Source organism: Stegodyphus dumicola, chromosome 11 (assembly GCF_044657685.1).
Source record: "Stegodyphus dumicola isolate Sdum_Otavi_A_Nest chromosome 11, ASM4465768v1".
Taxonomy (NCBI): Eukaryota; Metazoa; Arthropoda; class Arachnida; order Araneae; family Eresidae; genus Stegodyphus; species Stegodyphus dumicola.
Window position 1 is genome coordinate 91,623,052 of NC_140778.1, and position 144,179 is coordinate 91,767,230.

Below are 144,179 nucleotides of genomic sequence, written 5' to 3' on the forward strand. Positions count from 1 at the left end.
CTGAACGAGATGAAACCCTCGCCAATTTGGCGAGAACAACAAATGTGTTTTTGCAAACTTTAACGGTTACATTGAAAGGGCGAGATAGAAAGTGCCAGGCCCGTGATATTATCGATTCAGCTTCCCAGAGATCTTATATTTTAAAAAGCACTGCAGATGAAATGAAATTTGAGAGTACATCTAAAGAAAGATTGAGCCATTCATTATTTGGCGGGTCATGTACTGATGTCATAAACCACGATGTTTTTACAGTGTTCTTGTCTAAAAGGAATGGAACTTATCATTGTAACTTCAAAGCTCTTAGCCAAGATATTATTTGTGGAAGTATACCACCAGTTGCTAATGGCGAGTGGATTCAAGAGCTTAAAGAGAACAATATATCCGTATGCGACGATAGTAATGGACCAATAGAAATACTTATTGGCGCTGACATTGCAGGCAAGTTGATGACCGGAGGATTTAAATTGCTTACTTCAGGCCTTGCTGCTATAGAAACAAAACTTGGCTGGACTATTTTCGGGAAAAATGGTATGCGGGAGATCTCGGACAATTCCGCACTGCTCGTCACATCCATGTTGAATAAGGAAATATTGATATCCGATCTATGGTCTCTAGATTCACTTGGAATTCTGGATCCATCAGAGAAGAAAAGTAAACTGGAACTTCAAGAAGAAGCAAGAGATAATTTCTTGTCTACTGTAAAGGTGAATGAAGAGGGGCGTTTTCAAGTCAGCTTGCCATGGTTTGATAACCATCTACCGTTAAAAGATAACTATGACTTAGCTGTAAAGAGATTAACTTCTACAGTAAAACGACTAAAAGCTGAGAAACTTTATGATGCTTATGGAGAAGGTTTTAGTGAATGGGAACAAGAAGGCATCATAGAAGAAGTACCAAAAAGCGAAATTGATGTAACATGCCATTATCTACCACATCGACACGTAATAAAAGAAAACAGAACTACACGAATCAGGCCAGTGTTTGATGTCTCGGCCAAACAAAAAGGATTTCCTAGTCTCAATGATTGTCTAGAAAAAGGTCAGAACCTTATCGAACTGATTCCTTCAATTCTTCATAGATTCCGAATGAACAGAATAGGAGTTTCTGCAGATATACGAAAAGCATTCTTACAAATAAGTCTCAACCCTAAGGATAAAGACTATCTAAGATTCTTATGGTATAGAACTGATGGAAAACTGAAGTATTACAGGCATTGTAGGGTAGTATTTGGTGTTACAAGCAGCCCTTTCTGGCTAGTTTCTGTAATTCACCATCTTCTAGAATCCACTTTGAAACAACTAAATGGAAACCCAAAGTATAAAGTGGATATTATTGAGCAATTGAAGAAGAGCTTTTATGTAGATAATTGTTTAGTGCGTGTGAAAAATGATTTAGAACTGCAACAATTTATACAAGTTGCTTCAGATACTTTAGCTACAAGAACGCTAAAATTACGTGGTTGGGAATATAGTGACCCAACAGATAATTCCTCTAGTACCACAAATGTATTAGGAATGATTTGGGAACGATGTGGCGATTACCTTTGCCTTAATATTACTAACATCCCCTACAGTCTACCAGAAATTTTGTCTAAAAAAGAGATTTTAGCTACTACACACAAAATATTCGACCCTTTACGAATAACTTGCCTCGTAACTCTTGTGCCGAAACTTTTGCTTCAGCACCTATGGGAAGTTAAGTTATCTTGGGACCAAGAAGTTGATTAAAAATCACAATTTTGTAAATGGTTGAATGATTTGCAGTGTCTGGAAAGAATGAGAATACCAAGATGGTTAAACTGTGATCGTGATATTGAAAATATCTCACTTCATTTCTTCAGTGATGCGAGTAAACTTGCATATTCAGCTGTGGCCTTTGTTCGAGTACAAACAAGAGATTCGGTTCAAGTTCATTTGGTGTAAGCTAAAGCGAGAGTTGCACCCAGTGGAAGAAAAAAGACAACAATAGCTCGATTGGAACTTCTTGGAGCTACAATATGTGCACATTTAGCATCCAGCATAATACCTGAATTTCAAGCTCATGATATTTGTTTTTGGACAGATTCGTCTACTGTGCTAGCTTGGATACAGAGAAATGAAGTATGGGACGTATTTGTTCACAACAGAATTAAGGAAATAAAGCAACTGACTTATATTGAATCCTGGAGGCACGTACCAGGATCACTGAATCCTGCTGATTTGCCCAGTAGAGGATGCTCTGCTTTTTATTTAATTAAATCCAGATGGTGGGAAGGACCTAAATGGCTATATTTATCACCTGAAAAATGGCCAAAAGAAGATTTTAGTGCTGATGAAGAAGAAATAGCTCTTAAGAAAAAGAAAAGGATTATTTCGTCCTTAATAAATCTTAATGATAGTGAAATAGTTGCTACTACATTCTCAAGTTATCGTAAGACAATCAGACTGGTAGCGTGGATATGTCGTTTTGTTTACAAATGTAAACATCAAAACAAGAAAAAGGATGAACTTACTGTATCTGAGTTAAATGAAGCAGAGAATATCTTGATTCGTTTAATACAAAATGAGTCCTTTAATGAAATAGAAGATAAACGGATTTTAAGTCTTAATCCATTCATTGATTGTGGGATCATCAGAACTAAAACAGCAATATTTCAAAGAGAAGATACATCTCAGTTCAGAACTCCTGCTATTTTGCCAAGTGATCATCCTCTTATAAAAAGTTTAATAATGAAAGAACATAAGTTGAAAGGACATGTTGGAGTTTCTCACGTCCTAAATTCCTTAAGAGAACGATTTTGGATATTAGCTGGAAGAAGAGTTGTGTCATCCGTTTTGAAAACTTGTATAAGCTGTAAGCGTTATTCAAACAAAAATGTTAACCCACCAGCGCCACCACTTCCTAGAGATCGGGTACAGGATGCCTCAGTATTTCAAATAACTGGCATAGATTATGCTGGACCTATATTTCTAAGAGACCACAAGAAGGCATAGACTTGCCTATTCACTTGCGCAGTGTACCGTTGTGTTCATTTGGAACTGGTTACATCCTTAACGACAGATACATTTCTACAAGCGTTTCATCGTTTTTCTGCTAGACGTGAGAAGCCATCCATAAATTATACTGATAATCGAACAAATTTTGTTGGAGCATGCAATGCACTTGCTTCAATCGATTTCAATGAAATTGCAAAAAAAGGAGCTAATGAACGTATTATTTGGAAGTTCATTCCCCCAGGCGCTCCATGGTGGGGTGGCTGCTGGGAACGCCTCATAGGAATGATGAAAAGAATATTAAGAAAAGTTCTTGGGCGAGCCTGCCTTAGTTATGAGGAAATGTGTACCGTTTTATGTAACTGTGAAGCTATCCTAAATGATAGACCTTTAACAGTAGTATCGGCTGATTCAAGTCTCACTTCCATAACACCTGGAATTTTTTTACGAGAAATACAAAACTATTCAGTGCCAGTTGTGAAAAATGACTTCAATTCTAGCTTTTATAAACGGAGATTGCGTTATATCCAAAATGTTAACCAGGCTTTCAAGAAAAGATTTCGCCACGAATATCTGGGAACTTTGAAAACAACAAGCAAAAAATTCGCTAGAAGTTGTAAATTAAAAGAAGGAAACATTGTCTTAATTGGAAGCGATGACAAAAGGAGATTAAATTGGCCTCTTGGTAAAATCATAGAATTATTTCCAGGTACCGACGGTGAAAGTCGACGAGCCAGAATTAAAGTGCAACATGGAGAAGTCATAAGAGCTGTACAAAATCTTTATCCTTTGGAATTATCGACTGCCAAGGAACTTCCATCGAAATTCAGCGGAAGTGAACGATGCGAAAATATTTCGATAGAGCAAACTCCAATTGATGATGTACCTGTAGAAACAAATAGAATAATCCATACCCATTTAAAATCGCCCACGATAACCAAATCAGGAAGGACAATTAGAGTTCCTCATCGATTGGACTTGTGAGAACAATGTTTAATTTTTTATTATTTTGCAATACTCAATCCCGAATTTCATATTGCAAGGTGGGAGGATGAACAATATTTTGACTCTAATATTTTTGTTTATATTTTTTTGTAACTGCAGCTTCTGAGTAATATTGCACAAGCTTCAAGCAGATGTAATCATTTTCTTTATAGTTTTTTTTATTCATTATCTATTCATATTATTATTATCTATGTTTTGTAAAAGTTTATGTTTCAGAGAATGGCAACATACTATGATGTTGTTCTTTTTTAGAGAGTTAAGTGTAACTTTTGTTTTCCTCATTTGAGAGTATCAGTAAAGGAACTACACTCATGTCCATAAATTAAGGATAATTCGGAGTCACGCGGAAATCGAACTCTAAAATAAATATATCATCTGTAAAATCACTACACACATCTTCAAGAATTATTTGCAAATTTCAGGAAGTAACCAAATGACACCGATGGTACGTCACAATGACGAGAGTGTAAGAGAGTGATATATAAGGAATACAGGCAAAGAAGTAAAATTGTTCGCAGGCGCTTTATAAGCATTTCAGTGCAATAATCGAATAGTTATGACACGACGCATTTGGATGATTTTTTTACGTGGTAGAATTATCGGCCGTCTGGAATGTGGGCGTACCCAACTGGAAATACCAGACGAACTTGGAAATGCCCAGAGTGTCATCCCCAGGCTCTGGCAACGATTCCAAGATGATGGTAATGTGAGTAGACGTTACAGCACAGGTCGCCCCAGAGTTACAACGCCGATGAGGACCGGTATTTGGCAGTTAGTTACTGCCAAAAGAAACCGGCGGAGCACAGCCTCAGACCTGTCTCGTCACCTCTCTTCAGACACTGGTACGACAATTTCAAGGCAGACAGTGTACAGACGCTTAGAGCAGATTGGTCTATATGCTCGTAGACCTGTCAGATGCGTTCCACTTACTGCAACTCACTGTCGCCTGCGGTTAGCCTGGAGTAGAGAGCATGCATTGTGGACACCGCAACAGTGGGCTTGTGTGATGTTTTCCGACGAGTCCAGGTTTAGCTTGCAGTCTGATTCTCGCCGAACTTTCATATGGAGAGCTCCAGGTACCCGTTACCACCAAGAAAACATCATTGAACGACAACGTTATGGTGGTGCAGGAGTGCTCGTTTGGGGTGGAATTATTCTGGGTTCCAGAACTGACCTGCATGTTCAAATTGGAACCATGACAAACCAAATCTATCGGGACGTCATTCTGGAACAACATGTACGTTTGTTTCGGGGCGCCATGGGTGCACAATTTGTGTTTATGGATGGCAACGCCCGTCCTCATCGTGCAAACATCGTAAGCGAATGCCTTCAATCGGAGGATATCACCCGTATGGACTGGCTAGCATTCTCACCGGACTTGAATCCAGTAGAACACGTGTGGGACATGCTTGGCCGACGAGTTGCAGCCCGTCAACCTCCTCCTACATGTCTACGGGAACTTCGGAGAGCATTGCTTTTTGAGTGGTGTAATATCCCCCAAGATCAGATCGATAATTTGATACTCAGCATGCCTAGGCGTTGTATGGACTGTATTGCATCGTCTGGGAGATATACAATGTATTAACAATCATACCAACCATGTAATATTGGTTTTTTGTAAATAGGTTTTTTTTTGTAATTTGCTCCAGGGAGAAAATATCGCTATTTTTTAAATAATATCAAACATATAGCATCTTCTTTGCTCTTTACCTTTTGTTTAATAAATAAGCTTTACAAATAAGTCAAATTTGTTTTTACAAATAAGTTACAAATAAGTCAAACTCTTCCTTTGCCTGATTTTGCATTATCCTTAATTTATGGACATGAGTGTATTTAATTATTGTAGAGTCTTAAATAACTAAAGAGATATAGATAGTTATTTTCGAATAATAAATAGTTCTTGAGGTAACAAATTTGGTGAGAATTTTTGAAAATTAATCAATAATAAAGATAAAAACATTCCTTAATTATTTAAGAAGCACATGCATATATTTGCGGCCTACGAAAACAAATTATTTTAGGGGCTTGAAACCTCATGGTTCTACGTGTTTACAGCTGTTAATAATTAAGAACATAACGTGAACAGCCCTGTTACAAATTAGAATTCACTCCTCCCGCCATATTTTCTTCCTTTGATCCCGAACTGAAGAGCCGAGAACCGGCATCTATCGACGAAAACTTCTTTAATTTTACGAAAATATTTCTATCTATTCGTTGTTAAAAACTACAGAAAAAATAATAATAAATAAGAGAAGAATAATATAAATCTTCAATGCGAACAACGGCAAACTTCGAACAAGCGAATAGGAATGAATTGGCTAGGTTACCAGATTTGAACTATTATCGCCAAAGTTGGCGATGTTTACATTTACCGGGTTCTCTGCAAGGAGGTTAGAATAGAAGGAGGGAGGGTTCGCAGATTCCTCCACTATCGGGGAATGAATCTCTACCGAACAAGCGGCGTCCATGTTTGTAACTTCAAAACATTGCATTACTGCAGTGAAACGTACGTGTTGCGTTTACAAGCTGTTCCGTGCATGTATTTTCCAGTAAAAATATGTTAAATTTATAATAAAATGCTTCGCTATTGTTAGTTTTTTGTTTTTGCTTCGTATTGTTTGTTTTGTAAGTTAGAAAGATGATATCCGTAGTTTACTACGTACTTTTCTGTACGTTCTGCATTAAGAAATAGTTCGAAATCTAAATACATGTGCATAACATTAAAGCCTTTAAAAATGATGTTTCTGCATATTTCTAGAATTTATTTAGGTTTTATTAGCAACCTGTTGGGTTGTACGTTCCAATTTTTCCTTTGAGAAGTGATATTTCTGATTTATTCACAATAGTGTAATTTATTAAAGAATCATTTAAAATAATTTAACTTGAAATTAATAGCAGATAATCATCTAAAAATATAGTCACAGGTTGCATTTTTTTAGATGAAAGTTTTAAATAAATTCTTTTCATAACCAAAAACCTTATAACAACAAGAGAATAAATATTAATAAAATAAAACAGATTTCAGTGATTTCAATTCATGCGCGTTTCGTATTTATGAATCTCAAAGAAATTGCCTTGAATTAAGCTGAATTACAGAAATATACCTATATAAAGTTTTGGATACATATTTCCACATGTTCAGTTGTGTAAATTTTTACTTACTTTTATCGCTATACTGCCCACAAATTTGCAAATTTATGCACAAAAATTTTAACAGCAGAAAGTTAGTTTATCTTGATCAACTGCACAAATTATATACCTAACAGTTCACAAAACTTTAAAATGAATAATAATTAATACATAAAGAAAAACGTTACTTTGTTTAATACCTTTACAATTCATAAAAATACTAACAATTGATTTCTTACTTTTAATGAAAATTATAAAACGAATTACCTAAAACGTTCAAATTATACAGTTTAAATCCTACCATATACCATTGTATGTTCAGGAACGAAGTTACCAGCTATGTATTTAAGATATTTTGATTATTATTGAGTACTGTTTTTCACATCTGGAAAGAAAACAACATGACATTGTGATATTTTTTAACATATTTATCAAATTACATAGAAAAAGAAAATCAATACTTACGAATGAAAAGTAATCTTAGGAATATTTTTCGAAAATATATTTGTGCATCCATATGCAATGGCTGACATGCCATTGCATATGGATGCACAAATATATTTTCGAATGCTGACATGCTTCAAAAAGAAAAGAAAAAAATATTGCAATTACAGATTTCCTTGCGCAAGTCACAGCGATAACAGGAACATGGCCGCCGAGCTTCACCGTTTGAGTTGAACCTTCCCTCCTTCTATTCTAACCTCCTTGGTTCTCTGCGGAAGTGCTTCCGCTAAAACAAAAAGCAATTAATAAAGCACAAATAAATAACTAAAATGCATACTAAGAGCAAGCAACGTAATCGTTTATTACTGCATGCTACAGTCGTGATAGAGTAAAAACATGAGAAATGAGTTGTCGCTTGTCTGATATAAAGTTGAGTTGTTACTACAATACTTCCTTCAAAAGCCACAACTTATTTAAAAATTAACATTATTAAATTAACATTCATTAACAAGACTATTAAATGAAAACAGTCCTAACAAGGTACACAGTTCTTTGAACCTAACACTAGGCAATGGTTTAGTCATGATGTCTGCTAATTGCATTTTACCAGGAACATGCTTGATGAACAGTTCACCATCAATGAATTTTTCTTGCACAAAGCGATAACGGATATCTATGTGCTTGGATCGTTTATGGTATTCAGGATTCTTGGCAAGTTTCACAGCACTAGCATTATCTACTAGAAGATAGGGAATTTCGAGATTTGTTACGTCACTGAGCAGATGTTTCAGCCAAATTAGTTCTTTAGCACTCTCACTCGCAGCAACATATTCAGCCTCTGTAGTAGATAACACCATACTCTTCTGCTTTTAGCTCATCCACGAGAGGGCTCCACATGAAAATTTAGAGACCATTCCAGTTCTTGAGCGTCTTGTTTTTAAATCACCTGCATAATCAGCGTCACTGTACACTTCAAGCTCATTGGGATGACACTTTGTTTGATATAACAAGCCAAAATTTACAGTTCCTCTTAGATATTTAAAGATTCGCTTTACAGCACATCAATCTGAGGTCCTGGGATTTTTCAAGATTTTCAGAAAGAATGCTTTTAGCATAAGCTAAATCAGGCCTTGTAGCAGTTGCAAGGTACATCAGACTGCCAACCGCCTGGCGATAAGGGACTTCATTCCCTATCAGATAGATCTTATAACCATCTTTCTTGTTTACATACCCGACAAAATGACCACGAACACTTTTGTCTTCAAACTTACGTCTGAAGATCTTTGGTATATGTGCATAGCATTCGGTTCCAAATACTTTCAGGTGGTCAAGTTTACTTTTTGGCTCACTAGTCCAAAGCTCATGAGGACTTTTGCTTTCATCTGGGGATAAACCAGTGTGATTTAGCAGATACACTGTAGTGTCACATGCGTTGGCCCAAAGTGACCGAGGCAATGCACTTGTTGCAAGCATAGAACGATCCAGTTCAACAATTGTTCAGTTTTCCCTCTCTGCTGCGCCATTTTGCTCTGGTGAGTATGGTACACTGAGAGTTAGTGCTATACGTTTTTCAGCAAGTATCTTTTGAACTTCACCACAGTCAAATTCTTCTCCTCCATCACAACGGAAACTTTTCACAACATGGCCAAGATTAGTGGCTTTATTGAGAAACGTACGTAAGCAACAACTAACATCACTTTTCTTTTTCAAAAAGAAGATTTTACGATATTTGCTATAGTCATCTTTAAAACTAACATAATATCTTGCACCACTAAAGGAGCCCACAGACATAGGGCCATTAACATCAGTTTTAATAATTTCACCAATTGGCATTGCTCTATAGGGACGTGACTTGAAGGGTTTTTGATGAGCTTTTCCAAGAGCACATCCATCACGAAATTCACTTGTCACTGCATGACTTACAGATATGCCCATATCAGTTAGCAGTTTTCGAACATGCCTCTTATTTTGGTGACCAAGGCGTTAATGCCATAGTTGCAAAGATTCAGTCTCAGTAGCAATACTTATCTTAGCTGGACTTGCTGGGATAACAACCCTCATAGACATAATGTATGTGCCATCTCTCCAGGATCCAACTGCGACAAGTTCTTCATTACGAAAAAATTTAGCATACCTTTCAGTCATTTTTACTTCAACTCCGTGCTTGGTAGCCTGTTGTACAGAGAAAAGATGCCGTTTCACATCAGGAACATACCAGACATTTTCCATGTGAGCATCATACCATTTACTTTGAATACAAACTTCAATGTTTATTCTGCCAGATCCATATGCATAGATCTTGTTATTATCAGCAAGTGATACCTCAATGGACACAGGAAAGTGTTTGTACGAAGTAAAGTACTGTTTGTTAGCAGTCATATGGTGTGAAGCACCAGAATCACAGTGTGTACTGTTTGCACTAGCGGCAAATGCACCTTTATCATGCTTCGAGACATTTGACTTTCTCTTAGGGTAGTCCTTACAAAGATGTGTATTCGAACCACACTTAAAACAGTTCTTTTGTTTGAAATTACTAGATTTATTACTTTCAGGAAGTCTTTTCCCATTTTTCACAGTTTTTTGCTTAAAACCAGGCACACGAGCTGAAAATGCACCATAATCCTCAGCAGCATCAGATTTAACACGTTGTTCAATTGTACACAATTTTTCAACAAGAATCTTGATTATTCGTTTATTGGAGTCTAGAGACTCCCAAACATTGCTGAATTCTTCGAATTCTGGACCCACAGTAAGCAATATTTTACCATGCAGTAATTCTTCTGGAATATTACTTGATCCAATACGATTTAATTCACCGTTAATATCCGTGTAGATTCTTTCAACTTTAGCTGCACGTGTAGCAACATTGTCATTAGGATCTCTACCGACTTGAAAAAATTGTGTCATCAATAAATTAAGTCTCTGCATACTGCTTTGCTCAAAAACATTAATTAATTTGTCCCAAATGTCCTTTGCATTCGAGTACGTCATCATCACTAAATCGGCTACAGAAGCGCTCAACGTACCTGCAACATGGACCTTATAAGTTCCATGTTGGTTAGTCTATTTCTTATAAGAAATAGACTATTTGGGTTAGTCTATTATTTATAAGAAATAGACTAACCCAAATGGGTTTTCTCCCTCGTCTGAGGCGTTCCCGGCTATCACCTTGATCACATCTGAAGGAGCAAGGACGACTTTCACAAATTTAACAGTGGTTGCCTATTGCAACGTGTATAATTGTCAAGAAAAAGCTGGTTATAGCGCTCATTTCACAAATTAGAATTTCTCCATATTTTTATTTTTGAAATTGAGATTGATTTTTAAAAATTTAGCATATTTATCAAGCATAATTAGCGTTCCAAATAATTATAAAACTATTGCATGCTTTCAGGAAAGGATATTTTTTTAGCTTTTCCTATGCTGTAAGGAAATTTGTAACTACTTTTAGAAAATAATATTTTAAATCTGAACTAATAGAAAATTTCAAACAAGTCATTTTCTCTCGCAATTTTTATGCTTTTTATTGGTGTAAATAAATAAAAAATACTAAAATATTTAAAAACGAATTTTTGAAAGTTTTATTAAAATTCTAAATTGTGCCACTTTTTTAAAATTATAGATGAATATTTTAGCACAATTTCTATAAAGGAATTTTGTTTCAATTATATTTCATAATACATCATAGGGATAAACACTTTTGACTCCTTAATAATTTTTATACATTTAATTCTAATATTAAAATTGTATTTAACCGTAATAATCAATTTTGCTTGTATTTTATGGTGATTATTTTTTTAATTTATTTTTAGTTCTGCATAAGATTTTTTTTATTTATTGTTAATTTAATTTATTAGCTCAAAGGGGCGGTAGCCTAGAAAGGCTTTAGTTTCGAAGCAGCATTTTGCGCTGTTTTACTATGAATGTTCGTGTTTCCTTGCAAATTGTTCTTACCAAATATTATCGCCCTGCATTATATTTAAAGAAATTAAATAATGAAGAATCTGCATGAATACATGTATGTTTCTTGCACTGTGACAAAAACGACAAATATCTAGAGTCATCAAATTTTGAATAATGTAATCCTCCACCCGAACATGGATATCTGGACCGCTGAATTTCAAAATTGTTTTAATCTATTTCATGTTTTGTAAAACTTTAACGAATTTTTGATTAACAAACTCAAAGAATTCAGAGAGAGCACTGTACGGAAAATAACAGTTTTATCTCCAGTGCGGAAATTCTACAGATATGCTGTTTCCAAATGTATGTGGTGTACGGGCGAAGAACATGATATTCAATAAATATAGGTAACTCACAAAACGTTAAAAAAGGTTCCTTTTGGGCGTAATATAAAATCTGAGTGCTTCTAGATTTTATTTTACCTTTTCCCCCCTTCATTAAACTCAGAAAATTTTATGCTCCGAATTTTATAAATTGCTAAAATAAATATTCCACTTTAATGTTAATAAGTTAATGATGATGTAATCAAATAAATGATTGTTTTGTAATTTTATTATAGTTTTGAAAGTCACTGCCTGAAAATACTCATTAAATTAAAAAAAAAGTTATCAGATCTTGTTTAATTATTTTACCGTATTTATTTCAAAACATCACGTACTATCAATCTTATTTAATTATTTAATTTTTACAGTGTTTCAAAATTTTAGTAGCCAGTTTATTAATTAAACACACGTAATTTTTACAGAAGTAATTATTGAGATAGTATCTATCCTGGGATATTATAAATCTCAGGATATCATAAATTTTAAGGTATGTATATATCTGAAATTGTTAATAAGAAAGTAGCACATTCACATTATGTAACTAAATTCACTTCATAAACCTGATATATTTTTAATATATTAGATGTATTTTGAACTGTGAGTCATAATTGCTTTAGTTTAGTTAAAAAACCAAAACAAAGTTTATTAAAGACTTCTTAGTCAGAAAACTGAAAACTGACAGGATAAACTGAGATAATAGTGAAAAAACAGGAAAATGTATGCCATCACGTAACGTTGTGTCGATAATTCTAAGTGCATACTGCTATGGTGCTTTAAAAACTTTTGTAATTTTGCTGTTGAATTGCATGCGATGTAAGTGCGAATAAAATGATGCTTAATAATAAAGGTAAAAATACAAGAAAAAAAGACTTAGCATATGTGAGTGTAACAGCAGATTGGTAGACTGCGAGGTCAGCGAGAGCGTAACAAATCTTAACAAATTCTTTTAGGCGACCATTTAAAAAAAAAAAAAAAAAAAAAAAAAAAAAAAAAAAAAAAAAAATTAAACCAGGCGACCATTAAAAAAAAACCTTTGAGATTTTTTTATTGTTTTTTCTGTTCCAGCAGTATATTTAATAAAGTAAAAAAATCGTTTTGCTTGAATATGCAGTTTGAATCCGATAATCTGGCATCGAATAGACCAGGTTACCGAAATTTCGGCTGTACATAAAATTGCTAAACTTGTACATTCTATGGTGTAAAAGTTGCAAAGATGATTTTCGCAAAGAATTTCGTCAGTTTTACTCATGAAGGTTGGATAAGGAAAAGATTTATTTACGGATGGAATGAAATTGCATTTTTAACACTTAACGGGAATTTCGTAATATTCTTTAGTTTCAGTTTTGTTTGTTGGCCAGTGAATTTGTTTGCTAATGCTATATGTCCTGCTTAAAAATACTAATTTTGCCAGAAATTATAGAACTTGTTTCTTTGTTTTTGTCAAATTTTATGAATTGCGATTAAATGTCCATTATACGACTGTTTAATGTATCGTGAATTCAGATATCGCGGGCACGATCATGTTCATTATTTTCAGAACTCTATTTCATCATAAATATTTATTAAAACTACGGATCTAGTTTGAATTTTAACTTCTTTTATTTATGCAGTTTGTTTCTATTTCTTTTATTTTGTAAATTTCGGAAACTGCCGTTCTAAATTATAAGCTTCATTATTTTTTACCTATTTCAACGTCCGAAAGTACGTTGTACTATTACTAAATGTACCACCAGATTTCTGCTCTGAGGAAGCGAAGAAGAGATCGTTGTTTCTGCGACACTTGATAAATATGAATAGCAACTCGGAAATGATATGAGTCGAAGTCTTGTGCTCGCGGAAATGAATAAATTCACTGCAAGCATGAATGAAGTGACACAGATGGAACATCAGATTAACAACGAACACGTTCATATGTTACATATCATTTCGAGTGAGCGTTGACAAAACAATCGCAGCAGTTTCGGATAGAAAAAACGTACGTGATACATAATCGTGCAACTGAATTGTTCCATGCCATAATGAAATTACTGATACTGATTCATAACAGAAAAAACATATATGATACATGAATCATACTACTGAATTATTCAGTGCCATACATACAATTACTGAATTACACAAATCAAGCTTACTGTGTTGAGTGTGTAATCTAATCACTTTGCCTGTAGCTTGGGCATGGCGTGTGTTCACACTGAACAGGTACATGTACTTTCCTTCCTCTCTTCAGATCATGAATTAGGTTTTTTAAATTACTTATCCCATTTCTTTATTGCTCAAATTAATTCCTCACCTCTTTTATAAGCAGCTGGTATATGCTAAAGTGATACCAAAGGCATTAATTTTTTCGTCTTTTTGTCTGCCCCTAATTTTGTCATAATTTTGACCGTATCATCAAGAAACGCTTATGCTGCGTCTCCGAATCCGGCATATTTTTATACAGCTGCTCTGTAAGGGGACGTGTAGTGGTTGGGGCTGCCTATGTCTCCGCCTGCACAGCAACTTTTGCAGGGATACCTCTTTCCCGATAGATGTCGACTGAATCAACCGAACTACGTTACTAGTCTTTGTAAAGTTTTGAGCCAAATAAGCAAGAAATGATTTTTACTTATTTTTATTATGTTTTCAATTACTCTCGAGTAATCTAAAAGTATTTTGTAATAGCAATGTACAAGTATTCGAATAATATAAAAGCTTTGAAACGGCATAGTAAAAGTACTTAAAGAATATTGTAAAAGCAATGCATTGTTACGAAATGTACAGGCGCGGTGTGATAGCTTCCCTGCAAAGCAGTTTTAGGGTTGCCATAAAATGGCAAGGAAGGCAGGATTGCCACAATGGGCGAGAAATCGCCCGTTTGGGGACATTTGGCGACAAAATTGGCGATATACCATGGACGGATGAAGAACCTTTTGGAACGAATTCTTACCGGTTTAGCCCAGAATGTTCTCGAACACAAGCTGAAAGCTATATAAACCTTGTTGGTCCGCAGTCAGTGTGAATACAATACTTTCTATACTTTAGTGTGTGTGCCTCGTCTAGCGAGCTGATAGTCAGTTATTGAGCGGGTGTCTCGAAGTCTAGCGCCGAGTTGGTCGTCGAGTCCATCGAGAGAGTCTTTTAGTGCATCGCGAATTAGTGCATCGTCGAGTTTTGTCTTAAACTGTGCTGAGTCGAGAACTATACTCTTGTGTATCGTCAAGTGCATTGTGGAGAGTCTCGAGAGTACGTGGAGTTCCGAGAACGACCAAGCAGAGTTGGGAGCGCGGTACTCTGGTGCTTTTCAGTGAAGCTATCTTCACCGTTATTGCCTGACAGTGTGAATGCTGTGTCGCTGAACGTGTCAGCTTCTTTATAACAGTTCGACGACTGTAAAAGTAATTTTGGAGCTATCTGATTAATATTGGTAAATAAAGTTTGTTTCGATACTTCATCAAGTGTCGTCGTTATTCACTTCAAATCTACGAACCCTGTACGAACGTAGTGTCAGAAAAGAAAAATGCAACAGTATAAAAGTTTATTGAAATATTCTGTTAAAAAAAGACATTTCAGTCTGAAGGACTTCTATAGAAATGAAATGTAGTATTTAAATATAAAAGAAAAGAGCACTTGCCTTGAAGAGAAAGAAATTAACAAAAACATTTTTGCTACTACTGTATGTTTTGAAAATGTTTAAAATTAATGTATTCTTATGTAAATGTGAACTGCTCTGTTAAGATTTAGGAGCACATTAATACGTCAAAAGTGAAAGTATTGTATAAATGCAAAAGTTTAAACTTTAGGAGTTAAAGTACAATAGTATGACTGCAAATAGCTCTTTGCATTGTAAATGTGTGCTAAGTATTGAATGAATGAATGTAGGTTAGGCTCTCTGACACTATACTTCAGAGTTAGCTCACCTCTTTAAGATCACCTCGGGCATCCAGCTGATTGTAAGGCGTGTTGTGAGGTCTTGATATGTCGAATTTTAACACGTTAGAGGTTTGATGGTAGGGGGTAGTGTTGAACCACCTGTACATATACACGCCTGTGTTTGATATTTCTCTTTTTACGACACATATCAGAGAGCACGGGGAGATAATTAAATAAAAGTATGAATGAAATAAGTAAATTGTGATTAGCGCACTTCTAAAAGAAACGTGTTCATACTATTTACCATCTAAAAGGCTTAACAAATTACAAGTACTAAACTAGTTTTCCTTCCAGAGCTCTGTAAGGAGCCAGAGAAGAGAACAAATTCTGTTTTCAGATTCAAGTACAGCTGAAGAATCTTTGTATCCAGAGCCTCTCTTGATGTAAATAATACATAGATAGCGTTTAGGTTAGAAGTAATAGTTTTTGGTGAGAATGTACGTAAAGGATTGGCCTCGTGTTAGAGTTAGAAATTTAGAATTAAATTTCTCAACAAGGTCGTTTAGACCTGATTTTTCAAACTATTCAATTCTAACAGGAAGTATGTAAGGATTTTAAGTTTTCCTAACATTTATTTTGTTTTAAAACTTTACTGTCCTCTCTTATTTTCCACTTCAGACCAGAATAAACGCGGTTAGTTTTAGTTATGTCAATTCAGCTTGCAAACTGTTAAATACTTAAGTAGTGGCTTTTACCCAAGAAGGAGTTAGAGGGAGGCTTCTCGCTACCTTGCCTCACTCCCTCTTTTCAGTCAGTTGCTGTCCACCTTTAAGGCCAGAATTGAGTTCTCTCGATGCTTAAGGTGTATTGTAGTTTTCCCGCTTTCTGCGTACTACATACGTAAAGATTAAAAGGCCAATCTTCACCTTACGAGTCTTTGTAAAGTATTTAAGTTTAGTTATTATTTAAGTTAATTAGTTTTAGTTCTTATTTTTACGTTTCAGACCATAAGTACTGGTCTTTGTATCCCGAAGCGAGGGAACGTCTGTAAACTGTGAAGAATAAAGGGTAATTAAACCCTTCCCATTTGTGTCGTATCTTCTACGACACATTATACAGATTATAACCTTGTGATATTAAAGGTTAGGCTGTCATTGATCCGTTCCCTAGAATGCATTTAATAAACTTAGGGATAAAAAGTGTATTGGGAGATGTATTTTATGCTTATTTATTTCCTAACATAAAAATAAAGTATAGAACAAGCAAAAAAAGTTTATGAATACAAAATACAAAATAATGTTATTTTTAATTGTTCGCTGGCTTTGCCGCAACATCCTCCCTACCCTGGTCAACCTCCAGGGGGATGACCAGCTGCACAGGTATGTCCAATGATATGTCCATTGGTGCGCAGAACACAAGTACGGACTTTTTTGTCGCGGCCAAGGATTAGCTCCTCAACACGGGCCTTTTTCCAGGTGTGGCGAGGTCTAACATCTTCTTGTATTTTATTTGTTTCAGATGGATTCCGCACTTGATGAAATGTAGGCAAGTCCATCAGATATTCCTTTTGCCATCTTTTCCAAATGTTAACGATTCTTCCACATACGATTAAGTTTGTTTCAGGATTTGTGGGGCTGGAAGGAACAGAAGTTAATTTCTTTCCTATGAGGAAGTGCGAGGGTGTTAAAGCCTCCTCAAAGTCATATTTTATTCCGTATTCATGGACAATCGGTCTACTGTTAAGAGCGGCTTCAATATCACATAATACAGTGATCAAACCAGCGTCATCCATAACAGTCTTACCTAATGTTTTTCGAAGGCATGGCTTAATTGAGCCTATCATTCTTTCCCACCATCTTCCCCTCCAAGCCACTCATGGGCGATGAATTTCCATTTGATGTTGTGGTGGACATAAAACTGTTGTGCCTTGACAGAGGATTTAGTATCCCAGAATAATTTCAGCTCTTTGTCCGCAGCGCAGAAAGTTGTGGCATTATCAGTGTACACTATATGAGGAAGTGAACGTCTAGAGACAAAACGTTGTAATGCAAGTAGGAAGACGTCAGTACGCAGATCGGAAACTAATTCTAAGTGGATAGCTCGAGTTGTATCATATGTAAAGATGACAATGTAAGCTTTTGTAATGGAGTTATTATTTTTACGTAGAGTGGTCCAGCAAAATCAATTCCGATAGTTTCGAAAGGAGATGACTTTTGAATTCGCTCAGCTGGTAATGGAGCTTCTATCTGTTCACTTCTCTTTTGTTTCAGTACTTTACATGGAAGGCAACACTTAATGGCTTGCTTTAATGGCTTGCCTTGCTCTTAATATCCAATATTCTGAACGAAGCTGAGAAAGTACAATCCGAACACCAAGATGATACATTTGTAAATGTGTTTTGCGTATAGGTAGGCTTGTAAAATGATGAGAACCTTCCAATAATATGGGACGTTTTTCAGCATGAGATAAATCACAAAAATTGTAGTCGACCACCAAGAAGTATAAAATTGTTCTTGAAAAAAGGGTAAAAATTTTTTATCCTTGATTTCTTAGGGAGTGATTTTCCTATCAACAGAGATTCATATTCTGAAGGAAAGGATTCTTTCTGAACGGTCTGTATCCAATAAATACGAGCTTTATTTAGTTCTGTGGCATGTAACTCACCCACTAACTTTTCGTGTTTCCTACAGTTGTGAATCAAGCCAAGAATCCAAGATGTTACACGTAACAATTGAAAGTAAGAACTATAGTTTCTAGCCTTATGATTGGTTGAGTAGATACGATGTGAAGGGTCCGAACTTTTTCTTTCTTTGTTTCTCAGTTATCAACTTCATAATCTGTAATCTTTAGAAATAATATCACAATGAGGCCAATATTCTGGAGATTTGACTAATCAGAGGGCTGTTTTCCCAAATGTCCAGGTTTTTTAGTGTTGATGGTGAAACACCTCGAGAAAGTTTGTCAGCTGGATTGTCTTTGCCAGGGCAATGTCTCCATTGTGAAGGATTAGTATAGGAAATAATTTCTGTTACTTTGTTGCTAACAAAAGTTTTCCACTTGTTGGGGGTCACTGCTTATCCACCCTAAGACAACTTGAGAATCATTCCACAATATTGCATTTGACGAACAGATGACAGTTTCAGCACAGAAATATTGCAACAATCATGCTCCCATCAGGGCCGCCAAGAGCTCCAAACGAGGTAAGGTAACGTTCTTTATAGGAGCTAGTTTGTTGCGACTGCACACTAAATTCACATTTGTTTGGTCACCTTTAAAGGTAACAATGTACAGAACTGAACCATAGATACGTTCAGATGCGTCACAAAACACATGAATAGCAAAAGGAACATGTGATGAAATATCTATGCATCGAGGAATTTGAAGGGAGGAAATGTCATCAAGTTCTTTTACAGCTGCATACCATAAAGTTGATAAATTAGCAGGTAGTAAACAACTTGATTCCAAGAATCCATGTATCTTGGAATAAGATTTTCCCAAGGATAGTAAACGGTGAAAAAGTTCTGAGGGATCATAAAAACTAGCAATGCAGCGGAGTAACCATCTCTTTGTAAGTGGTTTGTCTGTAGAAACACAAAGGAGGGAAGTCTTGAATGCATTCTTCAAAGTATCAGAATTTGTATTCCAGCCAATACCTAAGACAGTTGTTTCCGTTTTGTGAGATTCTTTATGTGTTTGTAGTACATCTTTGAGTTTCAAAGAGTTTGTAGCCCATTTTTCCATTTCATTAGAGACATTAAATTCTTGATTTCGTGATATGGCATTATAATGCGTGATTTAGTTTCCATACTAGCAAGAAAGTCATCCATATAGAGATCTTTTATCTATCATTGGTGCAGCAATTAGAAATTCTGCGATATGTTTTGCAGCCAATTCTCGTGTGGCAGCACGAGTAAAAACGGACTGCAAGTAAGGCCAAATGGTAAACGAGTAAATCTGTAAACAGTTATTTCATCTGTAAAAGTAGTAGGTTGAGATGAATCAGATTTTAATTTGTACCACAAAAATTTTGTTACGACCCTATCTTCTTTATGTAGTGATAACCGTAAGAAAGCTTGCTTACATCACATGTAACAGTGAATTCATGCAATCGAAATCTTAGTAGAAAATCAATAGTTTCAGGAAGAAGATTCGGGCCAGCTTCTAAGGTATCGTTCAGTGATGGCATTCCTGGAGCATGCGAGGAAGCGGCAAACACAATTCTCCACTTGGTTTCAGATTGCGTTTTCTTTCTTACAGCATGATGAGGAAAATAATATTTTTGCTTGTTCTATACTTTATTTTTATGTTAGGAAATAAATAAGTATAAAATACTATCTCCTAATATCTGGTGCCGAAAAAACCATTTACGAAACAGGAACTTGAACTTATACTTCCTACTGTTGGATTATTCTTGATGAATTATTTTACTTCCGACATTAAAACTTAGCTTTGTTTTTTTTTTTTTTTTTTGCTCTTTTTTACTACTCGGGCAATGGCGCCGACCGGTGAAGCTGTAGACAAAATGACACAAACGAAAGTGGAAAGCCGTGCGAAGTAATGTTTCTCGCTTTTCTACTGAAATTGATACTTTGCACGATGATTTCTCAATTGAGAATGTTGAATATGTTTGTAATCGTTTAACAACTGCTTTAAATGATATGAAACTCTTAATAATAACCCTAATATTTCGCTGGCTTTGCCGCAACAAAGTGTATTGATTTCTGTGGAACTTTCTGTTGATACTTTGTCTTCTTTAACACCTGTAGACGAACGCTGAGTAAGGAAACGTAACAAAATTTCTCTTTACTGTTTTTAAGACTGGATAAAATGTATAACATTAGAAAATCGTATACAGTAGAACTCCGCTTAATTGAGAAGACCTTCTACGGTTTACCCAAAATCAGTAGTTGTTTATTAAGGCCCAGGAAATATGAATATCTTTATTACAAAGTTGCATTGGTATGGGTTCGTAAGAGACTGAATGCACAGCGAACCGATTATAGCTTCATAAAATTTATTTTGCCAAAAGCTCAGGAGTACTTTACAGCTCTGGAACTTTTCACAAAAGTACAGTGGGTGTTCGGTTAACGAACAGTTCGGACTTCGAACAAATCGGATAACGAACACTTTCACAAAAGATTTTTTTGTGTTCGGACAACAAAAATATATTCGAATAACGAGCTTAAACGAATTTTAATGAACACTTCTCTGCTCTTTCATCTTTCTTGAATTATGTTGCTTGCCCATTAAACTTCAAAGTTCTATACTAGAAAACAATTGCCTTGAAAAGTTAAAATCACATTCTAAAGCTGCAGCCACTAAAGACAGAGATTACAACGAGATTTCCATTAAAGCACTTAAAAATTTAGGCAAGAAAGGAATTGCTTTAATTATAAACATCTTTAACGCCTCAGTGCCTTCCGCAACTGGTCAAACAGCTTGTTTCCCGCAGTCGCAAAACTATTTAAAAAAATTACCATCTGCATAATTCAAAATTTCATTCAAGATAACAATACCCTTAAAGGCCATCAATTTTGTTTTCCTCAAGATTTCCCCCTTGTCATCCAGCAAATAATAAGAATTGTAGACTTCATCGGTAATAGTTTTAATAAGAACGAAACAGTGGCTTGAATTTTCCGGGACGTCGAGAAAGCGTTTGATAAGGTATGACATAACGGCCTCTTCATCAAACTTATCTCCCTAAATTTCCCTCTGGGACTTATTATGTTTATTGTAAACTGTCTTAATGGAAGAATTTTTCAAGTTTCCGATTCGGGTCAAAAATAGCGTTTCTACCACAGGAAGTATCAGGGCTGGTGTGCCCAAGGCTTCATCATTTCGCCCAAACTCTAATCTGTTCATTAATGATATTCCAATTGTTTCTAATGCAATTACTGCGTGATATGCGAGGACACCGCCATCTTCAGCAAATCATTAAATCCTCATCTTGCAATTGGAAAGCAACTGAACTGCAATTGATCAAATCTTCCCCTGGTTAAAAAATTCAAATTAATTCTCATAAGTCGTCGGTGATTATTTTTAATAAATAAATTCTCAGTGAAAACCTCAACGAAATCAGTATGAATGACACAGTTATAAAAAAAGGAACCGTACATTAAATATCTCGGAGTTTGTCTGGATAAAAGGCATAATTTCAAACATCATGTGACTACCATACGTGACAAAGCACGAAAGGCTTTGCTATCAATTTGCTCATTATTGGGAAGAAAATAAAAACTTGGTACTAAAGGAGTTTTATATTTACAAGCCATCCGGATGATTTTACGCAACACCCGCCTCGGCCGTTACAGCAAGAACAAATAGGCTCAAACGTCAACAGTTACAAAATAAGCATCTCCGTATCATAACAGATTCACCGTGGTTTGTGAGGAATACAGCTATTCATCAAGCAATAACTATTAGGCCGATTAACAGTGAACTAACTCCTCAAGCTTTCTGAAAACTGTTACCTAAAATGTGACATGTGCCCAAATGAAACAGTTAGAAACATCGGTGAATCTGGTCAAGCAGGCTATATACTTTGATTTTCGTATTTTGTATAAAAATTAGGACGTCGGTGATTGGTTGTTCAACTACCAATAGGAACGGAAGTTACGGTTCGTACCTAGGCGAACATTAAAATTACTCGGGACCTGTATGTATTTTACTTTCAGCTTTCTTTTTCAGTATTTTTTCTATATTACGAATCCCAACTTCTCAGTGTAAAAATGCGAACATTCATCTGTGTCACGAACATTCATCTGTGTGGTTATGCTATACAATTGCTATACTAAGTTACAAAGGAAATGTTGCTGTTTATTCACCCCGAACAGCTACTCAGCGGGACATGCACAGATTTTCAATCTATTGGGTTTTAGGATATTTAAAATAAGATTGCCTTAGAGACTACGTAAATTTGTGATAGTAAAAGCCGGAAGGTCGACGACTTCCTATTAAGATTAGATCCAAGATCCCAGTTTCAACTTGTATATCGCACGCACATCGTGGACTTTATTAAAAGCAACATTCCATTCGATGGCTGATGCAATTCCAGTTATAAGGTTACTAATTATAAGGTTAAATTCCAGTTATTAATTCTAGTTATAAGGACTTCTGCAAAGAACATTGCTAGCGGCAACGCGCGGATCTGCTTATCGAGAGTTAGAAACCCGAGGACTGCAATTTTGAACTTTCTGACTTGACTTCATCACCAGCTCATGTCCTACATCTGTCCTACATCTATATTTTAAAATATGTGTTTTAAATAAGTAGAATTTTTCTTTATTCTTCTTTCCGTTTCCCTCTTTGAGGAAGCAACTTTTTGAAGCCAATGACCTACTTGGCATTATCTGGCAGAGCCAGACACGTCGCTTAGCGATATTCTCGACCATACGTACAAGACTAGACTAGAGTAGACTCACACAATAGTGCTACACTTTCCATGAGGTTTGATACGTGTGGTAATCCCACCCTCGGATTATTTTGAGGTGCTGGAAAAAGCAAGAAATAATTCTAGCTAATGTCGGCGAAGATGAAAATACCAAAGTATCTCGCATAGTGATCTTCCAATACTATCAACAAACTGAGCTAAACGTTTAACTCAAATTTGAACTAAACTAAACTGATGCTGTCTTCAGTTTTAAGCAGTTTTACATCGGCCGGCGGTAATTTTCAGTGCTTTCATTTCTCGGAATAGCTGGAAGGCATGACACAATTACAGTTACATTGGGATCAGACAAATATTTTTGGAAACATGTGCACGTAAAAGTGCTGGTACAAAATTTTATAATTTATTGTTTGTTGTTATATCACGTAGTAAGAAAGACATCATATAAAATAAACATAAGGTTAAAATTCTAAAAATTATTTAACTTATTATAAAAATCATTAATACTTTTTAAATACATGAATAATTTTATACGTAAACCTAAAATGAATCTAAAACCAAAACAGAAACGAATCGAAGAACGTAATCTTCCTTAGAAGTTATATTGTCATTATAAGCTTGTAGAGACATAAGGTTAATTGGAAAAGCCGGAAAGATGAAAAATTAGTAACCGCCTTCCCCGGGAATCGAACCACGGACCTCTGTAATACCCGCCCAGCGTGCAGAACCACTACACCACGATAGCACGCTAGGAAAGGGGGAGAAACACCTTATATAAACCCCTTTTTAGGGCGACTGGGGTTTTTAGGGGACCCAATCGCCAAATCCTGGGTTTGGGAATCCTCATCCAACACCCTTTTAGTTCGGGCGCCACTGTAGACACATTAGGTTAATTGGAAATGCGGGAGAGATGAAAAATTAGCAATCGCCTTCGCCAGGAATCGAACCACAGACCTCTGGAATACCGGCCCAGCGTGCAGAACCACTACACCACGAAGGCACGCTAGGAAAGCAGGAGAAATACCTTATAAGCTGCTTAAAAATTCAAAAGCATATTTTTACTTTTTGCTTTCAAGACACTGAAAACTTGAGCGTGGAAGCACGGCTCATGCAATCGCTGAATTACGATAGATTTGTCCTTGACATTATACAACAAGGACAGACGATTGTTTTAAAAGAGATTAGTGAAGCACAAGTCATATTTAAAATACATTTGTAACCTAATTTTTAATACATAAAGTAATCCCAGAGAAATATCCTAAAATAAAAGCCGTTACCGAACAACGTTGACTTTTAGTTCTTCTTACCTAGCAGAAGAAATCTTTAATCAAATCAGTATTTTAATATAGTAACCAAGTAACGGGGTGCATATTTCAGATTGAGACGATTTAAAAATTAAATTCAGCAATTTTATACCATATTTTTTTAATTGCATATAAAGCGCATATTTTCCATTCATTAAAATTTTAGTGCAGCTAGGGAGGAGGGATTTTGTCTCTGAAATATTGTTTATATTGTTTATATTTGTAAAATTAAAAAAATAATTACAATACAAAAAAACAGTAAAATATACATATAAATTCAAAACAATTTGTTCACACTTCCAGACTAATTGTTATGTTTAAGTCGTTTATTTGCAATTATATGCATTATTGTTATGTTGTATGCAGCATACACACAGGAAAATGTAACACTATTTTCTATTGAAAAAAAAAAGTTTTTTTAAATGGGGTCGATGGAAGTATGTTTGGGAATCTCTGTTCTACTTAATCTATACTTGACTGTCGTTTTCGCGTCTACTTAAGCTACACTTGACATTTATTTAATGTTACCTTACTTGCTATATTCGAAAAGCATGTTTTGTTACAGAACATTAATTTTTTTGTTTCTTCACGCAAAAGAAAGTTCATACGTGCTGATGAAGACTTACTACCGGTAAAGTGGTGTTAACAATAACCTTGAAGCACCTATTTTAAATTAACAGACTATAATGGAATAGAGTCATAACACCCAAAATTATGATTAGTCTGTGATTTGTAATTAAGAAATTAGAACATCAGTTATAAAACACAGGAAAATAAATCATATGTCACACAAATGCTATTACTAGTTCACCTGTATATAAAAACAGTATAATTTACTAGAAAATGAGTTCATTAAATAATATATGGATAGGCATATAATAAGAAAGTTGCGTTAAAAATATCATTACCCGCATAATAAAAGATAATTAGCTCAAGCAAAATTTTAATCATGACCGAAAAAAGAAAATTTCAGTTACGTCACCAGAGGCGTTTACTCTAACAGAGATGTAACACAACAAATTTCGAATTGGTGTTGTGAAATATAAAGACATTTTTTAGGTGCCGAGCAAAAACATCTGATTCTAAAGAAGCGGATTAAACCCCAGGAAGAGAAAACAGCACAAATTCCGCAATTTTTTTAGATGAAACTTTGCAGCATTGATGATTTTTTATCCCCCCCCCCCCCAGTGGGCATTTCAAGTTATGTTAGAGGAATATGGAGTTAAATTTTGCTTTACACAAAGTGCATCATTATCAGCTTTGCCAGGTAGATTTTTCAAAATATACGCCGCCCAGTTAAAAAAAAAAAAAAAAAAAAAAAAAAAAAGCGGGGACAGTTCTATATCTCCCGTCCTAGTCGGCAGATCGATGAAATGCAGTTCCGTTTTTTATACATCAAAAGCGCCGCTTAGGATATATATTAGATTTATATATAGCGTTGTGGTAAAATATGTATTTTGATACAGGATCGAACTTTTTCTAAAATGAAAATGTATGAATGCCGATTTCTTTCCATATTTTGATTCTACGCCTTAAAGTATGCCGAAATGCGAAATTTTATGAAAAAACACAGCAGTAGTGTTTTTAAAATTAGCATTCAAAATTTCAAGCAGAAAAACACTGCATAAGTTGGGCTTAGCTACTAAAATAGAAGTGCCGGAACCCTATGGAAATCCGTCAGGAAAGAGGCACAAAAATAAATAAAATATCTAATAAAATAATTAAAAATTAACTAATTAATAACCAAAATAATAAAGTAATCCAAATTAATATTCAATAAATGGAAAGATAAAATAAAAATAAAAATTTAATAATTAATAATAAACAGTTAAAAGTACAGGTACAGGTAAAAGTGTTGGGAGCACCAGAACTTCATTAAATATTGCACAGGTATAGCTTCCAATCACTAATCGAATAGAGCAAGGGAGGAAGCGCAGAAGAAGAAGAAAGTTGATGATAGTTCTTTAGAGGGAGATTCAGAAGTTTATTATTAAGAGAGGAGGACAGAAAGGGAGAATGTTTTCTAGAACAAAAAGAAGAAAACTTAACCCATCGGATGAGACCAGATCTCGAAACTTCGTACCATTCGGAAAGGAGGGAAATCTAATAAAACAAGTTTTACATTAAGCTTGTATAGAATATATCATATGACAAATTTAGAATAATTCTTAAAATAAAATAAAAAAAAAATAAATAAAAAAATAAAAAATAAATAAATAAAAAAACAGAAAAAAATATAGAGAGAGAATAATACATCAAGTATATAATAACACATAATGTGTCATTATAACATAATTTTGAATTTTCTAAATTTGGAATAAAAACCTAAAACACAGAATATATCATGACAAATACAGAATAATACTTAAAATTTAAAAAATAAAATATAGCATATTACATATAGAATAGTACATGGTTTATCATATAATAAAATTATAATTTTGAATAAAGTGCTGAAATATAGGATAATACATGATGTATCATATAATAAAATTAATAAAATAGAAGTATAAAGTGTAGAAGAGAATAAAATTGTATTTTAGAGTTCATGTTCACAAATAGTTTTCAGTATTCATTAGGTAGAGTTCATGAGTCATTAAAGTGTTCATAATTATAGAGTTCATAAAAAGTTCATATTTTAATTTCATATATTTTACATGACTCATACAATATTCATAGCTCATTTTTGTCATGACACAGCAAATCAATATCATGACTCACCTTTTCAGTTCTAGTTTAATGTCACGATCAATTTTTAAATTTAATTTTGTTTGTTATGGATTTTATAAGACTTTTGTTGTTACGATCAGTACAAGTAAGTATTTGTAACAAAGATCGATAATTGATCTTTAAAATTCTACAAGGCTGAAAATTAAATATTTTGTTATATTTCGTCTGTTGTAGATGGGGTTACTCTGCATAGATTTAATCAAATTGTGTTAAGTTTTTGGTGAATTTGTTTATATCAGAATGAAGATGTTGAAGTTTGATGATAATTTTTTTGAAGGATATATCACTATTTCTGGGTGTACGAATATGAAACTTTTTCGTGAGAGGATATGAGAAAAGATAGTGATCACTGTCTCCTTTCTAGCCGCATGTTTATTAAGTTCCTTTGATGAAAATAACAGAATATGGCCCATGACCAGTAATATAACATGTTAAAAAGGATTTTGTACTCTTGGTGTCAGTATTGCAGTTGGAGTAGAACTGGTGAGTACATCGTCCTGTACATGCGTTATTCTATTGTTCTTGCCATTTTTCAGTAATTTGTTCTTTTATGGAGAGTCGAAGATAAAATTTGGGAAATTTTATATATATCAGGAGCTTTGTTCTTTTTCAGGAAGAGTATGATTTGTCCTGTTTTTAAGCAGTCTGGAAAAATACCAAGTTGAAGACATCTATTGCAGAAGATTAGAATTAGTTTAGGATTAGTTTTATGTATAACTTTTATAATTTTATTGCAGATTCCATCTGGTCCAGGAGCCTTTTTGTTATAGAGTTTTTTAACAACTCGATTGAGTTCCATAGATGTAAATGGGATATCATTATTTGTATTTGCTAAAAGTAGATTACAACGAATTAATCTTTGTTCAGTTAAATCATCATATCTGTTTTCTTTTGGTAGAATAACATCTAGGATGTTTTCTAAAGTGATCTTCGTAACATTTTCGTCATTATTTCTCTTATTAGTGACTGTAAGTTGCGTTGGGTGGAAGATTTTGTTGGTTGCAATTTTGTACAACGAGCCATATGTATATCCTGGTTGTTTGAACAATAGTTGTGCCATGATTTAAGTTTTGCAGATATTATTTGCTTTTTATATGAGGCTTTTCGTTTTCTGTATTTTTTAAGTAGATTGAGTCGTTCTTCATCAGTTTGCGATGATTTGAGTTTTCTTCGTAATGCTCGTGTTTTGTGTTTTTCTTTGCGAAGTTTTTTCGTCTACCAGTTGATTTTCATAACTGGAATTGATGATCGTTTGAAGAAGGTACGTTCTCAGGTATCTTTAATCCTTCTGAAAAATTCCTTGGTAATATTACTAACTTCTGTTTTGGTTGTACACTGAATAATAGAATTGGTAAAGTCATTTGAAATTGGATTGAACTTTTGTTGAAATTTCTTTCCTTAGCTATTATTGATTTTAAATCTGGTAAGTGCAGTAAAGAACGTATATCCAGTTATATCAAAACAGATATATTTGTGATCAGATTCGGTGTGTTCATCTCGTATTGATCTGTTGTTAATTTTATTATCAAGATGTGTTGTAGAAATAAGAAGATCAGCCCAACCTTTATTGTAGGTATTATCAAAGGTAGGTGGATCAGTAAAATGATTATGTAGAATGAGATTATTTGCATTTAAAAATTCTTCAAGTATTTCTCCTCTGTGATCGGTTTGTAAGTATCCCCATAAAGTAGTATGCGAGTTAAAGTCTCCACTAATAACATGCGGACTATTATACTTTTATAAGATCTCATTTAGTATGGATAAGGTTTGATTTGTATTTTCTGACGGAAATATATGAGATATGTAGATAGTAGTAATAAGAAGTTGAGATGCATTATTATTGATTGAAATTGTGATTAGGTCTCGATTATTAATAATTATTGTAGGATTCCATCTATTGTTTGGAATGAATATTGCTGTATGAGGAGATAAAACAGCATTTGAAGCATGACGTTGAGTAATTGTCCAGTTATTTGGAATTCTTCCTACTTTGCCAGTGATTCAATAAGGTTCTTGTGTTATTATAAAATCTGCTGGATGATCTACTTGATACTGACATAGTTGGTTGGTAGCGGTCTTTGCTCTTTGAAGATTTATTTGGAGAAAGCGGATGCAATTATTATTCTTTTTATTGATGCAAATGGTCGATAGATAGTTTACTGTATCTTGCATTATTGTTGATAATATGTCCTGGATTTTACTCGTCTAACTTCTGTTTGATATGTGGAGCAGGAAATAGCTGAAGCTGGATGTTTACAGTCAAAGTTTGTTGCATACTTTTCATTATTAATCCAGCAGTTTATGCAGTACGGAGTTTGGGAAGAAAAGCAAGAAAGATGACGTTTTCCGCCGCAGAATGAGCCTCTTGGTTTGAAATTACCATCTTTGTCTGGGAGAAATCCAGGCAGATTTGATATCTGCATACACCGATAAACTCGGTTATTTTATTGGTGCGCCAGTTAAAAGTACAGTAAAATAACAGAGCTGATGTTATTTGAAGCTCCGGCTGGATTTACTATTTCACTCAAAAACTAAGAAATAGCTTAGTTGTTTTGGCTCTGGATGAACTTACGTTTCTGAGTGTATAATAAAGCGTACAATTTCAGGAGATGACAGAAATAAAGCTCATTGGTTTCCCAGTACACCATTAAAAAGGACAGAACGGTTAAAGCACTACTAATGAGATTAGAAAAAATACTAAAAACTGTATGAAAGGAAATTTTAAAGGAGATGTGTAAATATGAAAACAAAAAAGAAGAGTCCAAAACTTTCTGACTACGATTCCCTGCCAATACAATTCAAGCTGACAAACAGAATGTTAGAGGGAGAAAAAATTTCTCCGAATCCGGAGGGACAACTGAGAACAAAGTGAATATTTTCAACCCTCCGTATTCGGTTGCGCCGTTCTAAAAGTCTGTAGATGCTCTTTTCTGTGAGAAAACACTGGCATCGGAACGAAAAATTTATCCCCTGTCATAAATTCATTGAGAAATAAGCCATTGACTTTGGGTGGGGACTTATCTTAAAAATCTCAACTTACAAGGGTTTGTTTCCAATGGAAACAAGGCATCCATTCAGAAGTTAAATTCAATTTTTATTTTCATTTTATTTATCAAATAAAATTTCCATGTAAAAGTGTGTTTCAGTTACAGAAAAGAAGGGCCACAGCCCTCTTATTTAAGACTCTGGAGCGCTCCGGCTAGAATTACGATTTATTTCAAAAATCCTGAAGTGCTGGAGCCGGGCTGCGGTGGATTCCAGGGCAATTTAAGCTCTGTGCACAAAACATACTGTGTTTCGTGGACTTTTCATAAGAACACTTTACTTGCCCCTCCGCCAAGTATAAGACTGGAGAGCCTGCAATTCAGGAACTTTAGTAACAAATTCCATCATCGTGGCCTATATGCTAATTGCCCCAGTTGATCGCCGTCGGTAGAAAGAAAGAAAGCTACATCATAGTCTTATTTTCGGAAAACTGTGGATGGAACTCTGTAAATGTGTGAACAGCACATACGATGTACATTAATATACCCAACTGATATTGTTCAGTGTAATGCATCTGAATAACTCTTTATATCCAAGTTACCTCTGACTTCTACAGTAAACATTCTCTGTAAACACAGAATTACAATGCATAAGACATTGCTAAAATCCTAATTCAGCACAGTCAAAGTCTTGACAGTCTCTTTAATAACCACTGGTCACAAATACCCATCTTCCTAAGTAACTTTATAAATTCCGCTACAAATTTCAATACTGCATAGAAATTTTTGGCTGGGTCTAGCGACAATAGAATGTTCCACCAATTGAGTACAAATGCTGATAGCCCTGTAACAGGGGGTACAACAACTCAGCTGGTGGTAATAAAGTGAGTCACATTTTTAAGCTGGTGTAGCCTAACGTGTTTCATTCACATATTTGTCAGTTTAATTCAGATATTTTTCAATTATAAATTATGTATAATTCTCTATATTTAAGAACAAAATTAAATATTTTCATGATCAGCACGCTAAAAAATATCTATTTTAAAAGCAGGGAAGAAAAAAATTAAGATTTTAAGCTTCCATAATGCACCATTTATGTAGTTCTTTGGATATTAAATGCGCGTCATATCGTTCTTTATTTTCAACCAACGGTTTAAACCTTTCAAAATACCTTCTTTAAAGACGTTTCTAATATCTAGTTTACGAGAAATCTTACATCCAGACACTGCTGTTCTACAAAAGTATTTAACACAGCCTTTAAAAAGACATTTACGGTTTTCTAAGCACATATCAATTTCCCATATAATACAATTTTAAATTCTAGGATTTCCTGCTTTCTAAGTCGCAGATGGAGATGTCTAACAAAAACACTTAATTCCTCTTTTCAATAAAAGTTAACATGCATGCCAAACTTGTAACATAAAAACATTTTCGAATACTAAAGAACTTTAAATTCAATGCTGTGTGTTTCTGATGTAGATATTGTAGTGTAATGTAGAGGTATGGAAAGGGAGTTGAAAAACCTCCAGGTCAATCCGCAGGCTGATTTCTACCAAACGTAGAATACAGCTTTTCTTCTTACGATTGTGTAAAATCATTCGTCCTCTGTGGCAACGTTCTGGATGATGAAATGGCTAAAGGGTCAATAGGCTTGGCTTTCTTAACGAACGTTGCACAGGGAAAATATCTGGAACGTGGAAAAAATACAAATTTTTTATTTGATTTGTTTCTATAACGGAATTCTATTCTTTTCTATAACATCTGGCATGAAAAGACGAATGCAGTGAATTATTCATTGTTCAACATTTCCCATATGTATTTCCTGTTACAGATATTTCTGGAAATTGAAGATATGCCAATCAAAGTCTGTTCTCCGATGATTGAACAATACATATATACTACATTAATAATTTTATACTAGGATGTTATAGATTTCACTTTTCAGCACATTGACACATGCCTATTGAATATTAATGTGACACTAATTTTCAGCTGGACATTGTTTAGCTTTCTCCACATGTGTTCCGTCAACCACGCTTCTGGTTAGGAAATAACATCATTGTTTGGTTTGATACAAAGCACTCAGTGATTTGACATATGAGATACGATAAATGACGATGACACGTGTAGTATACGATCTCGAACAGTATAAAATCAGGCCTTTAACTTAGTACCATTTTCGTTCCTGTTTCAATTCTCGTGGATCGCTCCCACGGGAAAAATCAGCTCCATTCCTAAAGTGACAAAGTCTCTCTATATGTTTGAAGCAATACATTATAAATTCAGCAACTTATATTAAGAAAGAGATCTTTATAAGAAAAAGGAATTTCAAGGAATAGGTCCGAAATGTACGGTTTAATAAACGTTGAGCTTCTCATGAAGTTCCTGTGCCTAGCGACCCTCGAAAATAAAAACTCAAGTACGTAGAACTATATATTTGGCACTTGAAACTATTTATTCTAAACCTGAAACTAATTAGTTTATGTGGTAAACTTAAAGACATAAAAATAAGACATAAAAGTAATTACTTGAGATCTAGATATAAAAGTAATTATTCGAGATGCGAATATATTTATCTTATAAATAATAATGACTTATTTGGGAAAAATATACATTCAGTTAATTGCATGTACGTTTTGTCACTAGCAATAATTTCTGAAATAAAATTAACTAATTCCGAAATGTAACTATTGGCAGCATTCAACTATAGTAACATTGCATAGAAACCATGAGGTAATCGACAATTCGTATTTTAGCAAGCGAGTTTCGAATCTAATGTAATCTTTACAAAATAGGACGAACTTGAACATGCAGCTAATTGCAAACATCAGCTGCAGGTTATATTTTGCTTTCCAGCACTTTTTTACAAACTCACAATCTATCTTGTGTTGAAAACAGTAGATAACGTGCCCTGTGCGATTCTCTCATGCATGGCGGTGAAATCAATTCAAATGCATTCTATAGTAATTCTACCGGTAGAAACGGCTTGATCCGATTAAATGCGAAACACCAGTAAAACTCCACAAAGTCAATATTTAGCATGAAGGTTAGAATAGATGGAGTAAACCTTCTTCGTATGCTCCGTGCAAAGAAAATGAAGCTATGCAACGTTACGGTTATAATGACCGCTGCCACAAGCGGACTTTTTTTAAATTCTAATCTGTGTTGTTTGCATGTTAGCTGTTCAATATTGAAAATTTCTAAGTCTACCCTTCTAATTTTAATATAATATAAAAGATTTAGTATTTAGAAACATCACAAGGATTGCAAATAACTTTTTGAAATTTATTAAAAAATTACACACATGAAAACGTGTAAATGGTAACTAACGCAAATGTATACATGGTAAAACCTGGAAGACCACTGGAAGTTTCAACGATATTTTATGCAAATTATGCCTAGAAACACCTTTCTGAGCCCGCGGCATTGATATTTGCTTTCAACTTCAGTGTAACTTTATTTAGCAATATGTTTCGTAGTCTTACGCATGCGCTGTATGGCGCCCATAACATGATAAGACTGACGTCACGTTGCTAACATTTCCTTGGCTTCAGTTTTGTGACTCATACTTCCGCCATCTATTCTAACCTCCATCCTGTTTGGCTATAATGCCACGCTGTGACTAATTCGTGCAATAACAAATAAAAGAAACAAAGAGTCGACCATTTCTAACTATCTATCGCAGAAATTTTCAAGGGGCATCAAATATCCTATATTTAATGAATTTAATAATTTGAAAGCTCTGGGGAGACAGGCCACGAGGTAGGAGTAATAAATAAACTAAGAGAATACTTGTAAGTAAGCAATCAATAAAGTTACCCACCGACCAGAAAGATAATCAACCAGTTATTTTCTAGATCTTTACTGCAACATGTTTTCTGCCAGAATTCAAATTAGTTCGCGTGTATTTAAAACGAGGTTTTTAAATTGTAAGATAGAGTGTATTCTGCTTCTCTATGCTACATAACTAGGCCATTTTAGATAAGAGGTTTTGTCTTCTGCCTTGCATTATAATTTCCGATAGAAAATTTCACGTTGGTTAGATTTTTGAACCAACTTCGCGTTAACTAATTTATGTAACTTTTCGTTACTAGCTCATTTAATTAAAATTTTATTTGGCTGACTGTTACTGTAAGATGCGTCGCCCTAAGTGGTTGGCTGATTTGTAAGCACCAGGTTTGCCTTCTGCTCTTATTTGGTTTTAAATGAAGGGTCTTTCATACCCTTCTCAAGTTTCAGTTGCTATTTTAAATATAGCAATAGTTTGCCTAACATCTACCAATATTTTGTTCACTACTAAATGATTGCAAAACATACCAGTCTTAATAAATTAGGTAAAATCTTTCACTTACACTTTAATTGTGCTGATACTGTATCTTTACTATTATTAAAAATTATCATTGTATCTCATAATAAATTAACAGCTTTTCTGTAAAACTGTTTGAGACTATTCTCGTTAAAATCATGACAAAAATATCTTGCATTCTGGGTAAAGGACAATTAAATAAAAGTGCATGCTCTGTCCAATAATAATGATACAATTTTTGCATGAATTAGAACCTTTTACATAAAAAGCATTCGAATAACCCATGAATCGCCAGTGTAGAAAAGTAGTTATACTTCAGTCTCAATGTATGTAATTTATAAAACGTTAAATTACGCTGACTGCTCAGAATTAATACTTTAAACGAAAAATAAAAATGGTATATCGATTTAAGTTTTCGTGACATTATACGCTTTAAACTAAAGAATTTTAAAAATGTGACATACATGTTGACAACAACAAATAAACACTAAAAAAAAAAAATTTTTTTTTCAAAAGGTTTCAGATTTTAAATTACGTCCAAAGGGACGTTTTTTAACATTTTGGGTGTTACATTTATTTATTAAATATCACGTTCTTCGCACTTAAACCATAAAATTCAGTTCAACAGCAATATTGCAAAATAGTTTTTAATTGAGCATATCTTTAGAATTTCCGATACAGAAAGTTGCGCGCTGGAGATAAAAATGTTTCTCCTGAACAACGTTGCCATTGCTCGCTTTGAAATCCTTGAGTTTGTTAATAAAAAAATTCGTTAAAGTTTTACAAAATATGAAATAGGTAATAAAACAAATTCCAAATTTTAAATTTGGTCTTCCAGATGCCCATATTCGTAGGAGGATTACGTCATTTAAAATTCAATGGCTCGATGTACCGTTGTTTTATCACAATGTCATATACATAAATTTATGCAGAATTTTCATTATTTAATTTCTTCAACTATAATGCAGGACTCTAACATTGGGTGGCAACAGTTTCAAAAGTTAAACGGACATTTATAGTGAGCCAACGCAAAATCGCAAAGCGAAAACAATAGCCCTTCAGAGACAAAGCCGCTTTGGACTATTGATAGCATTTCGAGTTATGTTCTTGCGACATGACCTGCTGTTTACGAAACAAACATTTCAAGAAATTCCCATTCCAATAGAATAGCTCAGCGCCAGGGTACCCTTGGAACTACCTTATCGGAGATTTCTGATTTGTGAAATAAATTCTGGTGGTAACTTGTAAAGGCAAAGGCATACAAATTATCGAAACATCATACATTTCGTAAGCAACTAACAGAAATTTGTGCACTTCAAAGTTGTTCCAGTTGGTACTAAAGTGCCTCTCTGAGCCATTTTATGAATGCAAATGATTCGAAATCAGAAAGAAGAGAATATAGTAGGCTTTCAAGCGATTTGCTAGAAGGAAAAAACTCAGTTGATATGAAGAATCTAAGAGACGATTCTGGATTACGAAGAAGCTTATCTAGTATTATTGGGGCCCCTGGTTGATGAATTCCGATACAGAAACTCGCTGTATCGAAATTCACCACCCAGGGATTGAGTATATCTGATACAGAAACTCGAGCACTGGAGGATAAAAATGTTTTACCTGTACAACGTTGCCAATGCTCGCTTTGAAATATTTGAGTTTATTACTCAAAAATTCGTTAAAGTTTTGCAAAATATGAAATCGATAATAAAACAAATTTATTCAAGATTGTAGGTATAATGTTTTTAAATAATATTTTGTTGGCATGCATTAAATATCTTTTGTTTTATTTTTATATTATTTAATGATCATTCAACATAGTCTTGATTGATATTATTCTGTATTAAAATTATAAGTGAGAAAAACTGGACTGAAAGTAACATAATAACAAGAAAAAAGTTCCCTTATGAGTAATCTTACAGATTATTACAATTATATATAAAGAAGGTTTATAACTGATTCAGTATCTTGCTATTTCTGAAATATTAGTTGAAATAGTCCTGGTTTTGCAACAATGCATGCCTATAACGCAACTGTATCATAAATCGCCTTTTTCTTCTAGAGATTTTGTTATAAGTAGTTATAATATAAAGAAAATTTGTGCAGTTTCATTGAAGGTCTTGTGTGGTCCATATTTCTATTATTTTACATTTGAACGACACAACAGTAGTAATTTAGTTTGAATCTATATCATTATATATTTAAAAAAACATCTGAAAAGTTTCAGGTTTTAACATTCACCGGAAAGGGTGTGTTAAGGTTTGTTACGTCCTCGCTGAGCTCGCAATCTACCAATCTGCTATTACACTCACATATGCTAAGCCTTTTTTTTGTCTTTTTAGCTTTATTATTAAGCCTCAATTTCTTCGTTCTTACGCCACATACAATTCAACAGCAAAATTACAAGAAAATTTAAAAGTAGCATAGCGGCATACGGTTAGAATTCCCAACGCAACGTTTTGGCACACATTTTTCTGTTTTCTTCAGTTTTTTTCTCAGTTCAACATACCAATGTAGAGGTTTCTTACTAAGATGGCTGTACAAAACATTTTTTTTTTTTTTTTGTCTTTTTATTATTAACATTTGGTGTGTGTACTTTATTTATTAAATATCACGTTCTTGCCGCGTACGCCACATAGAATTTGATTAAACAACAAAATAAAAAAATCTTTATAAACAGCAGATCTTTATAATTTCCTATAGACAGTCCCGCGCGCTGAAGATAAAAATGTTTTATTTCGTACAGAGTTGCCACTGTTCGCTTTGAAATCGTTTAATTATAAAAATTTCGTTTTATAAAATATGAAATGGATAATTAAACAAATTCCAATTTCGGGCTTTTAGATGTCCATGTTCGGGTGGAGGACTACGTTATTCAAAATTTGATGGCTCTAGGTACCGTGGTGTTTTCACAATGCGAGAAACATACGTGCGTTCATGCTGATTCTTTGTTATTTAATTTCTTTAAATATAATGCAAGGTGATAATATTTGGTGGCAACAATTTTAAATGTGATATGTGTTTATAGTGATTCAAAGCAAAATGCCTTTTGAGCAAATAATTTTAACAATTAATATGAGTTTTTAATTATCTCTTCTTCTCATGGGTGGCCGTCAACAGTGAATCTATTCTTAAATAACTTCTTTCTGTATTTATAGTAAATATTTTCTTTTTGAACCTGGAAAATATTTAATTAAAATCTATTTCCCAAGTCTATCCATCTTAGCTAATACATCAGCTCTCCTTCTGCCATAACACCAGCATGAGTTTTAATCCAATGCGATTTTAAGTTTTGGCTTCTATTTATTAAATTATTCCTTTATTGGGTTATTAATGTTATTATGTTTATTAGATTTCTATGTTTATTTAGGTGGTGTCCTTCTTATGAAATCAATTATGTTTATTAAATTATTCCTTTATTTTATATTCCTTTATTTATTTAAATATTTCTTCTTATTATTATTATTCCTGTATATTTTGTTGAACTTTTATGAAAGAATTTATTTCGAAGGCTTGGCCTGACAGTGCCACAGTCGCATCTGTACATAAATTTATTTTATGTTTAATACTGAAATCTAATTAAGAGCGGAGTCTGTTGTGGTTTATTGTACAGTTGTTGAGTTTCACATTTAAAAAATGTGTGCTTAGTAGAAGCAGAACAGGAAGCAGTTCTCAGTTGAAATTGAGTTCTTCAATTTCAAGATTATGACGTCATTAACTCAGAGTGTTTTTCTTGCAGCTGCTTAGACTTCTCTAAAATTAATTTTATATATTAACCCAAAGGGTTATCTGCCCAGAAGAGCTATTAATTCCATTCGTCCGCTATAAAACGGTATTTCACTTTTTAAATTGTTGCCGCCAAATATTAGAAGCCAGCATTATATTTAAAGAAGTTAAACAATGAAGAATTTGCATGAATGTATATATGTTTCTCGCATTGTAAAAAAACAATGGTATCTAGAGACAAGAAATTTTGAATAGCGTAGTCCTCCACTCCAATATGGGCATCTAGAAGTCAATTTGAAATTTGGAATTTGTTTTATTATCTATTTTATAAATGTTTAGCGAATTTTAGATTAACAAACTCAACGATTTCAAAGCGAGCAATGGCGACATTGTACGGAAAAAAAGACATTATTGTCGCCAGCGCGCGAGACTGTGTATCAGAAATTCTAACAAATGCTCTTTTTAAATATTCTGTAATATTACAGTTGAAGACTTAGGGGCAGTTCACTTGTAAACAGGCGCCTGGTCAAAAGCGATTGTCGTTGAACTGAATTTTATCGTTTAAGCGCGGAGAACATGATATTTAATAAATAAAGGTAACACACAAAATGTCTAAAAAAAGTCCCTTTGGGCAAAATGTAAAATCTGTAAGCTTTCAGATTTTTTAAACATTTTTATTTATATATAAGCTCAAAGAGTTAATTCTTTAAGACCTAATTAACTATTATTTGCTTTGCACCAAAGAATTTCTAGCAGTGAAATTACGCTTACTATAGAAGTCTTCTGCTACTTTACAAAAGGTACACCTTCCCGCTTACCTAGAGATAAATCTTCGATTTACAGTTGCTTTCATTTTATCAATCTCAAAAACAACAGGATTGATTAACGTTTGAAATTAATTGCAACTAAATCTTATGCGTGCATTAAAATGTTTTCCCCTTTTATAGTTTTATATATATATATTTCCTCAGTATTGCATTTTAAATATTGATTTCCTGAATTTTATTCTGGTACGTAGTATTAAATTTTTTTATGTAATTTTAAAATCCAAAAATGTTTCTATTACACAGATTTAAAACTTTGAATGTTATAAAATGAACTCTTCACACACTATTAAAACAGAAGTAATATAAAAGTATAAATTCTTCGGTTTTCTAGAATGTTTTAGTACTAGGAACGTTTTTGTAAGCTTTTATTTAACTCAGGATGTTTGTCTCTGTGGTCAAGACTTTTCATTAATTTTTAAACTATTCTTTGATAAATTTTCAAGCTCAAATTTTGGCCCATATAGTCGCGTTAATAAGTCGGTGAACCAATACGAAATAGCGACTTTTTTCGAAATTTGATTCAGATTTTGTTTTAAAATTAAACGTTGAAAAGATTTTTCGCACATATTTTCGCTTAATGATCAAATTAAACTTATCAGAACTTTAATGTTTGCCCCAGTGGATAGAGCAGAAAAAAAAAGCTTTTAAATAAAGTTTCGATGTAATTTTAACATAACTTCTGATCTTTTGGCAATCTTTTGACCATTCGAAGTAATAAAATTGTTGGAATCACAAGTGATAACTAATTGGTGAAAAAGAATTTTTTTAATTAAATAATTTGAGTGAATACGTGTTATTGAGACTAAAACGATGAGTAAAAAAGAAAATTTTTCATAAGTTTTTATTAATAACTCATAAAACTCTATAAAAAGGAGAAAAACAATTTGCCTTTTTTTCCCCGTCATATGAAATTGTAGATGGATTTTATAAAGAGAGTTATTTAATCTCTCGTTCCCATTAAATTATATGATAAAATATTATCCGAAAGGGGCGTTAACACAGAAAATCCGTTAGTCTCGAAACGGCATTTAGCGTCGAATCACTATAAACGGCTCTATTACGTTTCAAGTTAATGTCACCGAATATTACGGTCCTGTATTGTATTTAAAGAAATTAAATAATGAAGAGTCTGCATGAATGTATGTATATTTCTCTCAGTGGGAAAAAACAACGATACGTTAAGCCAGCAAATTTTGAATAACGTAGTCCTCCACCCGAATATGGGCATCTGGAAGCCCAAATCTTGAATTTTGAATTTGTTTTACTATGTATTTCATATTTTTTAAACTTTAACGAGTTTTTGTTTAAGAAACTCAACGATTTCCAAGCGAGCAGTGGCAACACATAGTACAAAAAAAAAAAAAAAAAAAAAAAAAAAATCTAGCGCGCCAGACTGTCTATTGAAAATTCTATAGCTATGCTACCTTTAAATATATTTAGCCCAAAAGGGTATTAGCTCAAATGCTCTCGTAACGTGTATGTATGTGTTAATGAAAAATAGTCCCATTTGGGCGTAATATAAAATCAAATTTTTTAAAACTTTTTTTTTTACTTCTTTCAGTTCATTAATGACTTTATGAGCTTTAAATGAAAGCTTATTTAAAAAATTCTATTTTTTTATTCCACAATTAAATTATTTCTGTAACCACAGTACCCGCTCTATGCATGAGTAAATACATTTTACTCATTGAACAGCATGGAAGTTAAGACTAGAAAAATTCCATGTTGTCAGTAGCTAGAGTATATGTACTGATTCTGCAAAGGTTAGCAGAAAATGCAATATTTTTGCAATAAAATATGCTACAGAAAGGAAAAATTAGCTGCTTTGCCTTTATCAAATTGGCTAATCATTCGATTTATTTTCTCTCACTTATAACAGAACATTATATAAACCACTGCAATAATTTCTTCATGAAAATTAAATACCTTTAAATGTGCCATCTACTTTTAAATTGGTATATGCATTACTAAGATGCTATGACTAAGATTTTCATGTATATCATTTTAGTATTAATTTTTAAAATACTATACACCTCTTCTTCTAGCGTTTGCCCCAGATATATGCCCCGAAAGAAATCCTCAAATGTCATATCCCAGAGAAGCTTATACTCCTGAAGAATGTCTGGCACCCGGATCGTACAAAAATGGTATTTCTGATTTTCATATCAATTATTTTCTGAAAAGACATAATGAGAGTTCTTGCTTTCTTCAAATCAGAATCACTTTCTCTTTAAACCGTTAATATATTTGGGCGCTAATAATATTTATCGTAAGCTTTATTTATGCTGAACGGTCAATAATGTTAGAAACGATGCCATAACTGTCAGATTATACGAGCGGATTCAATGCGTGGTAGTATGTAAGTGATTCATTTACATTTGGCACTATCGTGCATGGTTATACATCCTGTAATGGCGTTGCAATCGTGAATCGACAGATTTAAGCAAGAGCACTTCGTCTATCCGCAAAAGCACTGGGGGATGCACACATGTATGCGAAAGATGGTTGCTGATCGTTCCTCATAGAGGGTAATTTGCGCCCTTAATAGATCTTAAACTTAATAGATCTTAATAGATCTTAAACGAGGTTTTATCTTTGTTATCATCTTTATCTTTGTTTTTGTTATGCAAGTGGCGTATATGATGAAATTTCGGCTTAATTTTCGGTTGACGAACTTTACTTTTCAGATTTAACAGGTTTCATTATTTGATTATCTTCAAAAACTTTTATAAGCTTGAGGTAGATCAAAATCTTCTGTTAGTTTTAAGAGATGCAATAGCTCTTGCATAATTTGCAACAGCTCTTCATATTCATATTGTTTAGAGGATAATGAGATACATGCTTATTTTTTGAAAATCATGAAATGCATTTGCTGTCTAGTAAAATTATACTTTCTGATGCAGATTTGTCTTGAATAACTTGTTCCCTATCAGAATCGGAGGATTTGATTCTACACTCAAAGAAATATGTACAGAAAGGTCTTTTATCGTGTTTAAATACTTAATGATTCTTTTTGCGGCATTCCAGTCTTTTTAATGTAAATGGTCCCTCTCAAATTTTTGAGATACACATCGGTTTTCAAAGGTACACTTACGAAATTTTAGGAGTTTTCAAAGTAGTCTCTTCCAGCGTCAGTGCACTTTCGTAGGCAAATTTTCCAAGCATTAAATGCCTGAAGCATTCACTCCTTGGAATCGATGGGGAAATGCATTTATAGCTTCATTAATCTCATCTAAAGGACGTCCACGTAAGTGCATTTTTAGATTTAAAAAATAGCCAAAAGTTACTCATAGCTAGATCAGGTGAATAAGAGAGATGTCCTGTCACTTTGATGTGGTTTTGTTCAAGAAAATCTGCTGTCAATCTTGCTGAATGAGAAGATGCATCGTCATGAGTTCTCTAGCATTCACATCTTGAAGAATTTATGTAGCACACTTAGTGGTGTACGAGTTAGCTGTGACTATCTTCTGTTCTTCCAGCTTAATGGCTTTAAACAGTCCTGTACTTCTGAAGAAAACGGCATACGTTGCATCTTTCATGGCACGTTATCTTTTCACCATCGTGGGCATGAGATTACTTCAAAAAACCATACTTCACTTCCTTGACCTGTTGAAACGTTAAAAATTTTACGTACGTTTCATCACCAGTTATGATTTTAAAAATAATGCTGTGGTTACCGTTTTTAAGCAATTTAAGGATATCTTAACTGATTCTGACATGCTCCTTTTTTGGTGCTTGGTTAAATAATAAGGAACCGAACGGTAAACTACTTTTTTCACATGCAATTCTTCATAAATAATTTTATGTACGGCGGCGAATCCATTGTAAAATTCCTCTATATCATTTCGTGACTGCAGCGGTTGTTATGGTTTAACATTTTCCGTATGGCTGGGAGTAATCAGGGAGTACAGTCTATCTGTGTGTTCTTCTTCCTGAACAGAGTTACGACTTTTGCGAAATTCTGTAAACCATCTGCATACAGTAGCACAAGACGGAACTTCATTTCCATATGCCAACTGTAGATGTTGAACGCATTCTTCTTGATTTAGTACCACTTTAAAATTATAGCGGTAATATTCTAGCATCAACTGCACGTTTTTTCAGCCTAAACTTTATTCTACGCTGAATTACTTGCAATTGGCTTTTCAAAAAATCGTCCGCTAGGCTAGTTCACGTTTTCAAATCTAACCGTTAATTTTTCTGTCACTTACCGTCTGCGCGTATCTTCAAAATTTCAGAGGACCGTGATTTGAAGCTGTAATATCTGTTCATATCATATGATGCACAATATTTATTATTGGAAGACAGAAAATGTTCTTCCTTTCATAGACTAATTGCTATTCATGGGTGTATCAGTAGGTTTCGCTTTCTCAAGTAGAAACTGCTAGACTAGTTATCGTATTTCTTTTCATGAGATGATACATAACTTGCATCTTTTTATTTTCGACTTATTTCTACGCCTAAAAACATTTAGCTTTATCCAAATGTGTTATTTGATAGTATTCTTTTAAATCATTGATTGTTTGAAGAATTGATGCTTCTTTTTTATCCCTTCTCAGAATATTATCGACTTCCACAATTACATTAATTCTTCTTTCAAGGTCCTCTTTTGTAAAAATACATGAATTGGCTAAATCCAATGTTCTTAGGCTCATTTAAATTTCTGCATTCCAGCAACCCCTATTTGCTTGAAACAATACACTGACTTCTTTAATTTACAACTTTATTTATTTTTTCTTCCTGACCTGCGAATCCTTTTGGTTGTTCTATATGTATGTCATCATTCAATTTTCCATGCAAAAACGCTGTTTTAACATCTAGTTGATGCGAGATTTTATTGTTATACGCAGCCCACGCTGAGGAAATTCTAATTGAGAAGTTTTTTTCTACTGGAGGAAAAGTTTATAATCATTTTCATATTTTTGAGCAAATCCTTTGGCTTTGCATTTTATATTCTTATCAGTTGCATTGCATTTGGTTTTAACCGCCCATTGCTTCATATTGCAAACTTTTTTGGTGGTAAAGCTGTAAAAGCAAACCTTTGGGCAACTAATTTCTCTTTGCATTTAATATTTTTACCAGTTGCATAGTATTTGGTTTTAATTGGCCATTTGCTTCATACTGCATGCTTTTTTGGTGGTAAATCTGTAAGCTGGTTAAGCATCGCTCTCTTTCGGAGAGTTTATTGTATTTCTTCTTCCATTGCCTTCATCCAAGCTTCTTGTTATAATTTTGGCAAGTTTGAAATGTCTTCAAATCTTTATGAGTCTCTCTTTAATAATATGATAAGATGATACTGATGCTCAGTATTCTGATTTGTCAGAAAGTCTATATGGTGGAACACCTTTAGTCGTTCTACTAGAAAAGCTTCTTTCTACATCTTCCTGAGTGGCGTTAGAATGTGCTATTACATCATCGCCAAGAGATGATGTTTCTTCATCATTTTCTTCACAATTCTGTCAGCTGTTGAAACGAATTAATGCTCAATAATTAATATCTGCCTTTGAGATGTCAACTGCCAACAGAATGTAAGAGAATTCATTGAAGTTCCTTGAAGAATGCTATCGAATCTGAATCATTGATTTCTCAACTCTCTTTGAAACACTGATATAAAATATCAATGCCGAAACCCACAGGAAATATTTCCCAGAAAGGTACTTTTAAAAGACCAAATAAGAAATCAGGAAATTAAACTTTGAAAACAACATCATATTTACAATAAGAACCCGATTTTAATACTTTCCATTTGTTAGCTTTAAGGCCAAATTTTGGAAATTTCCCTTCAAAAGGCGTTTGTTTTTGTTTTTAGAATGAATAATTTGCAGAGTACATGCTGGTAATCCCAGCAAATTTTTTTTTCAGTTTTTAAATTTTATCAGATTTAGGTTTTTAAAGAAATTTTTTTTCCAAAATTAAACATATTTTAAACAATTTCCTTACGATGGTAATGTTTTTTCAGTATAAGATAAACGATAAATATTAAAACGGGCATAAATTAAATTAATTTTTAACTCGGCTGAAAGGATGGGAAAAAGCACCGTTGCATGTAAATGAAAGCAAAGTTGTTTACGAACGATTTGTTGGCATTCTAGTATGGAAGCCTGCTGGCATAGCCTTGGCCCCAGAATCGAATCCAGAAGGAGGAATGAATGTGTGCTTGCAGAATGGGGGAAGTTAAATAATGTCGAACGAAATGTCTTCTGGACCAGTTGTGGTAGAGAGGTGGGAGACGCTTGGATCCATCCCTCTGGGAGTTCTTCATCTAGAGTGGGACGGAGCTGGACAAACTCATATGTCCTCTGCAATGGGTCCAAGGTCAATGACGTTTTGGCCTTTTGACCACAATAAAATTTTTGGCCTGATTTGGTTGTAGGCCAGATCAGAATGAGCAGCAGCAATAACAGAGTTGTCTGATCCTTTTAAGTTAAGAAACTTTTTTGAGAAGTTATAGAGCAGCTATTAAGGTTTTGACTGTTTGATCAAGGTTAAAGATTAGAAATATACTCATGATGAGGGTTATAATCAAAGATTAATTCTAATTAAATAATTAGTTAATTCTAATTCTAATTAATTCTAATTAATAATTCTGTGTTCTAATTAAAGATTAGAACACTGTTATTTCTTGTTCAGGGAATGAGTTTCCTGAAATATACATTTATTAATTTACATGAAAAAATTTGTAATTACGTAATGCATAACTCTAGAAAAAAAGCGAGAAGCGGAAAATGTGTCAGCTAAAAGAGTTGTACGGACGACCTTTATAATTCAGTTTAAGTAGCAAGTTTGATAAACTCACAGATCGTACATGAAATGCAAAAATATGAATGCAAGTTTTCATTGTATATCTGTCATTATTAATTCTTATAAATCTTTTGTGATATAGTTTAAAAATATATGAAATGTTCTCTTTCAGATTTAAAAAAATTTACTAACATGGTAGTAGATATTGATTTTCTTTTGAATATCATCCACAATCAATCAAATTGCGAAATTTGCTCGACAGTGGAATGCAACAGAGAGGGTAATATTAAAATTTTCTTATATCTCTTACATTTTACTACTACAAAGTACTCGTTGATTTTATTTAACCTTTTCCGAAAACTGTGTTGTTTTGCTTCACATAATCATAACACTAGAGAATAATTTGAAACGCAATTTCTGTTCAGTTCCATTTTTGAGTTGTTTTAGAGTTAAACACATGTGTTGATTTTAAAACTGCAGATGGTTTTTTCCACGACGTCAAGTTTTTTCCTCTACATCTTATATGAGTGTGAGCAATCTGCAGTTCATCGTGCTTTGATCATAGGAAACACTACTGTTCTCCTGTTGATTGACATAAACCATCCAAATGGCGCCGGGTGAATGATGCCGTAGGAGACCAGCGATAGGTACATACTCAATCTAGACTAGTTCTTCATCTACGCCTGAGATACTATAGTGAGACACCACGTGTTGTTTAGATATAGTGAAGCGCATTCCGAATTGGAGTCCGAGTTCTTGTTTGTATACATGGCTAGCAGCGTTTAGTTTTTATTTATAAAATATGAGCTAAAAGCTTGTTTATATCTGCCTCTGCTAGTTCGCGTCGTAAGTGCTTAAACAGCTCCGATTCGTTTTGTTATATTTGTGGCAGTTTTACCATTCTCAGTCAAAGGACGAACATCAGTGCGATTGTCAGGCAAGCCTGTTTTGCATATTTTAAAGTGAAAATTGGTGACAAGGATAAAGCATGGGCCCTTCACAAAATGTGCAAGCAGTGTGCTGAGAGGTTACGGATGTAGATGAAAGGAGCACATTCTAAATTTATAGTTGGTATACCTGTGATTTGGCGAGAGCCCAAAGATCACTCAAATGATTGTTACTTTTGTATAGTAAAATCATCAGGATATAACATGAAAACACATGTAAAATAGATTATCCCAGCTTACCATCAGCTCTACTCCCAGTGCCTCCCTCAAATGAACTCCCATTTCCCGTTTACAAAGAATTACCCACTTTGGAAATACGGAAATTCGATTCTGGTGAATATCGAATCGACACCAACGATGAATATTTTGAAATTGAAGATGATTCCGTTCCTAAGGGATTTGACCAGAATGAGTTGAATGATTTGGCGCAAGATTTGAATTTATTCAAAAAAGGTTCAGAGCTGTTAGCATCAAGACTGCACAAGAAAAACTTGCTTGAAAAAGGAGCTAAGGTATCCTACTTTCGATCAAGACAAAGTGTGTTTCTGCAATACTTTCGAAGTAGTGGATTTGTATATTGCCATACCGTACATGGTTTAATTGAAGACTTGAGAATTTCAGCCTATAACGCAACTCAATGGCAGTTATTCATCGATAGCTCAAAGTAGAGCTCGAACGTGAGGAGCTCTTAATTAAATTTAATCGAACATAGTATTATGTCATTGTATGTTACTGTATTGCATCTGTATCTTTATAACACTGAAGGCAGCTGAATGAATAGCAGGAGTAAGAACATTTCTCATTAGATGTTGGTATTATGTACACCTTGCACACACGAAAAAAATGGGTCAGTTCTATGTCTCCCGTTCTACTGGACCGATTGTCGACATTTGACTTGCATTTTCCATATGTCGAAACCGCGACTTAAAATACAGGATGTTTATAAAGTCCCGGACCCATTTTGATGTTTAATAACTCATAATGAAGATATAAACAAACTTATGGCATTTATTGATGGAATAACTTATATAGTTTCCTTTTCAAGTTTGAATATCTTTACTTTGTAAATGTCGTCTGCGCGTGTGGTTTATTTCAGATAATTTCATTTTCCAGTCTCAATATCTGAATATCGTCTGCTTATTAAGTGCATTTTTCTCTCTTTTGTTTTTGGCAACTATTGCAATGTTATGGACCTTTTCCTTTGGGTATTTTTAAAGGACAACGTTTACAGGAGGAGAGTGTCGAACATTGATGACCTAAAAGCCAGAATTACAGCCGCAATAGCCTCTGTGGATGCCGACATACTTGCCGGTACCTGGCGTGAAATTGAATATCGACTTGATATTCTCCGTGCGACGAAGGGGGCACACGTGACAGTTCATTGACAAGGGTTATGAAACTTTTTGAGACTATCTAACCATTTATGTTATTCATTTTAATCTATCTTTATTATTTTATGAGTTATCAAACATCAAAATGGGTGCGGGACTTTATAAACACCCTGTATATATTAGAATTATATAAGCATTGTTCTAACATACCTATTTTGACACAAAACTAGACATTTTCCGAAGTAACATACCAATATTTTTTCATATTTCTATTTTACTATTGAAATTATGCCAACGTGCCAAGTTTTGTAAAAATCGCACCAGTAGTTTTTAAAAAATTAGCTTTCTGAATTTGAGATCCTCCATGTTAATTGATTTGGTATATGTTTATGAATATCTCCTTTTTTACTAAACTTATTTGATTCTTTGTTTCACATTTCGAAATTTTGGTTCATTCCAGATAAATTCGCCCATTTTTTATGATTTATTTTTAAAATTTGTATTTTAAAATAATTTTCACAAATTTTTCGAAAAGCATTTTGATTAATAAACTACAAAATTTTTAACATTATCTTAACGTAGATGTATTTCCAAGCATACCTGCAAAAAATTAGAGTTTTTTATTCAAAATTTCCTAAGTTATACATGAATTTACGTATCGCCGCGTTTTAAAATTTGGCATATTTGTTAAAAGCGATAATAACGCCAAATGTGGTTTATGCACTTTGCTAAAATTATTTGAAAGTATGGACGATGATCTTTTTTCCGCTCGTGTACAGTTAAAAAATATTCGAAAGCTTTCAGATTTTACATTGCGCCCAAAGGGACTTTTTTTAACGTTTTGTGTTTTATTTTTATTTATTAAATATTACGTTCTTCGCACTTACACCATAAACACTTAGTACTTAAACCATAACCAATTCAACAGCAATATTGCAAAACAATTTTAAAATGAGCATATCTTTAGAATTTCTGATACACAGTCTTGCGCGCTAGAGATAATTTTTTTTCCTGTACAGTATTCCCATTGCTCGCTTCGAAGTCGTTGAATTTGTACATAAAAAATTCGTTAATGTGTTAGAAAATATGAAATCCATAATAAAAAATTCCAAATTATGGTTGCAGATACTCATATTCGGTGGAGGATTACGTTATTCAAAATTTGACGGCTATAGCTACCGTTGTTTTATGACAATGCGAAAAACATACGTACATTTATGCATATTGTTCGTTATTTAATTTCTTAAACTTAAACACAGGGCAATAGTATTTGGTGGAAATAATTTGAAAAGTGTAACGAATATCTAAAGTTTTCAACGCAAAATGCCAAAACGAAATAAATAGCCCTTCTGGGCTAACGCGCTTTGGGCTATATGAAAGGAAAATGAGTTGCTGTAAATTAAGAAGTTCGCCAAGTGATTTATAATTGGCTCAAACTGAAAAAAATATGCCAAGGTAAATTTTTAAATTCCTCCATAAATATCACGCCAAAAATTACGATATTTAATGATTAGGTATAATTTGAATAGTAGAATCGAAATATAAAAATAAATTGGTACGTTATTTAAAAAAAAGTCCCATTTTCTGTCAAAATACGTATGTTTGTTAGAAGAATGTGCTATATATAAATCTAAAATGCATCCTAAGTTGCGCTTTGGAGACATGGAAAACGCAAGTTAAATTCCGACAATCAGTCCAGTCGAAAGGGAGATACAGAACTGTCCCTTTTTTTGCAAGGTGTGTAGAGTCATTAGGTTAATTGGAAGCAAAAAAGATGAAAAATATGCAACCGCCTTCGCGGGAAATCGAACCACGGACCTCTGGAATACCGGCCCAGCGTGCTACCGTTACACCACGAAGGCACGCTAGGGAAGTGGGAGGAATACCTTATATACTCCCCTTTTTAAAGGGCGACTAGGATTTTAGGGGACCTAGTCGCTAAATCATGGGTGCGGAGAATCATCATCCACAACCCTTTTAGTTCGGGCGTCCCTTGTAGAGTCATTAGGTTAATTGGAAGCAGAAAAGATTAAAAAATATGCAACCGCCTTCGCCGGGAATCGAACCACGGACCTCTGGAATACCGGCCCAGCGTGCTACCTTTACACCATGAAGGCACGCTAGGGAAGTGGGAGAAATACCTTATAGGTGTATATATATGAATTATTTGTAGCACTATGTGCAAAGTTGTCAATGTAACAAACCTTGCCACTGTAACTATTTCTTCCTGCTTGCCCGCTAAATAGATTTTCCTTCCGCTGATTTGGTCAGTACTTTAGGTTGGATGCCCGCTCAGCGATTAAAATAAAATAATATCCCAGGCTTAATATCTAGATTATTTCTTATCTACGAAAGGTAAAGACTGAGTATTCCTCATAACAGTATTTATCTGTTTAGTAAATTTGAAATACACTGCAAGAATGTATCTCTGTTTTCTACTAATTCCTAAATCAATAATTTGCTATTTTCAAGTATTTTAGAATACTGAATATAAACTGAAATTGTTGAGAAAATTAAACTTATCTAATTGATGTTTCTTTGGTTACTTTCAGCTGAAGAAATTTTGTCTTATTTGAATGAAAACGTGAGCCCATGCGATGACTTCTATGAATTTGCTTGTGGCGGCTGGCTAAAAAAACACAAGGAGGAACCCGTTTCCGTTTATTCTGAACTTGAAAATCATATCCAAGTTAGTCTCAAGAGTAAGGAAAACGATTTTTCTTTCTTAAATTTTGACAAGCGATTTGACTGCAATCACAATCAGTAGTTTTGAACACTGAGTTAACAAGATTGTTAAAGGTGTGAAATTTTTAAATTGTCTCCAAAATTTAATAACAGTCTCATTTATTTTCCTTAATACTAGCTTGCGCAAGGAAGTCCTTTTGACTGCTTTTTAATTTCAATTAAAAAAACAATTATATATATAATGACGCAGAATTTTGTGACTTTTTATACAACATATAAATGTGTTTATTAATAATTGTAGTTCCCCCTCTTTAATTTCCGGTATATGTATATGTGTTATACCTATATTGCCCAAAAGCAGTCATTTTGACTGCTTGGGAAATTTTAAATAATCAAATTACTCTTATTATTGAACTGAGTAAATTTCTGATATAACCAGTTCGGCTCTGTATTTAAATAACAGTCTTCATTTTATTTTCGCTTCCCTTCACAGGATAACATACAAGTACATGATAAATTGTCGATTTGGGAGTATACTTGATAAGCTGCAGTTTCCCAATAAGCTAAAGTAGTACTTGTTATTCGAATCTTTATGCAGTGATATTTGTTCTAACAAGTTGTTTATTTTATTTCTTTTGCGCCCTAAATTCATGAAAGAAATGTCGAATAGAAGTGAGTTTTTTGGAAAAGCTAACGGACATAAGTGAAGAGTGATCCGATATAGAATCAGATGCAACAAATTCTGAACTATCATCTAAAAATGAAGCGGATTATATTCAAACTGAAACATCTGACACTGAAGATAGCGATGAAGAGTTAATCACCAATGATGAAAATGAAAGTGTCTTCAATATACTCAGGAAAAGGTGTAGGGCTCTAAGTAGTTCAGACTCTGATGAGGAAACTGAAAACACCTTTCAGGAGACAGAAACAGCTGCCAATGGTACTGTGTGGTCAAAATTGGACGAAGGTGGTATTCCTGGAAGATTATCATCCACTTGTAATTTCAAGGGTGTGAAAGGGTCAACAGGCTACGCAAATTTGTCAAGTACGACCTTGCCACAACAACAAAACAAATAATATATGTGAAAAATGTCAAATTATGTTTGCGAAAGATGTACACATAAAAAGATTTACACTTTCATTTGCAAAAAATTCACAAATAATAATGCATAAATTATTCTTTTTCCAAGTGAAGTAATTTTTTTTATTGTTAATATTTACTAATAACTTGTTATATAACTGTAAATACTATACAAATATTTAAAATTAATTTTAAACAAATTTCTTTACACATTAGTTATTCTTTCAGAATGCAGTCATTTTGATTGCTTTTGGGCAATATGGGTATATAATAAGTTTCAGTCTTTCTAGTGTTAAAATACTAAGCTTTGCTTGGCCGAATCTGCTGAGACAAACAAAAGAGAAAAATACTAGTCTTGCCATATATGCACTTATATTTTAAAGATACTATTCCTTTGCAAGTAAAATAATTTTCAAGAAATCGTTGATGGCTTTATGGTTGTTAAAGGGACTCCGTACGATTTGAATGATTTTTTTAATTTAAGAACTTGTAGAGTTCCTCACTTTGGAATTTTAAGTTAATGTTGGAAGTGAAGAATCTAAGAACTGATAAGAGAATAATCGCTTGAGTTCGGTGGCAAGAAACAACAAGATAGAAGGGTAACTAACCCTTTATTATTATAATAAGATTTAACAAAACTCCGCCTGGGAGTTTACAAGCAAAGCCCGCACTTGGACTTGAACTTAAAAGACTAAGAGTTAAACTAAAACTAAGATTAACTAAAGAAGTATAGCTGAAGCTATCAAGGTTCAATTCGAGTTGGCCCCTTAATTTACGAACTTTGACTACGAAGCTTAGCAAGGGCCTGAGTACGGCCGAGCGTAATAACAGCTTTGAGAGAGAGAGTGGCCAAAAAGGCAGACGCGCGTAAATCAGAAACTCTGATTCTCTCTGACTCAGTAAGTAACTTCGTGGTTTAAATACCGCTTCTCCTCATTAAATATTCAGCAAGATTCCAAAACTACGTTCTAGCCGGAAGTAGTAAGTTGAAGTTAAGAAACTGACAGGAAAGGAACTTAAAATTTAACTGTTAATAAAATTAACATAATCCTTACAAACTTTCATCTAATTTTTATGAATATTATTAATTGATTGTGTAAGACAAAATGATTTTAATTGAAAAAAAGTTTTGCCAGTAATTTTTTTTTCAATTAAAATGTTTTGAAGAAAAATTTAACAATTGAAATTCTTTCTTCTCTTACAATTTTCAATGTTTTTGCCCCATATTTTTTCTTTTATTTATTAGAGTTTTCTGGATAACTTTAATGCTCGATCTTGTAATTAAATAATTAGTTTCTGAGAAACAAATTAAAATTTTGAAAAAAATACGATCCCAATCGCATTTTCACTTCCAATAATTTTTCTTTTTATTATTTTACAAATTCCATCCTTGTTTCTATTAAATAGGTAATTTTAAACAAGCAGTAAACACATTAAATAATTTAGTCCATATCTGTATAAGTTTTAAGATTTTAAATACATCGATTTATCGAAAAAATGCGAACTGAGAAAACGCTGTGTAAAGTATTTAATAAAGAGGACTGCGAAATTTTTATGACATTAATTTCTCTTACCTATGTAAATTGAACTCGTCCAGCTAACAAAAGCAGCCGTTTCGGGATTGACGGTCTAGTGAGGAAAATAAATTGTGAAAAAAGAAAATTAGAATTTTAAACAGAAAGAAAATCAATTAAAAATGTTTATTTATTTATTTTATTTAATGATATTCCGTATTACATTAGATGAGAACGAAGTAAATAACTTAATTACCTAACCGAACTTTAGAAGCAGTAACTGATATGTATACAACAATGTCCGAAGGATCATTATTAATCTTTACGCTAAACTAATTTGCTTCTTTTGTGTGGGGAAGCATCTGCCATGCGGCAAGATTGCAAAAACATTTCTTGGATCAACTTGCTGGAACATCTAATGAATTACAGAAGTTCCCGATGTCCCATCCCTTCGTTTTCGCAGCCTTTGTCACAAACTTGCGTATAGATCCTCAGAAATTGATTTCACAATAAACCTGATTGTCAAATAGTCGCTAGTGCAGAATTACTAATGGTCTTCATAAATAACCTGAAAGGGTTACACCGGGAACACGTAGAAAGCACAGGGAAATTGAACAAGACAAGGGCTGAAACGAAAGAAGCTTACAGGACCCCCTTATTGTCCTAATCGCAGGGAATCAGAATAACAATATGTAGCGTGGTGGATATTTTTTGTATTCGAATCTGCTTTCAGATGACTTTGCTCTTGTGCAGCTCCTGATATTGCCTTTCTGGAACTACACAAAAGCTTTAACGAAGGTAACACAAAACGAAGTAGGAACGAAGTTAAGGAACTGAAAAGAAAGAAGCTTTAGAGATTCCTTTTACTGTTTCCATCCGTAACTACATAGAACTCTGTTCTGTTTCTATAAAAACATTGTAGATATATTTTTATGAAACTAAAAATACCGGTCAATTTCCATTTTCTAAATTTAAAACCTACACACGTAAATATAACGCAGCAGAACACCTAAAGGCGATCAAAAGCCTTAAGCACTTGTGTGATTAAGCTTTAAGCACCCTTAAGTGCTTAAAGTTACTTAAGTGCTTAAACTATGTGGCTGCATTCCTTGCATACCCCTATTTACGCCACTGTGTTTCAGTTACATAAATATTATTCTTTTCCCAGATATGAAAGATATGACTCCTTAAAGTGATCCTCCTAAGATCTTAAGATCCTAAGATCCTCCTAAGATCCTCTTAATGATCCTCCTAAGATCCAGATATGATTCCTTAAAGTTATTTAAGTGCTTAAACTATGTGGCTGCATTCCTTGCATACCCCTATTTACGCCACTGTGTTTCAGTTACATAAATATTATTCTTTTCCCAGATATGTTGGAAGAGAACATAACGAGAAAAAATCCTGATTTCGTTCGCAAGATAAAAGGAATATATAGGTCCTGCATGGATGCTGGTAATTCTTTTAATTTTTATTTTCGTTACTTAGTTGTATGTATATTATAATACTTTATATTCGTTACTTAGTTGTATGTATATTATAATTAATCTCAATATTTCAATAACTTAACCATAATTCATTTTTTATTAAATCTAGTAAATACTCGTATATATCAAACATATAAATGAAACTATTCCAATAATTAAAATTCTTGCAACAATAATTGTCATTTTTTTACCTACTTGTACAAAGAAAAGGAAGTATTGTAATCGTAAAAATTTTCGGGTATCATATTTCAACGAAAATATCAATTTTGACCGCTCTCGAATCCATTTTAGCTATTTTTTGCGTGATATCTGCATGTACGGACAGTAAAAAGAACATTTTCCACCAAAACTGATTGAAAAATGGATTTAAAAGGGCTTCAGAAATCAGATTTTCATGACGTACATATGCATAAACCCGCATAACTCAAAAACGATTACCATCAGAACATTCAAATTTTGTATATGGGATTGCTACAGCATCTAGTTGTGCACCTCGCATTTTCGCTGCAATCGGTCACACCAAACATATTTATGCATACATGTTCCCACTCTGCTACCGGCTCGGTGAGCGCTCAGTTTTTTTTTTTTTTAATATATTGGTAAATTGTTCATTGCTTCCGATAAATTTGGTTGAATTGTGTTGCTCTTACGTTCCGGTTAAGGTTTTTTACGCCTTTAGTTAATCTGCATGCAATAGTTCTTGAATTATCAAAAATTTTGGTAGGTGTCAATGTTTTTCTGATGTTTAATCTGATTGAAATATTCTCAGATTAGTGATCGAGGATTACATGATTTATCGTACGTATATCAAGTTCTACAAATCACGCATTTTGAATTTTCACTGTATTTTGAATTATTGGAATTCTAATTGCTGTTAATCGACCGTTGTTTTTCATTAGCTGGCTGTTTCTAATGGTTACAGCCGAAAACATCGCGGAGAAAACAACGCAAGGTGAAAACGTCGTGATACAAAACAACGTGGAAGAAAGCATCGAAAGAGAAAACATCGTGATACAAAATATCGTCGTCGAAAATAAAGCGGTTCAAAAACTTCGCAGTTTAAAAACATCTACAAATCATCGCATGACAATAACATCGCAGACCTGCTTTTTTCAGGCTTTAATAATTGTAAATGGATATTACCATAATGATATGTAAGCGCAAGATGGAAAGAAGGATAATCTTTTCTTTCATATTTTTAATTAACTAATAAATTTTTGCTGAAAAAGTAAGAAGGGAAATTAAGGCAACTTATAGCACTTAATAGAACTTTAAACTGACATAGTTAACTAACAAAGGTCATTAATAAATCATTTTTATAAAGTTTTTACTGGTAATTTTTCATTAAAAGTATAATTTAAAAATGTTTAGAAAAAGGAAGCTACGTAACTGCATGACCTTATCTATAAAAAATTGCTAATTATGAGATTATTGTCTTCACTTTTGTCAAGCTAATACTCTTATATGAAAATTATTTCTTGCTCTGCTTCAGTTTATTCGTAAGTATTAAGTTTCCTTCTCACATTTTCATCAAAAATTTATTAGTTAATAAAAAATATGAAAGTAAAATTTATGTTTCTTTCCATCTCGCGCTCACAAATCATTATGGGAATATCCATTTACAATTATTAAAGCCTGAAAAAAACCATGTCTGCAATGTTATTGTCCTGCGATGATTTGTCGATACTTTATTTTTTACCGCGATATTTTCGACGACGATGTTTTTAAACTGCGAAGTTTTTGAACCGCTTTATTTTCGACGACGATATTTTGTACCACGATGTTTTAGAACTGCGATGTTTTCTCTTTGCGATATTTTCTCCCACGATGTTGTGTAGCACGACGTTTTCGCCTTGCGTTGTTTTCTCCGCGACGTTTTCTCCCGCGATGATTTTGCCGCGATGTTATCGGCGGACAACGTTTATAATTAATCGCTGCTCCGAAGGATCGATCCAATAGCTTTCAGTGAGTCTGTCGTGAGAAATGTGCAAATGTTCATCATTGTAAAAAGGTCTGTAAGAAAGGGCACATTGTTTGAAGAAAGCAAGATGAGTATAATTGATATTTTAATTTTCAGCCCGACGGGCGTAAGCCAAGAAGAGCTATTAATTTAGTTTTGGCAGTTTGCCATGGCATACAGTTTTTAATGAATTTTAAATTAATATATTCAGTCCCTTGTAAGTAATACCGTAGCGAGTTTCTAGCGTTCGCTTATTCGATTCGTTAAAAAATCGGGGGTCCTTAAGTTTATTATAATGGTATTCGTTACATGACTGTGAAACTTTGTCGCTGCCTATTTTCTACAGTGACATTAAGTTTTATGAAGCAGAAAACATGAAAAATGAGCAATGCCCTCACCGGGACGCGACCTCTCGAGTATGTGCCGAGTATGCTACCGTTACACCTCGAAGGCATTCAGTAAGGAGAGAGAAAATACCTATATACTCCCCCTTTTAAATGACGACTGTGGATTAGGGAACCCAATCGCCAAATTCCTCGTGGTGAAAAATCATCATCCATTACCTTTTAGTTCGGGGAGGGGCTACTGTAGAAGACGTTAGGTTCTTTTGAAGCAGAAGACATGAAAAATGAGCAATGTCCCCGCCGGGACTGGAACCTTGACCTCTCGAATTCGCGCTGAATATGCTACCGTTACTTCTCGAAGCCATGCAAAAAGGTGGGAGAAAATACCTTATGAAATTTCTCCTTGCTTTGGTTTCTAACAGAATATTTTGTACAATGACTTTTCCCTTTGCCTTGTTTTCGACGTGATGTTTTTGCCCCAGTACTTTGGCTAACATCCTACAAGTTATCGTTGACAGGCTCAAAATGGCACGGCTTTTTTGGCACGGCTCAAAATGTAAGGCTTTAATTTACTTCCGACACGCTTTTGCGCATACACATTCTCAGAGAGTTGCTTTTCGGTAAAGCGTAAAACCATTCCCTCATTTTTAGATTTGATCAACATCTTACTGAAAAAACCATATTGAACAATTAATAAGCAATGAATGCAAACGTTTTGAATTTTGGAACCTTATCTTGCTTCTTTTAATAATTTGCTAGCAGGCAAGCTGCCCAGATGAGTGAGATGAGATCAAAGCAAATTTTATAAGCTCGATGTACATCTCAAACGAGAATGTATAAAATATTTCAATATCAATAAAATCAGTTCTATATATTTTAATAATAATAAACCGGCTGCGTGATTCCATAAAAAATTTTACTCTACCTGCGTTTAGAAAAGACGGATGGCAATTTTAAAATTCCACTTCGCTTCGATGCAACACGCCAAAGGCAATAAAGTTCAGCGAATAAAGTAACTTGCAGGGTGAGAATATTAGCGTTTTCAGAGTTTTTAATTAATATCCCGGCTGATTAAAGTTGTACGAAAATGAAAATGGTCGAACTGGCTTCCGAAGAATTTTCGGAATCCGAAGGTACCTCTCTTCTAGCTCCTCACTGCTTTGGAGGAGATGATGTTACAAACAAACAAAGGAACAGGAGGACGCAGACAGATTGATCACATTGATATAATTCAAAGTACGTTTAATTTGTGATATATATCCAACTGGTAATTGCTATGGGTATTTGCAACTTTGCTATATTTAACAAAACAGGTGTTAATACCATCATATGTTACGTAATCGATATAGTATCAGTTTTTTTTATATTTTATACCTTCACACTTTTACGTGTTTTATAAGTTTTATAATTTTTTAATGTTAATGCTTTTTTAAAATGTAAAATTTCAATCTGAATTATAAGATTGAAATTTTATGCTAACCATTTACTTTGGCGTACTTTTTCTACGTATAGATAGACTCAGCATAGGAAGCGAACAACTAAAGGAGGCTGTAAGAGACCTTGAGAAGTGGCCCATTCGTTTTGGAAAACTCTGGGATTCTGAGTCCTTTAACTGGATGGATACTCTTATTCAGTTGCGCCGGAAGGGCTTCAGTCATAATACCTTTATAAGTCTGTCTGTTGTAAAGGACCCCAATAACAACATGACTAATATTATAGAAGTGAGTAAAAAAATATATGGCTTAGCGCAACCGAATATATTAAGTCTCTAACTCACGTAATTCTGAAACAGTGTTTTTTTGCTACGAAATTATCATTAAGGACGTCTACCATTCAGGAAATTTAAAACAGTTTATGATCAACAAGATTTAAGTTAATCGTAAATTGCAAATCAGGTTCAAATTGGTCAAAAAATTACAAATTTAAAGCATAGCTGAGTGCTATGAGTTATAAAAGTACTTTGCATATTAAAAAGAAATTATTTCATGATGTAATGAAACATAATTTCAGGTCAAAAGTCTCAGGATCATTTTGTATTTACAATTTGTTCTTTCAATATTATAAATTCTATATGAAGAGCAAAATGCTAGTGTAAAGCACAAAATTAGAGAAGAAAAGTACAAATCTTAGTGTGACGTAGATTTTAAATAAAAAGCACTAAATTTCGAGGGCAATTAGATACCACAAATCCCTCCTTTTCTAAAAGAAAAAAAATACTTTTGAAGAAGAGGGATCTATGTCTAATTGTCCTGTAAGTAGACAAAGTTTTATTAGAAAATCTGTGTTAATCTGACGTTACCTTTTTGCTTAATTTTATTACTAGGAAATGTAAACTTACTGACTTTTTAAATATTATTAATTCAATAAAACAGCCAATTAAAACTAATTTTTTGGTAAATTAGCAGTTGAAGATTTTACCCCGTGAATACAAAAAAGATACTTTAAATTCAAATTATATTAGAAATTATAATAAATGTATGAAAATATATTCTGTTGTATATTCTTAAGTAGAAATGCAAAACAATTCAATACGATTCGTGATTTAGCAAATTATTTTATAGGGTTCTGGTTAAACTAAGTGTCCTTGGCAACTAGAACTAGAGAATAGTATAGCGAATATTCGCTGCTCTAGAAACTGCAAAACAAAACCCAAAGGAGGGTTAAAATACCTTTTTATTTAACTTGAGAACAATTACAATCGGCCCCTCTCGGGCTTACAGGAAAGTTTCCACTTGGGCTTTAACTTCAGATAAAAAATAAGAAACAAAATTAATTCTAACTAATTAAGCAGAAACTGTACAGAAATAACTTATTGAGTTGCCCCTTATTTAAACCTCACCGACAAATACTAGGAAACAAGTAAGAATACGGCTGAACGTATCAGGTTCAGTGTTCCGCCCTACTTGCTTTGGGAACATGCAAAGACCTGACTCGGAACAGGGAGCTTACTAAAGCTATGTTCAATAAATGTGGGAAGTAGACAAGATACACAGGAAGGGTATACGAAACGCTTTATTTTTCACTCTTTACAATAATTTCCGTACTTCGGAATACAGAGACCAACTACTTGTGGTCTGAACGTAAGACTATAAAAATATTAACTAAACTCTAACTTAACTTTGGAATAATAAACAAGGGCCTACGTGGAAGATTGGCCGTATATTAACAGGAAGCCGTATGTAGTACAAAGAACTGTTGACACTACAATACGTTTAAAATTATCAAGAGGATTAAACCTCTGGCCTGGAAGGCAACCAGCAACCGAGTAAAACTGCTAAGGCAAGCGGCCTGCTTCGACTAACTCCTTCCTCTCTTTTGCTTGGCAAAAAGCCACAAGTTAAGTACTTGGCGTTCGCCAGACAAATTTGCATAAATAAGTTAAAGCTTTTAATTCTGGCCGGAAATAGAAAATAAGAAGTGATAGTAAAGATTTAAAATAAAAATAAACGTTAGTAAAACTTAAGATCCTTACATACTTCCCGCCAGAGTTAATTAGTTTGAAACTGAGGTCTAAAACGACCTTGTTGAAAACTTTTAGCTCTAGAATCTAACGCGAGGCCAATCTTTTACAAACATTTCTCACTAGAAACTAGAAATTTAAAAAAAAAATTGTTTTTACATTATCAGCTCCATAGACAATTACTTTTCATCTGTACTGCATCTAAACAAGAGCTTTTAGTTGAAATCTGGTTCCTTCCAGAGATCTGGAAGGAAAACTAGTTTAATGAAATGTTACACAATTAAATGGCAAGTAACATGAATATTTATATTTCTCTTAACATTCTTATTTCATTCATGACTTTATTTTAATTATCTCTTTAAAAGAAAAAAAATACTTTTGAAGAAGAGGGATCTATGTCTAATTGTCCTGTAAGTAGACAAAGTTTTATTAGAAAATCTGTGTTAATCTGACGTTACCTTTTTGCTTAATTTTATTACTAGGAAATGTAAACTTACTGACTTTTACGTGCTCTCTGACATGTGTTGTAAAAGAAAACACCGAACACGAATGTGTTTATGTATTAGTGTTCAACACTGCCTCCTACAATCAAAACACTAACGTGTTAAAATTCAACATAACAAGACCTCGTAACACACCCTATCTTCATCTCTAAACCCTGAGGTACTATTCTGAAAGTGGCTAACTCTGAAGTGTAGCGTCAGAGAGCCTAACTACATTCATTCAACCTTTAACACATATTCACAATACTTTTCTCTCTTTTTTTTTTTTTTTTCAGTCACACGAATAAGTTTAAAATTTTTTTTGGAATTGCTTTCTCTTTTAACATATCACAGTATTTCTTAAACCTTAAAATAACAGTTCACACTGTATATAAGGACATATTAACATGCCGTTAATTTTACGCAATTTAAAACATACATTAATAGTACATTGTTAACTTCTATTCTTTTCCAAGCAAGTGCCAATTCTTCTACATTGAAATACTACATTTCAAAAGTCTTTCCGACTAAAACTTCTTTCTTGCCAGAATGTTTTAAATAAAATTTATACAATAACTTTTACAATATTCAAGTATTTACACATTCCTATTATACATCAAGTTACATTAGTTTTACTCGCGAGTAATTGAAAAACATAATACCAAAATAGGTAACAACACATTTCTCGCCTTTTTGGCGATAAAGGTAGACCTCACATGAAGTAAAACTTCTTGAAATCTGCCACTTGCAGTAAGAATGAAAGATTAACTTAAGTTTGCAAATTAACATAAAATTTTACTTATCTTTGTGATATTCGGACATTCTTTTCTCTGCCCAGTCCTGGAAGGTAGCAACGATTCGTGTTTAATTTATCCTCCTTCTTGTGCGGGCTCGCACTTCAGTACCTTCCTCTAGGAGCTTTCTTTTCCCTCCAGTTCGGTAACCCTTGAATACCTTCTTTTTCGCCTCTGCCTGTGGTCTTGGCCGTTTGATGGCAGCTGGTCTTCGCGGAACCGGGACACTTCTCTCTCGTTCCTGCTTGGATCTCGTTGCTGGCCGTTCAAATTTTCCTTGTATCTTTTCCTCCGCCGGTGGTGGTCCTTCCGCAATTCGGCGACATTTGCTGCGTAGACTCCTGTCCGATGGGTAGATCTTCCGTTTGGGAGCCGGGTTATAGTTTCCGTTATTTCTCCTGGCTCTCTTTGCATTCTTCGTACTTCTCCCTTCTTCATTCTGGGGGTGGTCGTGCGCTCTCTTTTCTGGTCTTTCGAAAGGCTTCTTTTTCTCGTTACCTTCAATTTTCCAACGGGGAAACTTTCTTTTCAATTGCTCCTGCCTCCTAATGGCTTGCTCTTGTGCTTGTCGTTGTTCCACCTCTGGAGCTTGTGCCTGCAGTGCCTGGCGTTCCGGATCCTGCAAAAGATCTTTAAATATTTGCATTTTATTACGGTCATAGTATGGTTTTATTTGGTCAATGTTTGCGGAGCATGTTTCACCATTCCCGGCTTTTAACACCACTACAGCGTGAGTTATTTTTTCTATGACATATGGTCCTTCAAATCGTGGAAAAAATTTGGCGGTTTTATCTTCTGGTGCTGAAGAAAGTGAATGCTTAATTTTTAATACTTCATCTCCTACTTTATAAGTTACTCCCCGTCGTTTCATATCATAATAGAGCTTCTGTTTTCTTTGTGCTACTTCAGTGTTCTTTCTTGCTTCTTTAATTAATTTTTCTATATCACCCATTTTAAATTCTGGGGCTCTTTGTTGAACATAAAATAATTTATCTAACGGTGTTATAATCTTTCTGCCTAAAAATAACTCAGCAGGAGTTTTGCCCGTTGTATCATGTTTTGCGGTCCTAAGGGCGAAAGCAAATTCATTGACATAGTTATCCCAGCTTTTATGAAAACTTTTAACATAACTACGGATAATTTTCACAATATTTCTATTGACCCGTTCCGCTATATTTGATTGCGGCCGATACGAGACCATTTTTAAATGACGTATGCCCAGCTTTTGGCACATGTCTTCAAATATATTACTTACAAATTGAGGACCATTATCCCATATAACATTTAGGGGCGCCCCGTATTTTAAAATATATTTATTTAAAATAGAATCAGTAACTAATTTCGCGGAGGCTCGTTTTAAGGGAACAATTTCGGTCCACTTACTAAAATGATCAACCATACCAAGGAGATAGCGACTTTTATATAACTGACTTTTTGGGAAAGGGCCCAATAAATCGATGCCAATTATTTCATTTGGAAAATCGGATTTAATACTATTTAGAAACCCGGCCGGGCGGAAATTAATATAATTAACTGCTTGACATGTTGGGCAGGACTGGACATACGCCCTTGTTAACTTTTGCAGTTCAGGAAAATACACTGCTTCGCGTACGCGTTGGATAGTTTTTCGAATACCAGCATGAGAAGCTAATGGGCAGTCGTGTAACTCCTGCGGGATATTTAATCTAAGACTAGCTGGGATAACAGGTCGAAATTCGTTGTTAGAATTTGTAGTTTTTGTATAAAATAATAGACCATCTATTAGTTCGTAATAGGCCGCCCTATTTCTTATCGCCACAATATCTTGGTGGCTAAAATTTTCAGGATCCTTTAAATACTCATAAATGTTTCTAAACTCAGGATCCTTACCCAGTTCGGTTATTACAGTTTCTCGGGAATTTATTGTACATGCTGTGAGCATTGCCACCTTTACAGTATTACCTTCTTCATCTATTTTTATTCTGGATAGGGCATCTGCTACGATATTTTCCTTTCCAGGGGTGTGCTTGATTACCAGATTATACTCTTGTAACTTGAGTGCCCATCTTATTAACCTTGGGGATAAGTTTTTCCCTGAGTACAATCTAGTTACCGCTGCATGATCAGAATACACTGTTATTGGCGCTCTTCCAAAATAGACTCGGAACTTTTGCACTGCTAACAGAACTGCAAGTGCCTCTGTCTCCGTCGCGGAATAATTTCTTTGTGTTTGATTTAAAGTTCGACTAAAAAATGCCACGGGCTGCTGATTTTGCGAAAGTACCGCTCCTACCGCATAATCCGAAGCATCCGCTGAAATTTCTAAATTCTCATCCTTTTCAGGAAATTTCAACACAGGAGCTTGCGTTAATGCTTGTTTTAATTTTTCGAAAGCACTGTTGGCTTCGGCCGTCCACGAGAATATTGCCTTTTACCTTTTTAATTTTAACAATGGTTCAGCAATAGCTGCAAAATCTTTCATAAAGGACCTATAATATGAACAAAGTCCTAGAAAAGAAGAGAGCATCTTAGCCGTATTTGGCGGCGGATACTTTTGCACAGCGATTATTTTTGATTCGTCTGTCTCGATTCCTTTCTGAGATATTTTGTAACCTAAATATTTTAATTCAGGGGCTGCAAATTTGCAGTTTTCGACATTAACTTTTAGACAGGCCTCATTTAATAATGAAAACACTTGTCTTAAATCCTGTACATGTTGGTCCAGATTATCACTAGTAATAATGATATCGTCTAAATAGATAAATGTGGACATTCCAAGAACAGGCCTTAGCACCATGTCCATACATCGTTGAAATGTTGCCGGTGCCCCTGAAAGGCCAAACGGCATACGCAGGAATGCATAAGTGCCAGACTTGGTTATAAAAGCAGTGTTAGGTACGTCCTCCGGTCTAACCCCTATTTGAAAATAACCAGTCGTTAAGTCTAAAGTCGTCATATATTTGGTAGACGTTATGTTCCTTAGAATTTCTTCAATAATAGGTAACGGATATACCGGATATTTAGTTATGGAGTTTAATTTACGATAGTCAATCTCGAAACGCCACCTTTTTGGATGTGTTAATGGATAGTCATTGTTTTTCTTACATAAAATCACCAGGCTAGCATAAGTACTTGAGATGGGCGTTATGATCTTTTTACGTAGCATATCGCTAATGCGCCATTCTATAATTTTTTCTTTATTCTTATCATACCGGTATGCTTTGTGGGGAACTGGCATTGAATCTCCGGTGTCAATACTATGGTTAGTAACTTGAGTAAATCCTGGAATATCACTAAATAACGAATCAAATTCACTTACCACTTGTCGGATTCTTTGTTGCTCTTCCTTAGGCAGGTGATCAAGGTTTAACATTAGCGGTTCCGATTTTTCTTCTCGAACCAGTTTCATCGTCAGCTTAAGGGAAGCTTCATTAAAATCCAGTGTTGCTTCTGCCTCTGAAAGAAAATCTATTCCTAAGATGATATGTGCTTGCAGATTCTTTATTATAAAAAACATAATCTTTACTTGTTCGTCCTTGATACGAATGTATAGCGGTAATTTACCTATACATTTGCATCTTTCTCCCTGCGCAGCTAACAGTATCGTATTATCCGAACTATATATGCGGTATTTCCGAAAATACTTCCTAAAAAAATTTTCTGCCACACAGGAACACTGCGCGCCTGTATCCAGGAGTGCGGTGGCTGGGATGTTATTCACCAACACTTCAATCTTCGGAAGAGTCAAATTTTTCACCATTACTGTATTTAACTTGAAGGAAGAGGGGTTTTCTTGGCCTTCGGATTTCCGCACCCTCCCGTCAGCAGAAATCCGTTTTAGTTTAAATCTTGTTTTTTCCTTTCTATGCCTTCCTTCTTTTTCCACTGGCCTTGAGACTTTTTTCCTGGATTGCTATTGAACTGTCGACGTTCGCCGGCTGTTTTTGGATGCTCGAGTTGCCTTGCCCACTGATTCGCTTTGCTTCCGTAGCCGTGTGCTTGACTTTGCTGTGGTCTTGGCGCAGCAAATTGGTTTCGTTTTTCATACTGGCGTCTTCTTTCAATGTCCGCCGTTCTACTTTCAAACTGGATTGCTAGCTCAAATAATTTTTCCAGTGTAGTCGGATTCCTTAATTCAATAAAGTCTTGTACTTGGGGAAGTAACCTCGGCAAAATCACTTGAATTATCTCAGGATCCGGACGGTTTCCATACAAGAGTTTGAAGACGAGAATTTTTCTTAAAATAAAGCTTGAGAGATTTTCGATTCTTTGCTGATATATGCTGAAAAGTTCCGTTTCTAATTTCGCACGATCCCTTACGACAGGGAAGGCTTTTACTAGGGCAGTCTTGAAATTTTCGTAAGTATAGGTGGGACTTCCTGCTTGACCCAAGAGACTTCTGCCTATACATTTGAACCAGTTAAGCGCTTGGCCCCTCAAAGCGCTGGTAGCTAAGGTAACTTTCTGGAACTCGTGCACGGGATACATCATGAAGTGGTCCTCCAATTTTTCCAAAAAACTGGTTACCAGTGAGTTTCCATTAAATGTTGCTTCTGGTTTCATCTCTGCACGCATGGTCTTGACGATGTAACCAAATCCTTCCAGCGCGGCAGCTGGCATTTCTGGATTCTGAGCCGCTTCTGCAGGCAGCACAGGTTCTTCTTGAAACTCGGCCATGGTTATTCTTCTTCGTTGGGCGCCACTATCAGGTTCAATGTTCCGCCTTACTTTCTTTGGGAACATGCGAAGACCTGACTCGGAACAGGGAGCTTACTAAAGCTATGTTCAATAAATGTGGGAAGTAGACAAGATACACTGGAAGGGTATACGAAACCCTTTATTTTTCACTCTTTAAAATAATTTCCGTACTTCGGAATATAGAGACCAACTACTTGTGGTCTGAACGTAAGAATATAAAAATATTAACTATAACTTAACTTTGGAATAATAAACAAGGGCCTACGTGGAAGATTGGCCGTATATTAACAGGAAGCCGTATGTAGTACAGAGAACTGTTAACACTACAATACGTTTAAAATTATCAAGAGGATTAAACCTTTGGCCTGGAAGGCAACCAGCAACCGAGTAAAACTGCTAAGGCAGGCGGCCTGCTTCGACTAACTCTTTCCTCTCTCTTGCTTGGCAAAAAGCCACAACTTAAGTACTTGGCGTTCGCCAGACAAATTTGCATAAATAAGTTAAAGCTTTTAATTCTGGCCGGAAGTAGAAAATAAGAAGTGATAGTAAAGATTTAAAATAAAAATAAACGTTAGTAAAACTTAAGATCCTTACAAACGTAAGCCGCTTAAAGCAACGATGTGGCCGGGAGGCAGAACACGCTCCACTGAGAACGTCTGTGGTATTCTGCGGAAGTCGACTACGACCAATGCCTCCTAAATTCCAATAATATTTAGGAGGCAATGCTCCGACTCCGACTAATGCCGAGCCCCGCGATTAGCTTGCAGTGAGCAAGGTGTTTTCCAGCTGTGAGATATGTTGCTTCATACAGCGCTTGAAGTACATTGAATGCTTGAACGGTGGGTCCAGGATGACATCTCTCAGAGAGGGAGAATTGTAAAATAAACATTTAAATACAGTAGCTCGTGAATTAAAGGCACCAAGTTAGGTTGGAAAATCTTGGTTTTCATTTAGTAGGAAGGTTGCAAATGGTCATAAAAGTCTTCTCTGCACAAAGAGTGTGATTGTGGAAAAGTCTTAAGTGATTCATTAAATCCCAAGCTCTGGCATTATCAGAAACTTTTCTGTCAGTACTTCTAAGAAATTTTTTTTGGTCAATTTTGGAAAATGGGATCAATTTTGAGGTCTACGTGAAGAAGATTATTCCTCACAAAATAGTGAGCATTTGTAATGTTTCACAGAAATCGATTTTGTACCATCTGTAACTTTTTAACTTGACTATTGGAAGACAGATGAGGCGCTTTTTGCTAAGATCAAGCTTTGAGTACTTGCTACAATAGGCATCTTATCAGAATAGAAGCTTTATCACGAACATGATCGATATGATGTTTCCAAGTCAATCAGTCGTTAAGAATAACGCCGAGATATTTCGCATGGGAAACCACAGGGATAGGTTCATTAAATAAACACAAATTAATTTTGAGTTGGTGATTACATTTGTGTCTTCTGCTGAGGAGCAGTTGGGACTTCTGTGCATTAATAGAGATTACCAATAACTGCACCACTGTTCAATTTTTGACATGAAGTCCTGGAGATATTTCACGGCTTGATTAATGTTGATGATAATGCTACGCAGCATCTACGTAACAGGCTAGAATTGAGTTGTCATTATCCTGAAACTTGGGGAAATTCGCAGCGTAAAAGAGGAGATTAAAGGGCTAATAACTGAACCCTGCGAAACCCCACTAAGCATAGGCCAGCGTGAAGAAAACGCATCAGTAACAGAAACCTTAAATTGTCTATTCGTTATAAAGGAAAATATGAGCTTGATTTACTCTCGCTCAATTCCGAGGTCAATGAGTTTGGCAATAAGTCCTTCATGCCAGGACGCGGTCGTAAATTTTCGCTGCTAGCATATGAGGATAGCAGTACTGAATTTCATATGGAGAGCAGCACCTCCAACTAAGCAAACTAAGTCTGCGGAGTTGTTTGGTTGGTGAAATATGCTAACGTGGTCAAAACTGTTTAGATGGTAAAACCTTAATGTGAGAGCTTATTCTTGCAAGTATAACACGCTCATGAACTTTACCTAGGCCAGACAGAAGACTGATCGGTCTGTACCCATCAGGATGAGAAGGAGTTTTTCCTGGTTTAGGTATCGTTATAACTTTGGCTTCCTTCCATTGATTCTGCAAATGGGAGTTTGTCAAACAAGCATTTGATGGATTGCTTCGTCGATAATCCCATCAGTTTCGGCGGAAGTGAGATTCTGAATAGTAGTTCTACCTCATTTTCATAAAACGTGATACTGAAAACTCATTCTAGCAGGGAATTATAGGTGGGAATTAAGAAAGTAAAGGAAAGGCTTTCAAAATTCAAAATAACTATTAAGAAATTAAAATAAACCTTTACAATTTATATACGTGTACAAAGGTCTTTACCACGAGAACATTAAGAAAATTCTCTACTTGTAACTCTGAAAAATTTCAGGTATCATATTTCAACGAAAGTATCCATTCAAAATTTACTGGAACGATGATTTTGCATGACATCTGTACGTAAGGACAAAATAAAGGAAGTTTTTGTAAAATGGATTTGAAAGAGATTTTTTTCGTGACGTCTGTACGCACGTATGTATATATCTCGCATAACTTAAAAACGATTACCATTAGAACGTAGGAATTTTTTATATGGAACTGCTACATTATGTACTTACTTGTGCAACTCCCGTTTTCGTTGCATTCGGCTGCATCAAACGTGTTTTACATACATATATTCCCACTCTGTTACCCGGCTCGGTGAGCTCAGTTTCTCTATTTTTATACGCTAATAAATTGTACATTTTTTGCTTTGAAAATCATTGAATTATGTTGTTCTGATGTTCCGGTTAAAGCTTTCGTGTCTTTAGTTAATCTGCATGCAATAGTGGTAGAATTATCACCAATTTAAAATGTAATGGCGCTAGACCTAATGAGGTAGCCATTTGTTTACATTTGAAACCCCTCTTAGTAGAATAACTGAATTTACTGTTTTAGGTTATGTTGTATTTTACAATTTTTAATGAAGATGCTTGGAATTTTTTGCCTTTTTTACTTACCTCGAAGCGAGAACTAAATTGATTTAAATAGAAATATATCTCTAATGAAATTAGGATAAATAAGTTTAAACGAAGTGCAGTAAAAATGTGTCTAATTTAATAGGCCGTAGAAGGAAGCCATGTAGTGTCCACATCATATATTTTAAAAGTAGGCCCAGGACTAACATAATTTGCCAGAATTTTAGTCTACAAATTAAAAACGTTTTGTGCAAAATAAGTCACCCGTTCACAAATCGTTTAGATACTATACTTCCTGATCTAGTAGTAATTCTTTTCAGAAACTTAATTTTTTTAATTTATTAACTTATTTGTTTATTATGTATTTTTTCATGAGATACAGCTTCTTCATCTATAATTCAAACGTTTTCTTCATTAATAATATCATAGATGAAACTGGACATAGAAATCTTCATAGTGCATAATTAATTTCTCCTAATTCAAAAAGCATTTGTTTACTCTTTTATTTGCATTCAATTAATTCCATGACTTTTATCTAGTCGTAGTTGTCTTATCGCGTTGGACTTATTAAAAGTTCGCAATCTTTGGTACTTTGTCCTTCCAGTTCTTTATACATACAAACATATACTATGTATATATACGAAAAGAAACATAAGCCAAAAATTAAAAAAAAAATTTTTTGCTGCAGCAGTTTTTAGCTGTTTAAGGCTTAGATTAGATTTTATATTATTTATAGAAAACCCTTCTGTAAAGTTTAATTTAGGATCACATAATCGGGGACCACCCAGTTTTTGAATGCTATTCAAATGACAGTTTGATTTTAAAATATATTGGTTTTCCTCTTTAATTTGTAATTTTTTTTTAATGTCGGATTTACATTTAATGTCATTCAATCAATTTTTTTTATTAATCAATTTGCACAATGTGAAGTTTTATTGTTTTTCTTTTGAGTGGTCAATTTGGCATAATGTTATGTTTTATCCTTTTTCACAAGTGTTTCGAAAGCGTGTAGAGAAAATTCTGGATATATCTGAGATTCGATTTTTGGTTTTTAATTGAATTTCGATGTCTTAATTGAGAATTTAATTGAATCTTTTTTGCGTTTTTGATCTCAAATGAACCAGAAGAAGAAATGTTTTCTAAACATATTAATCGACTTTTATGAAACTTTTCATTTTCCCCTGATGAGCTAGTTCTGAATTAGTTTCAGTAAAAGTAGATTAATTTTATATTTTTATATTTTTTCATTTTCGCATTTTAGTCCCGAGTCCTGATAATTCTTATTTTAATTTTGATATGCTTAGATATACAGTGTTAAAACTCTTGTCGATGGTGCAATTTATTAATATTGATGAGGAATTGCCTTGTTTTGATTCCAATTTAATTTTAAGTTTATATATATGTAAGAAAAATGAAGAATATGTTAAAGATTAAATTAGCAACGTAAATTTCCATTCTCAATTCTAAAAATAATAATACACTGACTCATTTCGAGATCATTCTACGTCATATGCATGGACCTTATAAGAAATAGACTAACCCAAGTGGTTTTTCTCCTTCGTCTGAGGCGTTCCCGGCTGTCACCTTGATCACATCCAGAGGAGTAGGGACGACTTGCAGATATTTAACAGTGGTTTCCTATTGCAGCTTGTATAATTGTCAAGAAAAAGCTGGTTGTAGCGCCTCATTTCACAAATTAGAATTTCTAAATATTTTTATTTTTGAAATTGAGATTGATTTTTAACAATTTAGCATATTTATAAAGCATAATTAACGTTCCAAATAATTGTAAAGCTATTGCATGCTTTCAGGGCTGGATATTTTTTTAGCATTTCCTATGCTGTAAGGAAATTTGTAACTACTTCTGTTAGAAAATAATATTTTAAATCTGAACTAATGGAAAATTTCAAACAAGCAATTTTCTCTTGCAATTTTTATGCTTTTTATTGGTGTAAATAAGTAAAAAATACTAAAATATTTAAAAACGAATTTTTGGAAGTTTTGTTTAAAGTTCTAAATTGTGCTGCTTTTTAAAAATTATAGATGAGTATTATAGCACAATTTCTATAAAGGAATTACATTTCAATTATATTTCTTAATACATCATAGTAATAAACACTTTTGACTCCTTAAAAATTTTCATACATTTAATTCTAATATTAAAATTGTATTTAACCGTAATAATTAATTTTGCTTGTGTTTTCTAGTGATTATTTTTTTTAAATTTATTTTTAGTTCTGCGTAAGATTTTTTTTTATTTACTGTTAATTTAATTTATTAGTCCAAATGGGCGGTAGCCTAGAAAGGCTGTTAGTTTCGAAGCGGCATTTTGCGCTGTTTTACTATAAATGTCCGTGTATCCTTGCAAATTGTTGTTACCAAATATTACCGCTCTGTATTATATTTAAAGAAATTAAATAATGAAGAATCTGCATGAATACATGTATGTTTCCCGCACTGTGACAAAAACGTATTTAGAACCATCAAATTTTGAATAATGTAATCCTTCACCCGAACATGGGCATCTGGACGGCGGAATTTCGAATTTGTTTTAAGCTATTTCATATTTTGTAAAACTTTAACGAATTTTTGATTAACAAACTCAACGAGTTCAAAGCGAGCACTGTAAGGAAAATAACAGTTTTATCTCCAGTGCGGAAATTCTAAAGATATGCTGCTTTCAAATGTATGTGGTTTATGGGCGAACAACATGATATTCAATAAATATAGGTAGCACACAAAATGTTAAAAAAAGGTTCATTTTGAGGGTAATATAAAATATGAGTGCTTCTAGATTTTATTTTACTTTTTTATTCCCTTCATGACACTCAGAAAATATTATCCTCCGAACTTTATAAATTACTAAAATAAATATTCCACTTTAATGTTAATAAGTTAATGATGATATAATCAAATAAATGATTGTTTTATAATGTTATTATAGTTTTGAAAATCACTGAGTGAAAATGGTCATTAAATTAAAAAAAAATTATCAGATCTTGTTTAACTTTACCTTATTTATTTCAAAGCATCACTTACTATCAATCTTATTTAATTTTACGTTATTTGTACGCAAAATTAAGTTAATAAATTTTGTGCTTAGAGTTTTTACCGTTTTACCAAAGTAAAGATGTTTGTACAAGAATTACGCCTGAAAAAAATGTGCGAAATGCAGTAAAAAGTGCGTTAATGAGATATATTAAATCCTATTTGAAAAAAACTGGGTCTTTCATAATCTCATCACTATACAACGTATCACGTTTAATATTTAAAAAGAGTTATGTGATACAATTATGATCGTCCCTACTTTTTCTTGCTGACATGTCGGTGACGCGCGCCCCGCCCACTGGGTTAGTCTATCTTTTATAAGTTCCATGGTCATATGATTCTTACGTAATTCTGGTGATGTAAACGGAACTAAAACTCTTAACAGCCAATAATATTTTTACAGCAATATTAGCCATCCAATCACAATGCTTTCAGAACTAAAACTAACTCAGTCTGGCTTGAGATTTTATCCTGAACATTACGCACTTGCTTTCCACGCTTTGGCCTCGCTACGCCGCTTTTATAAATACTGTAGTGAGTTTAAAAATGCGTAGATGAAGGCACTAGAACTTTTAACAGCTTGAATACAGCGTAGATGACTGAGAAGACCGTAGTGTGACAGAAAGCATGATTGCGCAATTTAGCACAACGTATCTTGGAAAATCACAATCTTTTTTTTTTTCCACGCATATCAAATCATCCTTTTTCAGACAAGATGTTTCCTAATTATATGTAATACATAAATTGCATTTAGAATTAGAACGTCATCTTAAGTAAGTAAGTAGCAGCAGCATGGTTTAAAAGCGTGTTGCCAGCAGGAGAGCTATGCGGAAAAAAGGAGAGTATCATAGAACTTCAGAGGAAGAAGGGTGGGAGTCGGAAAAGTTTCAGTTCAGAGTTTTGGTTTACAATTAATTTGATTGGAGAAGAAGGATCTGCATTAAAACGTTACGTAAGATAGAAAAATCTGGAACCTGTGAGAAGAGATGAATTTAGGGGCAGATCACCAAATTTAGAATGTTAATTTTGAGGTCGCCAATTATTTTTTTGAAACAGCTATCCTATTTACCTGCAAGTTCAAAAGTGCTAACGTCAGTGGAAACGAAGTGTATAGCCATCTCTTAAATATTTAGAAGAAAAAAAAGTGTTTTAAATCATCAAAGTGTGCCTGTTTTTCACAGAAGTGTTATTATCCAAATTGTGGCTACGATTGTGAAGCGAATCAGTTAATTAATGCCTTCATGCTCTAATCTTCAAGATATTTAAGGCTTCGTTAATCTACGTGGGCATATACTATGATTTAATAAGTGCAATGCAATTCAACAGCAATATAGAAATGTGAAAGAAAAAATTCGAATCGTAGAATTGCTGAGAGTGCTTAAAAACGAAATCTAGTGCCAGCCTTTCAAAATTAATCCAGCGTTTGTTTAATAATAAAATGGCGAATGTTTTCCGACTGCTAACGTTTCAGATCATTCCAGTGATTTCAAGGTCATCGAACTGCGTATCTAATACAGCTCTTATGCGAATAAATTAGGTTGTTCTTTCGCAGTTTTAATTTAATTGAAAATTTTAAATCCTTGTGCACCACATAGCACACAAGGCTTACAGAAGTAAGTAAAAAAAAAAAAAAAAAAAACAGATACAACAACACAAAATAAAATAAACTTACAAATTCACAGATCACACGTAAAAGATAAATTTACAGAAGAAAGAGAAAGCCATTTTATGTTGGACAAATACGTGAAGAGGGGGCGGAAATGTAATATTCACAGAGTTTAACCTAGAAATGAGTTCCTTTCGTCCTTTCTTGAGCTTTGAACAATTGAACAACAAATGTTCGACATTTTGCACTTCCCCGAAACTGCATGAACACAAGTCTGTACTAGATAATTTAAATCTCTTCAGATATTTATTGAATTTACCATGCCCAGTTAGAAATTGAGTAACTTCAAAATTGCAGAAAAAGTGTTTATTACTCAGTCTGTGAGGAATGGAAGGAAAATATAGTTTAGTCAAAGAGGCAGTAATAGAATTCCTGTATAGTTCATTCCACTTGAGTATTGTATCATCCCTACTTTTGTTCTTGTAAAATGACTTGGGAAGTATCATTGGAATAATTACTTGAAGATGTGTAGCTTGTTTTGCCAACTAATCAGCCCTTTCATTTCCTAGATTGCCAGTGTGGCCACGTACATGAGAAAAGATAACATCAACACCTTTATTATTAAAGTCTTTAAGAAAAGCATGGGAAGTGACAATTAATTTATTATATGAGAAGATATTCCTAAGAGAATATAAGGATGAAAGAAAATCAGTGGGAATAAGAAATTTAGCACTTAGCGAACAGTTGTTAGATATCCACTTAATTGACTCACTAATGCACAGTAATTCTGCTTGGAAAACACTGCATTCATTGGGAATTCTAAAGAGTTTGTATTCCAGTTCAGAACCATGATGAAGAACGACATAAGCTAATCCAACTCGATTGTTAATTTTACTGCCATCTGTATAACACACAACAGTGAAATTATCGTCAAGAGAATTATCATAAATGATAGTTTGAATTGGCAAACGATTGGCAGGATGAGGAAGATCTTCAAACAACACCTTGGTATCGAACATAAATTTGCTGATGCTATCTTTAAACTTTATGTCATTTAAAACATGAAGTTCAATCGGAGGAAATCCTGAAATTGCGAAACAGGCTTCATAGCTAATTGTTCTGTAGCCACGCACAACTCTTAGTAAAATTCTTCTTTGAATTCTGCGAAGTATACGGGAATAAATCTTCTTTTGTAAAGCTGTACCCCACACTCTAGAAGCATAGAAAATAAAGGGGACAATAACCTGCTTATAAATCATATCAATAACATTAGATTTTCAACCAAAAGTATTGCAAGAGACACGATTAAGTCCTCTAAGTATATTTTCACACTTATTGGATAAATACATAATATGATTTTTCCAACAAAATTTATGATCAAGAATAACGCCTAAATATTTAATTTCATTCACCGTTTCGAGTAAGGTATTATCCAAGTACAGTTGTTGGTTTGTATAGCAGACATGCTTTCTTTTAATTATCATAATTTTAGATTAATTAGGATTGAATTCCAATTTCTGTTCTCTGGACCAATTGGAAATAATATTAAGGGTGTTCTGAGCCATATTAAAGAGAGTAATGGGACACTTCTCTTGAAAGCAAATTAGTAGATCATTAGCAAAAGCAATTATTTTACAACTCGGACAATGTGAGAGTCTATTGAGTAGATCATTCATGATTAAATTCCACAATAAAGGTCCGGAAACAGAACCTTGAGGGCAACCTCTTTCCAAAATGCGGGAGGAAGTAACGTGGCCAAGGGAGAGCAATGCAGATCTGTCATGCAGAAAATCTTTAATAAGGCGCAAAATATTACACGGAATACCAGCTTTCCTTAAAAAAACAAGTATCCCAGGCCACCAGGCGTGGTCGAAAGCACCTTTGATATCAAGAAACACTAAAACTGTGTGTAAATTTCTCTTCTTACATTCGTCCACTATGTCATTTAAGTACAAAAGAGCATCTTCACAACCCTTATGAGGGATAAAACCAAACTCTGCTTTGTTTAGCAGTTTTTTATTGTGCAAGAACCAGGTAATTCTATTAACAAACTGCTTTTCTAGGCATTTTCCTAGACTGAGAAGAAGACTAATGCATCTCAAGTTATCTAAATGCGGGATACGAGGACCACTATTCTTAGGGATTAAAACGACATTCGCTGTTTTCCAGCAACGAGGAAATGAACCAAGCCTCAGACAAGTATTGAAGATTTTGGAGAATAAATTTGGAAACATTCTATGAACTTGCTTCAAAATTTCGTTTGAGATAGAATCAAGACCAGAAGCTCTTTGCATTTAAGGTTAAACGTTAAAAAAACGATTTCGGCGAAAAAATTCGATTTTTTTTATTGCCCAATTTGAAAGGTCAATTTTGTAGGATTCCGAAAATGGTTCATTTTTACGTTTGTGATAATTAGAAGAGAAGGTATAGCCAATTAACTGCACTGGAAGTGAAAGCAGAAAGACCGGAAGTGCCATTTAAAAGGTTCAACTTAAAGGTAAACAATGTTGTTATCCGTGTTTTTTTTTAACTGTTTGTGTGTAAAATTGTGCTAAAACATTTCATTTTAATTCTGGGTACTTTTTTTTGTTTCTGGCAATAATTATTTGCCTTAATTCTTCGAACTGGGACTGGCAACATTGCGGTTTTTTTAACTGGGTCTGGCAACATTGCGATTAGGTATAAAGACTATGTTGCTGGGTGCATATATAGCCGTTTTAATTTTTAATTCAGGGTATCTGGGATTACTTCCTGTGTTTGAACATTTAGGCATATCAATTGAACAAGAAATGATTAAAAATTACTTTGGAATTGATAACGAAAGAATAAAGAACTCGAAAATTCATTCGTCGCTCATTTCGAAAATAGCCAGAAAAAAATTAAAATCAAAAAATAGGAAATCAAAATTACTTAAGTATAAAGATATGGAGGGTGCGATGTACAAATGTGGAGAATTTTAAGTGTGTAAATACAACAGAACGGTTTTTCTGTTAATGTGAAATCTTTAAATGCGTTTTCTGAAAAACTAATTTTTCTAGTGTTTTTACATACAAGAAATGTAATTACTCAAAATGTTCTAAAGATATCTCTATTAAATTTCACTAAAATGTTTTCTATATTATTTATTAGGTTTTAAGCTATAATCTAAGTAATATTTATTAATTTGATTGTTTTATAAGTATTTCTATATAAAACGACAAGAAATATTTTACAAAAAACTGTGTTTTTTCATGTAATTACACATATTTTAGTAAATTTTAGAAATATCGTATACAATTTAGTTCATAACACAGATAAGTGTTGTAGTAGTATACAGTATAAAAAAATTGAAATATATGCTGTGAGAAAAAATATACGGCATTTAACGTAAGTGTTAAATTCTCCTAAAAATTTGCATAAAATTGCATATATTTCGAAAATTTATAAAAATATTCCTAAAAATTTACGTATTTTCATGATTTGATATCATATTTTGACTAAATAAATATATATTTCATCAGAATTCTATGTCTTTAAAAAAAAGTGCTCCGAACGTAGGCAGATACCTTAATGTTTTCTATAACACTATTAATTTCTGACATAGTAAATGGAGGATCTGGATTAGCAACATAATTTAACGAAGCTTCAGCCCTAATCATTATATGAAACGAATTATCCGTGTTAAAATGGTCCGTGAGAAAGTTTCTGTTAAGAACCTCATTAGCAATATCTTCAAGCGACTTTGTACAATTACCAGATGGGAGATAAATTCCACTGACTTCAATTCCTTTCATAAAATTTTTCTTTATACCATTCGTATATATTTTTTCCAAACATTCCTTTCATTTATACTCATTAGGAATTCTCTCCAAGACTTAAGCTTTGCATCCTGGAGATTTAAGCTGTAACTATGTCTTAAGTGGAGATATTTTTGTTTATATAACTCTCTAAGAGTAGGGTTACGGTTTCGTTGAAACCTACGTCTAGCAGCGTTAACCTGCTTTCTCATACATTCGATTTCAGTAGTCCACCAAGGTACCTTACGAACTCTTTAGACTTTTTTAGAGGCATGGAAGTCTTGGATGCGTTATAGAGAATCGAGACAAAATTTTCTAGTCGAGAGTTTAATGTTTTATCCGTACAGCACTCATTAAACTGCGCCAACTCATCAATCGACTGCTTACATGTATTGTAAAAATATTCCGGTTAGCTTTCTTTACATTGAAGACAATCTTGCTGTTTTTTCTGTCATAAAGAGTGTTATAAGAAGCTACAGATAGTGCAAACTCAATCGTACAATGATTAGAAAGGGATTCATAATCTGGTTGACACTAACACAAAATATCTGCAAGAAGATCAGATCCCACAACCGTAATGTCAATATAGCTTGAAACTTGAGTACTACAGAAAGTACTTTCGCAGTTATAGGATTAAATTTACGCTTGAAGTAGGTGCCAAAATATTATATTCGCTTCTGCTTTTGCGTAATTAAATCTCCATTGGGAACTGATATTTTTTCTTAGTAAATTTACGCTTGAAGTAGGTGCCAGAATATTATACTCGCTTCTGCTTTTGCGTAATTAAATCTCCATTGGGAACTGATATTTCTTCTTAGTAAATTTACGCTTGAAGTAGGTGCCAGAATATTATACTCGCTTCTGCTTTTGCGTAATTAAATCTCCATTGGGAACTGATATTTCTTCTTAGTAAATTTACGCTTGAAGTAGGTGCCAGAATATTATACTCGCTTCTGCTTTTGCGTAATTAAATCTCCATTGGGAACTGATATTTTTTCTTAGTAAATTGAATATTAAAAATGTAACACTGTGATATGAAAAAATATAATTTAATGATATTAGAAATTTGAATTTTAATAATTTAGTAAAGCAAGTAAAGAATTCTTAGATTTTTAATTATTTTTAGGGAAGGTTATTAAGATAAGTTTTTATGTTTTTGAAATTTTGTTGAGAATTTTGAATACGAATTTTATAATTATTCTAAAAGTGAAGTAGATGTAAAAAATAAGTGAAATTAGTACAGATAAGTAATAGAAAATTATGGCAAATGCATGTTAAAATTTACGTGTGATTGTGTGTATAAAGTATGTCGAGGGAGTACTGGGTTCCTAAAACAGAGGCCTGTAATTACCTCTGTACAGTTGTTCCTTTTACCCTCTTCATGTAAGATAATGTTGGAGGCTCTCATTTTAAGAGTGTATGTAATTTTTTTATATTATTATATATTTTTATTGTGGAATATATTAGTGCAGTTCTCAAAGGCCAGTTACCTTATGCAAGGAACGGAGGCCTTTTTCAAGTAACTGCCTAGACACCCTGAGCCACCAGTGAAAAGAACACACTGGTTAGCTCAAGAGGACAGCCCTATTGATGGATATCTTTGTTTAGAAGTATTGCGAGGCCTTCCAGTTTGGTAAAATTAGGACTTGTAAATGAAAGATGATAACGGTGAAACCATGATTTCTGAAAATCTTACTGTTATTTATGATGATAAATTACATCAATATGAAAATAAGTAGCATAAATATTTATGTGCGTTACATTTAATTATAAGTAATGATTATGTAAAAGTTTATTTTGTGATATTCTGTGATAACAAGAATCTTCCCTGAAGAATTATGATTATGTGAACTCTCAAACAAAACGGCTTTTGGACAGAAATGCTGAAAAATTCAATAGGACTCTAAAAATTAAAATTTATTTTTAAAAATTGATATTTAAAAATTATACTTTACAGGAGCAAAATTTTATGATTTATGTTCCCCCCCCCCTTTTGCTGGTGTTTTAACGCTTTTTCTTTAAAAAGGCTTCTCTGCCGTACGCCTTTTTCTTCTTAAAGCGGGGGAATACGTAAGAAAAATAAAGAATATGTTAAAGATTAAATTAGCAAAGTAAATTTCCATTCTCAATTCTAAAAACAGTAATGCACTGCGTCATTTCGAGACTAATTTATGTCATATGATTCTTACGTAATTCTGTGATGTAAACGGAACCAAAACGCTTAACAGCCAATAATAATTTTTACAGCAATATTAGCCATCCAATCAGAATGCTTTCAGAACCAAAACTAACTCAGTCTGACTTGAGATTTTATCTTGAACATTACGCACTTGTTTTCCACGCTTTGGCCTAGCTACACTGCTGTCTGTCTGCTCCGCTATCTTGCTACGAAATTATCAAAAATGTAAGCCTATTCGAACAGGCACATTTAATGTGCCGACTTGTGTGTAGCCGTAGCATGTTGCCGAAAATAAAACTGAAGATTTAATCTGCATCCGCCTCCAATTTCCTAGTCATTATGGATCAACACCTCTATGCAATCAAAATTCCTGCTCCTGAAAATATTGCATATATATGTATATACATACATACATACATACATACATACATATATATATATATATATATAATATACTTGCTTAGCTTGTCATACGTATATATATATATCCTTGTGTTCGTGCTTTTTAGTAATAGTAACGTATATATATATCTATACATGCGTATGACTGTGTATATATTTATGTATGTAAAAAAATGTATATATACTTCTTATATACTAGGTGTTCAGAATTAAATAACCCTGTTTCAAAGCTACCTACAAGCAAAACAATTCATCAAAAAACCGTTGAATTTTGAGATGGACTTAACGGAGGGATGGAAGTGTCTTCAGCTAAAACAAAATAGTTACAAATAGCGTCAATACAGTACGTTTATCAGGTTCAGTTTCCATTAAATGACCTGACACGGAACAGGGAGCTTACTAAAGCGATGTTCAATAAATGAGGGAAGTAGACAAGATACACAGGAAGGGTATACGAAACCCTTTATTTTTCTCTCTTTACAATGATTTCCGGACTTCGGAATACAGAGACCAACCACTTGTGGTCTGAACGTAAGAATATAAAAATATTAACTAAATTCTAACTAAACTAACTTTGGATTACTAAACAAGTGTCGACTTGAAGATTGGCCGTATATTAACAGAAAGGCCGTATGTAGTACAGAGAACTGTTAAAACTACGATACGTTTAAAATTATCAAGAGGATTAAACCTCTGGCCTTGAAGGCAACCAGCAACCGAGTAAAACTGCTATGGCAAGCGGCCTGCTCCTAATCACCCCTTTCTCTGTCTTGCTTGGCAAAAAGCCACAACTTAAGTACGTGGCGTTCGCAAGACAAATTTGCATAAATAATTTAAAGCTTTTAATTCTGGCCGGAAGTAGAAAATAAGAAGTGATAGTAAAGATTTAAAATAAAATAAACGTTTGTAAAACTTAAGATCCTTACATACTTCCCGCCAGAGTTAATTAGTTTGAAACTGAGGTCTAAAACGACCTTGTTGAAAACTTTTAGCTCTAGAATCTAACGCGAGGCCAATCTTTTACAAACATTTCTCACTAGAAACTAGAAATTTAAAAAAAAAATGTTTTTACATTATCAATTCCATGGACAATTACTTTTCATCTGTACTGCATCTAAACAGGAGTTTCTAGTTGAAATCTGGTTCCATCCAGAGATCTCGAAGGAAAACTAGTTTAATGAAATGTTACACAATTAAATGGCAAGTAACATGAATACTTATATTTCTCTTAACATTCTTATTTCATTCATGACTTTGTTTAATTATCTCTCCCCGTGCTCTCTGACATGTGTTGTAAAAGAAAACACCAAACACGAATGTGTTTATGTACAAGTGTTCAACACTACAGCCTGCAATCAAAACACTAACGTGTTAAAATTCAACATAACAAGACCTCAAAACTCACCTTATATTCATCTCTAAACCCTGAGGTAAGGTACTATTCTGAAAGTGGCTAACTCTGAAGTGTAGCGTCAGAGAGCCTAACTACATTCATTCAACCTTTAACACATATTCACAATAATTTTCTCTTTTTACAGTCGCACGAATAAGTTTAAAATTTTTGGAATTACTTTCACTTTTAACATATCACAGTATTTCTTAACGTTTAAAATAACAGTGCACATTGTATATAAGAACATATTAACATGCCGTTAATTTTACGCATTTTAAAACATACATTAGTAATACATTGTTAACTTCTATTCTTTTCCAAGCAAGTGCCAATTCTTCTACATTGAAATACTACATTTCAAAAGTCTTTCAGACTAAAACTTCTTTCTTGCCAGAATCTTTTAAATAAAATTTTATACAATAACTTTTACAATATTCAAGTATTTACACATTCCTATTATATATTAATTTTAGTTTTACTCGCGAGTAATTGAAAAACATAATACAAAAATAGGTAACAACTCATTTCTCGCATTTTTGGCGATAAAGGTAGACCTCACATGAGGTAAAACGTCTTGAATTCTGCCACTTGCAGTAAGAATGAAAGATTAACTTAAGGTTGCAAAGTAACATAAAGTTTTGCTTATCTTTGTGATATTCGGACATTCTTTTTTCTGCCCAGTCCTGGAAGGTAGCAAAGATTAGCGTTTGGTTTATATTCCTTCTTGTGCGGGTTCGCCCTTCAGTTCCTTTCTCTATGAGCTTTCTTTTGCTTCCACTTCGGTCACCCTTGAAGACCTTCTTTTTCGCCTCTGCCTGTGGTCTTGGCCGTTTGATGGCAGCTGGTCTTGGCGGAACCGGGACACTTCTCTCTCGTTCCTGCTTGGATCCCGTTGCTGGCTGTTCAAATTTTCCTTGTTTCTTTGCCTCCGCAGCTGGTGTTCCTTCCGCAATTCGTCGACATTTGCTGCGTAGACTCCTGTCCGATGGGTACATCTTCCGTTTGGGAGCCGGGTTATAGTTTCCGTTATTTCTCCTGGCTCTCTTTGCATTCGTCGTACTTCTCCCTTCTTCATTCTGGGGGTGGTCGTGCGCTCTCTTTTCTGGTCTTTCGAAAGGCTTCTTTTTCTTGTTACCTTCAATTTTCCAACGGGGAAACTTTCTTTTCAATTGCTCCTGCCTCCTAATGGCTTGCTCTTGTGCTTGTCGTTGTTCCACCTCTGGAGCTTGTGCCTGCAGTGCCTGCCGTGCCGGATCCTGCAAAAGATCTTTAAATATTTGCATTTTATTACGGTCATAGTATGGTTTTATCTGGTCAATGTTTGCGGAGCATGTTTCACCATTCCTGGCTTTTAACACCACTACAGCCTGAGTTATTTTTTCTATGACATATGGTCGTTCAAATCGTGGAAAAAATTTGGCGGTTTTATCTTCTGGTGCTGAAGAAAGTGAATGCTTAATTTCTAATACTTCATCTCCTACTTTATAAGTTACTCCCCGTCGTTTCAAATCGTAATAAAGTTTTTGTTTTCTCTGTGCTACTTCAGTGTTAAATTCTGGGGCTCTTTGTTGAACATAAAATAATTTATCTAACGGCGTTATAATCTTTCTGCCTAAAAATAACTCAGCAGGAGTTTTGCCCGTTGTATCATGTTTCGCGGTCCTAAGGGCCAAAGCTAATTCATTGACATAGTTATCCCAGCTTTTATGAAAATTTTTAACATAACTACGGATAATTTTCACTATATTTCTATTGACCCGTTCCGCTATATTTGATTGCGGCCTATACGGGACCATTTTTAAATGACGTAGGCCCAGTTTTTGGCACATGTCTTCAAATATATTACTTACAAATTGAGGACCATTATCCGATATAACTTTTAGGGGCGCCCCGTATTTTAAAATATATTTATTTAAAATAGAATCAGTAACTAATTTCGCGGAGGCTCGTTTTAAGGGAACAATTTCGGTCTACTTACTAAAATGATCAACCATAACAAGGAGATAGCGACTTTTATTTAACTGACTTTTTGGGAAATGGCCCAATAAATCGATGCCAATTACTTCATTTGGAAATTCGGATTTAATACTATTTAGAAACCCGGCCGGGCGGAAATTAATATAATTAACTGCTTGACATGTTGGGCAGGACTGGACATACGCCCTTGTTAACTTTTGCAGTTCAGGAAAATACACTGCTTCGCGTACGCGTTGGATAGTTTTTCGAATACCAGCATGAGAAGCTAATGGGCAGTCGTGTAACTCCTGCGGGATATTTAATCTAAGACTAGCTGGGATAACAGGTCGAAATTCGTTGTTAGAATTTGTAGTTTTTGTATAAAATAATAGACCATCTATTAGTTCGTAATGGGCCGCTCTATTTCTTATCGCCACAATATCTTGGTGGCTAAAATTTTCAGGATCCTTTAAATACTCATAAATTTTTCTAAACTCAGGATGCTTACCCAGTTCGGTTATTACAGTTTCTCGGGAATTTATTGTACATGCTGTGAGCATTGCCACCTTTACAGTATTACCTTCTTCATCTATTTTTATTCTGGATAGGGCATCTGCTACGATATTTTCCTTTCCAGGGGTGTGCTTGATTACCAGATTATACTCTTGTAACTTGAGTGCCCATCTTATTAACCATGGGGATAAGTTTTTCCCTGAGTACAATCTAGCTACCGCTGCATGATCAGAATACACTGTTATTGGCGCTCTTCCAAAATAGACTCGGAACTTTTGCACTGCTAACAGAACTGCAAGTGCCTCTCCCTCCGTCGCGGAATCATTTCTTTGTGTTTGATTTAAAGTTCGACTAAAAAATGCCACGGGCTGCTGATTTTGCGAAAGTACCGCTCCTACCGCATAATCCGAAGCATCCGCTGAAATTTCAAAATTCTCATCCTTTTCAGGAAATTTCAAAACCGGGGCTTGCGTTAATGCTTGCTTTAATTTTTCGAAAGCACTATTGGCTTCGGCCGCCCTCGAGAATCTTGCCTTTTTCCTTTTTAATTTTAACAATGGTTCAGCAATAGCTGCAAAATCTTTTATAAAGGACCTATAATATGAACAAAGTCCTAGAAAAGAAGAGAGATTCTTCGCCGTATTTGGCGGCGGATACTTTTGCACAGCGATTATTTTTTATTCGTCTGTATCGTTTCCTTTCTGAGATATTTTGTAACCTAAGTATTTTAATTCAGGGGCTGCAAATTTGCACTTTTCGACATTAACTTTTAGACCGGCCTCATTTAATAATGAAAACACCTGTCTTAAATCCTGTACATGTTGGTCCAGATTATCACTAGTAATAATGATATCGTCTAAATAGATAAATGTGGACTTTCCAAGAACAGGCCTTAGCACAATGTCCATACATCGCTGAAATGTTGCCGGTGCCCCTGAAAGGCCAAACGGCATACGCAGGAATGCATAAGTGCCAGACTTGGCTATAAAAGCAGTCTTAGGCACGTCTTCCGGTCTAACCCCTATTTGAAAATAACCAGTCGTCAAGTCTAAAGTCGTCATGTGTTTGGTAGACGTTATTTTCCTTAGAATTTCTTCAATAATAGGTAACGGATATACCGGATATTTAGTCATGGAGTTTAACTTACGATAGTCAATCGCAAATCGCCACCTTTTTGGATGTGTTACTGGATAGTCATTGTTTTTCTTACATAAAACCACCGGGCTAGCATAACTACTTGAGATGGGCGTTATGATCTTTTTACCTAACATATCTCTAATGTGCCACTCTATAATTTTTTCTTTATTCTTATCATACCGGTAGGGTTTGTGGCGAACTGGCAGTGAAACTCCGGTGTCGATACTATGGTTAGTAACTTGAATAAATCCTGGAATATCACTAAATAACGAAGCAAATTCACTTACCACTTGTCGGATTTTTTGTTGCTCTTCCTTAGGCAGGTGGTCAAGGTTTAACATTGGTGCTTCTGTTTTCTCTTCTCGAACTGGTTTCATCGTCAGCTTAAGGGGCGCTTCGTTAAAATCCAGTGTTGCTTCTGCCTCTGAAAGAAAATCTATTCCTAAGATGATATGTGCTTGCAGATTCTTTACTATAAAAAACATAATCTTTACTTGTTCGTCCTTGATACGAACGTATAGCGGTAATTTACCTATACACTTGCATCTTTCTCCCTGCGCAGCTAACACTGTCGTATTATCCTCATTATATATGCGGTATTTCCGAAAATACTTCCTAAAAAAATCTTCTGCCACACAGGGACACTGCGCGCCTGTATCCAGGAGTGCGGTGGCTGGGATGTTATTCACCAACACTTCAATCTTTGGAAGAGTCAAATTTTTCACCATCACTGTATTTAACTTGAAGGAAAAGGGGTTTTCTTGGCTTTCGGATTTCCGCACCCTCCCGTCAGCAGAAATCCGTTTTAGTTTAAATCTTGTTTTTTCCTTTCCATGCTTTCCTTCTTTTTCCACTGGCCTTCAGACCCTTTTTCCTGGATTGCTATTGAACTGTCGACGTTCGCCTGTTGTTTTTGGATACTCGGGTTTCCTTGCCCACTGATTCGCTTTGCTTCCATAGCCGTGTGCTTGACTTTGCTGTGGTCATGGCGCACCAAATTGGTTTCGTTGCTCATATTGGCGTCTTCTTTCAATGTCCGCCGTTCTTCTGCTTTCAAACTGGATTGCTAGCTCAAATAACTTTTCCAGTGTAGTCGGATTCCTTAATTCAATAAAGTCTTGTACTTGGGAAAGTAACCTCGGCAAAATTACTTGAATTATCTCAGGATCCGGACGGTTTCCATACAAGAGTTTGAAGACGTGGATTTTTCTTAAAATAAAGCTTGAGAAATTTTCAATTCGTTTCTGGTATACGTTGAAAAGTTCCGTTTCTAATTTTGCACGATCCCTTACTACAGGGAAGGCTTTTACTAGGGCAGTCTTGAAATTTTCGTAAGTATAAGTGGGACTTCCCGCTTGACCCAAGAGACTTCTGCCTATGCATTTGAACCAATTCAGCGCTTGCCCCTCAAAGCGCTGGTAGCTAAGGTGACTTTCTGGAACTCATGCACGGGATACATCATGAAGTGGTTCTCCAATTTTTCCAAAAAACTGGTTACCGGTGAGTTTCCATTAAATGTTGCTTCTGGTTTCATTGATGCGCGCATGGTCTGGAGGATGTAACCAAATCCTTCTAGGGCGGCAGCTGGCATTTCTGGATTCTGAGCCGCTTCTGCAGGCAGCACAGGTTCTTCTTGAAAGTCGGCCATGGTTATTCTTCTTCGTCGGGCGCCACTATCAGGTTCAGTGTTTCTGCTTACTTGCTTGGGGAACATTCAATGACCTGACTCGGAACAGGGAGCTTATTAAAGCTATGTTCAATAAATGTGGGAAATAGACAAGATACACAGGAAGGGTGTACGAAACCCTTTATTTTTCTCTCTTTACAATGATTTCCGGACTTCGGAATACAGAGACCAACCACTTGTGGTCTGAACGTAAGAATATAAAAATATTAACTAAATTCTAGCTAAACTAACTTTGGATTAATAAACAAGTGTCGACTTGAAGATTGGCCGTATATTAACAGAAAGGCCGTATGTAGTACAGAGAACTGTTAACACTACGATACGTTTAAAATTATCAGAAGGATTAAACCTCTGGCCTTGAAGGTAACCAGCAACCGAGTAAAACTGCAATGGCCAGCGGCCCGCTCCTAATCACTCCTTTCTCTCTCTTGCTTGGCAAAAAGCCACAACTTACTTGGCGTTCGCAAGACAAATTTGCATAAATAAGTTAAAGCTTTTAATTCTGGCCGGAAGTAGAAAATAAGAAGTGATAGTAAAGATTTAAAATAAAATAAACGTTAGTAAAACTTAAGATCCTTACACGTCCAAACCTGCAGTAAAAATGTAAATCTTTGTTAACGTCATGCAACAGCTATACTAGCTTCTACTATTCATATTTCAATCCATTAGAACTCTGGTGTGATCTCTCAAATGTAGAAACCATGTTCTGCTCCCTTCCACATTTGTTAAACTTTCTGTTCTGGGAATCTAACGTGATGTATTATATATTTTTACGTGAAGTGCCTTTATGGAAAATTTTTATTTAGCGACACTGCGAAATTCGCTATATCGCGACATAATGTTCCCGATACCGATGCCGCGAAAATTTTGTTTTCAATGTACTTGCTGTTCGTGCTTTTTTACTAAAGTTGTTCCACCAAAATAGTAATTCTGCAGTAGCTGTTCTACGGAAATTCTGGACTTTAAAGGGGATTTGAAGAGGCCCAGTGAATGTTAAAAATCTTTGGAAAATGGTAACTAAATTTCAAGAAATCGTTTTCTGTTTGTCGTGGAAGATGAAGAAAACGCGTTTCTGCAGAAATAGTACAGGAGGTTGCGCTTCAGATGGTACAAGACACAGCTTCAAGACTAGCACCAATGTGCAGCGTATAGCAGAAGCTTTAAATAGGCCACGTTCAACTTTCCATGAGAGCTTGTGGAATATCCTCCCATATTATCCTTACAAACTTTCATTGGTGCAGCGGTTGCTTCCGCATGATTTTGACACTGGACTCCGGTTCTCACTTCCGTTTCTTGTTCGCTTTGACGACGATTCAGAATGGCCTTGGAATATCCTCCGGACAGATGAAGCACGCTTTCATTTGGACGGTGCAGTGAATATTCACAACTGCCTAATTTGCGAACCAGAAAATACGCGCCCTGTCTTAGAGATCCCGTTACATTAGCCAGAAGTGATGGTATGGTGTGGATTTTCTGCATCATAATGCCTTGCATATAGTCTTTATGAAAGATAGAACTCTTCCACACATTGTGCGACGTATTACAGGTGTTCTTAAACGTCATTTTATAGAAGTATAGAAGAACGTGTAATCAACCAGCTCTTTTGTACTTTTGTAATGTATGACATCCCGATCCCCAGTTTCAATTCATGCGGTTTTGGTTTTGGGGGCGATTGAAACATCTGGAAAGTCGTGACGTCCAACAACTTTACCTGATATTAAAGCCAGTATTTCAGGCCACGTGGTCAACATTTCCCAACACAGCATTTGGACAACTGTGGAAGATACCATCTTCCGATTTTATACGGTAGCTGAAAACGAGGTCTATCATGTGCAACATGTTTTGCTGTAATAAAATTGTAAAACTATCGTAAATTGGTAATTTATTAATACAATACCTTGAAGTGGCTATATTTATAACTAATTGCCACCCATTCATTAAAAGCACCACAAAAGTTTGCAATATTCTCATGACTGGCTTCGTTTGTAGGCAGCTTTGAAATATGGACTCTTTAATTCTGGACTCTGTAGATACACGCACACGCATACTTTTCTCGAACTTAAAAGAATATTGTAGAATTTCTAAATAACTAATTCGTATTTATTTTATATTATACTTGAAAACACTCTTAATTTTGTTACTGAAAATCATGGTTTATTAGCTCCTCAAAGCAGGTATTTCAGGGAAATGGAAATAAAATTTTAAAAAAAGTTTTTCAATATCACGGTTTATTAGAAATAACTTTAATATATCACAAAAACAAGTAGGCTCATTGTATGTAACAAATAATTAGAATTTTAATTTTTGAGAATATTTTTAACAGAATAGAGGCGGAACTGAAAACGCAATTGGGAGTCATACTGATATATATTATTTATCAAACTACAGGTAAAATAATAACGATTTAGCAGCTAGGGTTTCAACCTGTTTTCTAGAAAGTGTTGCAGTTCAGTAAGATTTAATAATTGTAGGCACAACCTTATATAAATAATTTATAACAGATTATATTGACTCTTGCACAATCAGTACAAGTTTTTCTAATGCCATAAAGGGAAGATTTTTCTAATGCCATAAAAATGAACCTCTGTATCATATTCAGTAAAATTCTGTGAAAGTAGTTTACGGCCAATCTATTTCCTTCGCGTCCAAGACATGTCAAAAGTGTCAAACAAATTTCTAATACCATGATATTATGTGTCTGGGTTTCCTTCTGATCAGATGATTGATTGAAATTTAATCATTTTTTCATCATGTTCCAAGGATATTCAATGGAGTTGTATGTAAATGAACAGACAAATAACTTTTATAGACACAAATGTATTTTTACCCTGCTTTTAATCGACTTAGATCTCTTCGGATGTGTATTGTAAGGAAGGGAAATTATTAAAAAGGTAGCCCATTTCTTCACTGAATTTAATGAAACGATTTCCGTTTCTTATATATATATATATATATCAACGTAATTAGCACTGAATATTCCTTCGAATATAAATTTCTTATCCATTAAATGGTAGAATGTTTTGATGAGAGTAGTTTTAATCTTGTCAAAATAAAGGCGAATTACTGTTCTTCCTTCATAAATGTGCAACCTTATGAATTATTCAGTTATATACTGAATATTGATTCATGTGTATGAATTTTTATTCTTCGCCTGCCTTAAGAATTCGAACCGATGTTCTGATAGTGTTGATTGACACAACCAAGGAGAATATTCTTTTTTGAAGACCAACCCAACAAGCTCACAGGAATGAATGAAATGAATTATCGCCTTCCAGGAAGCAAGACGGTCATAACCCCAAATTTCCAAGTACGGATGCCAAATCGATGAAACGGTGAAATAACGTTGTCAGCAATTTGCATAGTAGCACGCAGTGTGTCACCTAGCAAAAGGGAGCAGCAAACTACGAAGCACGATTGGACTCATTGAGAAAGCCTTCATCCGCTCTGCGATAAACATACCGATGATTATACTTTTCAACATTGAGCAAAATCTACCCCCACATCTTCAAAGCATTTTGATGTCTCTTAAAATTATTGTACGATAACTGGCGAAGAGTTTACTGCGTTTTCGGCACCTCTTATAGCGACTAAGATTAACGCCGGTTCATCGCCAACAACATTTGTTGCTGTGTTGTAGTCGTACAGAGTAGAATGTATCAGACTAAAAAAATAATCGTATCATTTTCAGGGATCAATTCATGTTTTTGCTTGACCCAAATGATCGTCCCATCCATGTCTTTCGGTAGCCAGGACAACACTGTTCCTTTGCCTCTTCCCGTTGTGATGAGTTATACTTCCATCACAACTCGTATTTATTGTACAGGTTACTATTGCATGTGTTGCTTATGATGCTTCCTATTAACTTTAATCATTTTGCGCATCATCATAACCTGCCAGTTTTACGTAGTCTACTTCCTGGAGCTGATTTCCATTCATGCTGTCATGCCTCAAAAAAAAATCCTCCAGCAGGCATTACAATTAATAGTGCTCATCCGCATGCCGTGCATGTCGTTACGGATTGGAGCCAATGGGCGGCTCCAGCCGTTTATAGACGTTGGCCATAGGAAGCGGTCATCTCTTATTATGAAGGCATCTAATAGGTGCGCCACCGTTGCCTCCTATTTAGGTACTGTAACTGTAATTTATACCGCCGCCCGTGAACTAAACCACATTCGGGGTCTGGTATCAAACACCACAATCAGTCACACAAAGATGACTTTTGACACTCCTGCTGGGCCCGGGGTCCCACATCCCCGAGTTAACCAACAAATTATTCAGCTCCTTCTGTTAAACGCTCAGCTCTTAGAGAACCCACCGCTAAACACGGACCAGTCAGAACCACCGTCTCGGTGTAGACCATGGTGTAGTGGGCGATGACACTTGGAGCGATAACTGGCCCTTGAGTGAGGCTACCTGCCAGCACTACACGCCATGCCCCTCTCCTTATGCTTTACGTTGAATACCAAGGACAGCAGTGACGAGATTGTCAATGGTCCAGTTTGTTGTTTGGCTACCAGTACCCTGGTGGAGGGGACTGACACCTCCCGGCCCAAGAAGAGTAAGTATAGACTCACCCCATGGACCATCGGGAACGACCAAGTTCAAAAATTTTATACCCCCGTGGCCGAGACTGCTTACGTACAGATCCTAGCCAGTACTTCGCAGAGAACTCTGCGTCGACCTTCGGGGGTGGTCCTATAAAGTTACAGACAAATTACATCCATGCCTTTTCAGGGATTCGAAACTCTTCGGTTCGGTAGTCAGACTCACTAACCACTTATCCGTCTGGGCGGCAAAAATACAGTAATCTATCCATGGACCTTTCGATCGCGCTTCCCCTTCTCCGTCGAACACGTCTAGGACGTGATTGGACTCCGGATCTAGCCATCACAACTCTAGTTTCTAACTTGGATACGCAATTACATTGAATCTGGAAGCATTAGATGTTTGTAGGCGTCAATAACAAACGGTATTTCCCGATGCATCGACTCCCAAGGCGTCTTGCAACGTATTAGTCTCTAACGGTTTCAGGCGTTCTTGCTCCTTTTATGTTACTCATTCTCAAATTACCCATTCTTCGTTGACTTCCGTTGTTCTTGAACGTTTCATAATTATCTATCGCTTTTTCTAGGTGCGTTTAACTGGAAGCTTAGAAATGATTATAAGACAGCAAGAGGACATAATCAAGCTATGGAAGCATCATAAGCATTTAGTTGAGGCATACTAAAAATTTTTAATGTTTTCTATGTGTTGCAAAAATAAGCTTACCATACGAAGCAAGGCTATTAAGCGTAAATGAGAGACCGCACATATTAGCATCTAAGGCTATCCGCTATCGTCCTCAGTTTCTCATTATCAAATGCCAAATATTTTTTTAATGTTTCTTACATGTTAAACTAGATCCATGAATCCATTCACGCTTTCAACGTGTTCCTTTAATCACATGACTAAAAATTTAAATGAAATCATTTTTGGAAAGATGGTGGTCAAGAAATAAGCATCGGATTGCATTAGTACGAGAATTTAAACATTTTTGCAAAGTTGACTAAATTTACAAATCCTAATAACAAATTTGTTTAAAAACTACGGTGTGAAGCCTTTTTTATTTCGAAGAAAATAATAATTTTGCCTTTTTGGAAATAAACAGCAAAGAAAACAGTTGTTTTTAATAGATTTGTTTTCGAAAACGTTAATCCATTGTTGCTGTTGACTAATGCTGACTAGTCTTAACGTCTAGTCAGCCCAATCCCAAATTCCTCGTGGCAAGGAGTTCAATATTACGGTGGTCGTTAGCAATAGCCTTGAGCACCTTACAGGTGACAGGGCGATTTAGCTCAATTCTGCCCTCAATTTTGATGGAATTCACTTTTCATCCCGTGGGGGGGGGGTTAATGCCCCGGGAGGCATTAAACCAGTGTTACACGCCGAAGCACTAAATACTACGAAAACAAATTATCGTTATCAGCACCTGGTGTGACGTAAACAACATCCAGTTTATGGAGGGCAAATAGAAAATTCTTCTCTAGCTGCACATTTGAAATTTCTGAAGACGAAAGTTTCGTTTGATCTGATAAACTTTACGCTTGCTTATTACGCCAATTCCTTTTCCCAATTTTCGTTTTTCAGTTAATATAGTATTTTAAATGAAAAATTATATTAACGAATTTTTTTCTGTTATCCATCTCATAAAAATAATTTTTCTTTTCAAGTTGGACCAGCCATCTTTGAGCCATCCTGACTCTTTAAGATGTATTGAAAAAAATTGTCAGAAAAGAGAAGATTACAGAGACTTCATATTGAAAACCACTTATTTACTGAGACCAAACGATAGTTCCCTTCCGAAGTTCACTTTCACAACTTTAAATCCGTATTTCGAATCCGTAATTCTTCAGCAAAATTTCGAATATGATCTCTCACGCGTAAGTACAGATGATTCTTTATTTTACTCTTACTGTATTTATATTGGTTCGTAATAAATTGAATGCACAAGTCCGATGAAACGTGAAAACAATTTATTCTTATCACAACAAATAAAAACAAATTTCCTCAGATATTCGTGGAATATTGGAATATTTTGCAGTAGTTATTTTTTAAACTACCAAAACCTTCAACAGAACTAATTCAAAATAGAGAAAGCTAACCTGATTTCACCGCGAATTCGCTACAATAAACAACAACAATCTGAACAACTGAACTGAGATGTTTGCATCCCGCTTTTTATAAGCTTTTTAAATGTGCACGAGAATATTCTGGTCTTTTCTCGATTTTCCCCGAAAAGCAAAACCGTACATTTAAGAGATATCTATTTATTAAATGCGCGTGCTCCTGTATTTTTAATTTTTACGCGTAGCCTTTCTCTTCAAATAAGTCTCGTGCTGCATTGTACGGTAATATAAAACAATTTTAATTAATTCTATTTAAAAATAGCTAAATCAATACAAAAAACGTACCACTGCCCCTTTTCCAAGGACTGCACGTCCTGGGCAGTACAATCCTTGGACAGGAAGCCAAAATTACAACTAAGGCATCAATGCAATAATAAATATTAAATTTCAATAGCAAACAACATAAAAAATAATTGTAATAATAACTTAAAACAATTAAAAATACTATGAAAAACTAATAAATATCAAATATTAAATACAAGTCATATCAAATGCACATTTAGAAACAAAAAGGACCATGGTCTTACATTATTTACAATTATTTACACTACGTAATATGACCATAGTAAGGAGCTAACCTGTCGTAATGAACGACTTTAAGTTTAGAGTTTGAATGACTTGAAGTGGATCCGATTCACCACGTCGTTCTGCCTGTTTAGGACTGTATAAGGACCATCCCAAGGTGACTGCAGTTTCGGACAGAGTCGTTTTCGTTGAGTCGGATTCCACAACCGCACTTTGTCTCCTACGTTGTATCGATGTCCAGTAGCTCTCGTGTCGTATCGGGCCTTCATATTCTCTGTCGCCAAGTTGGCTTGCTCTCGGGCAAAATTGTGCATCACTTCAAACCGGGCCTGGAGATCTTGGATGTATTCCTCAGACGATAAAGGCGCATCCGGAGGACGACCAAACAAGACATCACAAGGCAGAAGAAGTTCACGACCGATGAGCATCTGAGATGGAAAATAGCCTGTAGTCTCGTGCACAGCACTGCAGTAAGCCGGTAAAACAGGGATAACTTCTTGTCCCAATCCTGTTGGTTTCTAGAAACCACTAATGAGAAGTTATTACGGATTCTTTGATTAAACCTGTCTACCATGCCGTCTGACTGGGGATGAAAAGGCGTCGTTTGTGTTTTGTCAATGTCGAGTACTTTGCAGTGTTTTTTGATTACATCTCAGGTAAAATTCCTTCCCTCATCGTAATGTAACTGAAGAGCCAATCCGAGGCTGGAAATCCAGTGCTGTATCATCACCTCTGCTACTGTGACAGCCTCATGATCAGGAATAGGATACGCTTCAGGTCACTTGGTGTGTCTCACTCCAATGACAAGGAGGATGTATTTGTTGCCATCAGCAGTTCGTGGCAGAGGTCCCAAGATGTCAAAGGGCAAACGTTCAAAAGACGCTCCTACGTTGTAACGTTGTAGCTCGGCTCGGCTGCGTTTCTTCGGCACTTTCTGTCCTGCACGGGCATCTCAAGATCGGCACCACTTTTGCACGTCATCCTTTGCATTATTCCAGTAAAAGCGCTCACGAACTCTGGAAGGTCTTCATTATTCCAAAGTGACCTTCTGTAGTACTGCTATGTAGTTCTTTGAGGACATCAGGAATCCGCGTTCTTGGAAGTATCAGTTGCCATCGCAATGTCTTCCATCATCCGATTCGAACTTCCGGTATAAGACGCCGTTTCAAATGTGAAGTGAATCTCATAGTGCCCAGCACTGTTTTGTCGTCGGACTGTAGATCGGAATGTCCTGCCATGTAGGTTTCCTGCTTGAGGACTCCATTCAATTAATTATTGGTTTTAAGTCGACGTCTCCCAGCTAGTCTTTCCTGACTTTTTTGTCACTCCACGGATCACTATCAGCCAATGCTCATGTAATTTGTGGTGCGACCGGAGTAAGCAACTCGTATTTCCCTTCGACCCTGGAGCAATACCGGCAGCTTACTGGACAAGGTCTTCTAGACAGTGCATCGGCGTTTCCGTGTGTTGATCCCTTCCGATGACAGATAATGATGTCATATTCCTGATGTCTCTGTATCCACCTGGCTATTTGACCCTCAGGTTTCTTGAAATTTAAAAACCATGTCAATGATGCATGATCCGTGCGAAGCAGGAATTTTCTGTCGTATAGATAATGATGGAAATGTTCTACGGTTTTGATTCTCGCAAGCAACTGTTTCCTCACTGTTCTACGGTTTCGACTCTGTGTTTCTTCTCGCAACACACTAATTTATCTCCTGTTTAGACAGGCGCTTGCTCCAGTATGCCACTACATGTTCTTGGCCGTCTATTCCTTGGAACAAAACAGCACCGACACTTTTATTGCTCGCGTCCGTGTCGAGAATAAATGGTCTGTCAAGCTGAAAATACGCCAGGATTGGAGCAGATGTTAAAGCTTCCTTTAAGTTGTTAAATGCATAGCTTTTGCTTGATCTCTGTCAGCTTGTAAAGCGGTCTTGCGATGGAGGAAAAGTCCTTCACGAACCTCCTGGAGGAGGTGTAAAGCCCTAGAAAGCTTCTCAGCTGATGGACATTTTAAAGTCGTTTCCAGCCTTTAAGAAATGAACCCTTTTCAGGTTCCGTGCACACACCTTCAGCAGAGATGACATGTCCGATGTAAGTCACTTCCTGTCTGAATAATTTGCATTTAGCGAGACTCAACTTTAGATTGGCTTCTTTCAGTTTCTGAAGCACCATTCTAAGCTTTTCTAGACGTTCTTCAAAACTCTTTCCGACGATGATGGTGTCATCGAGGTACGAGGTCGTGATACATCGTATATCAGACAGGGTTCGTAGGAAAGACCTTTCAAAACTCTCCATGAGGAGTTCGAATGTTGCCGGCACATTATACAGTCCAAATGGCATCCCCTTGAACTGTCAAAGTCCTTGTCCCGTAGTAAAAGCTGTCCTTTCTCGGTTATCAGGGTATTTCTACCTGCCAATACCTATTCTTTAAACCAAGTGTTGAGAACCACTTACTTCCAGAAAGAGTGTCCAGAATGTCGTTAGTTTTAGGAAGATGGTAATTGTGTTTCTTTGTAACCTCATTCAACTGGCGATAGTCAAGACGAAAATCTTGTTGAGCGGTCCTTCTTTCTGACGAGTATGATGGGAGATGCCCATAGACTTTCTGAAGGCTCAATGACATTGCTTTCTTCCATATCCTATGAAAATGCTCATACCTCTTCCTGTTTAGCAATCGGTAGACGTCTTGGATGCTGCTTGATTGGTTCATGATCACCGGCATCTATTCCATGTCGCGTGAAACTGGTTCGACACAGTCAGAAGACGAGTGGGAGAAAACATCTTGAAAATCGTTAATGACACGATCGGCAGCATTCCTCTCTTCAGCGTTTAATTGCGCATTCTGCAATAACTCTTATGTAATGTTCTCTGAAGACACGGATTCTGGGATGTTAGTCTTTCTTTCAACGCTGGTTACTAGAGTACATGCTGCAACCAATTCACCTTTCTTCATAACTCTCGCCTTTTCAGTTACATTGTGAACTGTCCCCAGGATAACCGTTCTCGATAGGTCAACGAGTGCTGAAGCTACTAGCACTCCTTTCGGGGTATTACAGTTATAGGGATATGCTATGATGCTGTAGCAGAAATGTCTATTTTCGGCTATGGATCCAGGAAGTCTTGCGGGTATTGTGATATCGTCTTGAGCTATGATTTTGTGGAAAGATTTCTCCTTTATAAAAATAAAGGAATTAGTAATACAATAATAAATCAAATACAACGTGTTAAAAATATTTGCACACATACAATAGATCTACAACGCGAAATTTTGCTCCGTATTAAAATTCTCAAAAATAATCTAATACCTAATCAATTTATTAACCATTGTCTTAAAAGAGCAGGCGTTAAATATTCACTGTAAATCATTTAACTGATAGGGATATGATAATTTGTTCCTAAACCTGAGAAGGCGGTATAAGTTGGATGACTATCAGTTGGAGGATTTGTAAATAGTGTCATTACAAAGTTGTATATAATGTAAAAAGCTAATTGTTTTCAGACTTTTCTTATGCGGTTACCAAGAAAATGGGCCTATCTCATAATCTTTAGTCTGTCAAATAGCTCTTTGACAGTGGAAATTACTTTTTTCCTGCTCTTAATTTCTTCCTCGTTCCGACGCGACAATTAGCCAGAAATTAATTAATTTCCATTCACTAGTATATTCAAAATTTTAACAGACAGTTTCACTCACATAAGAACTCCACAACAAACATCAAGCATTCCTAGTCCCTCCCATGCCCCATAAATTACTTCAGTTTCAATGCCCCATGCCCCATAAATATGGTTTCCATAAATATGGTTTATGCGTTCCCATGGCCCATAAATTACAAGTTTCGCCACCTGAAATAATTTAAAGCCCCCGCTGCCGATAAGGAATTTCGGATACATAACCTTTCTGAGTAAGACACAGAAGAAAACACTTTGCCCACACCCCACTAGAAAGAACGTAAGTTAATTAATGCTTTTTCTAACCTTTTGTATCTTCATGTAAATTCCCTTTTTTCTTATTATATATATATATATATTAATTTTTCAATTTTTATTATTTGATTTGATTTTGCAAAGATAGCATTATGTTTCTTAATTTTCTAATGTTTATTTCAATTACTTTGAGCTCTATTTCATAATTCCAATTAAGATTTCCAATATTTAATTTTTATGCAAATAGTTTTCAATTAACATGCGTAAAAGCGAGGGTGTCGGGGGACAATTACTCAAGTATTTTATCAATTTTACTACATAAATTGCTTTGCACTCAAATTTTGTATTAGTGAAAATGCTTAATTCAGAATGAGTACTCTACTTTAGTTCTAAATCTCTTCACTTCACGGAACTATTCGGGCTAATTTAATATGCCAGTTTGACATCACCTTTATTACTTGAGTAAAAGACGAAACACCTTCGTATTTATTAATTATTTTTCACTGAAATGGAGTTGGTTTGTTCCCCTTGAAAAGTCAAGTAATTTCCGATCAATAGCAATAATTACTTGCTTTTAATTTAATTTCTTTTTCATAGTTTGAAATTTTGTTATTCATGATTTACTTCAAGTCCCCGTAAAATATTTTTAACAATTTACATTCAAGTTACTTTAAAACAATTTTCGGAATTAAACTTCCTACCTATGGGTTCACTCTTTTTAGATACTTCTACTAAAATTAATATTAGGAGATAATATAATCAATATTTCTTTAGTAAATAAATTATTATTATCTTACTTTGCAGCTATTGCGCAAGTATTAGAATAACTTGTTTTCGAACTAAGTGAATTTAAGATGATAAAATATTTATGCATACTGATTTAATGTATATATCCAAATTTCATAGTTATAAAATTTAAATAAACATGGTTCCCCTGAGTGAGCAATAAAGCTGAAAGTCTTCTTTCGGCACATCTGCTCACCCAGTGATCTCCTGTCTCCTGCAGGGAACTCCATTAATATGTCTTATTATGAAAAGTCCATTACTGCCGCCTCTCACTGCAGAAATCTGACTCGCTTTAAACTGGGACTTTTCATTATCTGGCAACCTTCGGCCAGCGAGATGGCCACTAATTAGTTTCCCTGCGACTTTGCTAGGAGCGGTCTTAACATCCGTGGCCTGGGGTTTTCTGCAGTTTCTTCGTATGTGCCCTTCATCACTACAGTTCCAGCACTTTAGGGTCGGTTTCTTGTCAATAATATTCCGTCTCAGGACATTGAGTTGTCTGGTTAAATCGTATAGACGAACAGTGACTTGATCCCCTGGCTCCTGGACTTGAGCAGCTCTGATTGGGTGGCGGTCTGTACAAGTTGCTTGCTCGGCTGCCTCGAATTTAATGGCGTACACTAGAGCGCTCTTCAAATCTTTAACATCCGCCATTCGTAGAGCTTTCTGTATTTCAGGATCCCGGATGCTGTCGAGAAAGTATTGCAGGGACAGGGTTTCCCTTGTTTCTCTCCGGCACTCCGAAAAGGCGAGGTAAGATAGCCTTTCGACATCCGTGGCGAACTCTTGGAGTGTCTGGATTGATGCTTTAATTGATGCTTGCTGTAGTCTGATTGGGATTTTATTTGGAGATTTAATTTATGCTTGTTGTAGTCTTTTAACCCCCCTGGGTTGACTCAGGCGATTGCCTGAGAAGTACTGGTTAGGATCTCTACTTAGGCAGTCTCAACCACAGGAGCATAATAACAGACTTCACAGAAGGCCTGAGGGCTCTCGGGAGATAGTAAGGCTCGGCATTGACTGTCTGGTACTGCCTTGTCTGCCCTTGCTCTGTGGGGTCGCAACATTGTGGATTGATCAAGTGGCGGGGCGGCACGTAATTCCGATTGGTCTTATTAGGTCGCATTCCGATTGGTCTTATTAGGTACTTGTCCCGTTTCATCAGTGTTGTAGTCTTTTAAACACTTTTCCCCAAAGCGCAGCTCCAACGCGCCGGACAGAGCTTCGAAATCTAGGCTTTTGTTTTCGGGAAGAGTCTGAAGGATATTCGCTGCGTCTGCTCTCAAAGAAGTGACGAGATGACAGGCCTTAGCTTGGAGATCCCATGCATTTGTTTCCGCCAATATAGAAAACTGTGTCTTATATATTTGCCAGGAAGTCTTTTCACCACATGTGAATAGCTTCAGAAAGGGTCGAATAAGCATGTGTAAAAATTTAAAACCCTTGGAGCTGCTCCCTGCCATCGATACGAATTTCTTCAATGAATCAACTTCTTTAGTGACCGCAGTAACTCTGTCATCAATTTGTTGTTCCACGGCAGAAACTCACTCCTCTATTTCTTCTTTTACAGAAGAAACTCTTTCTTTCATTTGGTCCTTTACCGAAGAAACTCTTTCTTCGATTTGTCCAACTTTATTTTCAACCGTGTCAATTGTGTCTTCCACAGCTTCAAAATTTGTTTTCTGTTATGCAGGTGATCTGTCTTCTCATTTCTTCTTGGCCCACTTTCATTTTTACTTTAACTGCTTTCATCTCGTCTTTAAGCGAATCTTGGTTGAATTTCATCTCTTCTTGACAAGCATCCATCCTTTTTTAATGCTTTCATCTCTCATTAACGGATTCCTGTCGCGTTTTCATTCCTTTATTAACAGAGTTGACTCTACCTTCCATCTTCCATCTACCATGCAGCAAATGAAATCATCAGTTGCCTGAACTGTTCTTCCATCGCTCTTGTAATTGGCATTCAAAACCCCACCCTTGACACCAAAAACTGTTGCGTGCGTACAGGTTCGTAATAAATTGAATGCTAAAGTCCGATGAAAAGTGAATAAAATTTATTCTTATCACAACAAATAAAAACAAAATTCTTAAATTTCCTCAAATATTCATACAATATTGCAATATCTCAGATTAGTTATCTTTTAAACTACCAAAACGTTCAACAGAACTAATTCAAAATAGAGAAAGCTAATCCGACTTCACCGTGAATTCGCTACAGTAAACAACAACAATTTTCTAAGCAAGTGAATTAAGTTGTTTTTATCACGCTTTTTATAAGCTTTTTAAATGTGCGCAAGAATGTTCTAATCTTTTCTCGATTTTTGCCGAAAAGCAAAAGCGTAAATTTACGAGATATCTATTTATTAAATGTGCGTGCTCCTGTATTTTTAATTTTTCGGCATAGCTTTCTCTTCAAATAAGTTTCCTGCTGCATTGCGCGGTAATATAAAAGTTTTAGTTAATTCTATTTAAAATAAGTAAATCAGTAACAAAAACCGAAACAATATTTATGGCTATGTTTGATTTTTGCATTTATTATATGCTACAAGTTTATTTATCTTGAATTCAGTTTATTCAATCTAATTATTTTTTGACGCAGGATAGAATTTTAAATAATATTTAATAAAAATATAAAATTTAAATTTATCTAACTGATCTTTTGATGCATTTAGGATTTAACTAAAGTGGGAAATATATGAGGTCATCTATTCTTTCTGTGATATAGATTCTTACGTATGCATCCTGTCCAAAAGTTTGTGGAAAAAATATATAAAACCTTTCTTTGACTTTATTCAAATATATCAACAAAGACACTTTCGAAACAATCCTCTCTGCGATTAATGCCGTTTTGCCAAAACGGTTTCTCTTTGTCAAATGCAGTGCAGAAGTTCTGAAAGTTCATTCAACAGTTCTGTCCCTTTGCTTCTGATATTTATGATATTTCCCAAATAGTGTCCAAGCAACACATCTTGATGTTTGCAGAATAAAACAGGGAAGTAGTTTGAGCACAAATATTGATTTACCTGCTAGGAATTCTCCAACACCTAATACTGTGGGCAATAGGGAAATGTCAAGAAGTAAAATCCATCTGCACTCTTCCAACGAATGTTGTCGTGTGTATTGTATAAAATCTGAATGACTCATCAGGGTATTCATACAGCAAACTGCAGTAATTAACTTCTCTTGTAATACTAATTTATAGTATACATTCTGAAAAAAAAAATGCAAATTTCTGGAAATTCCTCTTTACATTTATCGAAATGATGTTTCAGAGTTGCAGCTAATAAATATGGACTTGGTTTTAATACAAATAAAACTCTGAACCTCATTTCTTGATATGAATTAGAAACGATATAATCAGTCCTGAGAAATATACCAAAATTTCATTCATTAGGATCGATTAAAATTTGTCGACATGCTTGTTTTATATCGGCCATATAGGCGGTTGTATTTTGTCTAAATTTTAAAATCATTTCAAGTAGTTTAGGATAACAGTTTTGAATCGAAGTCATATTCCTTCGTGAGAAGATCTGTTCAAACAATTCTAAGTCGACTTGTGAATTTGTCCTCACGAATGGCTGCACAGTAGAGTGCTAAGGACCGTTCAGAATATGGTGTAAGTAGAATAAATGCTCAGAATATGGAGCAAGCAGGGTAAGTAGACTCTTCAGAATATGACAACTCACTATCGCACGAGCAGTTTTCAATCATACCTTCCTTTCGATACTCATCAATTACTCTTTTATAACCTAAAAAAAAAAAAAAAAAAAAAAAAAAAAAAAAAAAAAAAAAATTACATCTTAACGTCTAAGACCAAACCTTCAAAATGTTTCCCAATCACTTGTCTTTGGTCACGATAACTTCTTGCATAACTTAACTTATTCGCTCACGTTTCCCGCATACCTGCCTTCCACAACAACTTTACACGATATGTTCTCTCTACGAACCCATTACATTCTTCAAGTATTTCCTGTTCCATTAAATTTAAACAGACGGTTTCTTTGCTTATAAATTTCATCTTGAAACTGGTAAAACTGCTTTTCGCGCAATAGACCAGTAATAAAGTATTATACTCGTATTCTTATTCAATATTAGTTTTAAAAGCTATTTCCCTGATATGTTTATTTTGTTAATTAAAAGCTCGATAACGTAATTATATTTTTTATTTGATTTCCGAATATTGAAAAAATCTACAGCCCACTTTCTATATAAAAGAAAGCATATGTGTTTACTCTTTGAAAAATTAATGAGAATAAAATTCAAAGTATCACTGACAATAAGACTGAAAATTATTTCAAACATTCAGTATATCGAATAAGCAGAGATTTTATCTCCTTTGATTTCTCTTAAATAAATAACGTTTACTCAAATAAACAAACTTAAACAGTATTTGATGCTTTTAATCTACCGCCTGTTCATCATGTTTATTTCCCTAACTGATGTGATTATTTAAATTTCAATTAACTTATTATTTAAAATTATAATTATTTAAGATTATTCAATAAGAGACTCATTTTTTAAAATAATTAAAACATGATTATTTAAAATTCAATAAGCAACTAGATTATTTCAAATATTATTAACTGATAATATTAACTGATTATTAACTAGTAACTGATTATTTAAAATATTAACTGATATAGTTGTAGCTGATTATTTAAAATTCTATTTGCAATTGATTATTTCAAATATGTAATGGTAACTGATTATTTAAAATAGTAACTGATCGTAACTGATATAATAGTAACTCATTATTTAAAATTCTATTAGCAATTGATTACTTAAAATAATTAATAACTGATTATTTACAATTCAATAAGCAAATTATTACTTAAAATAATTAATAACTGATTAATTAAAATTCAACAAGTAGTATATTTCTTGCAGATGTTTTCGCCAGTTAAAGAGAAGAAGAGGTACACGATTCAGCAGTTGATGGAAGAAGCACCTGAGGTAATTATCATTTTATAAAATTTTTCTGTAGAATCCTAAATCAAAATAATAGCTGTTAATTCATATCAGAGATAAGTAAGTCAAAATATGCATAGACATCTTAAAATTCTATATTTTGCGCTTCAAATCGAAATTTTCAAAGTGAATGAAATTTGTGTAATAAAAAATTATGCCAAATGTAGCCTAAGGTTTAAAAATAACTAAATAAAGAAGAAGACGCACTAATGAAGAGTTAACTGACTGTAATGAAATTTCTTATGCGGACACTTCACGATCCAATACGAAAAGGCGTAAAGTTTGACGAATGCTGCATGAATTGCAACTGAACATCCGAAACACGTATAGAAGGGAAGAAGTTCCAAATGCAATGTATGTCTTCCAGTTGGTTTGATTCGATTCTACTCACTTCGATTATGACAATGCTCTGCAAATAGATAAACATATAGCATGAGTATATATCGTTACTTGAAGAGGACCTGCAATCTGGATGATAGAAATAGGGAGGTCAAATCGAAAGATCTTTCAGTGTTTGCGCCGGTCAGCGATAGTGCCATTTAATGAAGACGGTAGGTTGAAATATGTATGGTTGAATAGGTAGGACAGGTGTGGTTGAATATGATAGAACACAACGTCAAAAAGGCAGCGATAGATCTAGAAACATGACAAGACGGGAGATTAGAGTGACCGCCAAGAACGTCTCTTGCAGCACTTAATTCGTCATTATCCACGATCTGACTTGTAACTATGAAATCAGTAGCCGTAAGAATCATTAATAATTCATTCAAAGAAAGAGATCTACAAAATGTTCACGTCAACAAACGCTCTTGCAGAAATTCTGGGCTTGTTTAACCCGGAATCTTATTCACCGAGTATATGCATCTTCAGTCCCAATTCGAACTGAGCCATAATGACCAGTAATGACATCTCTGGAGACGTTCAGGACAGCAGTAAGGAACTTCCCTGAATATTGCCCATCACACTGCCCAGGAACAGGAATTATGATCTGAGTGCCGTTTCATTTGATAATCGAATATCTTAGCTTGTCAACCCAGACACCATTAAAGCACAATGATTCATCCACGATGTTCTTTCGAGGCCCGCTGACTTTATGTTTCAACGGGATAGTCATCAGTCTCAAGCAGCAATCATTTTTACTGATTGTCTTCGCACAATTCTCTTGTCAAACATTCAATTAGACAGATTGATCTTCAGAACTGTTACCACTATCTCTACGTCTGTGGTCTTATAAAAAGACTGCACCGATCATCCCAGAAGGTGGTCAAGCTAACTCGATAATGGAGAGAGAGGCTAGCAAAAAATATCACAAGAGGTGATTCGCCATATTAAAAGCAATTGCAAAGCCTGATAACAGCTTGCATAAGAGCCAGAGCTGGATCAACATATTATTAGTTATTCGCTATTTGTAGATACACCTTCTGAATGAAACATTCAGTTCCTCTTAAATTTTATTTACATTATTTTCTATACGTGTACATCACATCTGCTGAATTTAGTCTCATTTGGATAAGTTCTCCTGATAAACAAAGTTTTGTATTAAGAATATTATGAACGGTTCATGAGCAATGTTTTGCATTTTCCTAATTAACACTCTGAAAGTACTTATTTATTTTTATTTACATTAAATTAGTTAAATCCCATTGAGCTTTTGAAGCAGACTTTTCCTACGTTTATTAGTATCAGGCTGTTAAGGCTATCAAAATAGTGGTAGACAAACGTGATAATACATTAATGTTGTGAAAATTGCAACCCCATGAAGTACCGGGTGGCCATAATTAAACTGACAGTGCTCAAAGTGTTCTGTAGCGCGATCTATTTACGAGAATGACGCCACATTTTGTAGGAAGATTAAACAAGACGGGGGACAAAGGATTCCGCGAAAAAAATTAGTTCCAAAAGTCACCGCTAGGGGAATATTTGGCGCTGTGTAATAGAAAATCGAGTGTTAACAAATGCAAATTAATACGGAATAAAATTACCTTTTATTATGGATATGCCTTATGGAATATGGATATGCCTTACAGTACGGTATGGAAAATCTTACGAAATATTATCAACTTCTATCCGTACAAGATCAGCCATGTACAGGAGTTACTGTACCCTGACCATGATAAGCGATTGACTTTTGCTCTCACCTTTCTTGCCAGAATGGAGGTGGATGATGCTTGGCCGTGATACTTGGCCATGATACTTGACCATGATGGATGATCTTATGGGGAGACGAGGCCCACTTTTACCTGAATGGAACTGTGAATACCCAGAACTGCCGAACTTGGGATGACAAATCACCACATGCAGTCACAGCAATTCCCTTACATTCACCAAAGGTAACTGTTTGGTGTGGGTTCACAGCGGAATTTATCGTAGGTCCGTTCTTCTATGAGAACATTACCCCGACAGGACCGAAAACCTGTTCTGTTACCGGAGAGAAATATCGCCACATGTTGAACAGCTTTGTTATTCCGGCACTTCAGCAAAGACAATGCGTGGGGAAAATCATTTTCATGCAAGATGGAGCCCTTCCACACGTTGCTGTACGGGTGCAACAGATGCTACGACAGAATTTCACAACAGAAAGAGTCATTAGCCGCTACTTTCCAAATGCATGGCCACCTCGGTCGTCTGATCTTACCCCATGCGACTTCTGGCTATGGGGTTACCTTAAGTCCAAGGTCTATCAAGGAGTGGTCCAGGACTTGGCTACGTTGAAGGATAACATATCACGGACTGTACGGGAGATTCCTGCAGACATGTTACTTTCTGCTGTTGTGCATACTGTGCACAGAATGCAATATGTGGTCCAAAACAACGGCAGCCACATTGAACCTCATTTGAATGCAAAATAAAAGGTAATTTCCGTACTGATTTGCATTTGTTAAGACTTTATTTTCTATTACACAGCGCCAAATATTCCCCTAGCGGTGACTTTTGGAACTTTTTTTTCGGAATCTTTCGTCCCCCGTCTTGTTAAATCTTCCTACAAAATGTGGCGTCATTCTCGCAAATAGATCGCGCTACAGAAAACTGTGAGCAAGCACTGTCAGTTTAATTATGACCACCCGTTATTTATGCAAACAGGAAATGTAAACAGGATACATACACGAAATGTAAACTGAGGGAAGACATACAAATGATTAGAATTACAAAGCGACTGCGGATGTGTGGAATGAAAACCGGTCACTTGTTCCATGTATATATAAAGAACTGTAAAATTCTCTCAACCGATTTGTCGTCCTCTGTATGCGGTGAACGTTTAATTAGTAGTGAGTATGCCTCTTCAGCAGCCGAAGGTGCCATACCAACAATTAACGGAGTCCGAACAAGGCCACATCATCGGTATGCGAGAGGATGGACTTTCTTATCGAGCAAATATCCAGGGTAAAACCTCAACAGTGATGTGTGTTTGGAAGAAATGAATAGAATATAACCAAATAAGCCGAAATCCTCGCATTGGGATACGCAATAGCACAACGTCACGGGACCACAGACGCCTCATCCGTATGGCTGTGGTAAATCGTACAGCGGTCCTCTCGTTTGTTAGCAAAATGATAGAGCATGGTTACAGATATTGTGCTAAGTCCACTGCTCATCGCGTCTGCTGCAACATGAACTGTGTGTAAGGGTTCCTCTACGCAAGATTCTCCTGTCGCTTAATCGCAAACGCCTTCGACTGCAATGGTCACGGCAACACAGTGCGTGTACTGTGTCAACAAGCTGCTTTCTCCGAGAAATCTTGCTAAAATCTGGTGTACGATGATGGAATAGTACGCTTCAGACGTTACAGAGGGGAATGTCTGTTCCATAGTATGCTATCCAGCGTCATACCACGGAAACGCCTAGTATCATGGTGTGGGGAGCTATTGGGTATAATTATCGATCCGATTTAATGTAGACAGCGGACAACTGAAACAATAATAGCTACATAAGGGAAGTTGTGGACCAGAGATCCTCGGCATTTTTCGACTCATTCTGGGAGCTATATTTCAGCAGGATAATACCCGTGCACATGTTTTTCATTTCACTTCATCCATGGCTTACATATTCCCAGCGTATGCGGCCCATTCAGCATGTCTGTTCATCTGTCAGTGACTCGCTCGTATAGTTGTTGGGCACACACAAAGACTGAACTTTGGCGTCAGGTCGAAGCCATATGAAATGTCATTCCCTCGTATTACGCACAGAACCTATATGATTCAATGCACGTGTGCATTGAGTCATACATGTGATTCGTGACAATAAAAAGTGAAAGATCCGTCGCTCGTATCTCAGCAAACATTCAGATAATGTTTCCTTTTTCATGTTCGAAAACGCCTGATAATATGTTCTTATTCTTCTAGTATTTTATATCATTTATGCTCTAGATATAGTTGCCATGGAAAATATATTTTATATGCAGGTAAAAATGTGAAACACTTCTCTTTTTCTTCCAATAGATTGACTGGCTTAAATATTTTAATGGAGTACTCAGTGATAAAATCTACGGAAACGAAAGCTTAATTATTAATGATATTGATTACATCAAAAAATTCGCTAGGTCCATCGAGACGGAAGACAAGAGGTAAGAGAAACTTCATATGGGCTTTACGTTAAACCTATAATTGTTACAAAAATCACTTTCTAAAAAATAAGAAGTTAGCGATCTAAAAGAATAAAAGAGACCGATACTTAAACGCGAAGAGATGAGACAGAGGAATTAAACACCAGTGTCATTTTATCTAACAATTTTGGCTAATAATAAATTTTATTAAAAGAATTGAACGTCACTATCATTTTGCCTGTTAATTTATTTGATTTAAAGATAGAAATTTTAAAAGTTTCCATTTTGGTTAGTAATTAATTCAATTAAGAAAGCTAAATTAAAAACAGCTGTCATTTTTATTAAGAAAGTTAAATTAAAAACAGCTGCATTTGTTAATGTATATCTATGACCAATAATCTCAAAAATAAAGATAAATTAGAACTTTTGAGGGCATGATATATATATATTTGTTCCTAATAGAATATCCATGTAATATACCTAAATACACTGGTGTGCAAAAATTAAGGACGAAGTCGAAAAATTAGCATATCAGCTGAACGAAGAGGCAGAGAGTACAGAAAGACCAATCAGGAGGTTAAGTAAGGTGATGTACGGTAGCACATGCGCAGATATGCAGGTAGACGTAATGGGGGAGTGTCTGAGTAGTATAAAGCATGTTGTCGGTGTAAGATCAGTATTTCTGGCAAAGAGATTGCACGCCGTATAGCAGTTAAAATCACACCGAGTTGCTGCTTCAGCGAGAAATGGCGAATAATCAATCTGTTAGACGACATCTGGATGCTTTTACCCGAGGTCGAATCATTGGGAAGTTGGAGGAAGTGTGACAAGTGTGACTGCAGAGTTCGGAATTGCTCACAGCATCGTTTCACGACTTTGGAGACAATTTCAAACTACAGGAACAACTATCCGGGGGTTTAGTAGTGGTCGTCCACGAGGAACCACACCCGCAGATGACCGGTATATTGCCTTACAGGCCAGAAGAAACAGGTGACAGGTGACGGAGGACGAGGACGCCTGGTGTTTAACAGGGGTAAGCAGGCATATGTCCCGCGCCTTCCACTATCCAGATGCAACAACTCCCTGGAGCCGCACAAGGCCGCACCTGGAGCTTATTGATATTCCATTCAGATTAAACATGGCCATACAAGGGCTACATTGAAATTTGATGTACATTTGTGGGTGGGGCAGTCTTGTTTGTACATTAAACAGAGCATAAACACACATGAAATGTGCACATAAATAAATAAATAAATAAATAAATAAATAAAAAGAATACATGAATACTAAAAACACTTATAACATTCAAACACCTAAGACGCTTCAGACACGTAGACACCTAAACACTTAAAGACAAAACAGAAGCAGGCCAGAAGAAACAGGCGGCAGACAGCGGGACAAATCGCTAGACACACGACACAGGCGACTGGACGACCGATATCGCGTTTTACCGTATCCAGAAGACTGCACGGTGGTGGTCTGTTTGCACGACGCCCTGTACGGTGTGTACCTCTAACGCCTGCCCATCGGAGAAGGCGTTCTCTGTGGTGCCGGGAACACCGGAATTGGAGAGACAATGAATGGGGACGAGTACTCTTTACAGATGAGAGCAGATTCAGTCTGAGTAGCGATTGTCATCGCATACTCATCTGGAGAGAGCGGGGAAGCCGCAAACATCCCTCGAACATCATTGAAAGGGACAGGTATGGAGGTGGTGGTGTTCTCGTTTGGGGAGGCATCATGCTTGGTAGTCGTACAGACCTTCACATCTTCGACGCAGGTTCAGTCAACGGGACCCGTTATTGTAACGAGATTCTTCTTCCATATGTGCGTCTTTTTAGAGGCGCTATGGGTCCGGAGTTCCTTTTCATGGACGACAATGCACCATGTCATCGCACAGTAGCTGCCGAACAGCTCTTAGAGAGTGAGGATATTGAACGTATGGATTGGCCGGCACGATCTCCGGATCTCATTCCCATCGAGCATGTATGGGATTTTCTAGACAGACGCTTGGCAGCTCGTACCTTACCACCAGTAACGATTCCGGAGTTTCGATTGGCGCTGCAAGACGAATAGGCAGCAATGCCTCAACAACTCATTGACACCCTCATTCTCAGCATGGGCAGACGGTGTGAAACCTGCCTAGCAGTCAGGGGAAATCATATCCCCTATTAAAGACCGGATGTTTCTTGCTGGGCACCCATCACAGGGATGTTTCGGCCTTCAGTCGCATTGCGCTCCATGCTACTTTTCAATAAAGCTTCTTTTTATCCCTCTGATTTCTCTTTTAGTAAGTTTTGCTTACATTACTCATGTCCTTACGTGTTGGGGATCTTACGGTATTAAGTGTGTTGATTTGGAAAGCTTTTGTACAAAGTTATATTGAAAAAAACCCTCTCGTCCTTAATTTTTGCACACCAGTGTAGTTAGCAGTGAGCCCTAGAATGTCTTTAGTCTGCTTAAGTTCTTCGCTAATATTTACCCCCATTCTTCTTTTTCACTAAACGTGAACTCTTTTTCCTTGAAAGCTTTAAATTAATTTCTCTTCGTAAACACATAGATTTTATTTTTAATATCCCTCAAAATATCATTCAGAAAAAATTCCAATTAAATGTATAAAAAACATGTAAAAAAGCAAAATTCTAATACAATGTCAACAATCTGATAGTTTTCAGTTCCCTTTTATTTCAGGGAAGTGTCCAATTATATGTTTTGGAGAGTCATTGAGGAATCATTGCCTCTATTGTCGAAGGAGTGGAGGACCATTTACCAAAACAACTTGATAGGCACCAACCAGAAGTCCATGAAGACCAGCCTCGCTGGAAACAATGCCTTGATTTCGTTATGGATAACTTTGATATCGCTTTTAATACTTATTATCAGCGACGGTACTTTGAGAGTCACTTTGTTCATGACGTAAGTGGGAAAGTCATTTATTCTCAAATAAAAAAATGCTGTAAAGGGGTATAATCAAATGTTTCCTAATTCCATGCTTACGGAATCCTCCGGAAATTCGGATCTTTTGCTGTTCTTTCTAGAACATTAATAATAAATAAAATTTCAAAATGTGAAACAAAACAGATGAATCTTTTGAAAAATTTTGCATTAAAATCATAAATTTATTGTAATCTAAAATGACATAAATTTGATAAGTATAATATATAAATAATAGGTCTTCGCTTATTTAATAGGTATACGACCCTGAAGTCTTTACCAATCTATATATGTTCTTAGTGGGTATCCTAAAAGTAAAAAATAAATCCAAATGTTGGGGCAAACCTGTGCACTTGAAGTGCTGAATGATATCCAATGTGGCAGTATGTAAAAGTGGCATAATATGGGCAAAAAAGCGTAAAAGCAATTTAGCACATCTGCAGCATGAAAACTTCGGCATAACGTTCTCCTCGTAGGACGCTACAGTCGTAGCACCTAAGTCATTATACGGCCTTTAATTTGACCGTTGATCATAGATATTTGATTCCAGTTACAACAAGCCTCCATGTGATGGCAAATATGTTTTGGACTTTTAAGGTAAAAAACACAGTTTTGTAAAAAATACAAAATGTTAGTTTTTATATGATCCCATTTCCTATTCATTAAGAGTTTATATTTATATTTATTAAGAGTTTATGTTCATTCTAAAAGATAAAATGCAAAATATTTGACTCCAATACGTCAGAAATCAGCCATGAAATTAGATATTCAAACTATTCTAGAACAGAATGCCTTGCTATGTGAAAAGCACTGCAATAAGTGACGTAAGTAGTTTAGCTACTAAAACATACTTATAAAAGTGCGAGGCAACATTTTGGTTTTGAAGGTAAAAATATAGCCACATTTGGGTGAAAAATCAAAGCAAAGGACAAACACATTTTCTGTTTTTAGCTCTAAAGGGAAGTTAGTCCCAAACGGGATATTACAGTCAAAAGTCTTTAATCCGGACGTCCATAATCCGGAATGATCTATACTCCGGACCTCAAACTACAAACTTTCTGTGCATACGTAAACGCATAATGCGTATACGCACGCGCATAATACGTTTACGCATGCGCATAATACGTTTACTCATGCGCGTTTAATGTATAACGGACGGTATAAGCTAAGCTAAAATTATCTATTTCAATTAATGTTGCAGATTGCGTTGTTCCTCAATCTTCTAATTGGATCCGGCTTATTATTTTTTGCAGACAGTTAGAGCAATTTTATAAAAAAAAGCTTGAACTTTCGATTACGTCAAAAAGAATTTCCGATTCTGGAGCTGCCAAAGGATATCTACAAAGCGAAAGCACGTTTCGATGTCCATCAAACAAAAAGTGGAGTTGCTGCGAAAAATGGATAAAGGCTCTAACCAAATATATGCAAGTTTCTGACAATGATACGTAAAATAATACGTAAAACAATGATACGTAGGGCCATCCAGTTTTGAATAACGTAGTACTCCACCCGTACTTCGTCACCTGGAAGTCCGAATTTTGAATTTCAAATTTTATATTTAATATTTTGTAATTTTTTAATAAGAAACCCAACGATCTAAAAGCGAGCAGTGGCAGTACTGTAAGGAATAAATGATTTTTTCCAGAGTGCAAAACTGCCTATCGGGAATTCTAAAGTTTTTAAATATTTTTAATAAATTAAAGTTTTTAAATATATAGCTGTTTTTAAATATTTTGTTATTTTGCTGTTGAATCGAATTTTAGGTGCCGTAGCGCCAAGAATGCGATATTTATCAAACAAAGTAAATATTCGAAACATTGATAATAAAAAGACAAAAAAGAAGGTTTTTATTAAGCATCTTGGAAAGAAAAATGAAAGTTAATAAGATAAACTAACAAAGAGTAATAAGAATAATAAGAAACTTTAAAAAAAAAAAAAGAAAAGAAAGAAAAACAGAAAAGTGTATGGCAGCACTTAAGGTTGCATTGAAAATTCTAAAAGTACACTTTAAAATTCTTGTAATTTTGCTGTTAAATTGTATATGGGCAAGTTTGACGAAAATGATGCCTAATAATAGAACTAAAAAGACAAAAAGGGTTAGTAGGGGCAAGAGTAACAGCAGAGTGATAGATTGGGAGTTCAGCGAGAGCATAAAAATCTTTAACTAATCATTTTGGGCGACATTAAAATCTGACAATACATTTCTAAGAAGGGTTATTGGATGGTCTTTAATATTACGTATCAAACTGCACAGGATATCATTAGCTGAACTCTTTGAATCAACCAATGTAGCTCTATGGTTGTCGTCGCCCCTGATGTTCCAACTGTGTATTCTTTAGGATTCTTTTATGGGATGCTTTCCATTTTGTTCACTTTTAGAAAAAAACCAACAATACTAAGATATTTTTGGAAATGTTTCAGTCTGCTCTGAACTGAAAAATCAATCTTTAAAAACTGCACTGAAATTAATGTCTGTCGATCTGTACAGATGGAGCGAAAAAAATGCTGAGGATAAAATTTGAACCTTAAAATCTTGAGCAAAATAGTCCTCCACGTAAATGAATTTTTTCTACAACACATCAAATCATACTGATTTGAAAATATAAAATTTTCATTGATGGATCAAGCTTTCTTGGATCAAGTTACCAAGATTACACATTTTGTCAAAATCTTTTTTCATACTGCTCAGCAGCTTTTAAGAGAAAATGTGATTGTGAGATTAGTGGAGTTAGCAGATGAACTCGAATTTTATTTACTTCCTTGTACGAAGTAAAAAGGAAATTCTGGGATGGCAAAAAATTTCGTGTATGAATGAATACATCAACAGTATGAATGAATTCCTCTTGTGTATAGTATCAAGAGTATAAATGAATTCCTCTTTTGTATAGTATCAAGAGTATAAATGAATTCCTCTTGCATTTCCTCTTGTGTATTCCTCTATATGAATGAATTCCTCTTGAATTTTTTCAAAAGGCTTGGTTTATTTGATTACGGCAAATAAACCAAACCTGTTGGGCCAAAGCTGGAGGGCTATCTGCCACGTATTTCAAAAGAAAGATTCATTTTGACTATTTTTGAAACCATTTGGATGATTTTTCTTTTGCGAGACGTTTATGTTAGTTACTAACTTTTGCGTGACATCATTCACTTTATTTGATTACGGCAAAACCTCGAGGGCTATCCGCCACGTATTTCAAGAGAAGATTCATTTTGACCATTTCCGAAACAATTCGGATGATTTTTCTTTTGCGTGATGTCTTATACGTACGACAGAATAAGGACTCTTTATTCCAAAACAAATTGTAAAATGGATTCAAAAGGTATTCTTTGTAACGTCTGTACTTACGTACGCATGTATGTATATATATATCTCGCATAACCCCAAAACTATTAGCAATAACTAAATATGATATAATTATAAAAAAGTAACTTTCACAATAAAAAAGAAAATATTTTGGGATTTCAAAATATCCACCATTATTACAGTAAAATTTGATTGAATATAATTTTTTAAAAATTTCGGTATTTATTCTTGGAGATTCGTAAAATTAAATGCTGTGAGATATTTCGCATTGTGATGATATAGTAGTGTTCTAAATAGGTTGCTTAGGTTGTTGTTGAGTTGCTGTAGTGTATTGCCTTGAATGGTTGTATTTTGTATTTAGCACTGTTGATAGAGGTTGTTTAGTTGTAATTGAATTTGTCATTGGAACTATTGCTGTAGTGTATCATTTCGTATTGTTGTCATAGATTTGTCTTGGATCCTCCTTGAAATTGATCCTGGATATTGTCTTGGGTCCTCCTTGAAAGCTATGATCGCACGTCACGTTTTGCGAACTTGTCCGATTGGATTGTCTTGCTCCTTTTGGTACTTCTCCTCTTCCCCTTTTCTCCGTTTTCTCATCTGAGATTTTCTCCACGTCCGGATTTCTTTATGTCAAGTGCCCTTGGGATTTAATTCTGGAACCGGCGACATTGCTCTTCGCAATAGCTCGGTCAATTATAGAGTCTAAGTTTCGCTATTGATTTTATGTAAAACTCGCTTTTTCGCAACAATTTGAAAACAAATCGCATTTAAAAAATTGGCTTTACGAACAAACTTATGGTAATGCATCTTTCTAAACTTTTTCCATTTAAAGACCCAGGTGGTTTATTAACATTTATATTTCAGTAAATTCCTAGCATTAAAACCTTTTGACTAATACATAAAATGCTCCTGTATGCTGACTTTGTACGAATATGTCGTTACGTCTGACATGAAATTTAACATATATATATATATTTGCATATTTATTAATTTTAAGAGAGCAATGTGTTAACAATAGTCCAAAGTAGTTTATTTTGAATGAAGGTTCCATGAAAGTGTGAATTTCGTTAAACTGGCTGATTTAAATTTTAAAATATTTTCACGAATCATGAAAACACGGTATTTGTGCAATTTTAGGAAGGAAAATTTAACAGAACACTTCAAAAGGTGCATAATTATAAAATGTGATAATTTTGTAGCATTTGGGATTGTAACTCTGTGTAATTTCTTTATATCCCATATCTGTAAACAAGTATTTTAAGCAACCTTTATTACAAATGAAATTTCTACTTGACGGTGGAATGGCCCATGGCGAATCACCTGCCAACGAATTGTCGGTTAAAGGGCCATCGCGGAAATACATAAAGGCCCAACACTGAAAACTGGGAAATTAACAGGAAGGGCTATTCAATCTTTTAGACATTTTAAGGGTGTTAATTTTTATGAAGAAGGAGAATTCTTCCATGAACGGTCATCATTTGTTTGAAAGCTCCAGGTCCGAGAAAATTCTTTATGAAAGATTTTGTAAATACTCCGTTTTTACAATATACAGAAACGAACGGAAAATCGCAGCTACCAGCATGAAACCCAACGGTTACGAATGGTGAAAAACTGGGTGTCCGCCGAAACCATCGCTGACGAAACCGTCTCGGAGAAAGCAACGCAAGGCGAAAACATCGTGGGAGAAAAGAAAGCAAAGAGAAACATCGCAATTCTAAAACATCCTGATACAAAATATCGTGGTCGAAAATAAAGCAGTTTAAAAACTTCGCAGTTTAAAAACATCGTCGTCGAAAATATCTTGGTAAAAAATAAAGTACCTACAAATCATCGCATGACGATAACATCGCCCACATGTGTTTTTCAGTGCAAGTAAATGCATTTTCGGATAACGAGTTGGGAGCGCAAGAAGGAAACGGGGATATTTTTACTTCTATATTTTCATATTTTTAAAAAAACTAATAACTTTTTGCTGAAAAAGTAAGAAGCTGAAAAGGTAACTTAAGCATTTAAAAACCGAAAATGAAAAGAAAATTAATGCAACTTACAGCACGTAATTTTAAATTTACATAGTTAATTACAGATTTTATAATTTTTTATAAAGTTTTACTAATAATTTTTCATGAAAAATACAGTCTAAAAATGTTTAGAAAAAAGGAGATAAATAACTGCATCTGGTTATGGAGGTGTTAGGTATTTTTTGGAAGCAGGAAAAATGAAAAATATGCAACGCCTTTGCCCGGAATCGAACCGCGGACATCTCAATTACGCGCTCAGACCACTAAACCACAAAGGCATGCTAAGACGGCTGGAGAAATACCTTATATACTCCCTTTTAAAGGACGACTGGGGATTTTAGGGGACCCAATCGCCAAATCCTGGTTGAGGAGAATAATCATCCAACACCCTTTTAGTTCAGGCGCCACTATAGAGACATTAGGTATTTTTGGAAGCCAGCAAGATGAAAAATTAGCAAAGCCTTTTCCGGCAATCGAACCGCGGACCTCTCAATTACGCGCTAAGCGTGCAGATCACTACACCCCGAAGGTTCACAAAGAAGGCGGGAGAAATACCATATAAGATTGCTCTACACAAATTGCTTAGTTAATTATCAAAATATTTTCTTTCACATTTATTAACCTGTTATTGTTTTAGTGAAAATTAAATCTTTTTTTGTGTCCGTTTATTCTTAAAATGTCGTTAACATTTTCACCTTCATTCCTTCTTGCGCTACCAAATCATTATGTGAAAATGCATTTACAACTTTTAAAACCTGAAAAACGCATGCGTGCGATGTTGTCGTCTTGCGATAATTTGTAGGTACAGTCAACAGTCGTTAATCCGGACGCCCATAATCCGGAATTATCTATAATCCGGACCTCAATGCTACAAACTTTCTGCGCATGCGTCAACGCATAATGCCTTCACGCATGCGCATATGCGTGTACGCACGCGCATAATGCGTTTGCGCATGCGCGTTTAATGTATAACGGACGGTATAAGCTAAGCTAAAATTATCTATTTCAGTTAATGTTACAGACTGCGTTCTTCCTTAATCTTCTAATTGGATACAGCTTATTATTTTTTGCAGACTGTTAGAGCAATTTTATAAAAGTAAGCTTGAACTTTCGCTTATGTCAAAAAGAATTTCCGATTCTGGAGCTGCCAAAGGATCTACAAAGCGAAAGCATGCTCCGATGTCCATCAAACAAAAAGTGGAATTGCTGCAAACAATGGATAAAGCCATATCCTTTGATTCTCTAATCATTCCGAAATATGTTTATCAATTTCACACTGATCTGCGGGGAGGGGGGAGACGACGCTGCGCGCAATGAGCTGGAAGTTGATCTGTCAGCACTATCCTTATCTTCAGGGCAGATGTTTTTATTTTATTCGGCTTATAATTCCTTACTAAATGTAGTATTTCATCTCTATGTACTCCGTCTTTGCTATGATTTAAATCAAATTACTATCATTATAAATATCACGAATACACATCAAATAGTTTTCTGGTTGCAATTTTCTAATTTCGACTATGCGCAATGTATGCTTTACGCATGCGCGCGTTGAAAGAAATGTTTAATAAAGTAAACAAATAAATATTAAGCTTTATTTTTTGTAAATTTTGATACCCTTTAGATCATAATTGTTCTTTATTTCATAAATTACGGTTTCATATTTTTAATTTTATAATTTCTGCATGCCATCTTACCAGATTTAAACTGATGATCTATAATCCGGAAAAATCGATAATCCAGAATCGTCCTTTTATTTTCCTGTTGAGGATTTAGTTTATGAATGTAAAAAGCTGCATTTATTCAAATTTTGGTACTTATAAACATTTTCTATGCTTTTCTTGTTTAATTTATAAAATACGTTAAATTGTTTAATTTATAAAATACTTGAGTCGAGGAAAGGAAGGGGGTTGATCATTTAGCTATGGTTAAAGGGATGCATGAAGCAAAATGTTGAAAACCACTGTTCTAGAAAATTATGGGAAAACATATTGATTCAATGCTAAAAATATAGGGAGCATTTTTTTACTGATCGCAGACAATTAGCCGAGAACCAGCTACCCAACGGGACATTTAATCGACACCAGTTAACCGACTAGACATTTAGCCGACAGGGACACTTAACTGACATGGACACTTAGCCGACAGGAAACTTAGCCAACATGATATTAAGCCGACAATGAGTCTTGCTCTTGCCAATACTTTTAGATTTCTAGTACTTTCACATTTCATTACTGTAAAAAAACGACACATCACACTACGTTCATTCTCGTATTTAAAAAAAAAAAAAAGTCTTCGTTTCGCTCCTCCCACTAATGAAATTTCCTTTCCCTTTCAAAAAGTAGAGTGATTCGCCCTACTCCTCGCCACACTGGAACTACTTTTTTTTTTTTTTTACCTAAAATGCCATTTACAGGTTAGGCATCGCATAATTATTAATCTGGGGTAGGGCACCGGCACGGGAATTCGTACCTCGTGGCCTGCGGCCACCTAACAGAGGTAGGTTTGGTTTATGTAATTACGCAAAACCTCGAGGGCTATCTGCCTAAGGGGAGGGATGGCTTCGTAGAGGACTTTCTAAAGGAACTGGCTCGTATACACATTACACATGGGGAAAATCACGAAAACGCCTATGCAGCCAGCCCGTTCGCGGGATTCGAACCTCGGACCGAACTACCAGTGTTCAGCGTCTTTACCACTCGGCCGCTGGTGGGCCAGGACGTTCTAAGGAAAACTGGCTCGTATACATGTTACCCATGGGGAAAACCACGAAACACTCATGCAGCCAGTCGGTTCGCGGTATTCGAAATTCGGACCGAACTGCCAGTGTTCAGTAATTTTACCGCTCGGACGCTGCTGGGCCTAACAGATATAGAGTGACCGTTTTACTTAATCTATAACTAGTCTCTTCCAATAAAAATTGCCTTTTTAGGCTAGAACTTTATAAATGCATTCAGGAAAATGGGCACCAAAAATTTCCCTATTGCCATGTAGCTAAAACAAAAACGAGAAAAAGAAGGAATGAAAGAGGGGAAAAAAATGAAAATTAATGAGAAGTGAAATGAAAATTTAGTTGATCTTAGGATTATGGTAACTTGGCAACTTTTTGGTGAAAATTTGGCGACCAACCTTGCTACAGCAACCTGCTAGTTTTGTTTTGGACGCCATTTTGTTTTCACGAAGTAAAGGCATGTTTTTTTGTTTTTTTTTTTACTTAACTTTTTTTCCAACAATCTGCTAGCCGAATTACGCTTATGCTAGAACTTTTATGGAACAAAAGTGCTTAATCATTACGAAGATTAGGTGCGAAATTGGGAGAAAGTGCAGAATCGTCCACTGCTTGCTGCGTTTTTAAGAATTGCACATACACGGTATCCATGTACACTTCGACCTATTTTCACTTAAAAAAACATCCCAGAATTGCACAAAAATGGCATTGCGCACACTCTTGACTTTATCCATGTACACTGCTAAAGTCCTAGCTAGTAACCTTTATCGCCTTACCAAAATGTCACCAAACTACCTGTTACCATATTCCAAAGATTAGCCGAAATTTATACATTTTTAACAGATATTGAGAATGTTACGTTTTATAAGAAAAACATGAAACAATATAATATATTATATTGAAAATTACACATCGCGACTTTCAAAACAGAGTACATAATATTATAGTACATACATGACTGATCTAGTTAAATCTAGCATCGACAGATGGAACCATATTACGATGACTTTTCACAATGTCTCGCTTTGCTCCGCCTTACTTGGTGCCCCTCCTTCTGCAGAATCTCCGTTTCTCTTCGGAGATTTTCCCACGTGCAGAATTTCATATCAGCAACGTTTTCAATATATGAAGAGTGAAAATATAGTTTTTGCAGAAATGTATTTAGTTATGAATGAAATAAAACCTTAAAAAACATTCTACTTCTAAATTAAACATAATGCACCAGTTTAGTGCTATAAACATTAACCTTAGTATTTTCAGAGAGAGGCGTGGTCAATAAAATGTTACAGAAATTCTAATCTCAAGTATGGTTGCCCTGTTCCACGTTATGCCGCGATTAGCACGTAGAATTACGTGCTGTGTTCCGGAAGTCATAATGTAGTTGCTTACGATGGTGTTGGTGTATTTAATTATGGCAAAGCACACGAGGGCTATCTGCCTAAGGGGGGGATGCCTTTCGTGGAGGACTTTCTAAGGGAAACTGGCTCGTATACACGTTACACATGGGGAAAACCACGAAAACGCCCATGCAGCCCGTTCGCGGCATTCGAACCTCGGACCGAACTACCAGTGTTCAGCGACTTTACCGCTCAGCCGCTGGTGGGCAGTTGCTTACGAGGAGCGCTGAAAGTAAAGAAATGCATGAGCTGGGCGTTGCTGGATAGCTAAAGTGTAGAAGGGGCTGTGACCAACGCCACGTGAGCACGAGATGACATCTGAATGGTGCAGTTCATTATGTGTATGATGGCATGAACAACCCATTATAGAGGTCAGAAATTTATACCTTTGCTTGTCTTAAAAATTCACTTTTCTTTAATTGTTTCTGATAAGAAAATAATATATATTTCGAAACTAACCCTTCACGACCATATGTTTCTATAAAAAGTATAATTCAAGAATAACAGTAATGTTTACTGTATTATTCAGATTTTTCATGGCAGGGAAAGGAAATTTCATTAGTGGGAGGAGCGAAACGATTTTGTAAGGGAAAGAATATAACCTGATGTATTGTGTAAGATAGTAATGAAACGTAAAGGTATTAGAAATTTTAAAGCATTTGGAAGAGCGACATTGGAAAATTAATATCATTAAGTAAACAAGAAAAATTATTAATGATGTGAAAGTGTTCAGTTCATTAAATGAAGAAGCTTTACGGATAATTTTTGAAGATCCCATATTAAAATGTAATTGAGCGACAGGCGTACTTAGCTAAAAAATTATTTTCTCCTTTCGAAATTTAATTCATATTCCCTGTCGAGAAAGTGCAGAGCTTTTTCAATTTGGCCAATATACACCAAACAGCAAGATACATATCAAACATTGCTAAATTATCCCAATGATTAAAAGCACATATGAGATCTTTAAGAATCTAAAAATGAATTTTACTGATAGGTGAAAAAATAACTTAAATATTGAACTTATGGATAAGTCGAGAAATTTTGTAATTCATAGCAAGTTTAAATAATTATTGGGTACGTGTTAACTAAACTTCACTGTCGGCTTAGTATCCTGTTCACTAAATGTCTTGACAGTTAAAGAGTCCCGTAGCTAAATGCCCTGACGGCTAAATCTCTGTGTCGGCCAAATGTCCTGTCGGCTGTCCTTGTCAGCTAAATGACCTGTCGGCTAAGAGTCCATGTGGGCTAAATGTCCTGTCGGTTAAGTGTCCTGTCGGCTAAGTGTCAGAGACCCTTTTTTCACATCAACCAGATATCGAAGTTTACCGATATTTTCCGTCTGAATTACATCAATCAGCGTAGTAATACGGTAGGTAATGTAAGTGATAACGCGATTTTCTTTAAAATCTTAATCTTAAGAACTTTCCTATTCTTAAATTCCTACTATTAGCTCACACTCTACCTATATCTTGTTCAAATTTTCAGTCATTAACAAAATACTTTTTGTTCATCCACTGAAGTACAAATATATATATATAAATATTTTAACTTCTAGTGGATGACACTTGATGTTAATACACTTTATTAAAGTCAATTCCTACTTATTTATTCCTATTTATCGGAACTAAAGGTATTCTGCTTTTATTATATATATTATAAGACTTACAAATAGTGATCGTTTATTAGGAATTATCACGTACTGTAAAAATCAATTTTATTATAACCTATAAATAATAGCACATGACTGTGATAAATGGGATTGTAATATTCAACAAAAATAAGTGGCATTAGTAAGACAAGGCTTCTAAAGAATTTTAAAGTGTAGATTATGTACATCATGCAGTAATTTATCTAGGACGAATACTCTTCGCAGTAGGTCAAGTATATGTCGCTTTGAGTCGTTTGAAATTATTAGATGGAATATTAATTGAAGAACTGGACTGCTCGAAACTCACTGAAAAGGTTCCTTGCAATAATGAAGCATTACAAGAGATGGATAGAATGAGAAATTATAGACCATCATCAGCTTCATAAATTAGAAATGAAAAAAAATTTTAATAAAATATAACTAAAATAAAATTTTTCTTTGTTAACCTAAGTAGGAATTAACTTTAATTTTTTCTGTTTATATTACTTGTTTTCAGATAAAATATATGTTTGATTATATACAATACATTGTGAGAAGAGACCTAATGAAGAACACGTGGAAAGACCTTGCAAGTGAAAAAATGGCCAGAGAAAAGGTTTGGTATATTTTCTTTTTTTCTCCTTTATATTATTTGTAACTACAAATGCCATAAAATTAATTAATATTTTCATCAAAATAGACAGATTCCTTATATGATAAGCTACTGATAACATACAATGTAGTTTATCTAGCTTCGTAGTAGTTCAATGTAGTTCAGATTATAGCCAAAATACAACTCAATAAGCCCAAATATTTACATGGCTTTACAATATTATTAATTGGAAATCTTAAAACTGTTTTATTAACACGCGAATCTTTTGAGTTTTATCATTCGATGAGTCTTTCGTCAGTGTCCTTCAAGGTCTGACGATCAGTTACGCTTAGAAGATACTTTTGGCTCAATTCTCATATTCGCTTTTAATAAATATAAATTCCAGGGAGTAGACAGTTGTAATATTATCCCTACATTTTGAACGAAACAAAATTATACTCACAATGTTCGTCGTATTTAGAGCTTTTCTGCACTGCTTTTGTTTTCAGAATCCGTTAAGTAATTTAATTTTAAAGTTCTGATAGATTCAGAGGAAAATAAAAAAAAAGGAACTATAAGAAAAGCCCACGAATAGTGCTGCTTTTGTCTATGTATTTCATGACAGAATGGTTGCTAGAGCCTCAAGGAGGTTGGACTTCTACTTTCACCACCGTTTTGAGGGAAAGAATCCAGGGAGGGGGGTCTCCGAGGTTTTCTCACTCCTCTTCCCTACCACCAAACCACAAAGGGACTTTCGGCTGGCCATATATTTAGAGTGCCCCATGTCTCATAGACACTATACGTCAAATAGTAATTCCAAATTATCACCACAGAGCTAAACTCTATACGTTTACAAACATCCAATGACTTCTCCAGGGTTCGAACCCGGCCCCTTCGGTACCTCAGTAGACTCCTCTAACCACTATACCGTCTGGGCTGCCCCACGAATAATAGAATTTTACTACTGATCAGCTGATATAGCTCTGATATATCACCAATTAAGGATACCAGCAACCATGAATTTGAAGGAACACATTATTGCTAAAAATAGTTCGTTTGGAACTTTGTGGCTATACTGGCTTTCAGCAAGAAATTTTATCCTGCTCTTGCCAGTTCCTTATGTAATCCCCTATGGGGCCTGGCAGCGAGTAATCCTGAAGGAATGTAGAACTTTTGGCGGTGTAAATAGTTCACATGCACTCATTTTATTATTATTGTTTTACATTTCACAATTTTGCCGATTAACTAATATTATGATATTGAGATTTATATTTTTCATTGTTTTGTATATATTTCTAATATCTGCATAGGCGCTGTACTATATTTATCAACTGATTTTTTTACAGCCTGTGGTTTTACACATGAACACGAGTTATTCATATGAGTAACACATTTAACTGTTTTACATTGTTAAGATAAAAAGGTACCTTTTTCTTTTCATTGAGTATTAATTTTGTTTTCAGGAAATTGTTTTCGCTTACACAATTAATCATATATTATTGTACATAAAATTGGGAATTTTTTAATAAGCAGTCATAATATGACAGTCCAATGCTGCACAGACACTGTACGCACTGCATCCCGGAGAATGGCTTTGAATCCATTCTCCGGGATTTAAAGCCGCCGAGCTCTTCGGCACGGTAGTCAGCATCATTAGCCATTATCCTGGTTGAGAGGCCAATATATCTGCAAAGCGACAATAGATCTGAAGCAGCGACAGAATACTATATATACCAGGGGTGGCCAAAGAGCGGCTCGCGAATCTGATACGGCTCCCGCAGGCAATTTGTGCGGCTCATGCATATAGAATATATTATGTATGAAATATGGTAAACTAAAACTATTCAGTGTCCAAAAAGAAGTAATTGATTTAGACACTTTTTACAAAGTTAACAAGGATTCCTTTCTATTTAAAACCGTCCCCACTACTTCTATAATAATATAAATATGAACTTGTGGCTTTTAGAAAATTTAGATGCGGCTCTCGAACATTCCTGAATTCAAACGTGCGACTCTTACTGGCATAAAGTTTGACCAACCCTGGTATGTACTAAAAGTCCAGTATTGGCATTTTAAAGTAATGCATTTCATTTCAAACAAAATACTATGAAGCATGAAAGAAAATCCAATTAAAAATTATATTTTAAATTATTAAATATCTCAAGTAATTCTAGCTTCCTTAGTAAATGATGCACAATGTGAAGCAATATCCAGGTACAAAATAAAGATGTGCGATTAAAAATAATAATTAGTATATCAGGTTCAGTGTTTCTCCTTACTTGCTTGGGGAACATTCAATGACCTGACTCGGAACAGGGAGCTTATTAAAGCTATGTTCAATAAATGTGGGAAGTAGACAAGATACACAGGAAGGATATACGAAACCCTTTATTTTTCACTCTTTACAATAATTTCCGTACTTCGGAATACAGAGACCAACTACTTGTGGTCTGAACGTAAGAATATAAAAATATTAACTAAATTCTAACTAAACTAACTTTGGATTCATAAACAAGTGTCGACTTGAAGATTGGCCGTATATTAACAGAAAGGCCGTATGTAGTACAGAGAACTGTTAAATAAATTAAAGCTTTTAATTCTGGCCGGAAGTAGAAAATGAGAAGTGATAGTAAAGATTTAAAATAAAATAAATGTTAGTAAAACTTAAGATCCTTACAAGTATACGACTAACATTATTGGGGTACATATACTGCTTTTGGAGAAGTTAGCATTATCTTCGTATAATGAATCCGTTTCAGGATGGCGATCGTTTTGTGATTCGGTAATAAGGTAATTCAGTAATAAGTAATTCAGTTCTTTTTGTGATTCAGTACGCTGTTTCTCTTAGATTAAGCTCGGTATCATTATCCTCATTCACAGAAAATGGCGAAAATACTTCTAAATTTAAAAAAAAAAAAAAAAAAAAAAAAAAAAAAAAAAAAAAAAAAAAAAAACCCTCAATTCTCCAAACGTTAGACTTTTACTTACTTTGCAAAAGTATTTATTATTTTTTTATACAAAAGTATTACACATTCTCGCAGATATTCAGCTCAGTTTAGTTTGATATATTCGCAATTTTCTTTTAGAGGTGAAAGACCTAAATGTCTTTGAGCTTTTTGCACATCTACCTGTGATGTGGTTTTGTAATAGACGCTCATTTCAGACGCTTTTCAGGAAAAATAAAAAAATAAAATACTATTGTATAATCTTTAGATAATGTAACATCACGAAAGAAAGTCTTTGCACAATACGAAGGATTATAAGTTTGCTGTTAGCCTCAACTATGAGATCACAGACGTCAGCGGTTAAGAAATAGAAGATAATGTAAACTCCACTGCTGCGTCTTGCAAAAGTTCTCCAATTTACAACCACGTAGTGTTATCTGTCAAAACGGTATAATAGAGCTGATCGGTAGTTACAGGGACTAGATCAGCATATCCGGAACTAAGGGTGTTGAGACATCGTAGACTCGCAGTCATGTTGAAGATCTGGGATGCCCCTAGCTCATCAAGGCTATCCCGGCCTTGCGCTTGAGTTTAAAATATATCTTAAGACGTCGTTTTCCACTCTGCCGAGAATAAATGCAAATTTCCCATACATTGTTTACCATAATAAAATGTCGAAAAGAGTCAGCTTATCCTTCTTCTACAACCTTAAAATAGTGCATGATATAGTTGTTTAAAAAGATTTGCTTCTTTATTCACCTCTGTTTGATTAAGATGCTATTGTTTGGCTGCAGCATGGACTTTTCTGATTTCATCGGAAAATCCTTGATGACTCTAGCGACTTCAGACTCTTTGCCTTCTTTACCTTACTGGAGAAGCATTACCATTCAAGTGTCTCATATTCCCTTTTAAACAACACCTGGAGAATTTTTGCAGTTATGTAATATTGTTGCGTTCTACGGGTTCGCGAATTTGAAGTGATTGATGACAACACTTGATGAAGAACCGAAACACAAAATTTATTCATCCATATGTGACAGGATTCCTCCAAAGGTGCGTTACAGTCGTCGAAAAATTACGATAAACACGCTGAAACAATCAGTAACATGGCCTTCAGGCTGCAATGGTTAAGACAGCTTCACGGCAAAGCACCAAAGTACAGCTTCCGTCTCTGTTCGGTTGCTCTGAAGCTAACCTATGAACTCAAAACACTACTACTGCATTCAACATACTCTCGATACTCTCCTTATATAGTTTTTGACCTGCCATCGAGAACATTCTGGGGGAAAGCCGGTAAAAATTCATTCTAGAATGTTCTCTCTACGTCTATGTCATGTCGTCAAGTTTGTTGCAAAATTTCTCCAAACGGGCGATTTGCACCACTTCTGGCAATCCTGTCTTTCTTTGCCCTTTTCTGGCAGCCCTGAAACCGCTTTGCAGTGAAGCTGTCTTACCGAAGCTGGGCATTTCGTAACAATATTGAGAAACATGTTTTCTTTCAGGCTTTTTGCTTGTTGTCTTTGTCTATGCGCAAACGCAGTTTCTAGTTTATACATTGCCAAAGCCCGAAATAACAAAAGGTTAGAGCCGTGTTTAATATGTTGATAATCTGTCACGATATTCGAGTGCGGTTCATTATGAGGGATCAAGTTTCTTATATGGGAAACCTTTTGGTTACTGCACACATTTGTTATTGTAGATGTTCGCCGCGAAAGGTGTTCATTATGGAAGCATTCTTCAATGAGTATTTCCGACTTGTATGAGTAAGAAAATGCAATTGCTTTATAAATAATATTAAAAACTATTTGTCTGACGCTTAAAATAATTCTAATCGGCAAAGTACCTTGAAATCGGTTATTTCTAAAGCAGTATTTAAATAAAGGTTGAAAGCAGGAGTACTTAATAATAACATTTGGTCGAAAGCAAATTGCCAACATAAAAATTACATATTTGCCAGCATTTCCAGTTTGAGAATCTATAAAACCGTATTACTCCGAATTGAATATTGAATTTTAGATTAAAAGAGCATTTATTCCCACTTGCATATTTCTTTTATGGGTACATCTTTGTTATACGAGGGCTATCCAGAAAGTAGATTACGTTTTGGAATAAAAAAATAAACAAAGTATAGGAAACAAATTTTATTATATACAGATGAAAGCCACACTCAAATACTACTTTTCTACATAGTCACCATACAAATTAAGGCATTTATCGTAGCGATGTACGAGCTTGGAAATTCCTTCGTCGAAAAATTCGGCCGCCTGCGCCTTCAACCACTTCGTTACCTCTTCTTGCAGCTGTGCGTCGTCATCAAAACGCTGCATAGACAGCCACTTCTTCATTGCTGGGAATAGGTGGAAGTCGCTCGGTGCCAGGTCGGGACTGTACGGCGGATGAGGAAACAACTCCCACTTAAAAGATTCAAGAACTCTTTACGAGTGACATTTGCCGTGTGGGGCCGGGCGTTGTCGTGAATCAACAAGATCTTAGAGCTCAACATTCCTCTGCGCTTGTTTTGAATTGCTCTTCTGAGTTTTTGGAGAGTTTGGCAATACCTTTGAGAGTTTATTGTAGTGCCTCTTTCCAGGAAGTCCACCAAAATTACACCTTTTCTGTCCCAAAAAACAGTCGCCATCATCTTCCTTGCCGACATTGTTTGCATGCATTTCTTGGGTTTTTGGGGAGAACTTGTGTGCCCCCACTGCATTGATTGCAATTTCGTTTCACAGTTCACATGTTTCACCCATGTTTCGTCACCAGTAACGATGCGATCGAGTAAAGAGTCACCATCCTTATGGTAAGCGTCCAAAAAGTTCAACGCTGCAGCCATTCGCTGATTTTTGTGGTCCTCTGTCAAGATTTTTGGAATCCATCTTGCACAAAACTTGTGGTAACCAAGCTTTTCGCTGATGATTTCGTGCAACAAACTTCGCGAAATTTGTGGAAAACTCAAAGAAAGTTCCGTTATTGTGAAATTTCGATTTTCACGGACTTTAGCATCGACTTTTTCGAGAAGTTCGGCAGTCACTATGCTGGGTCTCCCACTTCGATCTTCGTCGTGAACATTGGTTCGGCCATTTTGAAATCTTATGACCCACTGACGCACTCCACCTTCAGTGATAATGTTGTCCCCATACACTTCACGAAGCTGCCGATAGATTTCTATCGGTTTACAGTTTTTTGCAGTCAGAAACCTTATTACTGAGCGCACCTCGCAGCTCGCGGGATTTTCAATTAACGCAGACATTTCAAACCGTCACAGTATCTGAACGGAGCACAGCACGAACCTCTCACTAGCACGGCTAGATGCAGACTGAGCTGCGCAACGCTCTGACCCCAAGATGGCCGCGCTAGCCCCGCCCCTAGCGGACACAGACGGAAACGTAATCTACTTCCTGGATGGCCCTCGTAGTAACCCCCAAACATATTTGGCGATTTTAGATTTGCGCCAAGATCTCAGCTATGATCTCGCCAAGCTCGTGAATCGCGAATGTTGAAATAATTAGCACAATATATAATAATAACAATAATTCTCACATGTCGTTTCTTAAGACTATTTTTAAGGATCTTTATCCTTATTATTATTTTAACTCACGTAGTTGTTCCAGCCAACTGCAGCACTTTCATGCATGTTAAGCTGTTTGTTACACCATTTAATGGACGCCAGCTTCTTTGTCCGAGAATGAATTAATCTAATAGCAGTGACGAACGATAATCTGGAACAGCTGATCCAAACTCGAATATGGATGCCCTTCTTCTTTTTGCAAGTTTCAGCACTGCAACTCTAAACGGTTTCGTCGTTAACATACAGCTTTATGCCGTGGCCATTTTCGCATACTCGTTTATTAGGGAAAAGACCTCTTTCTTGAAAAACTGATATGGCATCCAACTCATTACTTAATTAAGCTTGTTAACGTCACATTCACACACAAAAAAAGACAATGAATACATTTTTAAATGAACAATGCGAATTCGAGAACCTCATCATAAATGAATAACATAAGAACATGTATGCAACGAAAGCAAAAGGGCAGCACGGTGCTAATATGCGATTACATGGCGAGGCAAAAGAACAAGCAACCAGATTTTGGCGAGATATCTAGGACATAAAAGGATACTTCTTCGTTATAGCGTTTCCCAAGATTGAAGGTTGATTAGCGATTCAATCTCGGAAACCGCTATAACGAAGAAGTATCCTTTTGGGTCTCGTAAATAATACAGTTGCCAATTTAAAATGTTCATCCTATTAATCACTCTCACTTTGTTTGATATTTTACAAATTTAGCTGAAATGTTTCTGGTAGTTTTGACATAAGAAAATACAGTTTGTTTCAAAATAAGATAACAATTATCATATTTGCAAAAACGTTGGTGTATGATTATTCTAATTTTTTTAGACCAAAGAGGATATTTGCATAGAAGGGCTATCAATTTCGTTTTGGCATTTTGCGCTGTCCACTGTGAAACGGCGTTTTACGTTTCAAATTGCTGCCACCAAATACTAGTGCCCTACGTTATATTTAAAGAAATTAAATAATGAAGAATCTGCATGAATATGTGAATGTTTCACGAATTGTGAAAAAGTAACGGTACCTAGAGACATCAAAGTTTTAATAGCATAGTCCTCCACGCGAATATGGCATCTAGAAGCACAATTTGGAACTTGTTTTATTATCTACTTTTTAGTTTGTAAAATTTTAACGAATTTTTGATTAACAAACTCAGCGATTTCAAAGCGAGCAGTAGCAACACTGTACGAAAAAAAAAAAAAGAATTTTTATCTCCAGAGCGCGAGACTGTGTAACGGAAATTCTAAAGATGTGCTCTTTTTGAGTATTTTGTAATATTGCTGTTGAAATGAATTTGTGGTTTAAGTGCTAAGAACAATGATATTTACTAAATAAAGGTAACGCACCAATAAAAAAGAGCCATTCATTTTTATATTAATTAAATAATTTATTTATTTTGTGTATGTGTGTTTTGTATTATGTAGGCTTCGTCTATGGAAATACGTGTTAGTTATCCAAAAAATCTTTTATTCGATCCTCATTTCTCCAGTCTATACTCAGATGTAAGTACCAGGACATTTTCATAAAATACCTTACCTATCAAGCTGAGCATTTCTGCCAATTTATCCAGTAAAATTTATTGTTTTCTCAGCTGAAGCTTGGTGAGGAAAACTTCTTCGAAAAGGTGTTGAAAGTGCGAAAGTGGTCAGCTGACAATTCCTTATCTTTGCGGTTAAATCCTTCTCAGAGACATGCGCTGGAGCTACGAAGGTAATCAATTAACAATTCCTTCCTTCCTTTTCTTGAATAGAAACGTAGATTGATAGATAAGTGTGTTGCACATTGGGCCACTGAGCTGACTTAAGGCGAAATGCCAAACGGAATAAATCAGCTCAGTGGAGATATCTATACCAACAGCCTCCACCCACCAAGGTAGAGGCTGACATCAGCGGCATTTGTTTCAAATTTTACATAAAATGTCAGTTAGAATTAGTATACATCTTTTCACATAATTGCATTCGACATTTGATGCGTATACAGAGTAATTTTTAGTATAGAGCTTTCATGGACTATGATAGTTACAGAGTACGAAGTATAAAGACTTGTAGTAACAAAAATCTTTAGCAATATACATAATGGTCATTGTGTACATGATAACAGCTTTCTGTCAATATAATTCAATTGCTATTGTATAATATTTCTTATTTTTACATTATTACATAATATCATAATTAGAAAACACCAAATTAATAAAAACTATACTGACACTAAATTATTAAAATGTACTATTTAAAAATAATGTTGAAGTTAAATTTTGACATATAATAAAGTATTATAAACTATTATGCAATATTATTAAGAAACATTATATGGAAATATCAGCATACATATACAATTTTAAACTAAAATTCTGATATGTAAATAAATAATAAAGTTTAATTTCATATTATGTAAAGTTTCACAGTATGCACATTTGCATTTGACATTCATGTTCCATTTTGAGCTTAAATTTTTACATATATACATCAACACATACAATATGAACATTCACATTTGACATTAGTATATGATTTAGAACTTGAATTTTGAAATATATAATGTATAATAAATTTTACAATTTGCAAAGCACAATATAGTTAATCCTTATACAGTATTTAACATTATACACTTACAAATTATTAGTGTTATATAATATTACATTGTGTAAATAACACTATGATATTAATAAAATACAATTGCTATGTTGCTTTTACAATTATTAAGGTGTTTCGTTTACAGTACATATTACAAGTACAGGTCATAACAATTCAGTTTATACCTTATTTACATTTTAATGGAATGACAATTAGTAATACTATCACTGAAGTGAGGAAATTAATTAAGAGAATTATAGATAAGCATACTTAAATGATATCCTTAGGATATTATCTTTATCTATTGTCCTCAATAGTCACTGAAAAAGAGTTTAAGTCTGCACAAATATGAAATAATTTAAATAATTTGTTCCTATTGATAATGTTTGAAACAATATTATTTGTACAATGAGGTAAAAATTGATGTTGTGGCTCAATAAGATGATAATCATTTGTCAGTATGCAATGGAATGCCATTGTCTTTTAATCCAAATCTATGGAGATAGAGTGGATACGGACCATGTCCAGACAAAAAAAGGTTATTGCAGATGCTCCTGTTATTAGGCGATTAGTCACTTTTTGGTATGAATTTAAAAGTCCTTCGACCAATGGAGGAAGAAGATCAGTGTTCTTTCCAGTTAACCATTAGATCATTCATAGTACATCTTTTAAGGTACGAGAGGGGAAGAGGAAGAGGAAGTTTTGGGAGATCAACTCCCATGGCTGCCTCTTTTGCCTTAGAGTCAGCCAACTCATTCCTCACTGTACGTACATGGGCTGATATCCATGAGAGGATAGGACGAAGCAGAACAGGAAAACTCAGTAATAATTTATGGATCTTATAAACCATTGTGTTCTTGGTTTTATTGTTCTTTAAGGCTATTAGACTGGAAAAAGAGTCCAAGATTTGTTTGGTATTGCATATGTTGAGATATGTTAACAGCTTTCCTTATTGCTAGCAGTTTTGCCTGATAAATTGAATTATTTACGTTTAGTCTTCACGTCTCCACGTGTTTAAAAGCAAATTATCCCCAAAGACACACAATCCACTTCCTGTACCAGAGTCCATATGGGAGCCATCCGTGTAGATTAGTATTGGAAAATTATTTGTATGAACATTATTTGAGGTAGATATTGTAATCAAAGTCATTATTTGCTGGATGACAGAGATAGTTATGGTCTTTGAGTTAAAAATCCGTAAAATTATAGGTCTTGCTCCACAAGACTGTTGATAAAATGCAGTCGCAAAACACAGGCTATTGTGGCTTCTCTTTCCATTACAAGATGATCTATTGGAGGTATCCTGTTAAAACCTGGAGTGCTATTTTGGAAGTCGTCCTATAACCTCTACTTATTTGTAGGAGGAATGGCCTTTGTAGTGATAGTAGCAATCTTCTTTCATGAGTATTAATGGAAGAAGCCCATATGCTTTAACAGTATCCTATTATTTTCTCAACTACTGTGATGTACCAAGTTTTCAAAATTTTGGAAGAAATTTGGAAAACGTTCTTGCTGCCGTTCTTTTCATGTTTTGGTTCAGGATATTGACTTTATTTTTATGTGTTTAAGGTGAGGGATCCAAGAAAGACGGAAAATGATTGATAGACCTAGATATTTTAAATTGTTTGTAAATTTGATTGGTATGCCATGCTCTGAATTTTTATTGACGGTTTCCTCCTTAGTGGGGGCTCAGCCCCTATAAGTAGAGCTTGCGTTTTTGAAGAGGCAATGGTGATTTATGCTCTCTTGTCCAATTACTTATTGTATCCAATTGCTGTTGTGCTACTGTTTCCAATTTTGAGCGCCCTTTGACTATTAATAAAACGTCGTCCGCAAAGTCTCTCAAGTCACAGTGAGCATTGTTATTGAATTTCTTCAACAACGAATCTTCAATTAAGATCCACAAAATTGGTCCTAGACATGATCCCTGCGGACATCCCCTCTGTAACTTTTTATAAATAGGTCCAGAGTCAAGCGTAATTTGAATAATTCTATCCTTAAGTAACTTCGTGTTAGTGAAATGAGATCGGAGGGACATTTCATGGTGACCAAAGCATTAATTATGACCGGCCATTATAATGAGTCAAATGTCCCCTGGATATCAAGGCAAACAACCAGTGAATGCTGTTTATTATCTTTATTTCTGAGTACTATTTCCATAAAAAAAAAAGATATAGCCATTTTCGTCGATTTGCCTCTCAAAAATCCAAATTGTGATTTGTTCAGGATGTCGTATTGTAAGAGGTGATATTGTAATCTTTCCAGTATAATCCTTTCCAATAATTTTCCAAAACCATGCATCAAACAAGTGGGTCTATAAGAAGTTATGAGGTGTGGATTTTTACTATTCTTGTGAAACAGCGAAACGTCTGCTATTTTAGTACTTTTCGAGAAGTATTGCATCTTCCAACAAGTTTGCATTAATGTATGAATCAGTCTCGGAGCGATTTCAAAAAGCATCTTAATTTTTCTGTTATCTATTCCATCTGGCCCTGGAGCCTTTTTTAAATTTAGATTTTTAACAATTCTACTGATTTCTAATAATGTTGGTAGATATTCTGAAGGCGGAACGGAAGGACTGAACTGAGTAAATGAATTTATTATTGCCAATTTGTGCGATATAATCTTCTTCACTATTGTACTATTCTTCACTATTTAAAAAGGACGTTCAATATCGTATGTAAAACTTCTTGAGTGGATTTTGCCGCGGGGTTAAGTTTCGCAGGGATCAGAGTAGGTCTAAAGCTTTAATTAATAGCAATGTGAAAATTAATTAATTAATTTAATTAATAGCAATGTGTTAAGTTTATTAATAGCAATGTGAAATGCTAAGCCGTGAATTTCTTTGGTGGAAGCACAGTATTTTTCCTAAGAATCCACTTTTGCTTTTCTAATGGAGCGTTTATAGAGTGCTTGATGTTTTTTATAATTTTGAAAGAGTAATCTCCTAAGTGTCAAAGATGTTTCAAATTGAGCCTGTCTTCTCAATTTTCTGAGTTCGCTACGTTGCTTAGAAAGATTTTCGTTCCACCAAGAGGTAGTCTTGTGCGATTGGAATTTCCTTAGTTTAAATGTTTTCTTACAGGCACTTTGAATTGTTCCTATTATCTCTTCATAGATAGTGTCGAGGTCATTTTGTGTATAACAAGTTTTCAAATTATTAATCAAAAGATCTAGCTTTGGTTTTAGAAAGCCTCTGAGTTTATTAAAACCTCCATTGCGTCTTAAATCTTAGTTTATGAAGAGGAGTTGTTTCGGATGAAAGACTAGCAGATTATTGCTCGGTGATCACTGAGGGTGGACACGTCACTGACTGTCCAATCTTGTATTAAATTGGGTATGGAGAGAGACGTCAAAGGGATGTCCGGCTACCCTTTGGCTCTGATTGTATCAAAGGTAGGAGGTTAGTCTATGTGGTAATGATTATCTCGTTGGTTGTGGTGGCAAACGTATATGTCACATGTTATGATAAACAGGAATATAGTGGCAACTTACCCCAGGACAAGATCCAGGTCTATAGCCCGCCGTGACGAGAGAGTGACAAACACGTGAAAACAGATTTAATTCTTGCTTTATTGGATACTAACAATACTGAAGAGATATTCCTTTTTTTTTAAATCCGGTATGTCACATGACGATATGAGGCCTCCTCACTCAGAACAAAAAAAAAAGATAGGTCAATTCTTCCACACAGCCCCTCGAAGACTTGGTGTATTTCAGCTCACACACATGCAGGTACTCTTCATCGGGATGCCGGGCGAAAATGACAAGCCCGGGAAAAAAGGAGATTAGCTTAAATTTTGCAGCTACAACATCAAAGAGAAAGAAAATCACTTCCTTCATACACACTGGGAGACCAAAGAAAGCTTGCACGATAAACTCCCACAAGTTTGCATTTTTACTCCACTCTTACTGTCTTTCTCTATGCAGCATCTCCATCTCGCACCTTCACAATCTCCTCCTTCTCCTCCCTCCTGGTAGACAAAAAATACCGCCTTTTATAAAGTTCCACAGTTAAGTTTTGCCGCCCAATGAAAAAAGATCCAGCGTCAGAAGGCAACAAAATACCTTCAGCTACCCAGGCAAACAGAAGTGAAGACGCTAGTTGTCTGACGCAATACTTTCCTCCGCTTACAACAGTTGTCTGATGCAATACTTTCCTCCGCTTACAACAGTTGTCTGATGAAATCTGTTCCTCACCTTACAACACAAGTTGGCGAAAAAAATGAAACTGTCACCAAAGGAATCTGATGCAAATATCTAAATATTGCCATAACGTAGTAAATAATTAATTCAATGTGACCCCGTCACAGTCTACGTGGTTGATAATACAGAGATGATTAGAGTCGATAAAGTCTATTAGTGGGACAGATCTATTATCTTCGTTGTCTGCTCCCCATAAGGTGCTCGACGCATTAAAATCTTGTCCTATTAAGATACTGCAAAATGGGTTATGATTGATAAAGTCTAATTCAAAAAGCAATTCTTCTATGCCTATACTTGGAGGAAAATAAACTCTGGTGAACAAAAGAGGCCCTTCCAGGGACTCTAAATCAATTGAAATGGTATGATTTTTGAATCTCCATTTGATTAATGTCAGAGGACCGTTATAGACTACTATGGCCGTTAGTTTAGTTTTGGATAAAAAGATTTTATTACATAAAGTAGAGCCTATGGGAAGAGAATTCAAATTAAGATATGGTTCTTGCAGGAGAGCTATTGGGGTGTTCCATTCTAGCTGGTACTGAAAAGCAAAGCTTGTGGCAGCGGAGGAGCGTTGTAGGTTGCATTGGTAGATTTTTAATGATTTATAACTGTGCTTTTTATAAATAGCAAGGATTTAAAATTTTTCTGCTTGCAGAATAAGATGTTGTAAAACTTTCCTGTACATAGGACATGATCTTGAATTTGCCGAGTGAGTACAGTCGTAAGAAGTACCCTCTTTTTCGTTTGAGACCCTGCAGTTTTATACAACTTGAAGTATCCTTATAAATTTTTTATGAGTGTTCGTGGGTATGGGAGCAAATAATGCATACAGAGGCTGCTTTGCACTGGTGGCTAGTGTGTCCCAAGGTTTGGCAATTGTAGCACCGAACCAGCCTTATGTCGTCTATATGGGCAAGACGAAAAGCCAAAATAAATTCTTCCTTGGCTACCTAGTTTATTGTAATAGCTTCTTTCTGGGCTGACAATCCAATTATTTTTAGTATCTCTAGTAGCTGAGGGGTGTCCTGGGTTGTATAGCGTTCTCCCTTTCTGTAGGAAAATGCGCTTGAAGAGTTTTAGTGATATCCTCTGCTTTAAGCTGATTGGGAACTCCAAATATTATTATATTATCTCTTAAAGGTTGAGGTTCTCAAATATTAATTGTATTACTAAAACCATCTTTTGAAGTTAACGTAGTTTTAAGCTTTTCTAAATGTGTCTTGTTTTCACAGCGAATCAAAAGCTCCTTGGATCTGGTGGGTCGAATTTGTTTGATAGGCACAGTAATTTGATTTGGTGATAGGGTTGTGACCAAGTGGTCTTGAATTTGTTTTGGAGACTGATCCTGGATTTTAGAGCTGACTAAAAGCACGTGTTCAGAAGGTAATTTCCTTGGGATTCTCTTTTTCCTCTTGACTAATGTAAAGAGTACTTCCTGTTTTTGTTGTTCTTCCAATGTAGTAATGCCTAAAGGATCCAAATTAGGCAACCTTGGAAACGATCCAGAAAATCCAGAAAAAAGTTTGTTGGCGGGAATTCAACTGTCCGTGGACTGTTTCCAGCTTAGTTTCTAGAGCAGCCACTTCGTGATCCTTGTTGGCTAATTGAATGTCTCTTTGAAGACCAGACAGGAAAAGTTCCAGACAGGAAAAGTTCAGACAGGAACCCCAGACAGAAAAAGTTCCAGAATTTCAGTAATAAATTTCTGATCTGGTTTATTCAGTTCTCTGCACCTAAGAATTGATTCAATTGCGTTGCTCTCTTTCGTAAATATTCTGTACTATAACTATCTAGATCTTTCTGAATTGAAGACAGTCCATAATTAGAAATTGAAGTATCACTAATAATTGGAGAGGATGTAATAGGGATGACCGAGGTATTAAGAGAAGCCATAAAATTAAATCAATAATAATACTATAATAGTACTCAGTAATAAATAATACTTAAAAGTAATATGTACACAATAAAAACATAAATTACAAATCGAATTAAGTACAAATGTACTGAAAACTATTAAACGAGACACTATTACTAGACAGAATACTCACAATGTCCCTAAATAGGCAAAAGCTATTGAAATTACCAGCATTAAAGATTTTAGTGGAAAAGTGAACGAAGTCAAACTCTATGTAAATCCTATGGAAATTAAATTTTTGTGATATTAATTTAAAATTAGGTTAACAGGTGTGAAAGTGGTTAGAACCAATCATGTCACTATTGTTTTTTAAAAATTCGAATTATTTTTAGGGATACTAAACGACAAAGGTGTAAAATTCAGTTATGCTGAAAAGAATCACAATAACACTATTGTAGTACTATTAATAATACTGTTATGAAAATCCAGAATATGTTGAACCTTAAAGCATTTTAGTATTGAGTTTCACGTTAAATTTAAGTAAGGAAAATAAAAGATAGATTAATATTTTAACAGTATGGCAACTTAAATTATTAAGAAATAATTAATTGTATGATGTAGTGTAGAAACTATTTATAAAATTAGCAACCAATAAAGCTTAGATTTTTAAAACATTTGAAATTAAAGGAATTCACAAATAAATAAATTTAACAATTGAGAAGAAAACTGATCTAAATCAGACTAACCGACATTCAAACACTATATATATATGAATATAATATAATATAAAAGTCAAATACAATATAATATTATAGAACTATTGATAAGAGTAAATATTAATTAGGTTTTAAATAAATATATAATTAAAATACAGCTTAATAAGACAATTTAAAGGTATTGATATCAAAGATAAATGAACTTAGCTATGCTTATTCCAATGGCTTTTTGACGACACTGTAATTAATAAAATTTCCAATATAGTCACTATTTGTTGGTTATTCTATGTCCATATAAGTCTTGGAGATGTTAAGTTAGTCCAATTTCGGATTTTTCGTTATCCAGAGGAATATTTCTGAGCGATATCTTGAATTCTTCGTAGCTCAGCTTTAAATAGCTATGTCAAAGACAGCTAATCCTAAAATTGTCAATAACTCCAGAAATTCCTGTCGCATACACTCCTAAGTTATATCAATAGACGTCTTAGCACGCGGGCTTTATTTTGGCATCAAATTTGTCAATTTAACGTGAATATTTACGCTTTTATTAATTTTTAACGAGAGCAATAAAAATCCCAAACAACAAAGTTAACAGCAGCATTAGTAGTACAAGTGTGTTACACAGGGTTAATCTGAAAAAGTGGGATAAACTTTAGGAGGTGATACAAGGCAGCTATGCGAGCAATATTCGTCAAAGGGTGCATGGTCGGAACGCAAGCGGTGAGAAGGTAAAGGGTAATTTTCCACTGTCATATTTAAAGAATTAGCACAAAAATGAGATGATATACATCAGGAAACATTTTATTAAAAGGAAATGCTCATAGATGTATTTCAAAAGACCTTCCACCAGCTGGAATGCAAGTTTGAAACCTGGGGAATATGGATTGACGCACATTTGCGAAGCGACCAGGCTTTTCCCGAATATCGCCGGCAACAACGGCGATCCTGAAGACTAGGTCCATATTGGTTTTAATGGGGCACTCGTTGAATAGGCTTTTCATATGACCTCACAGGAAAAAGTCCAAACACGAGAGATCCGGTGATCTTGGTGGCCAAGGTCTTGGACCACCTCGACCTGGAAACTTCGTGCTTCGTATAAACAGCTCTTCACGCTAGAAAATGGCGTTGCGTGCGAGGACCGACCCCTTTTATACCATTTTATACCGACCCTAACGGGTCGCTGTTTACTCTCCGACCATACATTCTATAGCGAATATTGCTCATATAGCTGCCTTCTATTAACCCCTAAAGTTTTCCCTACTTGCTCAGATTTACCCTGTATTTTTACTATGAATGATTATTTGCTTTTGTTCTGCATTTTCTGTTTCTTAATAACCTCTCAATGTTAATGTGAGAATTCTTAAATGCCGTTAATTTCATGCGCCATGTTCTACAATACATGTAATAATGCATCGTGCAGTAGTAGTAATAGTACACTACGTGTAGTAATATATTTTCCGTTTGATGTACATGCAGTAATACATAGTAGTACACATAACAATATATACAAATAAATAAAACACACCCTATACTGCATTCTAATATAAAACGTGTAATACAAAAAAATCACTGTTATAAACATAATTTATTAAACATTTCGAAGGAAACCTCTTCGGAACGTTTACTGAACTTTGTTTGCTAACTAACCGAAAGTTTTGTTACGGGTATGAAGTATTTGTTACAAATATTGTGCTTAAACAGCATAGTAGGCCTATCAGCGGCCGGGCAGTAAAAGTTATCCAACTCTAGGAGTTTGGCCCGGCATTTGAGTAAAAGCAAACGGGCTAGCTGCATGGCCTTTTGGTTCTTTTCCACATATGTAACGTACGTACCAGCCAATTTCCCGTGCTCCACGGAATTTATTCGATACGTTCTTAACAAGAAAAGAAGAACAGAGTGGTTTTGATTTTCACACGTTATTTGAATGTTGATAATGGAATTTTTGAAACTTTTCCTAATTTCTTTTATTTTTTTTATTAGTACAAGAAAATTTAGCATTCATTTTCACTATTAATAGTGTTGCGTGCGTACGGGTTCGTTATGAAATGAATGCACAAGTCCGATGAAAAATGAACAAAAATTTATTATTATCACAACAGAAATGCTTAAATTTTCTCAAATTATCATGCAGTATCACAATATCTCACAGTAGTTATCTTTTAACTACTTAAATGTACAATAGAACGTAATTCAAAACAGCTAAAGAAAGCTAATCCGCGAATTCGCTACAATCAACAAGAGCAGTTTTCTAAACAACAACAAACTAAGCAACAACTACTACGAACTGAGATGTTTTCCTCCTTTTATAAGATTTTAAAATCACGCGCTAGAATTTTCCAGTACTTTCTCGAAATCAAAAAGAGATATTTATTTATTTAACGCACGCGCTCTTGTATTTTTAATTTTTCCGGCTTAGCTTTCTTTTAATATTCGTCACGCGCTGCACTGCGCGAGAAATAAAACCATTTAATTTATAATTGAACTAACATTAGCTTTTTAAATAGCAAATTCGTAACACTGCCCCCTTCCCAAGGACTGCACGTCCCGGGCAGTACAATCCCTGGACAGGAAGCTAAACTTACAACTGTGGCATAAATGCATTAATAAGCATTACATTACAATATTAAACAACATGAACAATAAATGCAATAAATAAAACAAATCAAATGCTATCAAATACAAATCAAACACTAAATGCAAATCAAATACTAAATACAAATCAAATCAAATACACATTTAAAAACAAAATGGACCATGGTCTTATACTATTTACAATTATTTACATTATGTACTATGGCCATAGTAATGAGCTATCTCAATTGTTCTTCCATCCCTCTTGTTATTGGCATTCAAATCCCACTTCTGACACCAAAAATTGTTGCGTGCGTACGGGTTCGTTATGAAATGAATGCACAAGTCCGATGAAAAATGAACAAAAATTTATTATTATCACAACAGAAATGCTTAAATTTTCTCAAATTATCATGCAGTATCACAATATCTCACAGTAGTTATCTTTTAACTACTTAAATGTACAATAGAACGTAATTCAAAACAGCTAAAGAAAGCTAATCCGCGAATTCGCTACAATCAACAAGAGCAGTTTTCTAAACAACAACAAACTAAGCAGCAACTACTACGAACTGAGATGTTTTCCTCCTTTTATAAGATTTTAAAATCACGCGCTAGAATTTTCCAGTACTTTCTCGAAATCAAAAAGAGATATTTATTTATTTAACGCACGCGCTCTTGTATTTTTAATTTTTCCGGCTTAGCTTTCTTTTAATATTCGTCACGCGCTGCACTGCGCGAGAAATAAAACCATTTAATTTATAATTGAACTAACATTAGCTTTTTAAATAGCAAATTCGTAACACTGCCCCCTTCCCAAGGACTGCACGTCCCGGGCAGTACAATCCCTGGACAGGAAGCTAAACTTACAACTGTGGCATAAATGCATTAATAAGCATTACATTACAATATTAAACAACATGAACAATAAATGCAATAAATAAAACAAATCAAATGCTATCAAATACAAATCAAACACTAAATGCAAATCAAATACTAAATACAAATCAAATCAAATACACATTTAAAAACAAAATGGACCATGGTCTTATACTATTTACAATTATTTACATTATGTACTATGGCCATAGTAATGAGCTATCTCAATTGTTCTTCCATCCCTCTTGTTATTGGCATTCAAATCCCACTTCTGACACCAAAAATTGTTGCGTGCGTACGGGTTCGTTATGAAATGAATGCACAAGTCCGATGAAAAATGAACAAAAATTTATTATTATCACAACAGAAATGCTTAAATTTTCTCAAATTATCATGCAGTATCACAATATCTCACAGTAGTTATCTTTTAACTACTTAAATGTACAATAGAACGTAATTCAAAACAGCTAAAGAAAGCTAATCCGCGAATTCGCTACAATCAACAAGAGCAGTTTTCTAAACAACAACAAACTAAGCAGCAACTACTACGAACTGAGATGTTTTCCTCCTTTTATAAGATTTTAAAATCACGCGCTAGAATTTTCCAGTACTTTCTCGAAATCAAAAAGAGATATTTATTTATTTAACGCACGCGCTCTTGTATTTTCAATTTTTCCGGCTTAGCTTTCTTTTAATATTCGTCACGCGCTGCACTGCGCGAGAAATAAAACCATTTAATTTATAATTGAACTAACATTAGCTTTTTAAATAGCAAATTCGTAACAATAGTTTAAAATGAATTTTGTAGAGTTTAGTAATCTTCTGCAATAAGGCTTTAAATTTATTACAGGTAAAATATTTTGTAAGTTTAAATTCTTTTTTTAAACTGGCTGCTGTAATGTAAACTGACAATGTAAATTTACGTGTTTTTGCTAGATTTTTCTTTTCAATTACATTTTATATATTTATATTACCTTATTTTTAAATTATGTACTAAAGATTTATTTGTGCGAGACATTATTACGTTGGGATAATCGCATGATGTTTTTAATATGGGGCGCAAAGAATGTATATACATTTCATTTTTCTTTTTCAAGTTCTATTTAATTATTTTGCGCATTTTATTTTATTTTATTTTATTTATTTTTATTTTTTTTTTTTTTACGTGCTCCAGAGGTCATGCGGGACGAAAGTGATACAGCTCTATTGAATTTTTCAGGTTTTGATGTTTCATACTTTTAACCTTGAGAAGTCGCTCTGGAGCATAAAAATATGAATAATCTACAATATATTATAAATTTTAATATAATTGGTACATCCAACTTAATTAATGATGAGGGATCGTCTTGAATTTTGATTCATAATTTTGAAATGTAATAGGTTTCTTTATAAAATTTTAGCGTCTTTCTGAGATGGTTTAATTTACTTTTATTAAATAGTTAATTTAAATGTTATTTAATGAATTATATAAAAATATGTGCTACTGTATACTAATTGAGTTGTAAAATTTAAATTAAAAGAACAGATTTTGAACTATTTTAATTGTATCTTTATATATTCCCTTCGGATATCAGTAATCAATGTTGTTTGGTTTCATTGCAACCTAAAATATTTCATGATAAATATGTTTTGGTTCATCTTCATACTCACTGTTCATACTTAAATTTCATGCTTACTCTTCCAGATTGTTCGAGGAATACGCAAACGGATC

At 35.0% G+C, this 144,179-nt stretch overlaps 1 protein-coding gene across 1 annotated transcript; it reads left to right on the forward strand.

Annotated features, from left to right (window-relative positions):
• The first annotated feature begins 32,292 nt into the window (after positions 1–32,292).
• Positions 32,293–111,427, forward strand: LOC118188556 (membrane metallo-endopeptidase-like 1). The gene is made up of 9 exons (XM_085826989.1): positions 32,293–32,509; positions 40,989–41,090; positions 45,857–45,964; positions 50,515–50,664; positions 54,617–54,700; positions 58,549–58,757; positions 93,351–93,560; positions 103,932–103,997; positions 111,244–111,427. The coding sequence occupies exons 1-9, from the start codon at positions 32,437–32,439 to the stop codon at positions 111,277–111,279; spliced, it is 1,038 nt and encodes a 345-aa protein (XP_085683115.1). The 5' UTR covers positions 32,293–32,436; the 3' UTR covers positions 111,280–111,427.
• The last annotated feature ends 32,752 nt before the right edge of the window (positions 111,428–144,179 follow it).

What these genes read in the sequence shown, in the direction of transcription:
- LOC118188556 (XM_085826989.1), top strand. Translation starts at nt 32,437, where the DNA reads ATGTACGGTTTAATAAACGTTGAGCTTCTCATGAAGTTCCTGTGCCTA. An exon ending in AGTGGAATGCAACAGAGAGG is followed by an intron (nt 45,965 to 50,514) that starts GTAATATTAAAA and finishes GGTTACTTTCAG; the next exon opens with CTGAAGAAATTTTGTCTTAT. An exon ending in ACATGACTAATATTATAGAA is followed by an intron (nt 58,758 to 93,350) that starts GTGAGTAAAAAA and finishes TTTCTTTTCAAG; the next exon opens with TTGGACCAGCCATCTTTGAG.